Source organism: Ochotona princeps, chromosome 20 (assembly GCF_030435755.1).
Source record: "Ochotona princeps isolate mOchPri1 chromosome 20, mOchPri1.hap1, whole genome shotgun sequence".
Taxonomy (NCBI): Eukaryota; Metazoa; Chordata; class Mammalia; order Lagomorpha; family Ochotonidae; genus Ochotona; species Ochotona princeps.
Genome location: NC_080851.1, coordinates 891672 through 1035850, shown reverse-complemented (window position 1 = coordinate 1035850; position 144179 = coordinate 891672).

Genomic DNA, 144179 nt, shown 5'->3' with positions numbered 1-144179 from the left:
GGAACTGAGTGCCATGAGCAGCTGTCAGAAGCCCTTGGGGGAGGTTGTCCAACCGCCCCCTGGCATCAGGTGCCCTAACCTTGACTTGAATGATCACAGTGGAGAGACACATGAGACATGAACCCTTGCTACTGGACCGTGCTGCTCTTAGTTGTTATTTAAGAGCTATTAAACCTTTGACTGCAAAGCAAAGTTAAAAAAAAAAAACCAGCTGAAAGTAAATAAATAAATCAATAAAGTTGCTGTGGAAAAGCTTTTAATGGAGACCCACTAAAAGGAGGCCCTTATATACCCAGCGTGAGTTCTATGCTGTCTGTGTTACTGTCTCTATGTCTTTCTCCATCCTTCATTTCTCAATCTCTGTGTGCTAAAGGGCTGTAGTGAGGGGGTGGCCTACCCTAGTGGTGTTTCAGGAAAGAACAATGCAGAGAGGAGCTACACCGCAGGGGCACAGAGCTGAAGAATGTGCTGGGCAGGGTTCTGAAATGAGAAGCAGGTGGGCAGTGGTGAAAAGGGATGCCTAGAAAGCTGCTTTTCTGAAGATGCATCAGAGGCCATCTGAAGACTATGAAGTGAGAAGCAAGGCTCCATGTGCATGACGGAAGGTGTGGAGGAGTTTACTCAGTGAGCAGGATGTGGCACATCCCAAGAGGGAATGGCGTGGAAGAGTCTGGGTATCTGAGTCCTTGCTGACTGCTGTGCTGAAGGGCAGAGTCACAGTGACTGGGAAGGTTGTGCTGCTCACAGGCAGCCTGCTCCACGGTGACGGCTGCCTCCCATTGGCGGGAAGAAGCTCCAGCTGCTTTTTGGAAGGGAGAGAGCTGGAAGATGGATGTAAGGAAAAGATGGAGTTAACATCTACAATAGGGCACTTCCAGAAGGTATTTCCAGGAGGATGTGCCTCTACTAGAATTTCATGAAGCAAGATTCCCCGTTCTGTGAGAGTGAAGATCTACTCACCCTCCTTCTAGAAAGTACTTTATGTAATAAGACTTTTATCATATGAAAGAATTAGTAGGGCCTGAATTTTGGAGTGGATGGACCAGGAATATTAAGGTGTAATGATGGAGCATGGGCATGAAATAATCTCACTGCTGATTTAATGGCAACTAAAGGATACAGAACAAATGAGAGAAATATTCATCTCATTATAAATCGAATACTCAGTTTCTACTTGGGATGGTGGGTATTGATTCCAGTGGGTTGATACAGGGAAACCTATACGGAAAGATAAACTGGTTGATTAGGGTCTACAAATCATTAAATGTCCACCGACACTTAACAATCTGATCAAAGGTAAAATTGGTGCCAGCTGCCCCGAACATGAGCACTGCACAGGAAGCAGTTCAATATCTGTTCTTGAAGACAAGTCATTTGTCAAAGTGCTTTTAATTTACAGGGTGGCATGTAAGCATGCATCACTCTCGTGACCAGAATACAGCAAACCGTGCATTGCGGGGGCATTAGCTCCTTTTTTAACTTTCACGTGTAAAACAAACATCACATGGAATTAAAGACACTCTGGTGTTGCACTCACCCTGTGCATCTAGAATCCAACTTTAAGGAAATCATAGGCAGGCTGTGAGTTCTAACTCTGCATCAACCCTTTCCAGGCAAGCGTAGCTGCACAGAGAGGGTAGTTAACAGATGCTGGAGGTGAACTCGTGTGGACCCTGTGACCGTCACAGGGGTCTGCACCAGCTGTGGTGACAGGATCAGAAGGCTAGTACATGACTGGCGTTGCCTTCATAGCAATGCTGGGTCTTGTGCATTAGGCCAGTTGTGACGTGCTGTTTTCTCTTGAGCCTGTGCTTGCAGAATGCTTCTGGCATGGGTCCCCATCTCTTGTATTTCTGCAAAAAAATTTTTTGGTGCAAAGTGGAATGTTCTGTTCTTCACTTGTCCCAGGACAACACCAGCAGATGGCTGTTGCCAGTGGAGACCCTTAGGCCTGGTTTGGTTTGAGATGGCTCACCTGTGTCCCAGGGAGCTCAGCAGCCCCAGGGAGCCATGCAGGGCTCACCTGCCAGCTCTGAGGTTCAGAATGGGGTCTCAAGTCTTGCTTTCACTGTATCATCACTGTTCACCAAATGGAGTTCTATGCTTCCCTAAGATGTTCCTGCACAACTGAAAGTTGATTGCTTTGTGTACTTAGTAAGGCAATTTGAATGATACCAGGAGAAAAAGAAAGCACAATTATAAACTTTTTTTCCTGAATTCTGAACAGTCAATGTGCTATTTTTAAATGTATTGTTAGCTCAGAGCTCAGATAAGGTTTAGTATTCAAACACCATCTCCTTACTGTGCAAAGCGGCCATCTGAGCGTCAGGGTTCCAGACCCTCGGCTGACAAAGAGGATTTAGGTCATGACGAGGGAGAGTTGGAGAGGGGAACTAACTTTCATTAAATTTTATGCTAGAAATAAAAGCTCAGTATGTGGAACAATAGCAAGACTTAGGAATTTAAAGATAATTCTTCTATCCACCTTAAAATAAACAAGCACTTTCTTTCCTCAAATTCCTTTCTTCTCAGTGTCCAGAAACACATTCTTGTCATAATCACCCCATAATAATACAGGAATCGAAAAAGCAAGCTCCATTTCCTCTTGTTTTTAGAAAGTACCACAGCAGAGTTGAATTTTTTTTATAATAGCCTAGAAAAAGGAGCTGCTCAACCACAAGTGCTAATAAATTATAGTAGAAACAAAATAAAAACAGCGTCAATTAAAGCAAGCATTATCACACTTTCTACCAAGTTAACTTACCAATCCAAACAAGTCCCAACAGTGTTCTCTTAATATAAAGACTGTATATTAGATTTGGATATCAAATAAGAATAAAAGCAGTCTGCTTCTAATCCTTCATGTAAGGCAAGCTTTCAATTTTGGGGGCTACAGAAAAATTGGATGAAATTGAGCAGTGTCTGGACAGGTAAGAAACGTGTGCATTTGTGTCATGATTCCACCCCTAGGGATGGAATATATCCCATTGGAAATATCCTTGGAACAGGGACGTGGAAACGTCATCACCTTGCCTCAGTTGTCTGGGCTCAGGAAACATCAGTGACTATCCACGGTGCGCAGGGACACAGCGGCATTGTCTCATGTCTTCCTAAGTCCGAATGACTTTCTGCATCTTTTGTCTTTCTAAAAATTTCACCTGTTCCATTTGAACACCAATTTAAGAATCTCAGCTTGTAATAGTTCCTGAGTGACTGCCAGTGTTGGCAGAATAGAATAGCAGCTCCCATAATCTTGTAGGGGCACTGTGTCTTCCACAGCCAGGGACTCAGTCACGGCCAGACAGACAGGAATGGAAGACTGATCAGATTGGGAAGTGCTCCCCTGCCACTGTGCAGCCCGAGGTATGGTCAGTGTCCACTCAAGTGCAGTCAGCGCTTCTGTGAAGGGATCACTATGCTAGGATGACTATGGAGGATGGCCGACTCTCTGTGTGTCATTCAGATCTCTGGTGGATCTTGACATTCAAATCCTGCAGATGCTGCAGCTTATGGGCTCTCAGCCCCACTGTGTGTCTCCCAGGAAGACCTCAGCTCTGTTCCTCTCCAGCCTCCTTACCACAGGGCAGGCTCCAAGTAGCACAGCTGCAAAACCCAGTGCACTTCTGGGGCTGACATCGACTCTGTAAATAGGGCCATTGCCCTGTTCCCAGGAAGACGGGCACAGCCTCACGGGTACCAGGGCCATTGTCCCACTCCCGGGAAGAGGGTCAGGCTTTATGGGTACCAGGGCATTTGTCCCAGGTCCCATAGGTAGGCATGGGCACAGTTATCATTTCAGTTCAGGGTTAGCTCATCCAGAATTCATGGTCTTTTGTTAGCTTGGCTGAGACAAATGTCAGGGGCATCGGGGTGCCCTGGAGTTCCGTGTCATCTGACCTGACAGGTGAGACCTTGGGCACCGTGAGACATTCACAGTGATAAAAATCAAATGTTTAAATGGCTAGATGGGTGGATATGTGTGCATAGGTCTGTGTATGAAAAGAATTACCCAATTACCAAAGAAAACTTCCTAGCAGCTTAACTACTCTAGACTACAAGCTCTTAAAATCTCAGGCGGACATACCTTCAGACCTGTGTTTGAAGAGATTTGGCATTCAGGCATGAGAGAGCTCCAATTACAGATTTTTAAAATAGAAATCCTGTCTACCACTGAGTGCATGTGCGAAGAAGTCAGTAAGTGAGTTTTGGGACTACTGTACTCTTTTGCTTATCGGACTGCGTCTCTGAACCCCACTGTGCCTAGGTTTCCTCACCTGAAGGTGAGACAGCTGACACCCGCCCATGGGCTGCAGTAAGCACCAGGATTGTGTGCAGTGGTTCTCCCTCTGAGAACCCTCACCGGGGTGTGGCAGGTGCTGGTGTCTGCTGCCAGCCCTGCCTGGAGTCACTGACGTTTAAGGAAGGGACTTCAGGCACATACAGACTTCACTGCCTTGCCCGGAATGCCACACTTCCGAGGGAGGCCATGGCCGAAAAACATCAAGTTCACAGTATTGGACCATTTTCTTTGCTTGCAAATCATCCTCAAATATTCTAAGATAAAGAAGAAGATAAGAGCAAGCAAAACACAAAACAAAACAAAACAACACAAAACAAAACACACATCTTTGGTTTGTCCCTGCGTGATGATGTGGCTGGCACATAGCTAAGCATGTTCGGTCCTGTCCCGTGTGGGGAAGTGGATGTTTCAGACACCAAGGCATAGCCAGGGTCTCAAGGCTAGGGGCACCCTTCCAAGGCCTTCCCACAGGCCAGCTAGGGGCACTCCTGGGGCACCCTCCCAAGGCCTTCCCACTGGCCAGTGAGGGTCACTCCCTGGGGCACCCTCCCACGGCCTTCCCACAGGCCAGCCACTTCCTGGGGCACCCTCCCACGGCCTTTCCCACTGGCCAGTGAGGGTCACTCCCTGGGGCACCCTCCCATGGCCTTCCCAAAGGCCAGCTGGGGACACTCCCTGGGACACCCTTCCAAGGCCTTTCCCACTGGCCAGTGAGGGTCACTCCCTGGGGCACCCTCCCATGGCCTTCCCACAGGCCAGCTGGGGACACTCCCTGGGACACCCTTCCAAGGCCTTTCCCACTGGCCAGTGAGGGTCACTCCCTGGGGCACCCTCCCATGGCCTTCCCAAAGGCCAGCTGGGGACACTCCCTGGGACACCCTTCCAAGGCCTTTCCCACTGGCCAGTGAGGGTCACTCCCTGGGGCACCCTCCCATGGCCTTCCCACAGGCCAGCTGGGGGCACTCCTGGGGCACCCTTCCATGGCCTTCCCACAGGCCAGCTGGGGACACTTCCTGGGACACCCTCCTAAGGCCTTTCCCACTGGCCAGTGAGGGTCACTCCCTAGCGCACCCTCTCTTGAGAGCCGTGCTCCCTGCACTCCCCACTTTTGAGCAGTGGCCTCCTCAGTGCAGACTAAAATTCACTGAGAGTATATGTGCTGCTGAAGTGAGCATGTGGTTCGCCCTCTTACCTTCCAGGGAGTCCAGTGGCTGGGAAAGGCTGGCTCCCAGTCAGAAATTTCACTACAAATCTATCTCGTTCAGATTTCTGTTGCTTTGCTGCACCAAGAAAATCAGTAACCTATTAAAAAACTAGCAAAGAGCCCAAACTGACTTTTCTTGGTAGAAAACATACAACAGACATGTGGAACAATGAGGTATCCCCAGTCACTGAGGGAAGGGAAACTAACCTCACAGTGAGTGATCATTGTGCACCTGCTGGGAGGACTCTCTCCAGGAAGGACGAGGGAGCTCTTGTGCATCCTGGTGCACAGCAGAAGTCAGCAAAATGGGAATACATTGGCCATATATCCAGTGATCCCAGGTCTGAGTAATCCAGACACCGGTCCTCCCACTGTCACTACAAAAGTGCTCCCCAAGCTAAGATATGGAATCCATGCATAGGGAGGACCAATTGTTCTTAGAATACAAATTCTGCAGTGAAAGTGCCTGCTAATGGTATCTGGAAACTCTGAAAAAGCCAGGAAATTCAGGAAGGTTTGAGGCTGTGTGGATAGGTGCTGAATATTTGATGTGAAGTGGGTGAGTATTGTAAACTTACATGAAGATTGACAGAGCGTGAAACTGAAAAAGTCCCAGGAATCTCATTTATTGAATGATAATGGAGTTAGTGAAATCATTTATAAGACATTTATTTTATGTGCTGCTAATGGTCAGAGTAATAAAGGTCAGACTTGTGAAAAGATTGATTTTATGCCTCTTAATATCACAGCTGGTTGTGAAGTTATAGGTATCTCCACAAGAAAAATTATTAAATTTCATTACAAGTGCAGCAAAGCCAACATGTTTGGATAAAAAGATAATTGCATTGATGTTGTGAACTCATCTAGTCTTTTGTTTTCTAAATCAGTTACCAAAATATTAGAAGTATAGGCTATTTGACAACAAAGAAGTCTTTGAATTGAAATGGGATATCCTGAACTTATTACTAAGTCATAACAAAAGGAACGTAAACTGAAGGGGATAAAGCTACAAAGAGATGGTTGAAATGCTGTAATTGCCCCACCCTCAAATTAATAATTTCTTCCCTGTATTTAAGTTGCACCACACAGAGTTCATCTTTGACAATTGTATAGAAGCATGCAAGTCTTTGCAAGTTTGTGAACATCTGAAAGTGAGAAGTACTATCATTTATAAAACTGCACCATGTTAGAGGCAGGCCGTTTCTTATTTCATACTTTGTCATGTTTCTGAAAAGAATCCCAATGTCTGCAAATAATTACATTATATTGAGAATCCCTGTTTTCTTCAAGAGAATATCTCACTTGAATCAGCCACAGATAAACTTGACCATGGGATATGCCTTTCGCAAATCAGTTCTCAGCCTAATTACTAGAATGCCTGCTCACTTACTTGGATGTTGATATCCCACAAATAATTCTAAAGCTGCAAAATTAAAGCTAAGGTATTAAACAATAATTTTTGGTGAATATGAATATATTCATTGCTAGAACAACCTGGTTAATCACTTTCCAAACATATTGTGACATTCATGAAAAGATCATTAAGGTCATCGCAGCATGTGATCTAAATAAACAACACAACAGGTGCTTGGCACAGTGGCCAAGTCATTGTTTGTGATGCCTGTGTCCCCCATGGCAGGTGATCCAGCTTTCTGATGGTTTCCACCCTGGGAGAAAGCAGGTGATGGTTCAAGTACTTTGGTCCAGGCCACTCCCATGGGAGACCTGGGTGAAGTTCTAAGTCTCTGGCTTCCACCTGGCCCAGTCCTATTACAGGTGATTGGAAAGTGGAACAGTGCATGGAGTAGCTCTGTTATCTAACTCTCTGCCTTTCAAATAAAATGAGTGAAACCTTCCTCTCCCATTGTGTTGCTCAGACTCGCAGAACTGGACTGGAGCCCTCAGCTTTCACATAAGCCACATTAAGAATCAATGATACATTTCACTAAGACTGTGATGGGAACAGGCATGGCAGTCAGGGCTGGAGGAACAGTATCCGACCAGTTCCCCAGATTGTGTGAGGTCCAGTGACCAGCCTGCACAATGGCCAAAAGGACCCAGAGTTTCCACTTCTCTAGCTGGTCATTGAGCCACAACCATGTGAGATAGTCACCTGTGTCACACCAGCTGGTCATTGAGCCACATCTACGTGAGATGGAGTGTCCTGTGTCACACCAGCTGGTCACTGAGCCACGTCCACATGAGATGGAGTGTCCTGTGTCACACCAGCTGGTCATTGAGCCATGTCCACGTGAGATGGAGTTGCTTGTGTCACGCCAGCTGGTCATTGAGCCATGTCCACATGAGATGGAGTGTCCTGTGTCACACCAGCTGGTCATTGAGCCATGTCCACGTGAGATGGAGTATTCTGTTTCACACCAGCTGGTCACTGAGCCACGTCCACATGAGATGGAGTATTCTGTTTCACACCAGCTGGTCACTGAGCCGCGTCCACATGAGATGGAGTCTCCTGTGTCACGCCAGCTGGTCACTGAGCCACGTCCACATGAGATGGAGTGTTCTGTGTCACACCAGCTGGTCACTGAGCCATGTCCACATGAGATGGAGTGTCCTGTGTCATGCCAGCTGGTCACTGAGCCACGTCCACATGAGATGGAGTCTCCTGTGTCATGCCAGCTGGTCACTGAGCCAAGCTGTGGCACTGGACGGACAGCTTGCAGGACACAGGTCAGACACAGAGGCTGATGAGATCATCCTTCTGTCTATTCTAGGGTGACCACCTCAAAGGGGACATGAAGAGTCATTTACATCAGCACAGCTTTGTACAATGATTGGTGGGAGCGCTGAGTAGAAAGCACGGAAGGCTCAGGCAGTTAGGACCAGGAGTTGGATGGAAGTGTTGTTGCTTCTGGCGGCATGGGCAGAGATATGTGAGCCCCTATACAAGCAAGAATGTGATGGCTCAGGCAAGACAAAGTGGTCCTTCCAAAGTCACCACCTGCTGATGTTCATCTGTGTCCCATGGATATGCATGTATTCCCCATTGATGCTAACATTGCAATTGAAAAAGAAATCCCTGACGCTAGGCACTTCAATCTCAGCATATTCTACCAAATAACTCACCCCACCTCAATCACCAGGGTGGAGCTATCTCAGACAAGAGCCAGTCATTCACCACAACATAAAAGGAAACAGACCCATGTTCCTCATGAGAGACCAGTTCATAATCCTCTACCAAGTGTTAGTGACATCTCGTGGTATGGAAAGCGGCAGTACTGTATGCTCTGGGAATGACACTGGCCAGGGTGTGCAGAAGAGAGAAAATGAAAAAACTTGCCTTAAGCAATTGAAAGAAAGATGAGAGATTTGCAGCTGCTACGACGGCACAGGGCACAAAGTACCACCACCAGGAGCAGCAGGAGCAGTAGGTGACTTGCCCAGCATCCCACCACCGGGACAAGGATAGTTTAGAGCTTTGGGAAGGGAATCAGAGCTGCCTAAGTGCAGACTTTGAGAACTGGGGTTTAGCGTCTCTAGGCAACACAGACATCAGTTCTCCCTAAACTAGTCGGTAGACTTAACATGATATTGATCAAAACTCTGAAAGTACTTCAACTTTTTTTTTCTGAAACAGACAAGCTGACTTCAAAATTTGTAGGAAAGGCTGTAGAATAAAAATAGCTAAAACATCTTGAAAGAGTACATTTGGAAAACTCACAGTCCTTGATTTTGAGCTTTTCTACAAAACGACAGCACTCAAGAGAAAGCTGCATGGGTCAGTCGATATTTGAAAAGTCAAAAGATAAAACACGTGTGACTGAAGTCCCCATGTATCCTGCCACCACGTTCTTAGAATAAGGCACAGGGGATTGTTTTTTTAGCACATGAAAACACGAGTGCATTGAAGTTCATCAGATTGAAAAGGTTTTCTCTGAGGAAGACGTTAAGAGAATCAAGATTCAGAGAACTGTGTGCAAGTCATACGGCAGATGAAGTGTTTGTCCCCAGAATGTATAATCAGGATCTGCTGTTTTATCTGGGATGCTGTTCTCCTAATATTGATCACCCACATACAGTCCACAGGAGAACCAGCAGTGTCATCCAATGGGCAGGTGCCATTCTAGGTTGCCTGGGGAAAATCAATCTTCAGCAAGTGGGGACCCCAGTTAGGCCCAGTAGGACCCAGTGTGTGATTTTAAAAATATGTTTCCTTAAATATGATGAAGCCATGCTGCAGTGGGCACGAGACCATCAAAATCACCCAATGTTTGATCTATAATTGATTTTTGACTACCATGAAAAGAGAATAAAGGCAGTGACTTTGGCTTCAATATTTGCTGTGAAGCTGAAATCGCTGTAAATGCATCTTTTTGTTTATTTGTCTGAATCACCCACAAATCTGCAGACACTGGACATTTGGTCTGGTGCTGCCGCTGGCGACACAGGGAGCTTTGATTGCCTTGTGATTAGGAACTGGTGGTGGAAAACCACAGCTACTGTGACCTGAACTGGGGGTGGTACGGGACTCACATTGGAGGTAGCTGTGCAGGTGGGACAAGCAGAGTGTAGCGAGATGTTTAAAATGTGCTCTGGAGCATAGGTCCTGGAGATGGCAGGCAGGCAGGCAGCAGGCAGGCAGGCACGCAGCCTCCTGCGCCTGTGTGGCCCTGTTGCAGTGGCCCTACAGGTCCCAAAGACAGCAGACAGGCACGCAGCAGCCTACACCAGCCTCCTGCATCCCGTGTGTCCCTGTCCCAGTGCAGGGAAGAGCATGTGGGGTCCCAAAGACAGCAGGCAGGCACGCAGCAGCAGCCCACACCAGTCTCCTGCGCCCCGTGTGTCCCTGTCCCAATGCAGGGAAGAGCAGGAGGGGGCCAAAGGCATCTGAAGAACACATGAGTGGCAAAGTGCCCAACTGTTGGGATGCATGGGGTGGTGGGCGTGCTCTTCTAGGAACACTGTGAGGGAGGTCAACTGGCTCTCTGGATGCCTTTGCTTGGAACCCCAGCCCACGGAGCCTGCGGGAAGGAGCCTCAAAGGAGAGCGTTCAGAGATGTTTTGGGCACCCCTCATCCCCAAGCACAGCTGACAGGTTAAACTTTAAATGTTTTGTATTTTCATGCTTTTTGGAGACAGAACGGTGTGTTGGAAACTGAATGGTAAAATTGTCATCTATGTTTTTCAGAACACAAGGAGCCTGTACGTTTGTAGTTGACTGTGGTGCATACTCGCCACTGTGTTGCTATAGACTCCATCTGACAGCCCTCAGCTGTCCAGGCTGGAAGGAGGTATCACAACTTGAATTTATGATGGGAACTGGCTTGCTCAGCTCATTCCACACAGTCCGCTGGCTTTTCTCTTTTCTCTTTTCTTATTTGCACTCCCATATTTGTCCTTCAGTTCCCTGAGAACTCCAGAGATTGGATGGCCTCTCCAGAGGATTCAACCCCATTTGAACTCTGGCTCTGGCAGGTATGTCACAGGTGACCAACTAACAGAGTGGGGATTCTGCAAAGCAGGTCTGAGAGACAAAAACTGAGAACTGGGGAGGCAGCTATGGGGGGCATGCCCCACCCGAATGCACAGTGAGCAGGTGGGCCATGCCAGAGCAGCCCTGCACTGACACTGAGAGTGTGTGTTAGCACACACTGTGTCGGTTTTCAGTAAAGTGGCAGTGAATTGGTGGTGTCGCTTGCACTGACAGGGGGAAGAAGAGTGTGGTTGTTCACTTGCTCCTTTTGATTAATCTGCATCCCGGGCACCCGAAAGACCGTGTGGTCCTCAAGGAAGAATAAATAAATACATATCGATGAGTGAGACTGGGAAGATGGCAGACAGATGAATGTCCCTGTGGCGGTGACTCTGCCAGAATTGCCCACTCATGACCCTCAGGTGAGCAGCCACACCTAGTGCATCCTGAACACCTTGGTGGCCCTGCTTCCAGGGGCTTCACTGCACTTGTGCGGGAAAGCTGTCCAGGGGTGGAGCTAGCTCCAGCAGGTGCAGACAGAGGGAGGCAAGTGTCTGATTTAAACAAGAGCCTTCTAATCATGACACAGACAGGATAGGACTGGCTGGAAGGCTAAGAAAGCAGTGCACTAACTGTTGCAAAAGCCAGCTAGTGTGTCTTCAGTGTATAGCACCCTTCACACAGGGTGTAAGAAATCCTTCACTTTGCTGCTCAACATACAGTTCTCCGAAATCAGGCAGTTCTGGAACTCGACCTTTTCTGTCAATTCTCAGAGAGGGGGTCGTGATGCTGGGATATGAAATCACACGTGGGCTGCAGAATTCTTGCATGGCATGGGCTGCAGAATTCTTGCATGGCATTACTTTGGACTAAGGGTCATCACAAGTACCCTCCTCTCCTAGCCCTTGTCTCTTTTTGACTTTCTTCTGCCTTCTCTCCTGATTCTCCTTGTGTCCTTGTAGCTTATTCCCTTCCCACTCTTTCATTTTCTCTGCATCAACTCTCCTTTCCTGCATTCTGCCCAAGCGAGGGTCTTAGGAGGAGGCTGGGAGTGAGGCAATTTTATGCCACTGAGCACAGCGTTGGTAGGCATCCTGCTTCCTGCTGTAGCTCGTCTGTGCATGCTAAGTGTGCCTTGAACTTTTCCCCTCTTTCTGAAATGCTCTTTTCTTCAAATGCTTATAAGCAGCACTAACCACTTGCTGGGTGTTTCCATTTGCAGATGTTTCTTCCTGGCATGCGCATCGGGCTTGTGCCATCTGCTTGCCGAGTAGAAAAGCAAATGTAAAATCCACTTGTCCTCCAGCAGTGCTTGAACATTAGTCTGTGTTGCTGACCTTGTTCTCAGTCCAGGCTGTGATGGGATGCTGGGGACTTTGGCACATACCTCTTGAACTAGATAACACAACAGCAATTGCTGCGCACCTGAGAAATGTGAATGGCTTACACAGAAGCCACCCTGTGGCTGGGTATGGGAGGCTGTGTAAGGAGACAACTGGATGGCGGTAGGGAGCAGGGCTGGGGTGTCCAGAGTCAGCACTATTTCTCAGCTTCTGAGTTCCTTCCCATAGAGCAGGAAGGTTGGGAAATTTGCTGAAGAAGTTGCAGAGAAGGGGCCATGCAAGCACCAGGCCACGTGTCATTGTCTTGCAACTTGACCTTTCCTTCATAGACAATATTATGTACGTCAAATGCTGCTTGTGTGAATCCAGGAGGCAATATCTTCTTTCTGGGTGATGGTTGGAGAGATTTGGGAGGGTCTATGGGCTCCAGCAAGGTCCTCACCTGGAACAGATGTCTAGGGAAGATGCTCAAGGGCATGAAATAGCCAGCTAACATGTGTGCAGTCCTTGGTTTGCACAGAATGTGGGTGTCTGGGGAGCTCCGAGCCTTGAATTCCCTTGGCCCGAAGAACTCTAGAACCCATGGGACAACTGGGCTCCAGCATGAATAAATAGCTGTGCCACCAAGTTCCCTTCCCATGCCAGCAAATTATGACTGGGGTTGCTGAGGCTCCATCAACCCATAATCCCATCTGCCTTTCCTTGGCTGTGTATTTCCTTGGGTGGGGGAGGGTGCACCGCGGTGGTGCCCTGGAGTCACCACGTTCTGTGAACCCACCATTCTGAATCTTCCTGTACAGCCAGCCAGGAGTCCCTTGGGCTGGTGCGTGACAGTGCTGTGGACAATGCAGGGTGAAGGGTGTGAGCATGTCTTGGCGTCCTAGACTGGATTGATCTGTGTCCTTGTTTTACTCACTCCTCTCGTCTGACAGCGGGACATTGCAGTACAGACTGGAGGTGGGCTGAAACTGTGATGGGAAGGTCAGAATCATGTGTCCAGGGGTTTAGCAGACCACAGCCGGACCCCTCTGATCGGAAAGGATGGTTCAGCTTGTTCAGTCCCAGGGCATCAGCCCTCAGCCTGGTATCATTCTGGAAGCTTCTGGTTATATCTAGAAATGAAGTCAAATGCTAGTCCTCATTGGAGTGTGAGATTTTTAGCATTCTCATGTAGGGACAGAGTTTGTAATGCCTGTGCTAGTAAAGATTGCAGTCTCCTGGCCACTTCTTTGGACACTGTGCCTCAAGTTGGCTGTGACCTGATTTGCACGAAACTAACCAAGGACCATTTAGTGTTCAGGGGTGCACTCAAACCAGTCCCACATCGCTCCCATTGCCTGGAGTGGAGGCTAGCGTCCTTAATTAACACAGAAGGTCTCAACTCTCCGGTATGTTGGAGCCATTTCAAGGTATTCCCAGGCTCTGAGCTGTTCTCTACTCTGGCTTCGTGTTGGCTTTGCCAGCACTCAGGAAGAGGAGCATGCAAGCTTTGGAATGAAGATGACCAGTGTGAGCACTGGAGTCCTTGCCCATGAGGACCCGTGGCCATCCGCACTGCTGTTGTGAGCCACCATGTCCTGGGGATACTGTTGTCTGTAAGCCGTCTTTTCCAGAGCACACACTGCAGTTCTGGCACGACTGCTTCTTTGTTCCTCCTTCCAGTCAGTGCATGCAATGTTTTACTCTCTGGATTTCTGAGAGTGAGCTCCACCACTGAACTCTTGCCCAAGGAGGATGAGATGTGAGAATGTGGAGGAGAGTGAGTGTGGAGCATGCAAACTTGGCTGCAGCTTGCAGAGAGGACCAAACTCTGGAAGGAGAGTCCACCCTTCTGTCCTGTGGAACAAGATCTCTCCAACACTCCCCTAAGCAGGGGCTGCGGTTGCTGTCTGCGGGTGCTGTGGCTCATGGTGCAGGGCTCTGGATCACTCACTCATTAAAGCTCAAACACCCGTGGGAGAAGACTGGTTTTTGTTCAAGGGCTAAGGGAAAGGTGCCCCCCCTTTTTTTTGGAAAGATTTATTTATTTTTATTACAAAGTCAGACATACAGAGAGGAGAAGAGACAGAGAGGAAGATCCTCCGTCCGATGATTCACTCCCCAAGTGAGCCACAATGGCCGGTGCGCGCCTATCTGAAGCCGGGAACCAGGAACCTCCTCCGGGTCTCCCACGCGGGTGCAGGGTCCCAATGCATTGGGCCGTCCTTGACTGCCCTCCCAGGCCACAAGCAGGGAGCTGGATGGGAAGTGGAGCTGCCGGGACCAGAACCGACGCCCATATGGGATCCCGGGGTGCCCAAGGCGAGGACCCCAGCCACTAGGCCATGCCGCCTGGCCCAAAGGTGCCCTTTTGTCCTCAGCCTGGGAAAGAATGAGGCTCTGCCAATAGCATTTTCCTCTCTGCTTCTTATTTTCCTTGAACTGTAGGAAAAAAAATGGAGTTAGTGATTGTAAAAATACAAAGAAGGTTCTATGAAGATCTTCCCTGTGCATGTTACTGACTATTTTAATGAAATGGAATTGCTTTGATTCCCTCTTAACTATGAACTACAGCAGTTGGAGTAATTGCTTTGTCATCAGTGATTCGTTTTTGTTCTTGGGTGCTTAAAGTCGGAGCTCAAGTAGAACAGTTGCACTTTGTGAGATTAATCTCACATTTTCCAGAATTCACCCAGCAAAATCATGCACTACTTAATTCCTGCAGCACTTGAAGGCTATTTAAGGGGGAAGTAGGAGAATAAATCAGAGAGTGTTACCCTTGATTTCAAAAATGGCCAACTCTAAATCTTTTCAGAGCCATCTTTAAGTCATAAAGAGACAGAAGTTCCTGGGGTAGGAGGCAGAGATGGTGGGCAGAAGCAAGTGCCAGCTTCAGATGCAGGGAAGCAACTTTGGGTGAGCCTACTCCCCCTTAGAAGACCTGGGAATAGTAACGTAGCTTTATTTTCACTGAAAATATGGATTGTTGAACTTAATTAATTGAGATGATTATTCCCCATGAGTCTTAACTTATTTTCCTCTTATCAAACAAAATCCCCATAATCTTTGCAGAAATTTTGTGATGACAATAAGTGCTTTAATGGCAGCCTTCATGCTTGTGTTGTTAATAATCTGACAGCACAAGGCAGGATTGAATTAATGCCTGTAATGAATCAGTTTACTGCAGGTGATTAATCAAGGGATTGAAACCCAAAAATCCAAACCATGGCATTTGGAATCGCATGATTTCATTCTTCAAGAAAAGTGAAGTGTCATAGCGTAGTATGTGTATTATTATTATAATAATCAGTTAATTATTGAGGAATACAGAGAGCCTCGTTCCTCGTCTGACCCTATGACACGCATCATGAATGTACCAGTTTCTGTTCCCACTGGAACTCAGCATTGACATACCTGGGAAACTTAGAGTTGTAGGGGGGTGTTGACTGCACGCACTTTCCAGGGCAGCTGCCATCTGCTATTGAAGCTGGACTTTGAACCTTCCCTGTCTCAACTCTAGGCCTGCTGTGGGATCAGGTTTGGGATTTGTCTCCTTCAAGAGTCATCCCTATTGACGTTGTCTGGACCAAAGTGTGTATGACCACTGGTTGGTCAAAGTTCCCGATTAACCGCACCAGGGTGAGCTATTTCCAGTGCAGTCTACCCTCCCTGGGCAGGCTGGCACAGAGTTCAGCTCCCAACTGCCAAGGGGATCCCCAAGTTTGAGAAAAAGGCAGGGATCCAAAGGTACTTTCTCTGCGGCACATTCCACAGCACATCCAGCCATCTATTCATGAATAACCTGAATTATCAGTCCTGACAATGGCTCTCTGGACTTCAGCCATCCAAGAATTCATCTCTTAGGGATCACTGTCCTGCAGGTTGCATGTTGTGCGCTTCTGCTTCCTACCTACAGCTGTCAGTAGGCCACCCCTGGCAGCTGTGAGATTCCGGCTCCTGCGTTCCCATTGGTGGTTGGCCCTAGATGGCCCCTCACATTCTCCAGGCTGCCCAAAGGCTCTTTTCTTGTGGCCTCCTCTTCTAGTAACACTAGTTGCAAAGTTGTAGCACATGTTTTCCATGAACTTTTTGAGTATCTGCAGTACATATGAATTTCAAACTGTGGATAAAAATAACATCTTCAACTATCTGTATTTCTAGGATCTTATCCAAGAAGTCCTTGCTCGTGCCAATGTCCTGTAGAGTTTCCCATTAGTAAATCAGTCGATTGTTTCAGGTCTTAGGTTTAGGTCTTTGATCCATTGTGAGCCGATTTTTATTACGGAACAAATGACGTGGTCAGGCATTTGTCAAAAGATGAAATACACATGGTGAACCAACATATGGTAAGCTCTTGGGATCACTAGATATAAGTAAAATGCGAATAAGAACCACGATGAGGTTTCACCTCCCCCAGTGTGGATAGCTATCATCCCTGAGTGGGCCATGCGGGTGACTTTGGAGAAGGATACTATGACTCACTGTCAGAGGGAAAGTGAACTAGTGCAGCTGTTACGGCAGGTGGTCTGGGGTTCCTCAGTAATCTGAAGAGATCTACTGTATGACCCAGCCATTCATTCCAGTCATGGGAACTTACCCAAAGGAAGTGAAACCAGCATGAGAAAGTTATCTGTACCCACATGTTTATATTAGTTTAACTCACAATGCTGAGACATGCAATCAACATGGATATCCATCCACTGATGACTGGATAAAGGAAACGTGGTACATACACAGGATGGGAATACAGCTAAGGTTCAAATCAAATTAAACCCTGCCTTTTGCTACAGAAAGGATCTGGTCGGAGACCATAATGCTTAGTGAAATAAATAAGACCCCAAAAGACAAAAATCATCTTTTCTCTTATTGTTTGTAGCTAACATAGACAGTATAAAAATATCTATATTGATCTAAACAAATGTCTTCATTCCATATTTCTGTGATCTTTTGTAAGTACCCTGGTATAACAGAGTGAAAGTGATACCAACCCATACTCTTTTATGTTACTTTAGAGCTCAGCAAAGTGGTCCTGTGTGGATTTTGCTGTTTGGTTTTTGCAGGAAGTGTATGTGGTGAATGGAAGTGTTAACCCCGCCATGCACGATGGAGCTACGCAGCCAGAAACTGCATCATACCACCAAGCAGCCACTGTGGCACCAGAGTCCAGATTTAGACTGATTTCATGTCTAGGATTTCCGTTGGCAGGAAGCTGGACCCAAGATGGCTGTCTGGGACTAACTAGCTACTCCACTTGTGGGACTTGGGCAGTCCAGTCATGTCTTACCTAGCAAGCCATGTTATTGTCCTGTCTTCCAGTATGCTTTCAGTCTATTAAGTCAGTGGAGCTTGATAAAATTTTGTAACTTAGGCTGAGACTAAGGGCAAGAAAGACAGTTAACATTACTGCTACTCATCACACAATATGTCAAGTCCACGTTTTAATATATTTGCAGAGTATTTCACTTTAATAAATTAAGTGGTGGACCAGTGAGTGCCCTGGGCTCTCCTTCCTTGGAAACTTACACTGAGCCATCACATGCAGTGATGGATATAGTCTGACGTGGAAGCTGTGCTTCTTAGGGTTCATTTAAAAATGTATTTATTTTTAGTTGAAAGTCCTATATTCACATAGAGAGAAAGAGACACAGAAAGATGTCATCTGTCTGCTGGTTCCCACCCCAAATGATCATAACTGCTATAGCTGAGTCAATCCCAAGCCAGGAACCAGGAGCTTCTTCTGGGTCTCTCATATGGGTGCAGGTGCCTAAGACCCTGGGCCGTCCTCCACTGCTTTCCTAGGCCATTGCGGCCTTGATGGGAAGTGGAGGAATCAGGACATGAGCAGGGTTCTATAAGGGATGCCAGCACTGCAGGCAGAGGATTAGCTTGCTCTACCACCACTCTGACTCCTCTAGTACTCATGTTAAACACCTAGAGATGTGTCCACTCATGAGTCAGAGTGCAGAGGAACCCAGGCCTGAGTGGTGCATGCATGGTCAGGGGTCACACAGTTCCTGCTGCATACACCATGGTCAAAAGACTGGGAACACTGAGCCAGGAGAAACCTGGAACTCACTGTAACTGAAGGGGCTGGTGCTAGCCACAACACAGAGGGGCAGGATCGAGTCCAAGGACCCTTGCTACAGCCATGGAGAGAAAAAAGAAAAGAACTCTCCTGGGTGTTCCAGTATTGAGCAATTGCAGAGTGAATCTCCTGTGGGTAATAGGAATCATTGCTCACCGTCGAGGCAAGGGTCATGGTTGAGGAATGGCTAGAGTGAGTCCTGGGATGGGCTGCAGTTTACTTAGCAGATAAAGGCGTAACTTCATGTGCGTGCCTACAGTTAAACACATATGACACAAACGCAGAGTCACCCGCAGGGAAAGCCAGATTGCATAAGGATGTAGCAAGGGGGTTTTAAGCTAAGTACCCACCTATGATAGCTATTCGTGACAGTAGACCTGTGCAACGGTCTCATTATCTCCACGTCCATACGTGTTTGCCATCCAAGTAAACACACACGTGCCTATTATACATCACGAGAAAGACTAGCATGATCTACCAGAAGCAGTCAGCACACCTGGTGCCCACGTCCACCAGCAAGAATCAAGACCCCTTAGGGAAATTGCTGGAACAGAGAAAGGAGACAGATCTGCAAGATCTGCAACATTCCTGTTCGCAAGAAAGTGAGGAGACACTCGGGAGCAGAGGCACTTGGGAAGGCTCTCTATCCTCTCTCACACACATACACACGTGTGCACATACAAGTCACACACATACACACCCCACAAGTCACACACATGCACACCCACACAGAAACACACACACATACACACCCCACAAGTCACACACATGCACACCCACACAGCAATGCACACACACATACACACCCCACAAGTCACACACACAGCAATGCACACCCACACAGAAATGTACACACATATGCATATGTACACACACACACATACACACAGACACACCCCAGAGCTGGATTAAGGGGCTCTTGCTGAATAAAACATTGGCATTTTTTCTATCAAAATAAAGTGAGTTGGTTGATTATTATCTGTTGGAAAACCAGGCATGCAGGAACCTGCTTCTCTCTAGGCAGGTCAGTAGCTGCAGAAGTAAGTGGTGCTGGGAGTGGTGGTTTTTCTGTACTGAGGGGTCCCCTTAGCATTTTCAAGAAGTCTCCTAGAATCAGAGAGCCCTGAGCTGGTGAGCAGCAGAGCAGTGGGTGAAGATCCTCAACAGGGACTACGCCCAGTGGGAGGATGTGTGACCAAAAAGGGGTGCCCTCAGCATGTGCAGCCGGGTTGACATGTGGATGTGGGACAGACAGGCCTGTCAGCACGGGGCTGCCATCAACAGTGTGGACCTGGGACAGACAGGCCTGCCATCATGGGGCTGCCATCGACAGTGTGGATGTGGGGCGGACAGGGCTGTCATTATGTGGCCACCATTGATAGTGTGGACGTGGGATGGACACGCTTGTCATCACATGAACGCCATTGACAGTATGGACACTTGTCATCACATTAGAGTGGGTTGAGTGATGTACTCCATGCCTTCTACTTGGGGTGCTGAAGGGTGACCGGCCCTGTTGGTGGGATGGCTTTCAGTGGGGGGAGTTGATCACAGTGCAGCAATGACAGATTAGAAGACAGTTTGCCTTTGCCCCCTGCTGTGTTAAGGTCACTGAAGATAAGGAAAACCTCACAAAAGATCCCAGAATAAGAGGATCTTGGTGATCCTTTCCAAAATCTTTCTGAGTGTGTTCTCAGGGCCACCTGTGGCCACCTGTGGCACCATCAAACTCATCCCATAGGTCTGTAAAGCTAGCTTGCTTTAGGAACAGGCCGGCTTTGCTTAAATGTTTTGTCAGCATTGTTTAAATGCTGATACATAAACAATGTATGTGAAGAACATTCTGGAATTTTTTCTTCTAGTCTGTGAACTTCCTCCTAAGTATGAAATCACATAAAATGAAAAAAAAATGTATAGCAATCTACTGTATGTTACTTACCTTGCAAAATTTGATGTTTAGTTGTTTTTCTGTTCTTACTTGATGCAGTCTTTCGGTGGAGAAGGGAGTCCGCCCGAGCTGTTGCACTTCTAGAGAATTCCCACGCGACTGGGAGGTTTTTCTCATTTCGGTTGATTGATCACCTGCACCCGTAAATAACAATCTTCATTATGATCAGGGTATCTTGGTTGTAAAATACACAGCTCCTTTATGTGCCTCAAGATTAAGACATGATATCACTGTAAATGAATCGCTGTTTCATTCATGTTAAAATGTTAAAGACACAACAAACAGTTGATATCTGTAGTTGTTTCTTAATTGTTTTGTAAATCTCTATGAAACTTGTCCTGCATGTGTTACCACAGGTTACTCTGAAGCTCTTTCAGCATTCTAATACATCTTTTTCTAAAACATTCTACGGATTTCTCATTCTGACTTTATATTTTTTTCAGTGCAAAAATAAAGGCAGAGTATGAATATTTTAAAATTACAGAAAATTCATTGTTGTTTTAAAAATTCCCATTGAAGCAACTCTTGCTTTGTTTATTGATGCCAAGTTTCTTCTTAGTGTGCTAGTTTATGGTTTCCCCCCAGAGGGCCTGGGGCTGTGGGTTAGGGGCTAGGCCTGGGGCTCTGGGCTAGGGGCCAGCCTGGGGCTGTGGGTTAGGGGCCAAGCCTAGAGCTGTGGGTTAGGGCCTGGGGCTGGGTTAGGCCCCAGGCCAGGGCTGGGGCTGTGGGCTAGGGACCAGCCTGGGGCTGAGAGCTAAGGGCCAAGGCTAGAGCTGTGGGTTAGGGCCTGGGTCTGGGGCTGCGGGCTAAGGGCCCCAGGCCTGGAGCTGTGGGTTACGGGGCAGCCTGGGGCTGTGGGTTAGGGCCCAGGCCTGGTGCTTTGGGCTAAGGGCTGGGCCTGGGGTTTTCAGTTAGGGCCACTTGTGGTGGATGCAGCCTCATGTGTTAGAATAACCTTTGAACATCTTTTTGAAGCCAGTAATATCAGATCGTGCAAACTTTTCATTATTATTTTAAAGTTATCAGGACTTAACCCAAAAAGCAGAGCAACGAGTTATTTGGAATGTGTGTTGGAATATTCTATGCTAAATTTAAACACATGAGGATCTTATGTTCCATTTTCCCATTCTTGTCCCCGTCTACACTCACACTTACACACTGAAAGGTTTCCAGTTGTCCTCCATTCTGCAGCGTATGATGGCTCAAGCAGGTGTCCCAGCCTGGGCTGACCTGATCCAGCCCTGGGTGGGATGAGCCTCTGCAGAGTCGAGCAGCAGACAGATGGTCTCTGTCTGCTTTCAAATAAAGGAAAAATAACTAAATAAGAATTAAAATGGCAACCACTAAAGCCAGTAGTGCAGTTATATATTGCAAATACATTGATAATGTGCAATCAGATTACCTCAAAATTAAATTTTTCTCCCTGGTTACACTTTTTCAGGCACTTTCATTTAGAGAGCAAACATTTCTTGTTTCAGGAATGAGATCTAAAAGATATGATTCACTTCAATATCAAGAAGGTTTTCCTCTAGCTACACTTTTCCAGGCACTTCCATTTAGAGAGCAAGCATTTCTTCTGTTTTAGGAATGAGATCTAAAAAGTATGCTCATAACTCATATCGAAATAGCACAATTTATGTGTGCCTAACAGAGCGTGCACAAGTAGGATGGATTCAAATACGGGTAATTGCCATCAAGCTTTTCCCTCGTCACTGTTGTGTTTTGCTATATTCTTCGGCTGCAGTCACCTGCCTTGTTCTTCTGGGATCAGAGAGGACAAGAAGGCAGGTGCCATATGCTCTCAGCTGACTGGGACCTCACAGAGCTGGGAGTCAGGAGGGAAGACTTCTCCCACCACAGGCGCTGTCCAGGCTGGACGGGGCAAAGAAACGCAGCTCTACTCCTGTGGAATGATTGTTATCCCAGGGTCTGTTTCATTCTGGCTACAGCAAACACACATTCAGTGTGAGGTACATTGGAGATGCCCAGAGTCTAGAAATGGGGAAGGGAAGGGCATCTCGGGGGTGCCTAACCAGCTGTGCCAAGCCTTGGCTGTAGTTTGAGTTAGGTTGACTTCTTGTGGTTAGCAACAGGAAGGTCTTTGCCCATGCCTTGCATTTAAGTGCCATCAGACTGACTTAGATGAATGTCTAATCAGCATTTAGATCCAATCTGAGTTGAAATCAGGGTTCCATACGGAAAATCCTATAGAAACAGAGGAGAGTAAATATAGCCTTGCTTCCATCGCGTTCTTTGGTGGTTCTCTACTTAAGCTTACACAGAGTTTGGTCCATTTTGCCTAATTTTGCTTTCCCTATATTTATTCTCGGCCAATTTTGCATGCAGTCACTGGTGTAGACGGTTCATTCATCTCCCACGCTGCAGAAAGTTTCAAGCACAAGCTTTCTAGAAAGAATGTGTGGGTGTCAGCCTTCCTCTGTCCTTGCCTGTGTCTCTTTGTTCCCACACATAAACGATAGCTTGTCTGAGGACAGAATATTTGTCTCACAATAAAAAAATGCCTTGAAGCAGGAATATTCAGGTTTCTGCTAGACTGGAGTCGAGCACTTTTGCCTTTGTAGAAATCTTTTTTTTTTTTTTTGTCGGGGCCTTGGTGATATTTTCCTTAATTATATAATAATTTTACAACTATTAAATAAGTTGAATTTGTAATAAGAATTAGCCAGAAAGAAAATTCTGAACAGATGATATTAATATTGAATTATATTCAATTAAATAGGAAATTCAATTCAATTAATTGAAACAATTATCTTCATTAGCTCTTCTGGAAAGAGGGAGGGGAGGGTGCCATCCCTTCACACTTTGTGGGTCGATGAGGGTGGTACTGGAGACTGAGAAGGCTCATTGTGATCTTGGCCACCTGCTTGCTGGCTTGGACATTCCTCTTGTCCTGGGTGATGTGATCAGCAGGAAGCTACTCAAGAGCCAGGTGGTGCAGACGCAGCCCAGGGAGAGAAGACCTTGAGGAAGGAAGGCAGGGACACCGAGAGCCCTGGGCGGCCTGGGGAAACGCTGGACGTGACATGCCAGGGAGTGACCACAGGCAGGACAGAGTGGAGGCGCAAAGACTACAACCCCCGGAGCCAGGCCAGCATTGTGAGCACCTGGCTAGCGACCGGCTCCTCCATCAGAAGTCGAGCCTCCTTACACCTTTCTCATCTTAGTCTAAAAACAAGCCTCAAAAAGCTCTGTAGAATTCAATCACTTTCAAAGAAAGAGAGTCAATAGTATTCAACAGCACAGCACAAAAACAGATTCTTGAATGCGCCTTACCAAAATATGGGGTCACTGCACCTACAGCCAAGAAGACAGCAGTGGATGTGTGAATGAGAGATTCTGAAATTATCAGAAAAGTGTTTTTAAACAGATGCAAAATTTACAGTGAGCGAATAAAGCAGAAGATGGATAGCGTGATTGAAGCAGACTACAGAAAAAAACGTCACACAACTGCAGAGACACAAGGCATCCCTAGATGGGATTCCTGGTGTCGTTGCCTCTGCCATTACAGAGTCGTTAACTGAGTAGGCCCTGGCTCTCTGCTTTCATGGCTAAGAATGTTAGGGGAGGTCCAGACTCTCCATGAAAAGGCTAAGATTTCAAAAGCATGTTACAAATATTAATTCATCAAAATGAACAAATGCGCAAAAATAAATCTTGATTTCCTATAAATGGAATAGAAACTTCGAACCTGTAACTCTATACTTCGAGAAAAAAGTTTTAAAAATAGAAGTGAAAGAATGATGTTTTTAATGGACAGAAAAAGAAATGATTTATTGCAAGTACACACGATTGTGGGAAAGAGTAAAGGGTTTAGTTACAAGGTAATATGGGAAACTCAAGAATAAGGAAACTTGAGCGGAAGATGTGAGAGTAAATAATTATGTGAGCTTGCCCTCGCGACAGTAATGCTTCCACATGGCAGTAACAACGTGAGCAAAATAAAAGGTCCTCAAACCACCATGCAAGACTGGAAAATACGAAGTTGAAATAGGATTTAGCAAGCTTTTCTTACTCTAGATGGCATAGAAAAAACATTAATTCTATTTTCTTAGACTAGTGCCTGTCAACATTGAGTCATCTCATCTGCAGAGTACACTTTAAAACAGAAGAATATGTAGTTAACAACAGAAGTTAAGAGAAACGGTGCATGAATCATTAGTCAAACAGGATGCACACAAAGAAATGAAATAAACCAGAAAACCACATAGCGCACACACACACGTATGCAAATATACATGTAAAATATGTAAACAAATCTACTCAGGTATGATTTCCCTACTTTCAATACTACTATCAAATAGGGCAAATCACCAACTTAAAAAAACTGAAAGCTGTGGTATAGTTGCTTACAAGAGGCTTGCTTCAAATATGTAATTTTTCCACATGTAAAGATGGAAGCAGATACAGTCTGATAAAGACACATTAATAATTAACAAAGTAGAATGAAAGCAAGAAATATACTTATGCATGAGAAAGGTCATTTGATAATAATATTTTGTTTAATCACCAAGTATAGAAGGATTCTGTAAGAAGTTAAACCGCAGACACCTGCAATAAAAAATGGACAACAAACACCATTTTCAGAAACTTGTAATCACTGGCCATGTAAACAGCGGACTCAAGTTAGTGATAGTTCAGACGGCTTGTACAGCGTGGTTACCAACAGAGTTATTTGACACACAGGACATAATATATAATCAAGCGGTGGCTGAGGATGTATTATACTCAAGGACACAGGAGATGTTTTAAAAATAAGAGAAGAGGCTCCAACCAATTTCCAACGCAGTAAATCACTTAGAAGTTGTTACCTGTACATGACAGCAGAATTATGGGGAAAGAAAACACGACTGAATTATGCCTAACTGCTTGCGGTGTTGCAACACTCATATCCTAAACGGTCTGCCGGCAAAAAAATCAGAATGGGAATTTTAAAAACTCATTTTAAGCTACACTAATAATGATGTTACAATTAAGTAAGATGATTCAGTTAAAGCAGCAGGTAAGAATAAATTGGTGCGTTTATTAGCAAGCAGGTAAAATCAGGCATCTGCATGTCACTGTCAAGAAGCTAAAGACTAGAAAATCAACTAGAAATAAAACACAAGTGGAAAATCAGAAGGGAAGAAATCATGTAAAGACGAAGAGTAAACACAGAATCATTTCTCCCTCAATATTGTCTCTTGATGATTTCAAACTCAATTAACATCATGAAGGACCAACAAAGGAAAGTACAGATTATACCAGTTACTCCAAAAATGGAACGCATTAAGAAACCGTGAATGCTAAAAGTTAGGGAAGGGGAAACATTAAAAAGTCATGGGGAAAGGATATGAGTAAGTTCTTTGAGAAGATGTAGGTTTTCAACAATGACATGAAGGAAAAGAAAACCCGAATCTATGTGTCACACAGTTGAAATTCAAAATACTTTTCTAACTGAAATGATCAATCTACATAAGCTCATTGGTTTATTTAGATACGGTTGAGGGAAAATCCCATCAGTTATGCACCAACTCTACAATACATCTCAGATTATTTGGGGGTGGAGAACAAGCTAGATTTACATATGACAGAGAGGTTAGTTTCAGACAAGCCTTTTTCATGAACATGTATAAAGATTCTAAACCGACACAATGGCCTGGTGACTGAGGCTGTAAACTCTCTGAAACTGAATCTTGGGTAAAGCCTATGGCTGTAATGTAATTTTTTTCACCTCTCATTATCATGTTGGAGAGATCCTCTAAAGGAATGTCTTTATGTGCATTTCAGGCATATGTGTAGGAATGCCTGTGGCCGTGAAAAGGAAGGGGACCCTAACGATAACAGCCCACTGTGAACTGAACTGATAAACACTTTGTTGAACTTCCATACCGTTGAGCACAGTCAGGACTACAGCTGCACAGCTGACAGTGTACACTCACAATTTCATGCAAAAAAGCAAGATATAAACAAACACAGAGAATATCATTCAAGGTATTGTATCATACAAGGAAGAAAGACTCTACTATGCTGTTAAGGGAAGCCCATGTGGGTGATACACTGTTTTTAAAAGGAAAGTGAAGAAAGAATCATTAGAAAACTCTAGGCTACATGGGGTTTGGAGCAGTGGTTGGAGAAGGGACACGAGGGGAATTTCAAGGGTCTGGAGGTGGTTAAATATGTGGTAATTCAGTATTTTCAAATTTAGAGTAATTAATTGTGTTCACTTGCCTCATGTACACTGCAGGCTTCACTGAGCTATCTCAGGGAACACCCTGAGGGCCGTGTGCCAGCTGCCTCTGCAGGTGCCCTTGTCAGGGAACACCCTGAGGGCCGTGTGCCAGCTGCCTCTGCAGGTGCCCATGTCAGGGAAGACCCTGAGGGCCGTGTGCCAGCTGCCTCTGCAGGTGCCCATGTCAGGGAAGACCCTGAGGGCCGTGTGCCAGCTGCCTCTGCAGGTGCCCATGTCAGGGAAGACCCTGAGGGCCGTGTGCCAGCTGCCTCTGCAGGTGCCCATGTCAGGGAAGACCCTGAGGGCCGTGTGCCAGCTGCCTCTGCAGGTGCCCATGTCAGGGAAGACCCTGAGGGCCGTGTGCCAGCTGCCTCTGCAGGTGCCCATGTCAGGGAAGACCCTGAGGGCCGTGTGCCAGCTGCCTCTGCAGGTGCCCATGTCAGGGAAGACCCTGAGGGCCGTGTGCCAGCTGCCTCTGCAGATGCGCTTGCTACCCTTCGGCCCAGGAAGGAGGCTTGAATCCTTCCAGATCATGTATATCAGCTGCTCTCATAAACACAGACTCATGGAAGAACAGAAGCAGGTGTCCTTCAGTGTGGAAAAACCAAAGCAAGCCCCCAACATGGCAGAAGTGAGAGCGTTCACAGCTGGTGTTTTTTCCCCATATGTGCTCTTACAGCCACAGATGTAATTCTGATAAAATTTTCCTGTTGTGGACCTAAGTCCTTTGATATGTTTGTGTTGAAACAAAAATGGGAAGCAAAACAGAGATGTGAGAAAGTCACGTGCAGTGGGAGTAGTGGTCCTGTGTCGCTCCTTTCTCAGGGTGATAAACAACCAGTAGGTGGCATTTCTTCCTCTACCCCCTTTTTGGTAAGTGACCTGGAAAAATGTGACATGTTATTACAATTAATATAGTGATAAACATGCAACAAAAACGTATGGATGGTAATGAGAGCTGGCACTTGTTTACTGAAGTCTGACGCCGCTCTGTGACCCACAGGGTTCAGAATAGTCCCCGTGGACTGCCTGTGGAGGAACACTCAACACATTCCTGGTCCCAGTCGACATTCCTGGTCCCAGTCGATATTCCTGGTCCCAGTCGACATTCCAGCATTCCAGCTTCCAGTGCATCTCACAAACGCTGGGTGGCAGAGGGTGGGAGCCGAGCTCTCCTGTTCCACACCGCGTTCAACAGCTGTAAGGCCCAGACTCCCTCTAGGCCCGTTCAACCTCCTGAGTACAGATACATCTGGGCAAAGAAGGGAAAGCTGGACTGCAGATCCAGACCATGTTTTATTCATGCAACTTTGAGGGGTTTGCATGAGAAAGGTTGTATCTAGTTTGCAGTGTCTCCTTGCTTTTGGCATTGATTCCATTTGCTTCCTAATTAGCATTTTCTCCCTAATGGTTATTCTATCCCAATTCACAATGGTTTGCATTATGCAATTAACCCAGATCTCCACCGATTGCTGACTGGGTCAAGAGAGCACAGCCTATGTACCATGGGATACTACTCAGTCCTAGGAATCATGGAATCCTGACTTTGGCAGCACAAATGGGTGTAACTGGAGCCATCATGCTTAGTGAAATAGCCAGGATCAAAAAGACAAATTTCCTATATTTTCTTTACACTGTGGCGGTTAATATAGAATGCTTAAAATGGTCACCTTGAGATTTGATCATTGCTTTTTGCCTTTGTACTCCCATGGAACCACTGTCATTCAATTTTCTTAAAACTTGTTAAATATTATGATTAGTGGTTCATTGAGCCAGTAATTACAGAGTGGACTGAATTTATGTTTTTATAAAAATTAAAGGAATGTGAGAAAGGAGGGAAGGAGAGGTAAAATGGAAGAGAAGGAAACAGACTTTTCTAGTATTTGCACCCATGAAATTCGTGAAATCTGTCCTGTTTACATAAATAAAAAAATTTTAAATAAAAATTCGTGTTGACTTTGTCAATTTGGGAATGACTTTGTATCAAAATGCTAATGTAATTTTAGCTATTTAATAAGCTTATATTACTTTGGGATGTTTTTGAAAAATATGCTATCTTACGGAAGACGTAACTATACAATTTCTGTACAGACGTTAAAGATTTAAAAGTAAGTGATAGTTAAAAGTTTAAAATGCCACTGATGGAAGTGTGTGTAAGTAAACAAAACGTGCAATTCACCGCAGTGCGCCTTCGCTGGAGCCCAGGTCGCAGGCTGACCCTGGAGCAGCTGAGATCGGGACGAGCCGCTCATGACAGTGTCACCTGAGCTTAGGAACCTGTTTCTTCATTGCTTCTTCAGCCACATGGTCTGCTACTCACAGGAAGTGCTTCTGTCTTTACGTGCTGCCTGATAGGAACTCTGTTTTGACTTACGGTGTTTTCACTTGTGTTGATATGAAAACAAGTGATTCTGAGAAGTCTCTTTAAAATAATCTCTCACAATGTTAGTGGCAATGTAACCTTCAACTTAACTTCTAAGTATCTTAGAACAGGAGGAAAATGGAATCCTTCATACAGGGACATGTCAGGGTGCAGAGGCACACATGCCACGTGGGGGGGCACGTGGACTCCTGGCAGGGGGCTGCACCTGCATGGCAGTGGGGATGTGTTGCACACCCTGTGGGTGGGGGGCTTGGAGTGCCAGCCTCATGCTGCTGGAGTGGCTAAGCTGGGAGCTGGTGCACTGAGTGACAGAGGGCTCTGTCCATGCCTTGGGTGCCAGGTGTCTGAAGGTCTGCAGAGTGAGGAGGGTGTGTGGGAGGGACAACATAACACCTGGCTGCAGTTGACTGTGCTCTGCAGCACTTTGTGTGAATGACTCCAGTGCCCTGGGGGCAGATCTGGCTCCTCATTGTCCTGGCTGCAGCTGGCTGCCCCTCACTCTTGGCTGCAGCTGGCAGCCAGCAGGCTATGGTATTCTCAGCCTCCACAGCAGTGTGAACCAGATGCCCAGGACAGACTGGTCTATGTACACTGCTGGTGCTAATAATTCCTCCCAATGATTCCCAAATACAGAGACAGGTCTGGATTCACTGCTGGTTCTTCTTTTGTAGAGCACGCTGGCATACACTGACTTATAAAATAGCACTATGTATAATTATTATTGCAAACACAATCCAAAGAATCATCACACTCAGGAAAATTCGTCGGCAAGAACACGGGAGAGGATAGTTGTGCTAGCAATGAATACGTTCCCTTTCACTCTGTTTCTTCTTACTTTCTCCCTTAACCTATCTCCTTTCTTCCTTTTTAAAAATTTTTAGTGATATACTTTCTCCTAAAAACACTGTATTTATCTTCATGTGTTTGGAATACAAAGAGATCCACAGTAAGAGATCTTCACAGCAGCAGTTTGCTCCCCAGTTGCCCACAGCAGGTGGTGTGTGGTCAGGGAAGCCAGAAGGCTGGGACTCAGTCCAGGTCCATCATGGAGGCGGTGGAGACTCAAACACTTGAGCGGCCATCTGCAGCCTCCCAGGATGCTCCTGGGCAGGAAGTGAATCAGGAGTGGACCTGGGGCTCTAGCTCAGGCTCTCTGATGTGTGTGAACCAAACCACTTCCTAACTTCTTGAAAGTAATTCTAAAAAGTCGCACTGAATCATAAACTTTGCCTACATGCTAGGAATTTAAAGCAAAAGCTGAATGCTTAGCAAAACTATTGTTACAAAAGACTGTTTCCACAGAAACCTAGCATTTCAAAGTTTAGAGATACTGCATGTGTGACTACAGAATTTCTGTAATTAATTCCTCAGGGATTCAGGTCTTGGTACCAGCACTGGCTCAGCTCCCTCTGCTGATGACCCACAGAGCTGGCATCCAGGCACAAGCTAGCATGCGGGAGGAGTGAGCTGGAGGGAGGGCAATCCAGGAAGGTTGATTCCAGCTCGGAGGGGCAGCACAGCTGGGAGCTCCAGGGTTCGGGTAACCGCTTTTAGTCCCGATCTTCTTCTCCAGGTGCAAGCTCATGTCTGGGTTTCTGTGAAACTTCTGATTGTTGTTGTTTTTTGCCACTGGGGTAAGAGAAACAGAACATGATATTTAATTGAATATATAAGAAAGCAAAGTGGCAACTTGGGTAATGAGATTGCATCTTAGAAGCACCTGTTATGGCTAGTGTGGAAAAACTGTCAATGCATCTCGTCTGACTCCGGGTACGGCTTCCTACCCCCTAGGCCACCACTTCCTCACCAATCACAGACCCCATCTTGCAGCCAGCCGAGTGCACAGCTGCTTAATGGTGCTGGACTGTGCCAGCTGGAGGTTCCTGTCAGGTGAGGAATGAGGGCGTTAGAGAAGCAGGGAGCCATGCCACATCCCTTTCAGAATTGCCAGCTGTGAGGAAGTAAAACGGCAGGACCCTCCTTGGCCAGCCCCAGAGCTTGGACTACACTTGGCACGCTCAAAGGAAAACAGACTTTCTGAAACGATTGTATTGGTTTTGCTTAAAAAAGTGGCATCCTGTTGATGAGATACGGTTAAAAGGATTCAGGATCAGTTTGCATGTAGAGTAGTGACTGCTGTGACAGGAGAATGCCAAGTGGAAAGTGGTTTGGCTTTAATTCCATGGATAGATCGCTCATCCAGGCTTGGCGTGGAGGGGGCCCCTGAGATTCATTCCTAGAGACAGGGCTTCTCAGGCAGGGACTCAGTGCTTTTTTTCTCTAAAAGAACTGCTTTAAAAGAAGTGCTTTGGGAATGATGAAGATAGCGTCTCCATTAGAATGTGATTTAGACAGTAGCAAACGCGTCACTTCCGACGCAATCGACTGTGCTGAAGTTTCAGACACACTTAGTCCTCAACCGTGACAGTGTGCTAGGTAGTCGTTGGTGGTGCTTCTTGCCTCCAAATCCTTTTTTATTTTTCTGAAAATCATACAGTTTCCTACTTTGTGTCCATCACACTCAAACTGTTTCTAGGAAATTTCAGTTGAGGAGCCCTGGTGAGCAAGGGAGCAGGTGATTAACATATCAGACATACACACATTGGGCTGAGGGGGGATGGAGTGGGCAAACCTGCTCAGTGCCCTGTTAGACCCCGAGTGCTGGGCCCTGCCCTGTGGGCTCCTGGTTCTGTTAGACCCCGAGTTCTGGGCCCTGCCCGGTGGACTCCTGGTTCTGCTAGACCCCGAGTGCTGGGCCCTGCCCTGTGGGCTCCTGGTTCTGTTAGACCCTGAGTGCTGGGCCCTGCCTGATGGGCTCCTGGTTCTGTTAGACCCCGAGTGCTGGGCCCTGCCTGGTGAGCTCCTGGTTCTGTTAGACCCCGAATGCTGGGCCCTGCTCGGTGGGCTCCTGGTTCTGTTAGACCATGAGTGCTGGGCCCTGCCTGGTGGGCTCCTGGTTCCGTTAGACCCTGAGTGCTGGGCCCTGCCCGGCAGGCTCCTGGTTCTGTTAGACCCTGAGTGCTGGGCCCTGCCCGGTGGGCTCCTGGTTCTGTTAGACCCTGAGTGCTGGGCCCTGCCCGGCAGGCTCCTGGTTCTGTTAGACACTGAGTGCTGGGCCCTGCCCATTAGTTCTGCTCACTCAGATTCCATCTTCCTTGGCTCTTTCTGAGGTTTTCTCCTTCGTGATGAAAAACTCGCTTCCTGATGGTCTTTGTCCATCGTCATCACACATCTGCCTTACTCAGCTGCCATTCGTTCAGTTGGCTAAATGGGTGTGTAATCATACCTTTTTGACTCAAATACTCAATTCATTCCCATTTGTCGATGAACCATGTCCACAGAGTTGGGATTCTATGGAGTATTTTGGGACCCTAAAATAGACACATGCTTGTCCATGACTTTGTGACTATTCATCTTCAAGGTGAGAAATCATTGCTTTAAAAGTTGTGACATTCTCACATGGAAGAGCAAGTCAAGGGGTCAAGGAAGCTATTGATCTGCCATAGCTGAGTGTGGTCACATCCTTGGAAGACAATGTGTTGTGACTTAGAGAAAAGAGAGTTCTCAGAGCACACAAGCAGTCTGGCCAAACCGGGTAAAAACAAGGCTTTTAAACACTCTCAGGACACAGTCCCAGCCGAACAGAAATACCAGCAACAGCAAGGGTCAATGCTTCTAAGCCTGCCAAGGTGGATGAAAGCACACTGCCACTGTGTTCTGATGTTTGGGCAGCAGTAGCACACGAGACCAAATACCAAGCACAGGGCTCCAGTTTTTTTCTTCATGATGTATTTTAAAGATTGAAGCCTGTAACATGAGCAGAATGCCTCTAGCTATCGTTGTCAGTTGGACGAAGCAGAGCACAGCTGGGTGAATACGTCAGGGATCAACTGTTTTCATGAAGGCTTAAACTCATCCAATGTGTCTTCCAACTGCCATCCCCTAAGTTCCCTGGAACAAATATTAAAGCATGAGAAAGACCAAAGGGGCTAGAGGCACTGAATAACACTGCTCAGGCACTGTTCTGCCCCAGGCACTGTGCTCATGGACAGGACAGGTGGCATTCTTCCATCTTTCCACCAAGAAAGACAAAGCTCATGTGAGAACTGTTTGTCTCAGGTTCCAAATAAAGAGACCAAGATTCAGTAGTCTGGAGTCTCTGGTCTCCAGCATAGAGACTGCACAGAAGAACATGGCCATGCGGGTGGGGATCCTGTTGACTTGCAGGCTGAATGAGCTAGTCGCTGAGCTGAATTCCTCAGGTCTGCATGAGTAGGAACAGCACTGCCCACCTGCTGGACTCAGTGGACAGTGAACTGTTCCACAACCCAGAAAACCCCATCGCAATCAACAGACTGCTAAGTGTGCTAGCTGAGCTCAGTGTCATTTCCATGACCAGGAACACACTCCATGCAGTGCGGACAGAAAGGTGGGAAGAGAAGACGTGGGGAGAACTAACCAGGCATTCACAGTGTGCATCTGAGAGTGGGAGGGGCATTCGGATTTCCAGAGGCCAGCACCCTGCTCAGGCAGCCCTACCTACTGAGGTCTGTGTAAGGGTAGGGCTGGGGGCGGGGAGCATCTCTGAGCCTCTGTGCAGGAAAAGGTGAGCTGTCTTAACAACAGGGAGGCTCTCACGTCTGTAATGTACCTGTCACTCTGCTGCGTCAGCTCAGCCTCCTGGGCGGCTCTCTGCCCGGCTACTTCAGCTAGGGGATAAGCCTGCAGACTTGTCTAAGGCTGCATTTCTGCTTAAATGGAGAGCTGAGCAGGCAGTCAACCAAGGGCAACCCTCTCCTGTGTGGAAAGGGTATCCTCCCCTGCCTGGCTGTGAGGGGTGGAAGTGGACATGTCTGATAGGGGCTCAGAACAGGAAATGGAGTGGGCCCTGGGGCACCAGCTCTCCCACTGTGAGTCATTTGCTCTAGTTCTCCCAGGCACCGTTGGGGGTGTCTTGCAATGCTCTTCCATGTGTTACAGACATAATCTCTGGGTAGGTGCAGCAACACCTGGTTCCTGAGAGCACGGTGCCTGTTAGAAACAATTCCAAGCAACAGAATTTTCCTTTCACGTTCTTGCAAAGGGGCTGGTGATCAGGGGCTTAAGAAGCCACTTATAGTGCCCAGGCCCCATACTGTGGTGCCCAGGGCGATTCCTGCCTGCAGCTACCAATTCCAGCTTCACACCCATAAATGTTGAGAGGATGTGATGGCTCAGGGCGTTGGAGCTCATGAGATAGACTTGGACTGAGCTCGGGCTCCTGACTGCAGATTGAGACTGGTCAGCCGAGGCTGTTGTGTGTTTGAGGAGTGAGACAATGGAGAGAGGGTTTCCTTCTACTCTTTCTTTCTGCTTCTGAATTGCAAACTAGACAATGAAAACAAATAAATACATATTTTAAAAATTAAAGATGATATGGTTAGGTCTTTAGTTAATATGCACCATTCAAAATTAAATTGGAGTGTTAGCAATGATCCAGCTACCTAAATATCCAAAATCAAAATTAATTGTATATGCATGTATATATGTTTGCCTACTTATGCAATGAATAAACAAAATATTAGTGTGCTCTACTGCCAAAATTCTTGCCATATCCTTGACCAGTTGCTCACTATTTAATTTTAAAAGTATTTATTTGAAGACAGAGGCACAGAGATGGGTAAAGCTCCCATTTTACAGTTCCCCCCCATACCCACAAGGCCCAGAGTTGGAACAAGGCCTAAACTCAGTTCAGGTTTTCTGCTTGGGTGAGAGAGTTATTACTGGAGCCACCACTGCTGCAGTAGCAGGAAGCTGCAGCTGGGAGCTCGAATGCGGACTGTGTGCTGCAGCCCACCACCCATTCACTGGCTAAATACCCAGCTCCGTTCTAACCATTGAACTCTATATTTTTCCCAGGAAAGCACCATTTTGGTAGTGGCTTCCAGTTTCTGAATTTTGCTTTTCTGTCAGTGCTAAGAAAAATTAATCCACATACATTTTTGTAGTTGTTTCTGAGTTCCAAAATGAACCAATTTATTTTTGCTGGGATTACAAAGTATGTATTTCAATGAGAGCTGAAATGTATTCATATGATTTCTCTAAAATAGACTCTATCTGGATGAAACAAACCAAAAGATGAAAAGAATATCAAAGCTATGCTTCAATATAAATTAGTCAACAAAGAAATTGAAAGCTTGGAATATCAAAGTCCCAACAGGCAAAAGCAGCTGGCTTGTTTGGCACTGCCGGATACACATGGAAATGAAACTGTGTTTATCTGAAAGTCAGAGCACGAGCTGGAGAGCAGTCCCGTTCAGTGTTCACGTCTTGAGGTCCACAAGGGCTGTGATCTGCTGGCGCCTAAACCAGGAGTCACTGTTAGAATCCCTGTCTTGCACGTGGGCGACAGGAGCCCAATGACCTGAGTCACAACTGACGCCTCCTGAGCTGCTCCTTACATTGAAGCTGATGTCTGGAGTTGGCACTGGAAACTCAACCTAGGAATTTTAACCTGGAATGTAGACACACAGGAAAGCCTCTATTCTCCCTGCCCCCTCAGCCCTGCCTTTGAACACTATAAAAGCACAAGCATTTGAAGTGCTGCCCCTGGGTGAGAGATAGGAACCTATATTGAGCCCTGGAACTGAACTACAAACTTGAGTTCACTGGAACTCATGGCAGAGGCAGCAGGTACATCACCGCACAGCACAGGGAGGGCACCATTGGAGCACAACAGGCTGCCCTCCAGCATCCTTTGCTCAGCTTCCTTTTCCAGCAACAGACACACTGTGTCAGCTTGTAGTATTTCAGGGGACTTCCCTGAACCTTTCATTACCACTGTCTCGGTGTGTGATGACATGCAGTCCCTTGGCAAATGTGCTGAGAAATGCAATGCTTCTGCATTGGGCTGGAAGTCTGTATTCGACAGATCCCCAAAGGAAATAAACACCATTTCCATTGGTGGGCCAGAAATAAGAAGCTTCCCTTTTCTTCTGCATTAACTGGGAAATGAGTGGCATGACACACAGGAATGGTTTTCAGTGCTTACTGTGGACTAATGATGAGGAAGGTGAATGACTCAGAGTGGGACAAAGTTATTCACAGCTCAGTCCTGGCCATTTGCTAGATGAGGTGAACCTCTGGGGAACACAGCTCCCATCTTGGGCTGCTGAGTCCTCTGGGGGGTGGGGACGCCGTTCTGGAAACCTGGTAAGCTAAGAGCGTCGTGCCCAAGCACACAGAGGCATACAATGAGACCCAGGATTCCCGAATCAGCCCACAGATTCAGTGAGCTGGAGACTATCAGAGGCAAAGCAGGGCACTCGGAAGGGGCAAGAGTAGCTTTTACCATCCCTGTGCTGTCGCGGGGGCACCCAGTGGCACGACATGGACACTCACTGACACCTCAGCGTCCGGGCATTAGAAAGGAAAACAGGAGGGGGCGGGTGCACAGCTGGGCTCAGTAGCCATGAACGTGATCAATGATCCCCAAAGCCTGAAGGGCTGAAGCCTGACAGCTCTTTGGTTCCCTCACCAGCACCAGGTGAGGTCTGCCCCTAAATACACGAGGCTGGGAGGCAGATGGCATCCACAGGCATGGGCTGGAGAAAGCAACCAGTTCCTTTGTCAGTATTTGGCTTTTTCAGTTGGACACTTCAAGAGGTGTAAGTCATCCTAAGGATTCGACCTTGAGCTGTCAAAATCTTAGCATTGCAGGCTTTCTAAGCCGGGGCTGAAACACCACCAACAAAAGCTTTGAACTGAATTCCAGCCCTGTTGACAAACAGATCAAACCGCAAGTCATCCACATTCCTTAACCTTTCATAAAGAATGACGTCACAGAGCCAGCAAATAACCCCAAACCTGGAGAGGAAAATGAGAACATCTGCTCACCTGCACAGATCACAAACCCTGGGCAGCCCGGCAACAGACTCCAGGTGTTATGTCCAAGGTTGCATGTTGGAAAGTGTGAGGCCCCTGTCATCTGCAGACAGGGGGTCTGCTCCTTCCTGCAGGACTTCCTCCATGTGGGTTTGCACTTTAAGATGTTCCCAGAGCAGACTAGGGGAGGAATCCTAGAGAAGCTCACACAGGTGCCACGGAGGTGAGGGTAGCAGCAGCCATGAACGACATGTTTTCAGACACATCTGTGCCCCATCAGCTCAGCTTTGCCCAGCAGAGGAGGCAAAGACAGGAGAACCCTGGTGGGGGACACAGAGGGCTTGCTGCAGCTGGGGTCAGGGGTGTGCACCAGTCCCCATGGACCAGGTCCAACACTTAGAAACCACTGGGGGCCTGTGTCTGGGCCCACTGATGGCAGCAGAAAACTCTGCTCTGCTCTGCTCCAACAAGTACCCAAAATGGAAATCCCAAGGCCAAGGCCAGGGCAGGCTCTATGGGAGCCCCTGGGGTGAGTTGGGGTGGAGGATCAGCTCTGTCTCTGGAACTTGTGAAGTCACTGGTGGACTGAAGGTGACTATGGTAACGGCTGACTTTACACTGTTGCTGTGTTCCTCAATGGATCTGCACAGTCACACCGAGTAAATGTGTCCTCTTGTCGGAGAGTGTCTGTGTGGACTTGGCTGTGCGACCAGCTTGCAGGGGGAAATTATGAGGCGCGTAAATACGCAAAGACTGTCAACCCAGACTGGCAAGCGGGAAGGGTACAAGCGTCATACGCAGCTGATATGGAAAGCATCCCCAGCATGCAAGATCAGGTAGGCCTCAGCAGAAAGGGAAACTGCAAGGAGTCAGACTAGAACCAGGGAACAAGCCTGCTGTCCTTATTGGTGGGACCAGCCGGGTCCTAAGCAAAGGGGCAGATCTTCATTCATACAGCACACTGTGTATGAGGCTCCCAGGATTGGACAAGCACACCCAGAGAATTAATGGAGGGCAGCACTTGGCAGCTCACAGTCAGCCTTCAGCACAGTGACGACTCCGCAGCCTGATTCCTGCTGTCCGCAGCTCACTGCGCTTGGGCTTGCTGCTATACCAAGAGTTTAAAATTGTCTTGATTTTAAATTATTTTTAGGGCTTGTCACCATTTATGTTTAGCTGTTTAAATAACTCCGAAGCTTCAGCTCTTTGCTATGCTCAAAATATACAAAATATAATTTTATGGAGTGTCACATTTGTTTCCGTGTTTGTAGTGAAGTGATACTTCCCTGTGACTTTCCCAAAGTGAAAGTCCTTGGTGTTCATTTAAACTCTGTACTTTTGACCAAATGTTATGAGCCCTTTAACACACTCAGAAAATCAGTGCAATGTAATTATGAAGCAGGATAATTGGATGATCTTAAAATACAGCTGAATTCACCCTAACGCAGTGTTGCCAGGTTTCAGGGGGAAATTGCACTGTTAAACGTTGAGTAACATCTGCTTCCAAATATGAGGCAATAACCGCCAGAAGACCAACCAATTTTCTGTAAATTGCTACCGAATGAGGGAAGAAGCCTGGTTTCTACCAAGGCAGCTGGTAGAAAGAGACCAGTGTCCATGTATGTTTGTGTGAAGTTCAATATTCCAGCCACTCTTCTGTTCTAGCAAGTGACAAGGAAGAATTCACCGTGCAGGAGGAGCAAGCGAAGAGAGGGGTCTGGGACCACCCACAGCTAGGGATCTCGTCCCCCCGAAGGGCTTCATGATAACTGTAGATCTTTCATCAGATCTGCTTAGCTTAGTAACTGCACTCTGTCATGCGCACCCTCTGCCACCCAGAATTCTCTTTCAAGAAAATAATTACTGGCCAAACCCAGAGACGAGTCAGTATGGGGAGCAGTCATGTAAACCTGGGCTCTATAAAGACTTACCATGATTAATTATGGCTAACGTGACACTTAAAATTCTCATAAAACTAATACTAATAAAAATAATAAAATTATAAGACACAGGACAAAAAGTACGCTAATTGAATTCAATGCTCAACTAATGAATGAATGAAAATGTTACTGCAAAAGACTTGATTTGAAAACAGTTTAGCAGCTGTTTAGAGGAAAACAGAGAGAAAAAGGAGTGAGACTGACCAGCAGTGCATAAAATAAAATGACCTAGCAGACATATAATTGGTTCTCAGCTAAAGAAAACAGGATTAAATAGAAGGAGAGATTTAAAGGCTCTCAGAGGGAAAGACGCCAACAAGTATACCACAAGTCAGCTCCTCAGTGGAACCCAGGTGAGCAGGAGGCAGCACAGTGGGGTCTTCCTTCAGTAATGGTCTCCTTGGACCTGAGTGAACACAGACACATCACTACATCACCAAACACTGGGAGAATGTTGTTAGGATCTGCACTTTAAGAGACATGGCAGCAGGAATTTTCCAGATAGAACAAAATGGGTGCTAATGGAAGTCTGTAAATGCAGAGACAGATGAAAAGCATGAAAAGGCAAGTAGGTGAGCATTTGAGGCACAGAAAATATCATTCTGCAAAATAATGTCAGCAATGGCTTTAAGAGGAAAAGGTAAATAGTAATAACTAAAAGATATGGAAGCAGTTACTCAAAAGGAAGGCGAGTGTTCTCACGCTGTGCAGCTGGTGCTGAAGATAATCCTTTGTAAAGTGATTTTACTAAGTCAAGAATGTAGGTTCACAGTAGAACTGGAAAAGAAAGGGCCACAGATAATGGAATTATTAGAGAAAAATTAAACGTGTGCTAATTGAGAAGAAAAAAATGAAGCTGAGGTTGACAGTTAGCTGTGTAGAAAATCCCAATAAATCACCAAAAAAGAAAGAAAGTTTCCCAAAGCAGTCGCCCACTCCTGCACTGGGAGGCTCAGAGCCTGGTAGAGCTTCGGGGGTCTCGCTTCCAACAGAGTGGAGCACCTGCCCGCAGGCCTGTGAAGAGAGTCCCCAGCCATGCAGAGGTGGCGTCCTCAGGGAAAGGAGGGCGGGCAGTGGGTGCACAGGGGTCAGAGAGACAGACCGGCACAGTGGTTCCACATGCAAACATGTTGTCACAGGGCCTCACATTAAATATAAGTCGACTCGGCACACACAGAATCCACAGTCACAATCATTGTGAGTGATTTTGACACTTGGATGGTGATAAAGCTGGCAGAGCAAAACACCAACAAGAATGTAAAAATCTGAAAGTAATTTATTTAATGGATCTGCGCAGAAGCTTCCCCAGAGCGGCAGGTTGGACTTCTGGGCGCACCTGCAGAGTCAGGACAGCATTGCTGATGGCAAACACCCTGGGCCCTTACCCCAGCTTAATCAGATGGCCCAGAGTCTTCACTGGGTGGCTGCCGAGATGCAGGTTAAATCGTCTGTCTGCATCTTGAACAGACAACACCATTTGTTCACTCACCTCATAGTCAAGAAAAAAATTGACAGTCTGTATTTATAATGTTCAAACACAATCCTCAGGTCATAGCGGAGCAGCTTACTGGCGTCTACTACCTTAAAAGTGCATGATCAATAGAATCTAATTATCATGAACTTGCGGTTCTCTCTCTCTCTCTCTCTCTCTCTCTCTCTCTCTCTCTCTCTCTCTCTCTCTTCCTCCCCCCCTCAATCCATTTTGCAATTCGCTGTTCTTGTTCCAGGGTTTCTGGGAGCAAGTCAGATTCCTCAGTTTCTCTCTCCACCGTTTTCTTTTTGTGTCTTCCTTCTGCGTGGGGTTTGCATGAGCTGAGCCTCGTGCCCACTCACTGGGGCCTTGCCAAGGTGCGTGGCGCCTCTTCTTGGCTTGTTCCTTCTTGAGGGAGACCTGCTCTAGGTGAAATTGGCTGCTGAGAAATGCTGCCTTGCAGCTTCCCGTCTGGGCGGGGGCAGGTGTATGATGTGGCACTAGGAAGCCTCACATTAATGCAGAGAGGAAAGGCAAGGGGGGCTCTGAAGGAGGGGTACAGGCTGGGTGTGATGGGCAGCAGGTGTCTGCATCGCCAGGAAGTGCCCCTGGTCCTGCTGCGTCTGGCTTCCCTGAGCAGCTGTGTACCGCTCACCGTTCTGTTCCTCTGTGCTCATGAGTGGTGTGCGTACCTGAAAGCCCGTGATTGTAGGAGTCTTCCCAGGTTAACACCTGCGTTTCTCAAGCAATCCCTGCTTCTCTGAGTTAAACATAAAGATGCATATCAACAGTTAACTTAGGAACAAAATGTGGAAAACAAATGGATCTCTTTCCTGTAAATCCCAAACATAAAGACCAGTTTGACTCAAAGAAGAAACCGAAGTAATAAAAAGAATTTGCAGTGGTGGGCTTTTGGTATAGTGATTAAGATGCCAGTGAGGGAACAGGTGTCTGGAATGAAAGTGCGTGGGTTCAATTCCCAGCTCTACTTACTCGGCTGCATCTGGAGGAGACCAGAATGGAAATCCTGGCTCCCTGCTTTTTCTGCACTCCACCTCCCTGCCTCATCTGCTGCAACTATTTGTGGACGGGGGCTGTGGATGGGCGATCTCGCTCTCTCTCTCCATCTTTTTCAGATAAATATTTACTTTTAAAGGATTTGTAGGGCCGTCATTGAAGTATAGTGGGTTAAGCCACCAATGAGGATGCCAGTATCCCGTACTGGAGTTTGAGTCCCAGGCCCAGCTATTCTGTCTCTTATCCAGTTTCCTGATAATGCACCTGGAAAGGCAGCAGCTGATGGGTCCAGTGGCTCCTGCAGTAGCAAAGGGTCCAGCCCGGAACTTGGATTTCAACTCTCTCAGCCCTTCTCCAAGAGCCTGGACTGAAGCCAGGAACCTGGGAAGAGTAAGAAGAAAGAGACGAGCCTTTGGAGAGGCTGGGCAAAGGCGCCCCGGGAGCTGTGGGGTGTGGACTGGCCTCAGTGGGAGGGAGAGGAGGGGACCAGGCCTCACTGGGGAAGCCCACACTGCCCCTCAGAACTCAGGGGCTTTGAGGTTCTCGGTGTTTGCGGGTGTTTCCCACGGTGCCCCACTTTCTGATTCCCTGTTCCACCTGATCATAAACTATTCAAACTAAGCTATTGGGTTATCACAACTTTTATTACACCGTAAGCATCTATTTCTTAACTCAGCATGTATACCAAGCACTATTAAATTTGTTGAATTGTATTTCAAATGGTAGTTACATTTAATTAGATTTCTGAAATTGAGGCAGTCTCAAGAAAATCTCTAGGTTTTATGTCATTGTTGAGTTTGTGATTTATTAATATTATTCATAGCTTAGAGATAGAAAACATTGAGATGTTCGTAAGGCAGTAAACTGTGGTTTAACATAAATTCATTTTGAAATCCAAATTAGGCACTCAAGCAAGTTAGAAATGCAAAATTAATTTGGAGAAGTTGCAAAGTTATGTCAGGTGGCTGTGATGGGGCACTTCAATCATTTAAACTGGAACGATCAAAATATTCAACTGCAACGCAATCCATAGAGGGAGAGGCCTGTCCCGTGGGAGCCCACCCAGAGAGGGACAGGCCTGTCCCTTGTGAGCCCACCCATAGAGGGACAGGCCTGTCCCATGGGAGCCCACCCATAGAGGGACAGGCCTGTCCCGTGGGAGCCCACCCAGAGAGGGACAGGCCTGTCCTGTGTGAGCCCACCCATAGAGGGAGAGGCCTGTCCTGTGCGAGGCAAGCACTGAAGCCACAGAAGAGCAGAAACTGCCACGAGGTTACCAGGCCAGGCAGCAGAAGGCAGAGAACTGGCTGTGGCTTTGGCATGTTGGCTCATGTCATTGTTTCTGAGCTCACACTTAGTTCATACAGCATGGGAAGTCTCTGCGCAGGAAGAAGGGGAAGGTGCTGATGTTCTAACCTCCGAAGGCAAAAGGAACAGTTTACAATTTCAGGCATGTTAATGCTGTGTGCTTCTTTGTTTTACATTAATGATATCATCTATGATTACATAAAGAATCTCTGATGTGTATTTTACACGAAATTCCAAAATTAAATTCACCTCTAGAGAAGGACAGAAATCTCCCGTATCATTCCATGACAGGATATTGATAGAAATTTAAGCCATAAAATCAACGACCATCGAGGAATCTTAAAATTCTCCCAAACCACAAACACATATAGCCTACTTTTTAGAAAAGACAATGTAGTGATATGAGGAGTATAGAAGATAACAAAAAAGAAAGAAAAAGAAATGACAAGCGCACAAGTCTGCATTTCCATGGAGATAACTCCTAACCAAGGGAAGCAGACAGAGGGGCAGGCTGTGTGCAGTATAGGCGCTCGGGTCACACGTCACTCCAGAGGTTGTTACGACCGGGCCAGCTGCACCTGCAACCAGGGCCTCCTCACTGTCCTGCGCCATCCACGGGCGGCTTCGCAGCTTGCAGTGTGATGGCTCCCTTCTAGCAGACCCTCCCCGGGGGACCCACCCTGCGGACGGCCTGAGTGTGTCCAGGCTGTTCCTTTACCTGCAGCTCCCAGGGGAGGCTGCTGACCTGCATTGCGGCAGACAGGAAAGGAAGACGACGTGGTTTGCTCCCAGCCATCTGAAGTGCGTCACTTCCCCCAGCTTCACACACTGATATGTGGACGGGACACAGCTGAGAACTGCAGCAGGCTACAAGCCAACAAGATAATTCAGGATGCGGGGGACAGTCCTAAGTGAAGACACATTTACTGAAGGAAATACACGGGAACAGCACCACGGGGTGGCCTCTCAGGCACCCTCAGAGCTCAGCTCGAGGCCTTGTGCATGCCTCCAAGCTCCCACAGACAGGCCCCGCTGACCTCCCTGGATGGTGCACAGCACTGCTGCCCAGGTCTCAGTACTAGTGCAGACAGCGGGGCTGGAGCTGGATGGCCAGCAGACCCCAGGTCTCAGTACTCAGTGCAGACAGCGGGGCTGGAGCTGGATGGCCAGCAGACCCAGCCTCCCAGCAGACCCAACCCACAGGACAGGAGTCCACCTTGGAGAGCCTGTCCTCAGGTGGAGGCGGCCTTTGGGGCACAAGTGGAATTGTATGCAAGAGAAGAAACAGGCCCAGAGTACATCCCACAGCCAACCCCACATCCCACAGTCATCCCCAAAGAAGCAAGCCCAGGGAAACCCTCTCAACAAGAGGAGAGTGTTATGTGCCAGCATGTTGGCAAAAGAAAACCTCAGGGAAAAAAGCAGCAGACAGGCAGGATCTCAAGGTCTCCACCCCTAGAGGAATCGGGGTTTGGTGAGTCGGGCTGCAGATCCAGGGAGGCTACGGTCCGTGGCAGGAAGCAGCAAGACAACCAGCTGGAGATGCCTGGAGCCCAGCAGCCGGGCCTGGAGGAGCAGCCGAAGGGAGGCTGCTGGGCATACTGTCCGTGCAGGCTGCCTGCAGCTGCAGCCACAGCCGCCCTGAAGACGAAGCGATGACAAGGTCGCTGAGTCACTGCCCAGTCCTGAGGAGAGAAGGCTGAGACACGGGCGAGTATGACAGCAGTCAGCAGGAACTCCCCGAGGAGACTGGATGTCAGAATTACCAGGATATTTCAAAACAGCCACACTGGCATCCAACTGCACAGTGCCAACTCTGGTTCTGGCTAGTTTGCCTCCAGTACTGATGTTCGCTAATGTGTCTGGGAAGGCAGAGGCTGACGGCTGCAGTATTCAGTCCCTGGCCACCCTGTGGGCGTGAGGACCGTGGCCGTGGCCGCTGGCTTCAGCCTGCCACAGCCCTGGCTCTGTGTCCACTTTGGAAGTGAACCATCAATGGAAGCGCTTTCTCTCTTTCTCACTCCCTCTCACGAATCAGCAAAGAAATCGTTGAATACGTTTGTATCCTGTTTTATTTGCACTTATTCAAAGCTCGAGCCGGCAGCTCAGGGCAGGTCCGATTCCTGACACATCGCTGCTCCTCAGCACGAGTTGGGTGCTCTCGGGACCCTGGCACAGGAGGAACCCCATGGAGTGAGGAGTTCTCCCGAGGAGGCGGGGTTCCGGCCTGCACAGAGAACATCTGGCTCTCAGAGGAGAGGTCCTCAGGCTGGGCTCTGAGGACACGTGCGGGTGGTGACCGCCAGAGGTGGAGCGGGCCCCCGAGCTGGTGCAGGAGCTCCTCCATGTTGCCTGCTGTAAACGTCAGGACTGCCGAGGGGCCTGGGGCACCTTGCTACCTGCACTGTGTGCTGTGAGCCCAGACCAACAGGGGCAGCACCGAGCTCCTGAGCACCCAGCTCTAAGGAGTCCCCAGCTGGCTGCTGCTCAGGGTGACCCAAATGGGATAGCTCAGAACAAAGACAGGCCAGGATGCCACCTGCACGTATGGATTCAGACACTCACACCCACACACCTGCACACACCTTCATATGCTCACACCCACACACCTGCACACACCTTCATATGCTCACACCCACACCTGCACACACCTTCATATGCTCACACCCACACACCTGCACACACACACACACACATGCACTCACACTCTCATACTTACATACACTCACGGCCCCCCACATATTCATACACTCACACACGTATTTTCTTTTTTTTTTTAATTGGAAAGTCAGATATACAGAGAGGAGGAGAGACAGAGAGGAAAGTCTTTCATCTGATGATTCATTCCCCAAGTGACTGCAATGGTCGAAGTTGAGCTGATCTGAAGCCATGAGCCAGGAGCTTCTTTCAGGTCTCCCACATGGGTGCAGGGTCCCGAGGCTTTGGGCCGTCTTCGACTGCTTTCCCAGGCCACAAGCAGAGAGCTGGATGGGAAGTGGAGCTGCCAGGATTAGAACTGGCACCTGTATGGGATCCCGACACCGGCAAGGTGAGGACTTTCAGCCACTAGGCTACTGTGCTGGACCAACACACATACTTTGATATACACACGTGCATTCATGTACACATTCTTACATACATATAGTCATGCACACATATGCTCTCATACATACACTCACACCACACTTCACTTATATACACACTAACTAAACCTAATCCTCACATACACAGCCACAATTACATACATACACTCACAGTCATGCACAGATGCACATTCAATCACACACACATACGCTCATGTACACGTTCATAACACACACTCACACATGTACACATAACATGTAACCATACGAGTACACACACACACACACACACACACACACACTGACACTCCACAGCATGAAGAACGCAGTGAGCCGCACCCTGTTTGCTGTCACTGACCTGGTCGAAGGGGCTTCTGTTCCTAGGGCTACCTGGGGTTCTCAAACATTGGACACCTTCTTGAAGGTGGTCCTAGACCAGATCCTGCTCCAATAAACCTGCATGTTCCAGTTCTAAAATGTTACTCATATCTGCTGATCACAGACCGTGTCCTGGTTGCCTTCCGGAGGTGTACCAGGGAGGTGTACCAGGGAGGTGTACCAGGGAGGTGGACCAGGGAGCGCTTTCTCAAAGACCAGATTCATCCAGTTTGGAATTGCTTAGGCCAAAAGAAAGCTATCTGATCACTTTAATCACATAATTTATGCTTAACATTTTAGCAGTTGCCATGGAGACTCGAGGAAGATCGGTTTCCTATGTTAAATACAGTGTTCTTTTACTTGCATCTAATTTGAATTTTAAAAGCCTGTCACTTCCCTGGCTCTCTGGGTCATGGTGGCGCACAGGAGCTCTTCCTGACAGCCCCACTGAAGTCCACAGACCACTAACCCACCCTGGGAGGCACTCATAGTCCTACTTCTTCTAAATAATATTCCCAACATTCACACAAGTTACGCATTAAATATCCAATGATTTGATTTCATTCCTGAGCCTGTGGAAAATAAAACACTTGATGATGCAGGCCAAATGACACATACGGAAGATCCACACACTTGCAGAAAGCAGGTGGAGGTGCTGTTGGTGCCTCTGAACTCCTTTCCAGTTCTCTTCCTGCAACACGCAGAGTCCACAGGCTAGGGCTGGTGCAGCGTGAGCCGTGTTGTCCTAGCTCACCTCACCCCTCCATCCCTCATAGCAGTATTCAAAATGGAAGCTTAGAAGTTGCTGTTGGATTTGTTTCATGGGACGCTGCCTCCCCTCAGCACCTGCAGGCTCTGCATAGGCCATGATTTCTTCTCCTTTTCCTTCAGCATCCCCCAGAACCTGAGCATTGCTGGACAGGGCAGACAGAGTAAAAACTGGGTGTGCGAGCAAACTTGCTGCAACTCTACACTTAGTTACTCCAGATTGCCCTGTGAGGTACACCAGTCTACCAGTCTTGTGAAGAACACTTTCCAGTTTCCAGAGTGGAACCACCCTTGGTGCCACCCTATGGTGATGAGAATGTTGAGGGTACAGCGTCCAGGACAGGCTTGAACATCTGCATGTCCAGGAGCCCGTGCTGTGGCAGGTGCGTTCTCCCTGTTGTTACCCTCGCAAAGCCCAGTGTCATTGTGGAAGGACACTGCATTGGTGGGCGGTACACAGCATTGGGTTCCTGTCGGGCAGGCAGATCTCAAGGAGCCCTATGAGATGAGCGCTGAGAGGAGCTCATTTTAAAGCACTCAATCCTAGGGTTAATAGGAAACCTTCAGTTTATTGGGGAAGAGCTCTTTCTGAGCTGGAGGACCATGCTGGGGGCTCCCTATAGGTGAAGTTGCCAGACCTGCAGGTGGCGCCTCTGGGCATCCTCCGGTGTCAAGGGACCTTCAGATCCTTGTCACTGCCTCACTGTCTGTCCACCTGCCAGGAGCTCCCGTCCATGCTGTGCTTCTTTCTCTCTCTCTCTCTCTCTCTCTCTCTCTCTCTCTCTCTCTCTCTCTCTCTCTCTCTCTCTCTCTCTCTCGTGTGTGTTGTTGTTTTCCGAAAGGACTTGAACAGAGAGTAATCTCTATTCTCCTAAGGCAAATCATCCAATTTAATATCTGCTTTTGGGGAGTGAAAGAGCAGGCATTTGGGCTGACACAGTTGCTGAACAGCTTAATCCTCCACCTTTAAGCACTGGATCTCATATGGCCACTGGTTCATGTCCCCGCTGCTCCACTTCTCACTGAGCTTCTGCTTGTGTCCTGGGAAAGTAGCAGAGGATGGTCCAAAACCTTGGAACCCTCTACCTGCATGGGGGATCCAGAAGAGGCTCCTGGTTCTTGGTTTTGGATAGGCTTAGCTGCAGCCATTGCACCCATTTGGGGAATGAACCGGCAGATAGAAGATTTACTTTCTCACCTCTTTGTAAATCTGACTTTCCAATAAAAAATACAGAAATCTTTAAACTTTAGTATTGAAACCATTATTACATTAAAATATTTTTTAAAGCCAACAACTGAATGGCATTAAAGGCATGCCATTCAGTTTATTGTACAGCACGGCGATGTAATTAGTAATACAGCATTGTGTATTAAGCAAGTGCCAAGGGAATAAATCTTAAATATACTCACAAGAAAAACAAAAACTAAATATTTGAGGTGATGGAAATGTTAAGTAGCTAGATTAAATGCTCCACATTATTTTCATAAATCATTATAGCACTTTGAACTCTATACATTTATACAACCCTTATTTGCCAACTGAGAACAAACTATTCAAGCACCAAAACATCAACAATTCCACATGAATTTTTGTTTGCAGAAGTTAAATATTAACCTATATGATGGATTTCAATTGCGGAAAACACTATTGAAAACTTCTGCAGAATTACACTTTAAACACGGTGCCATTCCTGAGCCAGCTCAGCTCTCTTCGGTGGGCCAACCCTGGTCTTCTCTGCTGGGGCTTCCTTCCCACCTTCCCAAGCCTGTGGCAAAGATGGTTCTTGGTGCGTTGGGCTCCTTCTTACATGTCCATGTGTCCATCAAGAGCGAGGAGGCCCAGAGTAGGCTGCCAGAAAGTCACTGCCCCTGAGCAAGAACCTCTGGCATGAGAAGGTTGAGACGCTGGACAATGCAAGCTCCTGGGATGCGCAGGAGGAAGGTCCCAGAGCTCAGCCACCCATGACCTCCCTGTGCTGGGCACTGGACAGCAGGGAGCCTGCAGGAGATCACAATCAGGCATGCTCAGAGCTTGGGATTCACGGACCACATGGGTTGGTTTTAAAGTCTGTTCAGGGACACTCCAACATTAAAGAGCAACACATCTCTTTTTAGTCATAAAACAAGAGAAAGTTCTCAGGTGGTTAACTCCTTCGTCAAACTCCTGAGGCGGGCCCAAAGGGGAACAATGGCGCTAGAATCAGGCAGGCAGATTGCTGAATATGGAAATTCACTGCTTCAGAGGGTGGAATCTGTGTGTCCACACTTCCCAGGCACAGGTGCACATGCATGTCACTTAGTCATTAACCGGGAAGAAAGGAGCACGTCACAACTTAAGTGTATCACATGCAAAATGCATCCAACCAGTGTCGGTTTAATGAACTTTTACCCAGGAGCTTATGTGTAACTAGTCCACTGTAGTGAGTCTGTGCTGTCTTCAAGAGTGGGCCTTGTTTTGGTTGGCAATGCGGCGGAGCCAGCAGGGTGAGGTTCGTTCCCATCTGCCTGCTTGTGACATTCCTGGTCCTGTGACATGAGCTGGAATTTAGGACTCATTGTCTTGACAATTGTGCATCTTTCTTTTTTTCTTTAAGATAAAAACATGAAGTTGGCATAATTACTGCATAGGAAACGTTCACTTTCTTTATGGTAAGAGTCAAAACTGTGAATCTGAAAAGAGTGTACTTTTCACAAATGTTGAAGAGATCTTGAAAAAGTGGTAAAGATTAAACTGAAACAGCAAACAAGCTTCCAGAGACTCTAGAATACAAAGCCCACTACCTTTCATTATTTTGCAACTGAACATCAGGCTTGTGATGTGTTAGGAATGCAAGCTGACTCCAAAACCCAGCATAGAAAGAACAAAAGCAATTTGTTTTATCTGTCTAATTGGGGCATAAATAATTATAATGATCAGTCTTGTAGAAAATAAAAAAGACTCATTAGAGGCAGGGTGTGAACAAGAGTGCAATGTTAATTTGGTTAGCATTCCCAAACCCATATTGATTTTTAAATTGCCATTCTCAAATGTGCAAAGTTCAAGAATCCAGCAAAACTTGGCCAAGTCGTTAGTGCTTCCATCAACAACCAGCCAGCTCAGCTCCTTCAAACAAAGTGACTTTTCCTGCATGGAACTTGACTGCAAAGGTTGCAATGAATGAGCACTGAGATTTGTATAACACCATGAGCAAAGGTCTCCAAAGAAACCAAAGGCTGGCCTGGAATGGCACCACCTATGGCAGTGAAAGTGCAAGGTAGCCCCTGCACTTGACGGTCTTACCAAACTCTTCCCTAAGGAAACCTGACTGGGTTTGGAGACTAGAATTCTATGAGACACACACTGCCTTCAGCTCAGCCTTTGCCAGTTGGTGACCAGAGAACCATTGACCCTCTTAGTGGGGCAGGTTTCATGAAGGAGCAGGCATGGTGTGGAAGGACAAAGATGATTCTCCTTTCTTCCTAGTTGCCTAATTTGCTTTGTGCTGAAGACATTAGTCACAGAACCTGTTGTTAACAGGGCAAGTGAGTGAACCATATAGTTTAGCAAGAGAATGGAGAATAGCACATGCTAGAACCCGCTGCAGATCATGGAATAACACGTATGCAATGTTTGATTCTCTTGAGCTACACATTGTGTTGTAACGCTCAAGTCTGTTTTCCAAGCTTCCCTTTAACCCTATTTTGGCAGGGGGAGGAGGGAGGAGGTGAATTCTCAGTATGTTTCCAACTTTTGAGTCTGCCACACAGGAAGATACTCTGAAGAGCTTAAGCCGATCCTATATGATTTATTACACTCTTTGTGAGAAGAAGTTTTGTTATTTAATGTGGTTCTGATAGTGTCGACAAACAAAACTTGAGCTTCTGCATAAAAAAATAGGTCTTAGGTTGCTCTGTCAGCCCACGCCTGTGGAGCATACAGCTCCTGTTTGTGCCCAGTCCCTCGACTGCTCAGGCCCATCATGTGAGAGCTGACGGCTGTGCATGGTGAACCTGTGCTGGTTCTTGCATCTGGCCAGAGATGTAGAAAGAGCTCTGAGACACACATGCTTCCACACCAGGGACAGGAGAGCACTGAGAGCTCTGGACAAAGTTGGTCGCAGAGAAAGTCTAGAAAACATTGGTTGTTATGATCAGAAAAGTGTTTGAAATGAATGTGCTGATAATTCCCGAAAAGGATGGAAGTAAAGTACTGATGGCTGGGTCTATACCAGCAGAAGTCAGTTGGGTTTTGATTTCCATGCAGGATCAAACCGATGTAAAAAATCTTTGAATGCATTTGGGAATTTGGACCAGGGTGTAGTCTCTGTGCTTGATGGTCCTATTCCCACTGCCCCTGTATTTTGTCCCATATCCTGAACATCTCACAGGGTTTTTAATTAATTAGTTAATTAAGTTGTAAACAGAGTGCAAGTGAGAGAGTTCCAGAGATTTTCCATCCACTGGCTCAGTCTGCAAATGCTGCAATGACTTAGGCTGCAGTTGGCTGAAGCCAGAGCCAGGACCCCTGTCCCGGTCTTCCACCTGGGTGGCAGCGTCTCAGCTGTTTGGACCATCTTCACTTGGTTTCCCAGTCATGCCCGACTGAAAGAAGAGCAGGTAGGTGGGACTCAGATAACATGTCTGATATGGGATGCTGGTGTCATAGCAATGGCTTCCCCTTGTTGCACCAAAGTGCCAGTCCCATTATACTCATGAAGTGTTGCAAGCCAAGAGCAGAGGTCTGCTGTAAAATCGCTAGCTGTCTGGAATGATTCTCCTAATCGGTACCCTAGACTTTGAGTTTGGGAGATAAACAGTGCCTCCCTGACTTTAGGTGCTAGTGAAACACCTAAACATTCTGTTAAGATGCAGATTCTAATTTAGCAAAATTAGGGTGGAGCCTTCTAGATTTCAGGAGCTTCTGCAGGCAAGGCCATGATGACACATATATTTTAAGTACTAAGCGTAAGATTATTTATCATGTATAGTTTCATCCTTTTTCGGGTGCTCACACACCAGCAGGAGAATGTATTTAATACAGGTAATCGAGGGAAGCATTAAAAGCATATAGCAGGATAGGAGAGCCTAAGTGCAGAGTTGAGACAAGGGGCACGCAAAGGGCCGAGTGCTTGGAGGATGGCTGCAGCCTTCTGTGCTGTGTTGGCACTGACGGAAAGAAGCAGATTCCCAAGGACACCTTACCGAGTCAGGTGTGGAAAGAGAAATCAAGAAGGAGAACCAGGAGCTGACCTGGCTGAAAGTGTCACGCATGGTAAATGAAGCATGACAAGTGACTGTTAAGCAAGCCCTGAGAGCCCAAGCACTGCCCAGAGGCCCTCAGCTCAATCTACAGCTTGGAGTGCCTTCCTGGGATTTTGTTTGCACTAGGCTGAAGATGCTAGGTGAAACAATGACTTAAACATTTTGCATCATGACTGTAAAGTCTACCTTTTTCTCACTTTTAGGCACTTGGAAATTGACTTCTGAGAAGTCTGCGAATTGGCTTCTAGGTATTGGAGATGTGATGCATTCAGATTAATTTGTTCAAGGTGATTTGTATATTAAATGATCCCAAGCAATTAGTCTCTGGAACATGGCAGTCCCATGGCAATCCAACTAGAAGTTAGTGAGATGCTGAGTGAAGCGTCCAAGTCGGTGTTAATCAATTTTGAGATATAATTGGAAGCTGCAGCCCATGCTCATCTACCCAGAGACCTCAGAGTTCACCAAGGTAAAGTTGTTCAGCAAATACACTCTGGCCTCTGGCTCCCCTGGCAGCTGCAAGTCTTCAAGGCTGAGCTGGCTTCTTACTCTCTGGTTTGATGATATGGATTCTGTGGCCTGACACGAGCATGCTGACAGTTTCGCCCACAGCACCTGGAAACCAACTGCCAAATAGCACAAATAACAAAGAAATCAGCAAATAGCAAACATTTTCTGTTACCCAGCCTTGTGGGTGTGAGTGTGAGCTGAAATACAAAGGAATCTGACCATCTTGAATGTGTGCCCATGGAAAGGAGTGGTCTTCAGTGGTCAGCCAGCGAGTGTGCTGGGCAGGCAGGATGCAATTTCGATAGGGAATTTAGCTCTAAAACCTTGCACTGAACATCAACCTCACCAACCATCCACCCACACCACACACCACCCACGTGGGCGGCATCCCCACTGTGAGACTGCCTTTGAAGTGCCTGTTCAACTCCAGGCCATTACCCTTGGCTGAGTATTGTTCCCTTTGTAGCACAAGGCACTGTGGATGCAGCTGTGTCCCTGCAGCCCCCAGAGGCTTGTGGAGGACTGAGGCTCACACTGCATGGCTCTTCATTGCTCCAGTATGAGGGCATAAGAAGAGGATCATGCTTCTCTAGGCCTCCGGCACCTCCTGGGATAGTGGGAAATCCTTGGAAGAGAAATCATGCAGAAGAGAAATGCAGCCCAGAACAAGGCTTTAATCACATCAACCCAGCCCATCAGCTGCCAGAATGGAGTCCCTGTGTCTAGGACTCCTGCTGGGAGATCACTCTGGCTGCTTACAGATGCATCAGCCAACAAAAATCATCATGTGCCTCAGCAGGTGCCAGAACATCACAAAACCCTCTTGTCCTCTGAGAAACCTCTTCTGTTCACTCTGGGCACAGGCACTTGGCTGACACCAACCCAAGGTGTCAGCAGCTCTTGTTAGCAACAGGGTGGAGCTTTCTAATTTCCTGATGAGGTTTTGTCCTTGCATTGCAATCCACATACCAGCTTGTACTACAAATACAACTTAATTTATTCTGTTTCTGTTTGTGTGCCTCTCATTATTTATGTAAATGGTGTAAAAGACAGAGTACATCCTTGTCCATTCCCCTATTGCAACTTTGCAGAGAACCTGCCATGGATCAGCAGGAAAGTCTGGCTCTTGTTGAGCAATGCTTCCCTCAGAAAGAGGAGCTATAGACCAGATGACCCGTGCTTGAGCCAAGGAGTCTGGATGCCTGCCTGTGTACAGCACCAGCCCCATCACACCCGAGCTTGGACAAGGTGTAGGGTAGTCTTGTATATTTGGTAGTTGCCATACCGTTGTCATCAGGATTAAACAAGATAATGACTTATAAATTGCCAACCACACATGCGCCCTGAGTGTTACCAGATCTGTAACCCATTTCCCTTGAGGCTGTCCAGACTCTGAAAGAAGGACTTGTTTTCTGCTGTTCATGATCATTTCACCAACATGAGTGTGTCCTCCTTTCCTTTGTCCAGGAAGCATCTGAGGAACGAATCAGAGGACACACTCATGTCCTCTGGTTACAGCTCATTGTTGCCAGGCATTGAGATGTAAGGCTGTGCTCTTCAAAACTCAAGGAGTCAAATGAGTGTTCATGAATCCTTCCTTTAGAAGCCTACAGGTTTGCACAGCTCACCAAGAAGATGCTCTGGTGACACCCACGGCATCCAGTAAGTTTGACAAGAAGTAATTCATGAGCAGCATTATAGAGTAAGGTTTGTAAACCTGGAGCACAAGTGACAAGGTCACAGCGAGCACGTGGTGTAGTGCACAACCTCTGGGAGCTGACCTTGAATGTGAGAAGGGTGCTCTGCGTTTCAGAGAAGCTAGAGAAGCTAGTGATGGGGAAGAGAGGCCAAGGGACGGCCAAGGAGAGAGCTCTCCGTGAGGACCAACGCACAGGCAGGTGTGGCCACGTCTCCCCAGAGCCTTAGCAGAAAGTGCTCAGAAGCTGCAGAGGGAAAGGTGAGGTGGCTTTAGGGTGGAGGGCAGGGCACGAGGCACTGCACCTTGAGGACAGCCTTCAGTCTGCAAGGCAATCACAATGTCAAGCAAGTAAATTGGTGAAAGCCCTGGAACAGCCATTTTGCATTCCATGACCGTTATAAATTGGTTTGACTGGCAGCACTCTGTCTCTCTCAGCACTTCCTAGGTACTGTCTGAGTCAGGAGCCAGCTTCGTGCCTTAAATGGTGACTCCCAGTAAGTTCACATGGTGATTGGGCAAAGCCAGCTCTTGCGTCACTGGTCCCAGGATCGTAAATAACCAGTAAAAAGGGTCTTAACACAGTAGGGTTCATGCACCAATGCTGTGGTATTTCCTGATTTCCTGCAAGAGTGTTTTACAGAAATGACAGCTGGGATTTGTGATGGACTCTGGGACTCTCTGTGGGCAAAGCTAATGAAGTAGTGATCACAAGAGATTCAGAGCCTAGCTCACTGTTGTGGGGCAGGGGATGTGCCATAGACCTTCTGCTGTATGCTGAGCTCAGCTGACAGTAGACAGCTGGATGGGAGAGGCAATGAATGGTTGGCTCATACACACACGGGCAGGGCAGCCACGCAAAAGTCAGAGCTGAAGGAAAGGGTCAGGTGACCCAGGTTTAGACAGGGTTCTTTCAGACTGGAGGGGAAGTGTGAGGGTTGCATGTGGAATTAGAGGGTGGGAGGTGCCAGGAGACACAGATGAGCCCAAGTTCTCTGATTCTGAGGTTGCCGGACCTTCCTCCTGGCACAGTTGCCTCCTTGGTTAGACAGAGGCTCTCGGGCTACCCTGGGGTGACCCTGTCTCCTTGCTAGCCTTGGTTGATCTGTCCTGGCTCTTGATGGGGTTTCCGGGGAGCCAGCTGGAGACCACTGCCTGCTCTCCTCCAAGAAGGAGGGAGTAGTGCCAGCATCTGTGATGCGAGAGGCAGGATGGCTGCACCCAAGCCGAGACTGTCCACTCGGTGTGCCAGGTGCCACACTCCGAGTGTTGTCCCCATGCCAGTGCTGAATGTCCTCGTCTGCCTGGCCTTTCAGGCTAATCTGCTCCTCCCTTCTCCTGACCTGTCCCATGTAATCAACTCACCATCTGACTGCTAAACCCTTGCCTGAATTTCCAGAAGTGTCTTCTCTCCTGGTCCCTGCCTGTTGAGGGTAAGAAGGCGACCCTAAACTCTCAGAAACATTCACCTCTCCTTCGATCTGGCTGTTGGATTAAACACTTACATTTTGCTTTGAGTGCAGAAAAAAGACAAGGTTGTCAAGAGAGGTTTTAGAATCAAAAAGGCAAATGATCATAGCACATGAGAAATATTGGAAATCAAAGAACCGAAATGAATGGCTGGTTGCTCAGGTTTATCAGTCCACACTGCTTTAAAAGTGGGCACATCGTCCTGAGCCGCACCGGCATCACTCTTTTTCCAGAGCCCTCTGCTCTGGAAGATGCCTCTGCCCACCCTGATCCCTGGGCCTTGTCCCTTCAGTGGTGTTTGCACCTGACCCTTTCAGGAGCGCTCGCTTGACATGTTGGCAGCACCCTTTATGTGTTGGCCTATCTGATTTCACAATGGGCCAGGATATGAACTGGCACCCATATGAGATCCTGGTGCATGCAAGGTGACGATTTAGCCATTGGTCTATTGCCCCAGGTCTGCGTTTTTATCATTGCTTTAAAAAACTTATTTGAGAGAGAGAGAGAGAGAGAGAGATTGAATTCATTTTCTCCCGACACCTCAACACTTTGGGGTGGGGTGGACCAGGTCCAAGCTTTGGGGCCTCAGTGCAGGTCTTGCATGGGGGAGTGGACTGTGCAGACTGTATGTTGGTGTGGACTGTGTGAGCTGGTCTGTCAAGAATGGGGTTGGGAATTGGGGTAAGAAACCCACTGTTAGGCTTTGCTCTGTGGAACTTGGTGCCCTTTATGGTTCTTTCTGTGTTCTACGCCATTCCTACTATGTGGAGGTAGGAATGCATTGGAGCTACCTGCTGTAGGCACAGGTTATGCTGCATTCCAACCACTAAGAAAAAGCGCTGCTATTACAGATCTTCTGCATCCCCATGCCCACTTTGCATCTCGTCTACAAAAGGCACGAGAATTGGACTCCAACCTGCATGGGTGCCTGGAAGAGAGCCACCTGGACAGACAGACGCACAGCCAGATCTGAGTTTCCACATGTGTGCCTACCACCACGGCACAGTGTCCTTCCTTTCTAAACTGTTAATGTACAACCATGTATGGCAGAAGTCTGTGATTGCCAAAGGATTGTTTTGAAAGCAACCCAGCGTTCACCAAGGCCAGTGCTCTATCTAGCAGTCCTCTCATAGCAGTGTGCTACTTGTGTTCTGCCAGAGTACTGCAGTCTGCCTCTCAGGGAAGGAAGCCCAACAGGTTTTCTATTTAGAAAAGCATAATTAATTGGAACTAAACTCTGCAAGTAGGAATACACTAAAATAATAACAATAACTCAAGTGAGACAAGTGTCACTCTCCTACAACGGCACTGGAATGCCTCAGCCTGCAGGGCACATCTGGAAAGTCCTATAGTTTGCATCCTGTAGCCAAAGAAGAAAGTTGAGGGAGCCTGGGAGTTTGCACTTCTTTTTTTGGTGACACATTAATGTAACTGAAAATCAAGTGTATAATTCTCACAAATTTTGTTGTATCTTAGTAAGTATGAGGACAAGGTAGCTGGAAAGGAACAATGCAAATATGAATGTATTTTGGCTGGAAGGTTCACATTTTCAGTAAGAAAAATATTTGAGGGGACAAGCATTATGGCAGAGTGAGTGAAGACACTGTTTGCAATGGCACCATCACATGGCAAGTGAATTTAGCTTATGCATGATGTATTTACTCACATAAATGTGTCTACACTGTAGATTTATGCTATTTACACTGACCAAGGAGCCAGTGTTATAGTCCCAGATGGTCCTTTACAGATTCCTTGGCACTCTGACAGGGCAGCCAACAAGGCAGACTTCCTGGAGCAGGAGCGTTTTCCAGGAAGCATTCCGCACCACAGCTGGACCTGCTTCTAACCGCTGGCTGTTGCTCACTCTCTGTTCCCTGGGCTGTTCCTTCCACCTGCTCATCCTCTCTCCTTGCAGACTTGTATATAGAGCCCCTTAGCAAAGTTCTGGCTGAAAGTCTCAGTGATATGTAAGGTTAGATGCCAGGGGCCGGGCAGACAAAAGAACTCATGCAGAAACAAACCGTATTGGGTATGTGCACAGCGCTGCAGCGGCCAGCAGTGGGCTGTCCAGCTCATGCACGCCTGTGCCTGGACATCTCGGGGCTACTCCAAGAGTCTTGGTACCATGACAAACTGCTCCGAAGTCTGCCTGCCTGCGCCCCTGAGATCTTCCTCATCAGAAGGAACTCCTTGACTTTTGAACTAGCAGATCTCTTACAGTTATTGCAAACAAGCCCATTCTGTGAGCGCCCGTGGGGACTCACATCCCAGCAGTGTGTCCAAGGGTGCTCTGTCTTTCCTGCTGTTCTCTTAGCATTGGCTGATCCACCAAGGAGAGCTGGCCTCCCTCCTCTGGGAGCAAGGAATGAGGTCAACTTCACTCTTGTTTTATGACAGAAAATTTTTGTGATCATCGTTTTCGCATGAAAGATGTTTCTGCTGCTTCCTAAATGTCAGGTCTGATCACAGGGGAAGGGGCGGGAATGACGCGAAGCTCTTCAGCCACAGCCGTGGCTGACATATCTATTTGTCATGATAAACTAAGCACTTCTTCTGATATCAAATTTTTAAAATGTTTTCAAGACTTTCTGTAGTCTGAATTTATTTTGAAGTGCATAAATTTCATAGCAGGTGTCATATCAGGAATAATGTGTAGTAATTAAATTGTTACCAATGATAGGTTAAATATTTCACTGCAGTTATAGCAGTTAAATATTTATGCATGGACTCTTTGTGAAGCTAGATTTATCTTAACTTTATATTGTAAGTAAAAAAATTTCAACATTAACAAAAAGAGGAACAATTGGATAGGCTATAAATAACAGCTGGAGCGCCTTTGTTAGGGAGAAAAACTGGTTTAACAGAATAACGCAGTGCTAATTTTCAAAAATGCACAAATTAACCTCAAATTGCAAGTGCACCAACTGGAGGAGGCCTACATGCACACAGCATGAGGCTCTCGATGGATTGTCACCCAACGAGCGTTTGGTTACTGTCCCTAAGGTTGTCCTCGCCCCAATTGCTTTATCCCTAAAGAAATGGGTTGTCTTTGGTCACTCTCAGGTCATGTTCTGCTTCTCTGAATCCAAATGTTAAAAGCGAAGAGTTCAGTAGTCTACAGTATGAAGTGGTCCTGCTTGAAGAGTGGGTGTGTTTGCCTCCTAGCTTCTGCGCTTGACTGTTAGCCCACCCTGGGGCTGTGTCTGTGGTGCATAGCCCAGGCTAGCCCATCTCTGGTGGTGCATAGTCCAGACTAGCCTACCCCAGGGCTGTGTCTGTGGTGCATAGCCCAGGCTAGCCCACCTCTGGGGCTGTGTCTGTGGTGCATAGCCCAGGCTAGCCCACCTCTGGGGCTGTGTTTGTGGTTTATAGCCCAGGCTAGCCCACCTCTGGGACTATGTCTGTGGTGCATAGCCCAGTATAGCCCTCCCTGGGGCTGTGTCTGTGGTGCATAGCCCAGGCTAGCTCACAATGGGGCTGTGTCTGTGGTACATAGCCCAGGCTAGCCCACCCCAGTGCTGTGTCTGTGGTGTATAGCCCAGGTTAGCCCACACTCAGTGTGTGGCACCACAGACACAGCCCTTGGTGTGGGCTTGTTTGGCTACTTTCAGGACGATAGGCCTTGGGAATCTATGCCAGAGCTGTGCCCCCGTGTTCCCTTCCTGTGTTAGATGTTCCTGGATGAGTGTATGTGTTGCAGTCACTCAGGACAGGAGCAGACACGGGAAAGCTCCTTTTTTCAAGCTTTTGTGCGATGTGTGTGAGGCGAACGTGATAACTGCTACGCTACGGAAACACAGCTTTGTGCGATATGTGTGAGGCGAAGGTGATAACCGCTACGCTACGGAAACACAGCTTTGTGCCATGTGTCCACACTGAAGTGCCACGTTCGTGTAAGGATTTTCATCCTGAACATTGATGTCAATTTTAATTTAGAAATCTAATACATATTTTAGGCTCAGTGCACTATTTAAAGTTACCCACTAATGAATATTTTAGTATTAACATGATGAGTCCTTCACTTATATGATTAAAAATTGCACTGTTAGCACATACAGTTGCTTAAACTTCCTTAAAAAAAGGCCCACAAATTTGCCTTCACTTCTTCCATGTTTCCTTTAGAATAACACAAACATTTTATCACAACACACCCAGACTTGAAAATGTTTGCAGGAAAATAGGTTTATTTTATTGCAAAATATAAGCATGTTCAAAAATCTCATGCAAATGTTTACTATGAAAAATAACTTATGAATTTCATCTTTTTGGATGAAAATAATCTTATCTCTAAATTTCTTTTCCCACCAACTGTAATAATCTCTTTCCTACTCTCCCCCTTATGTACTGAGCTCTTTAGTAAATGCCTTGAACTTGGGATAGGCTAGTCTTGCAGGTAAGCAACTAGAAGAAACTACAACTTGTCTGTTATAATAAAAAAGGATTATACCAATGTAATGATATAGGGTAGTAGTGGTGGAAGTGGAAATCTCAGAGCCTATGTAATTGAATCTTGAAAAATAAAAAATAAAAACAATACATATGAACATACAGGAATAAAGACACAGAAGAAGATTTTTGAGAAATTGATGAGGCATGAGGTTTTGTCCAAAATGTGAAACACTTTCTTAACTTACAACAGTGGGGCGGTGGTGAGGGGATGGGTCTTAGCATCAGAAAGACACCACTTGGGACCCTGCATCCAGTACCAGGGAGGCGTGGCTTCAGTCCTGGCACCAATTCTGATTCCAACTTCCGGATGCTATGCATTCATGGAGGCACACGGTGACTGAGGGACATGGACCCTGCGTTCCTGGTGCTGTGTACCATGGAGGCACACAGTGGCTTAGGGACATGGACCCTGCGTTCCTGGTGCTGTGCACCATGGAGGCACACGGTGGCTTAGGGACATGGACCCCTGCGTTCCTGGTGCTGTGCACCATGGAGGCACACGGTGGCTTAGCGACATGGACCCCTGCGTTCCTGGTGCTGTGCACCATGGAGGCACACGGTGGCTGAGGGACATGGACCCTGCGTTCCTGGTGCTGTGCACCATGGAGGCACACGGTGGCTGAGGGACATGGACCCTGCGTTCCTGTGCTGGGCTTTGGACTGGCTCAGTGTGTTGTTATGGGAATTCAAAGAATGAACCAGTAGATGAAAACTTCTTTATCATCTCTCTTGAAATACAATACCGTCTCTCTTCCTTTATCACTCTCTCCTGCCCTCCCCCTCTCTCTGTTTTTCTTGGACTTCCAAATAAGTACAAATAAATAAACAAAGCTCAACAAATGTGCAAGTCAATTTGGCGAGAAGAGATGTTCAATGTCACATGTTAGGGAGTCTAGATTGACTCACACTGAGAGCCTCTGTATAAATCCACACTTGTGTGTTAATACTGTTCTGTAGTAAATAAGGTTGTTTCCTGTAAGGATATAGGTACTGTGAGTAAGCAGATGGTGCAGCTCGGTCAGTGGCCATGGGCACACCTCACACCCTGATCTCATCTAATCTAATTCTAATCTACTCTCCAATGAATGGAGTAACATCTGTGTCTAAACCTGTGGTGGGGAAGTAGCGTCAGCTTGTCGACTCTCACAGTTTGGAGAATGAAGAGGTGATCAAACCCAAGCCAGCTAAAACAAGCCGCACCACAATGGGCACATACTAAGGGACACAGGTATCATAACAATAGTCCCCCAGGTGGCCAGACCTCCCACAACTTGAGTAAAAAAATATTTAAATATAAGTCAATATGAAAATAAGCAAGTGAACAGTGCCACACTTGATAATACCTGGATAATCCCGATAGTGGAGTGTCTGTGCGTGATTCCCATTTGCACCGGTAGTTAATAGGACAGGCAGGTATGGACAGATGGCCGCTGGCTCATGCACAGCCTAGATCCTTTCTGCATACATCTTGTGTTTTTTCACCATCACCTCAGCTGTGAACTTGGTGTGCGCACTGCCCACCTCCGGCCTCCTATGGCCTGCTTGTCCTGGTGAAATGCTGAGTTCCCAGTGTCCCCTTGACCTTACCCATGACCCCCAACAGTGCCCTTCCCACACAAGTGGCTGCAGCGTGGCCACCACTGATCGATTTTTCCTGACCACATTTATAGCTTCCAGAATGCCACTACATATGGGATTTCTGTCACTCATTTAAATATCTATTACAGCTCAACTCAAGTCTATTGGTTTATAGAGCGAACCATATGCCACATTAGAAATGGTTTAAATACTGGAGTCCAATTCATGTCAATAAAGGCCTTAAAAATATTCTGCCATCTTTAGTATTGTACTTCCACAGGCATGTCTTGATTTGACATAATTGTATGCCGGTGTTAATTTGCATCAGAATAGGAGCTTCAAAGCGTATGGTGTGAGCTGTCGCTTGGCTGACCATGCATCGTTAACAGCGGAATTGCAGTGCCATACCCTAGGACAAGGAGTGAGGGATGTAAGCGAGGAGGTTGTGTTTCAAGATGCGCTTAAAGAAGTTTTAGAAATGATGTCATATATTGAGTTGAAGATCCTCAAATAATTTTATTGCCAGTAGTAAAAGAAAGAACAGCTTGCAAATGAAGCCAAATGCTCCAGCTCTTGAGAAAAAAAGTCTTATTAAAAAGTACCCAAGGTAGTTTCATTAAGGACATGAATGGCCTCAGGCCATGGGAGTTACCTGAATTCTTCTGATGCCAAATTTGAAAGCAGAAATGGGTCAGAGCCATAATATAAGTAGCAAAATTTTGGAACTCATGGCTAACAAAGACTATTGACAGAAAATAAACCTTGATTTAAATAATTTTTATGTTTTGTGTACTTTCCCTATTTGAATTTTATTAAATTTGTAGTTAATTTCCTTGGGCTCCAGATACACAATTGCGTTGCCTGAATCTGACTGACTTTCCATTCTTTTTGATAGTCATATGTCTTATCTTCACTTGTATCTTATTGGCCATCTTCCAGCAGCACTTCAGATAGGAACGATAGGAATCACCGCTAGTGGTGCTGCACCTTGAAAGCATTGCCTCTGAGAATTTGCAGAAAATACTAATGCTTAGGGATATGTCTTTGTTTTGAAAAGAAAGTGTTGTGTTGTGCCTTAGAAAGATTTCTGCACAGTATTTCTCGCACCAAGAGGGTGTTTATGTTTATTAGATGGCATCTAAGATCAAGAATGACTGCTGATGTTTTATGTATTATGGAAATAGATTCCAGGCCACAATATTGTCCGTGCGTTCCTAGTCTAAATCCCACTTGTACATTTTGTGCCAGCATACTTTAATACACTGTTTAATTTAATATTTTGTGCTATTTTGATTTTTTTCCTTGTCCACAGTGTAACCCTGTCGGGGTTGGTTCACCGTTCCCAGCTCTGCATCTTCTTGGTCAGGCAGTAGGGGTTTAGATTCAACACTGCCATGCTAGTAAGACGCTCTTTCTGATAAAACTGAAATGCAAAACCTAAATCTGAAATTACAATTTACAATGTAGAAGTAAAATTTTTTAAATAGTTAGCACATTCAGTATTAGCAAATAGAAGAGCATGCTTCTGCTAGCTAGCCTGCGCTATGTGAATGTCTCTGTGATCCTACAAGTACATGTATGAAGCCACTATCTCACTACTTTTGTTTGTCAAGGTTCATGAGTTTTCCCATGTACACAGTGATACCAAACATTCAAAAGCCATTGCAAAATATCACTTGTGAATCACTTCCATGTCACTGCACATATGGTATGTGCACACACAGTGATGCCATCACATGCCACTTGAACTTGTCTTGAAGAAGCAGTAGGGAAAGGCTGGCTGCTGAAGCAAGTGGGCTACCTGCTGGAATACTGTAACACAGAGGAAATCAGAGCACCCTGATGGCAGAAAGAGCAACATACAACACTGTTCACATGGATTACACCTGCCCCTGCACGTCATGTGTGATCTGACACCTGCACGCCATCACACATTCATATCATAGCAGCTTGTTCACTCTCTGATACGGAGCTTGGGAGCTCATTGGCTGATGGAAGACAGAAGTTGCTGGAGGACCATTCTCACCTCACAAACATCAACGAAACAGCAGCTCCCAGGGAATGCCTCCTTGTGCCTGTCTGTCTGTCTATGGTTTTCTTGAATACAGTCAGTACCCAGAAGGCTGCCCCTGTGTGTGCCAGGCTTCCCCACTGGACTGTGTCTGCCTGTGTGTTGCAGCTCTAACAAGCACAGAGCCACATGCTATTTTCTGTGTTGAAAATTTCTTGGGCTGGACAGATTCTTTCCAGGATGGGGTGCAAAGTGTCCATATGGAAGCCAAGAAGAAAATATTGTGCAAGGAGAAAAGGAAGTGTATTCTAAAGAGCCAGGCTGTATGAATATCTTTGAAGATAAATTTGAGAAACATGAGAACAAATTTGAGGGAAAAAAACCTGTCAGAATCCTGAAAATGTAAGATAACTTTAATTCTGTGAAACAGAGGCACAAGTTTATGAGGGGAACAAGTGAGGCGAAAGAGGCAGAGAGGTGCTGTTAGACTTCAGGAAGATTTCCAACAACAGAGCCAGGAGAGCGGAGCAGAGTGACCCACTCCAGGACAGCAGCACCTGCTGCTTCCTCGGGTCTCCAGGCTGTGCCAAAGGGCAGGGCAAATGTCACTGAAGGTGGACAGGATGTGGGGACCGAGGGAGGGAGGACTTGGGAGGAGATGTCGGCGGGATTGGCTATGGACCAGCTCAGGAGTCGCAGCAAGATTTCTGAACTTTATAACATTTTGATAAGAATATATTTAAGATGACTGTTAAAGAAGAAGTCTTCCTGTTTGGCTCAGGGTGCAAACCTCAAAGAAATGATACAAATGATAAAATCATTGCTGATCTGGGAGAAAGTTATACCTTCTTCCCCAGAAGCAGGTAGACGCAAAACACTGATATTCAGGAAAAAACTGCCAGATAGGGATTCACACACAGCTGAGTTCTGGCCTTCTATTAAGCAACACAGGCATATTTTTGGACAATAAATCTCCTTTAATGTAACAATGCATGAAATGTTTAAAATACATGCTAAGTGTACAATTCTGAAATGATTCGCAGTATCTTACCTGCTTTTAAGAGAAAAGGCAGCGCAGAGGCAATGATGCACTGTATGAGGCTTAAAAATTGAATTGAAAGCGTTTCTTCCATGTGAACCATGTCATGAATGTCTCCTGGTATTCTCCCGAAGAATATGTCTGAGAAATGAAAAATTTTGGTGTGACAATTAGTCAAAATGTATAATAGAAAAAAAATCCTCAGGTCATCCTCTACTTTTGACATTTGTCATAAAGACCGTTATAAATAAAATTTATGTCCAAAAGTATTTTTTGCCTCCTATGAGTGTGTATGTGTTTATTGCTGTTGGAAAAGTTTTTTTAATCAAGACAATAAAATATTCTAATTAAGTATTTGAGTATATTCTTTATACAATAATCAAGCCAGTATTATTCCTGCTGAACAGTTCCCACGTGGGCACAGACCTTGCTTATGTAAAGCAGAAAGCAGGAATGATGCAGCCTGGTGCCGTGGATGACCTGTGAATGCACATGGAGTACTCCACTCTAAATGACATACACGGTCAGAACGCTGCTGACTGCATGTCAGCGGAGAGTAAAGCTGGCACGTGCTGAGGCTCCACTCCCACCTTTGCTTTTGTAAATGTCTTATTGTGATTGCTATACTTTAAACTGACACTCTAGCCCATTCAATGCAGAAATCTGTTATAAAACAGAGGTGAAATGTAGGTAGCAGAGGAGTCATCTTATTCAAGACTAGTAGATTTTCACTTTTGTATTGTTTCTCAGTTCTTAAACAGCTGATGGGAAAGATTGGTGCTGGTGGTCAGCTTTTGACCTTAGTTTCTTGTAGGGGAGAAACACAGTATGCATTTTTCTGTATCCTGTTTACTCCAATTGACAGGATATTCTCCAGTTCCACATGTTTGTCCGTAAATGACAGAACGTCACATATAACATCTTGCCATAAACATTCTGACACTCCACCTGTGTTTCTTTCACATTTTGCTAGCACGTCAGATTTTATTTATTTCCTTTTTTGAGTTTTTGATGGATGGTGGGGATATTTCTTAATTTCTTGATAATTTGTTGATCATAGTCGAAACAATGGCTCATAATAGCCAAGCATGCATTGCAGAGACAGACAGAACAAAGTCACTCAAAGTCCCAACCATAACTTCACACCAAGGAAGAGGAAATGTGGAATTATCTGCCTGCATGCATTGAAAGGTCACACAGGAATCAAGAAATGTGTACCATTATTGCTAATAAAATAGTTCAGAAGTTCAATTTGCAAAACTAGCTTCAGTGGAGGGTAGGATAATTTATTCTGTATCTTCTCTTCACTGTCTTCATTGTAAGTTGCTGTTTTTGCATACATGTCTCTGAAATCTTCTTACCTGAATACTTAATTCTATTTTACTCTTTTCCATGGCTGCATATTTTTGTGGGTGTCCTGTATTTTAACTAGGTGATTTCAGGGCCACTGATACTAACGTCTACACAAAGGCTCTGATTCTTCTTTCCTGGTAACTACAGGAAGTGGAATGAATGGGGGAGAGGATTAGCAGAGGAACCATGGGGAGTGCCTGGGCATCTCTCCTGGCATCAATGGGGGAGAGGATTCGCAGAAGAACCATGGGGAGTGCCTGGGCATCTCTCCTGGCATCAGTGTGTCTGGTGGTGCAGGCGCATAGTTGCAGGAAAGACATGAAAGCTGGATTTTAGCTTTCATGAGTGGTCTGCTTCTATTGTTCAGTTGTCCTTTCTATATTGTGCTGCAAATTTACTCCCAACTTAGAGACAGGAAGGAGAGGGAGCTGGCTGGTTACATGATGGCCAGCAACGTGTTCCCTGGGTTCACTGCACCTGCCAACATGGCAAGTGAAGAAAGGTTTTCCAGGGGCATTTAGTGCATCTCCACTTTTAATGAGCAAAACTTGGTGATGATCCAGAACTGCTCAAGGGTTCTTGGCTGTGAGTACATGTTCTTACTCTTTCTTCATATGTTGGATGGCTCCTGTCTTCATGTAGTCAATTGTACGATACAGAAATTAGAATCCTGAATTTTCTGGAATTCACTCTGGTATAAGAAGTGTTACACAAAACAAACTGTTCTATTTTTGGTATAGGTATATATTTGTTCATTGGAATATTATTTATTCCTGTTTTAGTGCATTCTGGATACACTATCTTAGTTACTGTATACTGTCTAACCCTAACCCTAACTGTATGTGTGCATATTAAACTAATGCATGCATATGTATGTTTGCATACGTACATATATTTGTATGCATACGTGTGTGTGTGTGTAAAACTGTTTGGCGAAGCTGTCATCTCTCCATTACTTCTCTTTTTAGAAGTATTGTGAATAGTTTGTAGGACGCTTGGGTCAGCTTCCATAAAAGATTCAGATGATCATGTGAATTGATAGACATTTTAGGTGATTATGTGATAATGTTTGTAATTTTCATTGAGGCTTTTGGTTCAAGCAGGGGGTAATTCTTTGAGGTTTTCAAGTTGTTTCAAATTTGTTTGCTAATATTATAAATCACATTTATAAAAAATTGCAAATTGTGTTTTGGCTGTATAGTCAATGTTCTTTTCTTTTAAGTGTATCTAATCAACTGGAGAAATCCTTTAGAACATACATTTTATATTGTTTGTACAAGTGCAAATTAACAACCGCCTTTTATCCTGAGGAATTTCTGAATATGTATGCTTGTATTTTAATATTTTGAGTAGATTATAGAACACTGGATAGACTTCTGATTTTTATTGATTATTCCATAATTAGACTTTTTCTAGAAATGTTCACATTTTTAGATACACTTTCTAGTATGGTGACTAGTAGTGTTTTTCATTCCGATGCCTATAATTTCCATAGTGATAGCCTGTATTTTGTCTACAATTTTAGTGACTTATTTTCGCTCTCCTCCTGCCCTCTTTCTCATCAAGCTTGCTATGGATCTTGATATTTTAAAATATTTATCAAACATCACAGTTTGGATCCTTTCAGGCATTTCGTTTTAATTACACAATCTACACATGGTTATTGTTAGTTTGCTTCAGTCTGATGCTCTTAGCTAATATTCCTGAGACAGACGCTGTAAAGGAGGAAAAAGCAACGAATCTTCCTCGACTCTGCTGAGTTTTAAGTTGAATTGGGCCCCTGTAGGGACATGCAGAGGATGAGAGAACGACCAACATTTGTTTGCTCTGAGTTGTAAACTGACAAGCCCTTGTTTTGTCCACATTAATTTCAAATTATTCCCTAACTTGCTTTACAGTATAAAATCACAAAATTGACAAATATGTGCCATCCACCTGTTATGTTGAAGGTTGTCACTTTGTGCCCAGACAACGGCTATGGTGTTTTCATCACTCATTTGTATTGTATATAGTTGGGTTGGAGAACACACCATGTGTTACTTGAAGCTGTAGTGACTTTGTGGCCCAGATGCCATTGAACTCTCATTTCTCCAAGCCTTGAGAAGGAGACACCGCCTGTGGCAGGCACACGTTAGTGTCATGTTGCTTCCCTGAGATGCTCACATCTTAATATTTTGGTTCATTATTTCTTGAGATGCTAACACCTTCAACAAGCCAGTGAATCTATTTTATGTTTTAATTAATGCATGTTTGCTTCAGATTTCTAAACTCAGCTTTTCACTGTGATAGAATTTGCATTATCAGTGAACCATCCATTTTGGGCATTTGAAGTGCATTGGTTATGTCGCAGCCATCACAAGCGTCGCTGCTCCACTCACCCAGTGCCTCACTCAGGCCCCAGGAACGGACCTGTGTGCCGGAGTTCAACATCTCTTCCTTCCTCACAGAGACAGGTGGACACACCCACTTGTCCTGTTGTGGTTGGCATGTTTCAACTGCGATAATGCCTTCAGGCTTTCACCATGTGAGACATGTGTCAGAATTACCTTCCTTTTCTAATTTAACATATTTATACGTGTTTGTTTAAGATACAGAAAAACAGAGAGGATGACAGCGTTTCTATCTGGTACTCTCTGAATTCCTGTGACTTCTGACAGCAGTGGAAAGTGAGAATTCAGTTTAGGTTCCATATATGGGTTATAGGGCCTGAGCCATCACATGCTGTCCCCAACCCCAGGGTGTGTATTAGCAGGAAGCTTGAATTAGGGGTAGATTCAGGATTCATGTTCCGGCACGTGAGTGCAATCTGAAGTGCTAGCCCTGACACCCCCTCCCTTCCTTTTCATGGGGAAGAACATTATGCTGCACAAACACACTCCGTGTCACACACATTTGCTCACAGAGAGATGCTTGGAGCTGCCCCTGCCCTGTGTCTACTGTGAGCACTGCTGCCATGACATCAAGTATGGACCCTGCTGTTGATTCTTCTAGGAAGGGAATCAGAAGTGAAACCAGCTGCACCATGTTGCTAAAATTGGAGACAGGGTTCTAGTGTTTTCCACAGTGGCTTTGCCATCTTACTTCTCCAACAGCAATGCACAAGAACACAGTTCCTTTACAGTTTCAATACTTCTGGTTTGCTTTTTTTGAGAATCATTTTATTTTGGAAGTGTTCCATAAGCATTAGGAATACACATAAAATATCATTGTGAAAATGAAGAAGTATAATTTGATCTTTCTAGCTTTATCCATTTCTTCTTCAAAGTGATTCATTGTATACCATAAAGAATTTTTAAATATTTAGCAAGTATCACCTAGCAGGACTGTAATTAAATTTAAATTATTGAATTACTAATGGAAGACAATCTCATGACATATAGTTCTGACAGTATTTCTAAGAATGAGCACAGTTGATGAATGTAGTGTGATCCACAACAACACTTACATGGATGTCACATAGTAACAGCATTGTACAAATAACAGCATTGACCACCAACACACATGTATTAAGTTAAAGTACTCCACATTAATGGAGTGTTGGAGTCAAGTAGACGTGTTGTGGGATCCAGGTGGTCCAGTAAGGCCGGAAACTATGCACAGAGGTGACATGAAACTAAGTCGCAGTGATGCCAGGAAGTGTGAAGAGCATTTCCCTGGTAGGAGTGGTGTTGGGCACTGTGTCACGTGACTGGCTCTGTGGCTGGATTCCTCATGTTTGGTGTGATTGTGAGCTTTGCAAACACTCTCCCATATTGTGCGTTGTGTTAGGTATTTGGAATGTAAAGCTCTATCAGCTCATTGCTTCCTCTGAGAGGCTCTGCCTCTGTGGTTGATGAGAGCCTTACGTGCCTTTGTACAGATGCAGAAAAACCAGAGCCTGAACGACAAGCCTAAATGGGCAAGTCTTACACGTCAAGTGTACTCTGTCTTCTAACGATGACAAAATATGAGTTTTGTGCATTTCTACATTCATTTCCTCATTACCTGAATGTTTTCCCAAAGTAGTTGAGTATTTTGAAATCTGAAAATTTTGACTAATTTTTAGAGCCCATTTAAGGTTGCTTAGATACTCAATTTTCCCCCCATGCTCCTTGAAGGACTTACATCTCCTTAGTTTGATATAAAATGATAGAACTTTGTCTCTGAGTTCATATTAGGAGAACATAAGAGCATAACTTAAGAATTCAGTTATGTTTAACACAAGAGATCTTTGCAGCAGAAGTGAACATACTAAGAAAACGTGATTTATAAAGTCTGTTGAGGAAGTTGATGGAGAGCTTCCCTTCTGTTTCCTGCTAGACAATTTGGCATCATAACGCAATGCAATGTGGGAGTATTTGGCAAGTCAAAACGAATAGATGAAAGATGGAATAACTTATGTGAGACTAAAAGACATCTGATATCAACATTGTTAACTACTTCCAAGTGCCTTTGTGAGACTCTGACTTGGAAACTTCATCTGTATCTGTCATGGAGTGTATCTATATCTCTTCCTGTACAGGAGTGTGTCCTACCATTCTGGGCATTCATGAATTTATTTCAAGCACTACATTCACAGTTTCCTTATACTGAATCAAAAACAGCAAAGTTAAATTAGACTGTTTTGAGTCCTGGCTACTTGCCTTCCCACCAAGTTTCCTGCGATGCACTTCCTGGAGGAGGGAGAGGCACTCATGTGATCGAGTCCTGGCCCTCAAGTGGGAGACCCACGTGTCCTTCGCCTGTCCAGGCCAGGCCCACCTCGGGCGAGCATGGGTATTTGTGGAGTGAATCGGCAAGTGAACAACCTGCTCCTTGTCTTTCAATTAAAATGGAAATAATTAAAATGTTCAAAAAGTAATTTGTCATTTTCTTATTACAAACTTTTAGTTTCTAATACTAGAAGAATATCAAACTATCGATAAGGAAGACGGGTACACCTAAACAAGCTGACCATTTAGAGAAAGCTAATGCTGAGTCTCCACAGACTACCCTTTCTTCTTTTCTCTACATAACACCTATTCAAACACCGTCTTTTTGTGATTATATTAACACTTTCAATCCACAAAATGCAATGCTTTGCATCTTCTATTTCTTTCTTTGAATTTTTATGATTGTCATTAAAGAGCTCTTTCATATCAATGATCAAATTTATTCCAAGATTTTTACATTGTTGTAGCTGTTGTGAATGGTTCTTTCTCAGCCATGACATTGTGCATGCAAATGCCACTGGTTTCTGCCTGTTGATTTATAACCGGCAACTTTGCAAGACTCTCTTAGGCGCGTCAATAGCCTTTTGACGGAGTCTATTAATTTCCTTATATAAAGGATTATGGCATCTGCAAACAGGGATAATTTTAACACCTCCTTTTCAGTTTCAACATATTCCTTCAAAATAGCACTTTTTTTTGCTTCTAAATCTGAGGCATAGCAACGAATATCATAAACATTTCTGAAGTGAATGACACCCCAGTTTAGAAAGAATGGTGGACTACTTTTCCTTTCTTGACTGGTGAACATTGGAACTTTTACAAAGTTACTTTTGTAAAACAATTACGCTGGGGTTGGCGTGGTGGCATATCAGGCTAACTCTTTGCCTGTTGGTGCTGGCGTCCCATATAGGCACAGATTCACATTCTAACTGCTCCACTGTTGATCCAGCTGTTACGTATGGCCTGGGAAAGCATTTGAGGATGGCCCAGATCCCTGGGACCCTGCACCCAGGTGGGGCACTGGAAGAAGCTCCTGGCCCTGGCCCTATTGGATGCAACCACCTGGGGAGTGAATCTGTGAGTGGAAATCTCTGTCTCTCCTTTCTCTTTGTAACTTTTAAATTCCAACAAAAATGAATAAATCTTAAAAAAATTCACTGAGACTTTTTACATGTAAAGGAAATACATTTCTGTTACTATGGGTTGGGCTGACAATCTTGGGAGTATAATTAAAGGGTCAACAGCAAGTAGCATTTAAAAACTTTCAACATGAGATGCAGCTTCTCCCTGGTGAATTCATATTCTCTCCAGCAATTAGACAGATTGTCTAAGCTTCCAATAGCATTGTGTATTTGGCTTTCAATTTGATCATTTCAGCAAAAATAAAAATCCTTGATTATAATTTATATTTTGATTGCATCACCATTTAAATATATTGCATATTCTCATGTAACTTGGAGTATTTTTAAATTTTTTTGTGAATCACCGGTATATTTTTTGATTATTGCTGTTGGAGAGTGTGCTGTTTCTTACTTATTCTTAGATTTATTCTTAGACAAGAGTATTGGGTGTCCTTATGTGGAGAAAGATAAATTTTGAAACATTTTTAAGTAAAATTCATTTATTTTATTATTTTATGATATAGTTCCATAGGCTCAAGGATTTCAGTTTGCTGTTCCCAAGTCCTCCCCTTCCCCACTGATTTTCGCTTTATCATTACAATAATATAGTCCCTCATAAGCAGTCATAAGTCGATCATTTTTCTATTTAAGTGTATCCTGACATTTCAGGCGTGGACAATGGCACAGTCCAGCATCCTGGATATACTTAAAAGTTCTACTGAGAGTATGTATCTGATCTGGAAGTAGGGATGGACACTGTATTGTTTCTTCACATCTGGATATGATAATATCTATTACACAGTTACTATACATTCCCTTAAATGAAAAGCCATAAGACAAAATCAACATCACGAAGAAAAAGAGAAATTTTATAACAACGTGAAGTTAAATAACAGGCTACTGAATGACCAATGTGTCACTGGAGATAAGAAAAAGAAAATAAAAAATCTTCTTGAAACAAATGATGCTACTGTATAACCTATGAGTGAGTGAGGAAATTAATAAAAAAAAAAAAGAACTTCTTTGAATGAACAAAAATAGCAACAAAGCTATCAAAACCTATGAGTTGCAGCAAAAACAGTGTTGGAAGAGCTATTGATCTTGTATTTTGCATGAAGACTGCCTTAAATCAGTGAGAACACATGATATTTATCATTTTGGGATTGACTTGTATTACTGAGCATAGTGGCATCTAGTTGGGACCATTTGGTTGAAAATGGTGGAATTTCATCTTTTGTAATGGCTGAGTAGTATTCCATGGAATAGATGTGCAAGCTTCTTTATCCGTTCCTCTTAGATGGACATCTGGGTTGTTTCCATTCTTTGCTATTATAGATTGTGTTACTGTGACTATAGAATCACCGATCCCTTTCTCATATGCAGATCTCTTTTCCTTTGGATATATCCCAGCAGTGGAATTGCTGAGTCATAAATCAGGTCATTTTCAGTTCTCTTGGCACTCTCCATACTGACTTCCATAGTGGTTGTGCTAGCCCACACTCCCACCAACAGTGAAGGAGGGTACCATTCTTCCCACATCCACACCAGCAGATGTTGTTAGTAGAGTTTGAATGTAGGCCAACCTCATTAGAGTTAGGTGAAACTTCAATATGGTTTTTTTTTTTAATTTTATTTTCCTGATAGCTAGGAATCCTGAGTATTTTTTTGTATGTCTATTGATTGAATTTTTCTTTAGAAAATGTCTTTTCATTTCCTTTTTCTGTTTCTTCACAGGGTTGTTTGTTTTACTGTCACTGAGTTTCTGAAGCTGTTTGTAAGCCTTGGACATTAGTCCCCATCAGTTGTGTGTTGTGGAAAGGTTTTCTCCAGTTCTGTTGGTTGCGTCTTCATTTTGTCGATTGCTTCCTTTGTTGTTCAGAAACTTCTTGGTTTGATGTAGTTCCATTTATTTATTTTGACTTTGACTACCTGTGCTTTTGGTGGCTTTTCTAAGAAGTCTTTCCCAATTTCTGTATTTTGGAGAGTGCTTCCTATGTTTAGCTCCAATAATTTGGTGGTTTCTGGGTGCAGATTTAGGTTGTTGATTTATTTAGAGCTCATTTTTGTATAATACGACAGGTGGGGGGCCTCCTTCTTACTCTGCAGGCTGCTATCCAATTGTCCTGATAGCGTTTGTTGAAGACATCAGGCTTTTCCCCTGGATTGCTTTCAGTTTTCTTGTCAAAGATTAGCTGACTATGCAAGTGTGGGCTCCACTCTGGTGCTTTTATTCTGTCGGATTTATCTTCTTCCCTTTCTCTGAACCAGTACCAGACTGTTTTGATGACTACTGCTCTGTCGTGTGTTTTGAGTTCTGGAACTGTGATACCTCCAGCTTGATTTTAGTTTTCAGGATAGCTTTGGGTATTTTTGGTCTCTTGTGTTTTCAGATAAACTTTTGCACCATCTTTTCTATTTCTGAGAATACGTTGCTGCAATTTAGATTGGGATTGCATTGAATCTGTATACTGCTTTTGGTAATATGGACATTTTGATGATGTTGACCTTGCTGATCCGGAACAAGGTAGGTTTCTCCATCTTTGAATGTCTTCCTCTATTCCTTTTTTAAATGTTTTGTAGTTTTCATCATAGAGATTTTCCACATCTTTGGTTAGGTTAATTCAAATGTGTGTTAGATTCCTTTCTGATATTTTAAAGGGGACTGTACTTACAATTTCTTTGTCAGTCTGGAGTTATCTGTGTCTGCTAGTGCCATCAATTTATGTTCATTAATCCTTATGGAGATATAATTGATCATTATCTAGTTTGGGCAATTACCTGGTCAATAAATTGTCAGTTTGTAAACAGGTTATCAGTTTTGTGAATGAAATATATTAGCAAAAAAATCTGTAAACATAATGTTGCCAGTTCAGTAATGGAACGGATGCTTAGCAGGTGAAAGTGTCATCTTTTTGTGGCAGTGCTGAGGTATAGGATGCTGGTACCAGTCCTCCCAGTGCCTCTGTTGTCATGGCGAAGTTTATAACCACCAACTCGGAACGACCCCGCATGGCGGATCTACCTTGTATTTTATGTTTTTCTATGTTTGGAGTATACTGTTATAATAGTATTCCCCTTCATTTTTGTTTGTAGTGTAGAAGGCATAGTTATCATATATAGGAAAAAAGATTTTATACACCTGGTTTTGTGGAATTCTAGTAAATTGACAATGTTTTGATTCTCTCTCTCTTTTTTAAAATCAAGCTATTTTTTCATCTTTTAATAGAAATTGTTATGACTTACCTGATTCAAAATTTACTTTCTGTTTTCTTGGTGCCTTTGATTGTTTGCTTTTACCTTTGCCAGAGCTGAATGAAATGTAAAGAGTACTTTGAGAGATATTGTTATCAACATGCATTCTTTCCAAATTATTCTATTTTTTTCTGCTTGTCCTTATCATGTAGATTCTTCCTAACAAAATAAAGGAGATTCATATTTTTTGTTCTTTTTCACAGTTTTAACTAGAATTTAAATTTTAAGTTACATATATAGAGTCATCGTTATATAAGATATTTCTAAGTGGGAAATTTTAGATCTCATCCACCATTCTCCATTCCACTGAAGATAAATGCTCAATTTTAAGCTATCTTTGATTTTAAAAAAAAGTGTTAATTTATTTCTAAAGAACACATTTGCATTAGTCCCATGTCAGGTTTGGGAATTTTCTGCTGACACCTGCATATATGAAAGAATATAGTATATATATTTTTGTACTTAGGTTAAGAGAGAGGAAATGGAGGGTGAGGGGGGAGGAGAAGGAAGGGAAAGATAAAGAAGAGAGAGAGAGAGGGAGAGAGAGAGATAACAAGCATGCAGAAATTTTGTGTTCTCCCCCTGTCACCGTGACTGTGGCATGCTGACTCTTAAACACTCTTGTTTCTCATCGCTGTTAGTTTCCCGCAGTTAAGAAACTGTTCTGCCTCTGAGACAGTGTCCTGATCCTCCTTTTTGCTGGTTGCTCTGTGGAGGCGGGCACAGCAGCCTGCCCTTGTCCTCCGCTCAGTACCCTTCTGTGCTGTCCAGGTGTCCTGCACCCATCAGGGCTCAGCTGTCTCCAGCCCTGCACATCTGCAATCTCATCTAGTTGAACTTCACTTCAGTGAAGTTTTTGCAGAAGCAAAAACAAAGTGTGTGTGATCTTGGTAGAAGAATGTCTTTGCTATACTCATTTTATGATTATTTGATTACCTAGAGTCTTTACCAATATTTATGCATAAGAGCAAATGTTGACACAACATCTAATCCAGGACAGACAGCAGATATATGCTTTCAGCTGGTGATTTAGTGCATTCTCTGACTTATTTTGAAGGCCAACCATTTCTAATATACTGGTAGTCTTCAGCTTCTAAAATCTTAAAAGTAATTAGCATTTGTAAAGAAATGTTTTATGTGAAATTCATGTATGTATCTGATACTAACTGTATTTGAAAGTATAACACACATTTTTATATTAATGAGTTAAAATTATAATTTAAACATCAATATGAACATATTTTAACTGTATGTAAACATATAAAAATAGTCATGGGAATTAAAAACTACATGTTTGTAAATCTCTCCAGTGTTTGGCCAAATAGAAGGGCTGAATTTGCATATCTGTTGTGGCATCCAAGTGTTGAAACATGCTGTGTTCATTGCTATTTATGAAGAAAGCTAAAGACGGTTTTAAATACTTGATGGCACGTAGAATTAAAAATTGAGTCAATTTACCCCCACCCATCAAATTGTAAATAGATGTATGGGAAAGGTCTACCATGGTGCACAGAAATTCATAATAGAAATTCATACGGGTTTAAAAACTTTTGTGCCAAAATAAACCTAACTTGTAATTACATTTTGTAATGAACCTTTTGAAGTATCCTTGCTTGGATCTGAAAAAAATACGTTTTATTGGCTTTTTTTTGATATTCATGATGTATTTCTTTGAGACTATACAAAAACTTAAACATTTGTAACTGTTTCAATGGTTTTGAGCAATGGAGACTCTAAAGGCATAGCACCAAGTTCTTTTTCTTATTTCATTAAAATTCATTGACCTAATTTGCATTCTGAATGGACTGCTTCACTCACGTCCTAGGGATTTAGGAATATTGGTTTGCTGATTCACTCAGCTCTGAATTTTGCCACATTTTGAAGTACAATATAAAAACAGCACATCTATTGGCCTCATCACCTATCTCATGGGAATGTGTGCACGTTGGGGGAACTGTTTAGGTGGATAATTCAAATTTTTAAATCCGCAAATTTTGTTGGAAAGCTTGAATCTTATCACTAGACAAAAAATGTTGTTCCCATAGTAGTGGAATTCTCGCTTTTTTTTTTTTCAAGAAATTTTTCCCTAAACATTATCGTCTGAGTAATCAGTCTTCCTGGCACAGGTATTTTCAGAGGCTGGTTCGTGCATTTTCCGTGGAGATGCCCAGGGCGTTGGCAGTGTTCCTCTGGGCTGTTCTTTCTCCCCTCCAAAGCAGAAACCTCAGTGTGTTTTAAAGAAATAATTCAGAGGGCTACATCAGGAACAAAGATATAACGTAGTTGAATTAGCAACATTTCTTCTCTTAAAATTCCAAGTTGGTGGTAGTCAAGAAAATTTTTGTAGAGGTTTTGCTAATGCTTCAATTTGTACCAAGTGGGCAAATCACACAGAAATGCTTTAGTTTCATCAGAGAAAATGGTAAACGGTGTTACAGTGTTAATATAGACATGGCTTCCATGTCATGACCCTTTCAGAGTCCTGGGAGTCCCCGGTAACTCAGGGTGGTGTCTTGGATGTTGCTGATACTGGTCTGAAATTTCAAATTCACACCACTCCTGATAGGTGTATCAAAGCCATTTTATAACTTCCTTTTGTTTTCCTGGTTACTTAGTGGAAATCCCAAGAGCATGGAACTGTAATCTTTAATCATTGTCACCTTTGTGCCAGAGTAAAGGGCTGACAGAGAAGCTCAGTTCCATACCCTACACACAGACACGTGTGCTGTAATGTGCAAACAACCCAGACACATGAAGAGGCTCCGTCACTTCCTTACTCTTGGGTGAATTTAACATATGGAAACTCTCTCCCTTTCTCTGTGATTTGGTTATTGACTATTGATGTAATCACATGGCCTGAAGCTGTAGGTCCTACATTGTCCACATGGGAACACTTTCCAAGCTAATGGACATGGAATTAAAATGGGGGAAGGTAGAATCGGTGCAAAAATTTGAAATCTGTGCACAGAAGTAATTTTCACTAACTCCATAGAACATGTCTAGTATGAAGAAAATGATATGTGGATTTCAATTCATTTGAACCAAAATAAATCTATTTTAAAAAGTTATTTATTTTTGCTGGAAAGACAAATTTACAGAAAGAAGGAGATACAGAGAGAAAGATCATCCATCCACTGGTTCCCTTCCCAAGTGGCTTCAATAGCCTGGGATGAGCCGATCTGAAGCCAGGAGCCAGGAGCTTCTTCCGGGTCTCCTACACAGGTGCAGGGTCCCAAGACTTTAGCCCATTCTCTGCTGCTTTCCCAGGTCACAAACAGGGAGTATGAAGACAAGTGGAGTATGGGATATAAACTGGTGCCCATATAGGATCCTGGCTTGTGCAAGGGGAAGATTTAGCCACTGAGCCATCACACCAGACCCACTTATCTATGTTTTAATTCCATTTTCACCAACTTGTGAAATACTCTTGTGTATGCTCTACTGTTCTCCACTGTTGCACACTACAGGGGGAATATTATTTGGCTCCTGACATATGCAGACGTTTCAACAGCAACATCTTGTGTTAGGCGTGGGAGGAAAAAGGATCTGAAAATGCTGCCTGTGGGACGTCCTGCCCACAGGACTGTATCTGAGTCAGAGGAGCAGTGGTGAGCCGGGAGCAGAACTCACCAGAACGCCTCAGCTCCCTGTGGTGGCACCCATGCTCGGGCCACTATGGCATGGTAAGAAGAGGCCACATTCTGCTTCCTCACCCATGTGGGTCCTCTCACTCCCACCCCGTACTCTGTCTACTGTCCAGTGCCAGACACAAGGGGATGCCCAGTCTAGGCTTGTAGGTGTCCAGAACAGTGAGCCAAGCACCTTGCTCCTTCCCAAGTGGCTTCTCTTGGGCACTGGACATAGTGATGAAAGCTGAGTATTCTGCAGGAGCAGCAAAGAGTGGCCTCATGGACAGAGGGAATGCTGGCAACACTGGAAGGCAGGCCCCTCAAATTGTGCCCCTCTAAGTCCCTGGCTGCTTCATATGGCTTCAATCTATTGCCTGGACATTTTCTCTTACACTTGAAATGATCCAATACCTCAGTAAATACATTTTAGTATGTAAACTATAATAAGCAGAAATGGGGCTTAAAAGGCTTAATGACACTTAAAGTAATCATTTAGAAGTGCAGATTTCCACCTTTATTGTAGTCATCAAGCCCTAGGAATGACTGATTGGACTACTCTATGGGTAATGTCACTGGAATGCAGTAACTCGAAAATATTCTGTGAAATATGGCCTTTTTCCTTTGCAATCTATAATTAAAATGTCAATTTTGTCTCGGCAATCTATGTAAATTTACATTTAGAAAGACCAAATTAAGTTTTTATTATAGTCCATGGTATTTAATGCTCCCTTTCATGTGTGGACAATTTTAAGTGAAGGAGAAAGAATCTTAGGAAGGAAAAAACATTTGAGGAACGGGCCTTGTGGTTGGTAGTAAGGTAGCTGGCAAGTGCAGCTTTGTCCTGTAACATGTAGGGTCACTCTAAACAATCACAGTGCCAGGGGCAAGATGGCTGATTTATCCTCAGGGACGCCTACAGGATGAGGGAAGTGATCCAGGTCCTGTCAGCAGCACTGGAGGGCTGTTGGTGTGCGCGCCTGAAGGTCAAGGTCTGCACGGGCAGGCTTCCTGTGGAGGGATGCCCCAGTGGTCAGCCAGCCCCTGGACGTGAGCCCAGGGCCGCCTTCACTGTGGTGTCGTGGGCTGGTCTCCTGCTTTGCGGGGGAGACTTGGACTTGCGGGTGCAGGCATGCAGAGTCGTGTCTTGCAGCAGAAACCCAGCTGCAAGGTCCATTTTCCTTCCCATCCTGGCTGAGAAAGTGACTTGGAAAGGGGAGAGATGTGCTGGGTTCAATTTGCCTGTTCAATTTCTTGCAGTGTCTGTCTCCCAGCAATGCGGCTGCCCACAGGATCTGAACCAGGTCCGAGTTGGAGGAGGAGCAGTGGTGTGGCCTTTCCCCTTGAGGCCAAAGGACACTCACGGCAGAGTCGGGTGTGGGAAAGAAAATACTGCCAAGAGTAGCGTGTTTGAAATGATGCTTCTCACCCAACACTGCAGGAGCTCAGTTCAGGGTGTAACGAGACACCTGCAGGGACCATGGCTGACCACAGCGAAATTAAGAAGGAAGCAATCCAGATGCGTCCGATTGCGGAGTCCTCATGAACTGGGACATGGCCGGTGTTCCCAGCTCTGGGCTTTGAGCTGCAGGTACAGCATCCAAGAAGCAGCTCTGTTGTTTTCAGCCATAGAGTCTTCAGAATTTCTTTTTTTCCTGAGTAGAAGTTGGCTCTTGATGGCTTGGGTTTCTGTAGCAGAAGCATGAACTGGGAGTGTTTCTGCCTCACTGCTCAGGACCACGATGGTGATCCTCTTCTGTAGGGGGGCACATTGGCCACAACTCTTGCCTGCAGTGTCTTGGGAGAGGCAGAAAATGTACTCAAATTGCACATCAGAGAGTGAACAAGTAGAACATGTGTGCTTTGAGCGGATTGCTCTGTGTCACCATGGAATAGAAGCTATACTTAATAAGCACAGGGAACAGCAGATTACAGGAAGGATCAGAAGGGAACAGAGCATGTCAGACATGAAGAGAACAGCAGAGCTCCCCAAGGGAACTGTGTCTGTCCTAATCTGATTTAAAGAAAAAGCAATCCAAGGTGGAGTAGCTGCCTGCTCAGAAACAGTTGGACACAGTGCAGCAAACTGGCTCAGGAAGACTTGCGCAGTGCAGGGAGGGAGCTGGTTCCCTGTGTCCAGGAACCTGCCTTTGCTTATTATCTCCTGGCCTCCTGGAAGGATGTTAGAATGCTTGGTGGGCACAGCCTGCTGTTGGGACGCTGTCTCCAGCCAGTGTGCTGTGGAGGAGTGGATGCAGAGAGGAAGCCTTGGGGTTTGTGAGACCAAGTAAATTAATTCATCTCCAGCCACAGCCACTGCTCTGGGACCTGCACTGCTCTCCTTCATAGGTGGGTGGAGGGCCGCGCAGACGGACAGGCAGAACAAGGCCACACTGCAGCTGCTGTTGGGGCATCCTCACTGTTTGAGAGGATCACTATGTCCTCACCCAGTGAGGAAACAGACCATTGGTGCAGCTCGGTAAACCAACACGTTCTGAATGCCCACTGGAAGGGTTTTAGAAGGTTTGTGGGAAACAGAGGAAAAATGTCTGTTTATTTCAGCTGCATTTTAAAAATTCATGCAAAGGTTTCTAAAAGTTCATGAAACAGTATTAAAAAAAATCATTATGTATGGACTTTAAGCATGTAGTGACATCTGTGCAGAAAGGAACGCACGGAGCAGTGGGGAATACAGAGCCTCTGGGGGAACGCACCTGGACATGCCCACCTGGAGATGGACCAGGCGTTGCTGTGATCTGATGCGGGCAGCACGGCCTTTCCACAAACTGTGGGTATATACTGTGCTGGAGTTGCTGGTGTCCGTGTTCCAAACCAAGCTGTCACCCCAACACTACACACAGAAACAGACAAAAATCCAAGGAGCTCAAGGGGGCCCAAGGTCTATGTGTGAGGAGGTAGAGACATTTTGGGGATCTAATCCTTGCTTACAAATGAGGCAAAACATTTTTGGATCCTGCACCAAAGCTTAGCGCACAAAAGGAAGGCCAATCGACTACTTAAATGCTTTTTTTTTTTCCTGTGAAAATGCACGTGAAGAGACCAGCTGTAGACTGGGAGATTGCTTTGGAAAACAACATCCAGGACAAAGAAATAATGTCTCGAGGATGTAAGCAGGATTGAGGATTTGTCAGTAAAGACAATGTGATTAGGAAACAGACAAAAGACATGCAGACGCTTCTTCCCAGAGAACACGGATGGCTGACTGGCGTGCTTCTCACCACCCGTCCCGGAAGGCTGAGAGCAGTGCTGCCGCACACGGCTCCCCCACTCCTGTAGAACTCCGGCATGGTGTGGCTGCTGTTCCTCACACAGACACATGCAGACAGGGCTCCATGAGTGCACACTGGACGTGTTTTCTAGAGTGGTCAAGACTGGGTTGTACACAGAAGGCATAGGGAAGAAGGTCACTGGGAGATCTGTAGCTGTGTCCAGCTGTGAACCAAGGGCCCAGGCTGAAGCCCCTGCAGTACATGCACGCCGGGCAGCTGTGCTCACAGGGCAAGGAGAGAGTGAGCACGGTGCAGTGTGTGCAAGGACATGAAGTCAGAAGCATGTGGCCTGCCCATGTACGGCATTCACAAATTGGCCAAGCTACAGTGGGAGTGACATAATGGACATGGAGTATTTCTCAAGTTACCGGATTGTCACAATCAGTAAGCATAGCATACTCATATTTAGACATTAAATTGCAACGGAATCAAAGCATACAGGAAGAGACAGCTGATGGTGAAGTTTATCAGACAACCGTCTGGTGCTGTGGCATTCAGTCAACATCAGAAGTTTGTAATTAAGCAAACTGCTGTCCTCTGGGGAGCGGGTGATGATGCAGTTGCCAGCAACTGGTCGTTTACTTTTTTGGAATGGCCAGACGTAAAAGACTGCCTTTCATTACTTGGAAGTAAGTGAAGAATATGAGTCACAAATAGCTTTATAATGAGAGTGGTTATTAGAGAAACACTCTCCAGGCCCAAGAGTGCATTTGCTTGAACAACTAAGAATGACATGCAAGGGTCTCCAAGCTTCACATGGTGGTTCATGCAGCTTCCTTTGTACATGTTGCTCCATTCACTTCTAAATCAGCCTCTCCATTGTGTGTCTCCCTAGGTCCCTGCCTCTGATGCAGCTTTCTGTTAGTGCACCTGGGAGGCGATGGAGGATGGCCTAGGTGCGCAGGTGTCTTCCATCTGTGTGGGAGACCTGTGAATTCTGGCTTCATCCAGGCTCAGTCTTGGCTGTTGAAGGCATCTAGAGAGAGAGCCCAGTGCATACCAGATCTCTCTCACTGTCTCTTCCTCTTTCTAGCTTTCCACCTTTCAGGAAAATTCATAAATATTTTTTACTCGAGAAAATCAGACTCAGTAGTATATACAAACGTAAGATTTACAAGCATGCATATAGGCAAATCTAGCTCCAAACCAAGATTTGCCAAAATCCCCTTTTGAACACCAGCTAAGGCATGAGCATCTCAACAGCAAGGGAGAAACTGCATTCAGGGTAGATCTGCTCTTCACAACCCAAGTCCATCGAACATAGGGAGAGCATAAGGACAGCGAGCAAGAATTGTTTGAAAACAAATGCCCCTGCAGTAGTATCAGACTTTTGGGGTTCTTGTGTTGCTGGCCTGGAAATTCAGTGATGAAAGATGCTGTGCAGTGAAGAAAAATTTAAGGAAATAAACGAAAGACCCAGAGTAGGAACAAAAGTAAGAAATACAAAAAGGAAAGGAAAAGAAAGGAAAAGAAACAGTACCATCCATCTGTGATAAACGGGGAGCAATTGTCCAAATGTCAAGATGCCTTCTTGCAGGCCTTCTCACTCCTCTTTCTGAATTCATTTTCTTACCTCCCCTGTAAGTGAATCTTTACTGAACAAACATTCTGAATACTGTTGTATCTGTCACTCGATGTTCGCCCTGGTTTTCCTCAGATGGAGATTTCAGCCCCTGGCTCATAGTTCAATAGATATTGATATGAGTTTTCACGGAAACTGCTTTTCCTCCAGTTACAAGCAATAAGACATCTGTGAATTCCCATTGGAAAGTATGTAAACACATATTTTTTCCTTTGGGAAGAAAAACAAATAAGAATTACTCCTCAGTTAAAAGGCCTGTGCCTGGCCCAAAGGCCGCGACTCCGGGCAAGTTGAGCCGCTGCCCAGGAGTGAGGGCCATTTGGGTTTTATTTGGTACATGCCACTTGTGTCTGACTTGTGTTTGGGCACGGAGGTGCTACGACTTGTTCAAGTTTTTTGAAAAATGGTGGAAGGAGTAAAGCAGTAAAGGGATTTGCAGCAAACTGTCAGGACTGAAAGGAAGTTTTCTCAGTATTACCTAAAAATAATTTAAAAACATGTAAGAAGAGCTGAGGAAGAAGGCAGCTGATGGATTTTGAATTGCCATTCTTGGGTCTGGAATTGGAGATTGGGAAAGCCACCTCAGCTGCAGATGTCTGCTTGCAATGCAATGCTTTGAATCCATAATTAATGTAATCGCCTCAAATGAAGTTTCACTTGCAAAATTAATTCCATATGGGTTGAATATCAGCTTTGACATTAAATGGAACTAAAGTCAGAAGACCATTAATAACAGCTGAGATAGACGATGGCGTCTTTGAGAAGAAAGCATTTAATGAAGTGTCACAAAGGCCAGCACTGTGCCTGGTGTTAATTAACGTCTCCATTAATTATGTTTTGGAGGGAAGAGCTCCCAGTAGACGTGCATTTCTGTTGAGGAGGCAATAAGGGGTGGTGCTAACATAAGATGGGAAATACAAACTGATTAGAGAAATGGGGAATTGAGTTGGGCAGTTTTCCAAGCAATAGTTGCTTGTAAAGCGGGAAAGCAATGAAACCGATTATGTTGGAACCTGGAAAATGGCTGAAGTGGTTTATGAGGTATGTTTATATATTAAGTTAGGAGCAAATGATGTAATTAATGTATTGTGAAGTAATGAGACTGACCTAACTCTGATTGGATGAGGGCCACTGGCACAGTTCATGCGTCAGAAATGGTTTAGCCCTGTTTCATATCCACTGACTCCGCTCTCTGAGAACTCGGGCTAGGGGAGAGCTGTGTGAGTGCCACAGCTTGCAGAATTCACAGAGCCTGGTGGGGGATGGACGCTGTGCTGGGTTCTGGTCCCACAGTGAGGAGTGGGTATGTGGCAGTCGTGGCCTGGGAAAGAGGAGTCCGCTCTTGCCTAGCCCCTCATGTGTACATGGGGTGAACACCTGTGGTGAGTCCGGGAATGGTGATGTCTTCCGGAGCCCTCGGGGCACCAATCCCTCCCAGTGCCATCTTGCCATTTCCCTTGATGCCAGGCATCGCTGTGTCCCTTCTGGATTTCTGCCCATCTCACAGGCAGTCTGTTCTCCCTTGGGGCCACCATGACCCTTGGTTAACTGAGCAGAGCAAGTCAGTCCTTGCTGCAGGTGCGCCAGCCACTCTGCCTGTCCTTTGGTGATGTCTTCAGGGCTTTGTCCTCCCGTGGCTCCCTGCTTTCCTGCCTCCTCCTGTCTTGGCCTTGGGCCTCCCTGTCAGGGCTTCCCCACTGCCAGCTGCCTTCCCTGGAGCTCCGTGACTGCTGTCTGCACACGTTCCATTACATCCTCATGAACATCTCTGTGTGGGGAGGTCCCAATGCTCCAGTGATCAGGTATTCCTCAGACTCTGAACGGCAAGTCTCCAGGAGAATAGTCTTTGTGCAATTTTTGGTTTCCTAGTTAACTGTGTCTCAACACTACAATACAAGCTCCATGCATTGCACTCATGTTGCTTACTCTGACCCTGTGTGCAGTGAGCTGCCTTGGGCCTAGAGATCCCCCAGGCTCACCATCTACAAGAGCCTGAAGGTCAGTTGACCCAGCACACTCAGTGTACCTGCATCTTGTGATTCTGCAGGTGAGGCAAGGAGTGCAAGTCTGCACGTGGTGGCATCCAGGTGGTGCTCAGCCAGTCTCTGATCCTGGAACACTATGGATGCTGGTGTTTGGATTTAGGATCCTTGCTTTAAACAGTGAATATTCAATATACAGTACACATTCTATGCTTCAGTTTTATATCCCATACAATTGGCAGTCATGCTGTATGTTGTATTTCATATATGAGATACATGGCACTTAATATTATACAATATTATATCATATTATTTACAAGATCTTACACAAAAATGTCATGGAAAAATGTGATGTTAATTGTGTCCAATATTTTGAAAGCATACATGCTTTCTCGTAATATGCATTTTGTATGAGCTTTTCAAGCCTTTCTATTATATAATTATATTACCTATTGTATGATATTTAAATCATACTGCATTTCGGTAGATTATATATTATACATAATGTTACATTATATCCTGATTATTGATAAGAACACGTGAAATGTGACACATGTGATGTATTTTGTGAGAGCTCTCAGAGGGAGGGTGATTGAGTGACTTGTAGGAAATGTTACTGTACTGTGGTGGGGCCTGGAGGCTGGGCCCCCCTGGAGGTAGGACCGCCCTCCTTTCCTCAATGCCCTCAGCTTGTTGTACGAAGCGCACCCACTCTGAGGAGTGCTGTCCACTTTTCCCATTGTCCATAAATCTGTAGTTTCATCTCATCTGGAAGATGCTTCCAGCAAGAGGTGTGGAAGCTGATGGTTGATCAGGCATCTCACTCTCTGGGCCTACCAAGTGATGCCTGACCAGGCATCTTGTTCTCTGGGCCTACCAAGTGATGCCTGACACTGAGCCTGACGGTGACCCCATCCTGTCATCACTCTGGGCTGCATATGACCGCAGCTGGACCATGGCTGCTCCAGTGGCCACTTGGTCCCTTGGGCTTCTGCTGTATGCCAGGCCTCATGGGGACTCTGTTTATGTGCAAGCCTTCATCCCATTATTGTGGTGTCTGTGTGCCCTGTTGCATATGATAGAATGTAATGTAGCATAACAAAATATGATGTAGTACAATGCAGTGCAGCATAATGTAATGTAACTTAATAAAATATGATGCAATGCAATATGATACAAAATAATGTAATATAATATATTGTATAATATTACATTACATCATAATTTATTATATTACATTGCTTTATGTTTTATAGAATAAATTTCGTAACATAACTTAATATTCATTGTCATTTGAAGGGATTCCAGGATGCAAACTCTTACCCTGAAATTCTGAGACTGAATGGGCATACGCCTTGGTATAGGATCATATAGGACACAAGGAGCTCATTGCCCAGTGCTTCATTTCATGAGGGATTTATGCCAGAAGAAGGCGCAGGTTAGCTCACGTTAGCTCTGTGGCAGCAGGTGGAGGTCAAAGGTGAAAGCCCAGCCAGCCAGGATGTGTCATGGCGGAGAAAGGAGACAGAGGATATGGAAAGCGAAGGAAGAGGGGGGAGGTCTGCAGTCCTCCTGGGCCTCCCACTGCCACCAGCAGACACAGCCGAGGGTAAGGCTAAGTACTCCCTGCGCCCCAAGAGGAAGACAAGGTGTTCCTCGCACCTATTTTCTTAAAAAAAAAAATCCATATTCTTTAAGACATGTTTCAAGGATATTCCAAACTCACATGGCCAAGCTGAGCCATGGAGCCATCTGTGAGGACAGAGCGGCCGGAGGCAGGCAAGTCCAGCTTCATGCCCCAGATGCTCAGATCCTCCTTTACACAAGTTCTTCCTGCTGCTTCTCCATCTTCAGGGCACCCAGCTAGAAGGCAGGGCCAGGCAGACCTGTCCAAATTCTCAGAGTGGACAGCGCAAGGAGGAGGGCGATGTCGGAGCTGGGCTTCTTGTCAGCCTGGCCTTTCTGCATCTGCGAGGCGGGGGCATGGTGCCTCTGAAGCAGGGGTTCTGGGGAGGTGAGCTCACGGCTCCCACCTTGCGTGGTCACTGCCATTCGCTCAGAGCTGAAGCATAGATGCTTATTGTGATGCCATGAGGGGACAAATCCAATGCTTGTTGGGACCCAGAAGCAGAACGTGGCTGATGAGATGTTGAATTCAAAATGCATTACAGAATCAAATCATAAATCATGAAACAGCAAGGGGGAGGGAGATTGATTAATCAATCTGCTGTTGAAAAATAGCAAACAGCCCCCTCCCCCTCGACAGGCATCTCCTGGTGGGCAAATGATTAAAGCTTAACATTCACCCTGAGCTCACGAAGACGAGGAATGACTGCCTTCCCCACTGATAAATGGAGAAAATGGGCAAGGAAAAGGGAACAAAACAAAGAAGATTCCCAAGGATGGATTCCCACCACTCCAGCCAAACTGGCTGCGTGAGGCTGCTGCAAGCTATGGATGGAGGGCTGGGGGATCATGAGGCAAAGCTAGGCCAGGTGTGGCCAGCCTGACCCACGGGTGCAGAGCGTGTCCTGCTGATGACCAGTGCTTAATGGTCTTATCTTGGTAAAGATTTCTGAGCTAGTTTAAATTTCCTCATTGCAAATCTCTACTTATAGGTTTGGCAAAATAGCAGGGACCATGCCTTGGACATGTGAGTCTGTTTGGAAGAGCTTTCTGTGCCCAGGATTCAAGCTTGGAGGGTCATGGCACCTGTGATGGCCACCTGACTTCTGGACCCCTGTGTTAGCAGCAATGCCTCAGAACATCAGCAGCCCAGTAGAAGCCACTCAAGGAAGTGTCTGTTTTCTGAGCATCCTGCTGCATTGCCACATGGTAAGCCCAGTTGCTGCATGGCTACAGTGTTGCTGTTTTTCTAGAGGCTGTTGATGGGTAGCTTTATACCAGGCAGCATGGCTGATTACCAGGACATGGCCCAGGTAACACCTTTCTGGGCAGCCTGCATGTGTTGTTTAGACAACAGTAAATCTGATATCATGAAGCTGGAGAGTCGGAACAAGCTGATCGGCGGGAGTGTCTGTGATGTGCTAAGGGTTGTGACTCCAACATGGGAATGCAGAAGAAAAAACACCAGCACTGCATAGGCAGGGAGCAAAACGCTGCAGACTCACATGCGCTGGCGGTAGCTGGTGTGAGCTGCAGCCTCACCCACTTGCAGCACCTTCTGTGTAGGGAAGCAGTCACCAGGTTGGCTGTTGCTGGCAATGAGCTTCATTCATGACTTTGCCATGTGTCTGTCCTTTCTGTGGCACAGGTCTGCTCCTTCTCATTGCAGAGCTTCTGTTGGATTTCCAGTGTTAGCTGGCCGGTGGGTGGTATGAAGGTGTAGGAGACAGAGGATGAGTTCTTCCATCCCCCTAACTTCGGGTCCTGCAGCCTTTGGCCTGATAAGCTAAACGTTCCTCATGAACATTCAAAAAGGAGCTTCTTTTTCACTTCTTAGTCAGAGATTCTTAAAAGACCCTATTAGTGTGAAAACCATCAGGCTCTTGGCAGCAGCATGTGGAAAATGTCCCATTTGCAGAGTTGTGTGGTCTCCTGAGAGGCCAGGAGTCCAGATGCAGAGGTAAGTTGTTTGGATGTGCGGTTGTTTTACTGCCATCTCGGAGCGGTGTGGCTGCTGTAGTCCTTTGAGGAGCAGCCACTGATGAGGGTGAAATGTCACAGGTGGCCACTCCCTGCCTCTGGACACAGCAGAGCACATCACCCACACAGAGTGCTGCTTGGGGTCAAGGGCAGCCACCGTGTGGGACACTTGGGTTGCCGGCCTGCTGCTGCTGCCTGGACCATGCGCGAGTCACTACTCCCTCCAGACCAGTACTGCTCAAGAGCCCCTTTCAGTTTTTGTCTCTTAGCAGAATTCCGTATTTACCCTGCTTGGAGCTCTAACTACTTACAGTTCCTTATCATCCTGAGCACAAAGTTCAACATACCTCCTTGCACAATATTTTAGACAGCATAAATTACTTCAACCCTTACTATTTTAGGACTGTTTAAATGATCTTGAGAGATCATAGATAAGCACTAGTGTCTTCCAAAAAAATCATGTTCATTAAAATTATATGCTCTTGGATGCAGAATAAAGAATGATACATGTCTTTTAAATTGATTTTATTTTAGTTTACTCTAGGTAAAAAGCAATAAGCAATAGGAATAGGTTTGGGGAAAAATTCTCTGTTGGAAATAGGTGTTTATGAATCGGCTTTTGCTTCTTGGAGAGTTGAGGTCCATGCCTATATTAATTTATTTTTGAAGTGTGAGTTCAGGACATGGCCCAACCTGGAGGCTTTGGAGCAGCTGGGGCCATCTTGGCTCTGGATTGGAGGGCTTGGAGGGCTTGGAGGGCTGGGTGTGCAAACAGGACTCTTCACCCCATGAGCCATTTCTGGCACTGGGAGAGATCCTGATGGAGGAGCTTGGAAAACTCCTCTGTCAGGACACACTCCCTGCAGGTGAGTGCAAGAACCAAGATGGGGAGCAGCCCAGACCAGACCAAAATACAGTAACCACTGGCTTACATTTGGTGCAAGTCAGGGCAGACCAGGCTGGGTCAGTTCTTATCACCCACTGGCACATCTGAGTGCCAGAATGGAGGGTGGGTCAGGTCTGGTCAGCATGCAATACCAGCCAGTCCACGATAGGCCCGGGACTGGGGGGTAGCAGGGCTGGGCTAGGCTGTAGCCTCCACCAACGTGAGCTGGAATTGGGGGTGGCCAGGCTATAGCACTGACTGGCAAATGCCGAGATGAGGCAGGCTGTGCTAGACTGGGCTGTAGCAACCAACCAGCACTTGTCAAATCTGGGGGGTGGGCTATGGGCCACTACTGGGCCACTACTTCCACTGGTAAGCATGAGAGCTGGGATGGAGGCAGGCCAGGCTGGGCAGGGGCACAACATCTGATGGCCTACATGGATCAGAGAAAGGCCAGGCTGGGCTGACTATACCTTCTGGTACATGCATAAACCAGAGTGGGTGTGGGTAGGTTGGGCTTTGCCACAGCATCAGCTGGGAGATGCTGGCATGGGGGCATATTCTGTCAGGTTCAAGCATGACTAGATAAATGGTGGCACCTGCTGGCACCAGTGTGGACTGAAGAATGGGATTGGTTGGGATGACCTGGGCCTCAATGCCCATTGACATGTATGAGATCTGAATGGGATATGGGGCAGACAGGACCAGTCAGCTGTACATACTGGCAAGTATGGGAACCAGGGTGGGGTTCCCATGGGGATGGGCCTGGTGGGGGTTATTGAAACTAGGAGTCTGAAATTCACCAGTATGTGCACTGCATTGGAAAATGAGTCCTAGCCTCAGTCAACCTTCGGATCCTCCTGGCATAGCCAGTATCGTAAATGTAATCTCGTGAATCCCAAGCAATTTCAGATCCACAGGGCCTGAGTGAGCAATGTGAGGGCTGTGTGCTACATGGAAGTGGACAGTTACTACATGCTCACATTTGAAACTGCCACCGGGAGTTCTCCAGCAGTGTCTCTGGGAGTAGCAGACATGTGCATGGATGAGTCCACCAAGCACTCGCATGTTCCTTGTGAGAACCAGCAAATTGTGGACAGACCTGATCTACACAGTGCGCCTTCAGGACAGGTTGTCTTCTCAGGCCACTGGCAGGGAGCTAACCAGTGGTCACAGGAGATGCTACTGTTGCGTCTGGGGCTTTCCCATTACTCCGCAGAGCCAGCTGCTGGGAGATGCTCCTGGTGCTTCGCTTCCTCATCACACATCTCAGCAAATGGACACTCTTTTTATCCTTTTCTACAGAGGCAGACAGTGCAGCAAATGAGGTTAGGGATGCGTCCAAATCTATTTTGTTTCCACAACAAAGCACCCGAGGCTAGCTGCTCTTTAAAGAAACTGGTTAACTCAAGCTTGGCAGGCACAAGAGCCTTGCACTGGCATTGTTCCACCCAGGCGAGGGCTCCTTCACAGAGGCGATCCCAAGGCTGGATGTGTGAGGATCGGGATTCTGGGAGGTGCCAGCTTGCTTGTAGCTACTGGTGCTCCAGGGGAGCCATCCAGCTTCCCTCCCTAGAACACCTGCTTCACTCCCACCAGGCTCTGCCCAGACCTGAGACTGACACCAGCACTCCCAGGGCAGCTCACACACCCACACCACAGCAGATCTCACCCCAGGGGACCAGCCTGGGGAACTCAGGGGACCTGTGGCTTATTTCATCTCTTTCTGTGAAAACTTCCTTATGCATTGTTTTATTGGCTATGAACGTTTGGCACTTTGCAACTGACATCACTATGTAATACTCCTCTCTTCATTTAGGAGTTTAGAGTATAAATTTACAAACATAAAAATCTGATGACATCTCAGTTCAGATTCCCAGTCAGTCTCTTTCTATGTCAAACTCACATTCTGCTGTGAATTAAATTGTCTCCCTGCTGCTACAGTGATATGACACTTGATATAAATGAAGGGAAAAGAGGGCTCTGTAGAGAAGTAATTGGGTTGACGAACACAATCTCACTCATGAATCTGTCCCAAGATTTTTGAAAAATCTTGCCTAAAGATTGCTTCTCTTTACACAGAGAGAAAAGCTTGGGAAAGCAGTGTGCCAGGGGCCAGCTCCAGCTCAGCCTGGGACTTGTGCAGGGTGTGCAGAGGAAAGAAGCAGACCACTACAAGTTCAGGCTCATAATGGACAATATGAGAAAACTGTCCCCTTTATTTATGCAGAAGCATCATAAGCTCTGGCACTGACTTTTAACCTCGTGGTCAAATGGGTATTTCCAAGGATAATTCTGCTGTTTGATTTACCTAAAAGCTCTCAATAGAAGTTTCTCAATAGAGGGTGCAGTGCAGCCGGAGCCGTGAGCAGGGCGCAGTGCAGCTGGAGCTGTGAGCAGGGTGTTGCACAGCTCTTACGCTCACCAGCACTGTGGTGAAGGCACAGTGAACGCAGGGCCCCTGAGCAAAGTGGAATCTGAGAGGACAAAGCAGGAAGCTGTCGAGGGTGCAGACGAGTCCAGGTGAAACACCAAGCCACCTGTTCCTCAGGGAACAAGCCCAGCTGGGCCTCACCAAGGAGTAGCATCCCTGACTCAGTGGCCATGGGATGGCTGCAGAGGGGAAGCATTTGCCAGAGAGACTGGGGCCAGAGCCAGCAGGGCTTGTTCCCCGTGAGCCACTCTGGTGGGTGGTCCAATACCCCCAATGTGGGGTCAGGCAACAGTTCCTCCTGGGTTCTTGCAGCTGCTTCCAGCAGCACATGGAGTTGATTCTTTGAGCCACTGATTCTGCAGAGTCCAGCCCTGCACGTGGCAGATGAGCCCCTGTGGCTGTGTAAGGAGGCACTGCTGTAGCCTGCCAGGGTAGCAAGAGCAGTAGCCTGCCAGCGGCAGGCAGTAGAGCCACTGTGCACCATTCTGAAACCCAGAGAACCAAGGCCAACTGTGGGTCTGGCCTCCCCTCTCACCACTGCTCATGTCATCACTTGGCCTTCCTGCCTGGTCGGCTGACCTCCCCCACATGGTTCTTTCCCTGAGGACACTGGTCCTGTTGGATTAGGGTCCACCCATGTCCTCTGTCTCCCTGGATGAGCTCCTTAAACATCTCCCCTCCCAGTACTGCAGTGCTGGGGGCTGTGCACTGGGGATGTCACAGCTTGATGCTTCTCAGAGCGTTTCCAGCCTCTGCCTCCTGCAAGGCAGCTACTCTCAGCTACCAAGTCTCGGCTGAGCGGCCTTTGGATGAGAGCTGGGGAGACACTGCTGTCCTGCTGCCCCGGCCTCATTGTCCTCTGCTGGGTGTGCAGTCACAGAACAGCCAAGGTAGATACAGCAGGTTCTGCCACTTAACTTGCCCAACTGTGAGCCGGTAGGTTTTGGATGATTTTTAAATGTGATGGATAACCAAAGCAGGAATCTGGCCCTTAACATGAAAAGGCAGCACATCACATGTGACTTGGCTCTGGAACTATTCAGATGTTGATAAAGCGCTAAGGACTTAGAGCTGGCACTGTGGCGTAGCAAGCTAAGCCTCTGTCTGTGGTGCCAGCATCACACATGGACATCGATTCAAGTCTCAGCTGTTCCACTTCTTATCCAACTTCATGCTAATGTCCCAAGAAAGCAGTGGAAAATGCCTCAAGTACTTTGATTACTGTGTCCACCTGGGAGACTTGGAAAAATCTCCTGTCCCGTGGCTATGCTCTGGCCCAGCTCTGACTACTGTGGCTATTTGGGGAGTGAGCTGATGGACAGAAAATTTCTCCATCTCTCCTTCTCTTTTTGTCTTTCAAATTAAAATAAATAATTCTTTTTTTTAAAAAAGCTGATGACCGTTGGAGCTGGAACAAGCTGTGCAATCAATGTCTGTGATTAACTCTTGGACCCGTGGACGAGAAAATGCACTGCAAAGTGATGGCTGTGGATACTTCAGTTAGTGTTGAGTGGCCTTTATCTTTGTCGGAAGTTCACTTTTAAAATTCCTTGAAAGTTGTGGTAGGCTCACACATGGGATATTGCAGAAGAAAACAGATGCGTAACATGGTTCTTACTCATTAGTTAGGTTTCATCACCCTGGTGACTAAGAGGTTGCTGCTCTCACACAGTAACTGGGTGGATGTTCCATGGCACAAGCTGACCTGCAGCTCCTGTCACAAAGTTTGGGAATTTAGTATTTTCGTCATATTCCACCTGTTTAAGGTAGTGATCATATCTTATTTTTTTTTAGGATTTGTTCATTTCTATTGGTGAGACAGATTTTACAGAGAAAAGGAGAGACAGAGAGAAAGATCTTCCATTTGCTTCTTTACTCCCCAAATAGCCACAATGGTGGAGCTGAGCTGATCCAAAACCAGGAGCCAGGAGTTTTTCCTGGTCTCCCATACGGTTGCAGGGTCCCAAGGCTTTTCCCAGGCCACAAGTGGAGAACTGGATGGGAAGTGGGGCAGCACAACATGAACCAGCACCCGTATAAGATTCCTGTGCTTTCTTGGGGAGAATTAGCCAATTGAGCCATGGCACAGAGCCCTTTCTTTCTCTCTCTCTTTCTTTCTTTTTCTTTCTTTCTTTTTCTTTCTTTCTTTCTTTCTTTCTTTCTTTCTTTCTTTCTTTCTTTCTTTCTTTCTTTCTTTCTTTCTTTCTCTCTCTCTCTCTCTCTCTCTCTCTCTCTCTCTCTCTCTCTCTCTCTCTCTCTCTCTCTCCTCCCTCCCTCCCTCCCTCCCTCCCTCCCTCCCTCCCTTCCTTTTCTTTCTCTTTCTTAAGGGTGATATGAAAATCTAAACTGGGTTTTTAGAATTTTATAAGTTCCCATAATACCTCTTACTTTATTTTAACTAAAGTTTCCTTGTGAGACGGAGTTTTTTTTTTTTAATAAAATAATGAGATTGCAGGGATCGTAACTCCCTCATAGACAGCTGTTGTCAATGGCGTGTGGAACTTTATTTTACCAATAAGAAAGTACATTAGAGGTGTTCCTGGGTACCGGGGTGTTATTTGAATCATGTGTTTAATACTGAATACTACACATGTAAAAAGAAAAATGTGGTCCAAGAATGGCCACAGGAAGCTGCGAGGGCTGTCCAAATCCATTTACCTTTGCTGGTGCCCTGTGGAAGTCACGTGTTAACATCTATTAGGGTGAATCCGTGGCTGACCGAGCTTTGTGCACTTCCCCTGGGAAGCACCACAAGGAAGCATAAAGCCATGGCGCAGGCTCCATGCCCTCCAAGGTGGTCTCACTAGTGATCGTGGCGAGGCAGCAGCTCAACGTGTGCAGGGGATGTGTGGGAGAGTGGAAGACGGGGTACGTTGAAGAACATATGCTGATTCCTCCCAAATCTCGATTAGATACCTCGGTCATTTAACACTGGACACATACCACACGTCCAAGAGGCAGACGCTATTTGAGCAGGGCAGGGTCTGCAGGTGCTGACACTTGTGGTTGGCTCTCGAGGATTCTGACGCTGTTGTTGCTTCTGCATCATCTACCGTGATTCTTTTGGGCGTAATCTCCCTTCATTAAACTCCAGAATATGTATTGCTATGGGTTTTGCCAAGTGTCTCTTTTCTGGAAAATGCGTAAGTGATGTTGGTTATAGCAGAAATGATTGACACCCTTGCTGCTTGAGCTTCGATGCCCTTGGGCATCCTGCCACGTGCAGGGACACATGAGGGCTGGGCCTCCCGGAGGGTAGCTGGGTCCCCTGCACTCTGCTGCCATCAGCTAGCTCTCCTCTCCATGCAGACTGCCTTCTTCAGGTGCTGTGGGGACAGCACCCTTCCGGGAGGCTGGGCAGGGTCTCAGGGCCAGCTTCCATGGCTGCAGTCATACCTTTCTTGTGTCCGGGGTCCCCACCATCTCCTCCTCCTGAAGCTGCTGCTGTTTTGTTTCTTTAGGAGCCACAAGACTGTGACTCAGCCTCCTGGAGTCTCGGCTGCTGTTTTCACAGTTGATTCATTTGCAAAGTTTGTGCAGCTAGGGGCACAGCCCCAGGTCCTGCTAACTGCCCTGGGACCAGTCCCCTGGCCCATGCAGGAGCCTCCTGTGGCTCTGTGTGCTTCTCCCTGGCTTGCTTAGTGTCCACTTCACTTCAGAGATCAGTGCAAGTGAAGGCCATATCACATGACATCATTTGAGTGGTGCTGGTTTTTCAAATCCTAGTTCTGTGCTTTTACAAATGAATACAAAGAGAACAGATTTCATATAGCTCATATCCATTCTTACCATTAGATTTCAGGATGGTTTCAAATGAATCTAAGAAACCCCATTAAAATCAGCTTGAATAATGAGAGGTGATTATCTCTGGGAGCCAGGAGACAGAGACGGAATGGCCAAAGAGCCGATTGATGCAGCTGCTTAAAGCTGGAAGAAGAGGAGAGGGGGATGGTACGTTCACAGAGAGGACAGGGAGCAGGGCAGACAGGGAATGCCCACAATCGAGCACTGAGGAGAGGAAGAAAAGGACCGAGAACCTCTGGAAAGATGGGCTGCAGAAGGGAGGGCCCTGGGCAACCTGGATGCCTAAAAGGCGGGTCATGCTCCAGGAGAGAGGACTCTGGCAAGGCTGAGAATGTTCCGGGATGCATGTTGCATTGCTGCTGTAATGGCAGAATTTTGTAAGTGATATCCAGACGCCGTTCAGCCAGGGAGCAGTTGAGCTTAGAATCTGCTTTGTGAAGTGATTGGACATCTGGCCAGATGAAAGAAGCGAGCCAGAAGTTCTGAAATGGACAGCTCTGAATATGAGCAGAAGTCGACATGGCAGATGTGTGGTAACGCCCGTGCCCTTGACTGTCGAGGGCAGACACCGTGCTTCCACACTGGTCAGGACGCTGTTGGGAGGAACCCGAGCAGTGGGAGACGGTCTTGACTGTCGAGGGCAGACACCGTGCTTCCACACTAGTCAGGACGCTGTTGGGAGGAACCCGAGCAGTGGGAGACGGTCACAACCCTTGGAATGGAGAACCCAGGGACCTTTTTTGCAGCATGTAAACGAGTCATTAAGTCTCTCACAGAAATACACAAGCACGCACACACACGGCGCACCTCGCCCTGCTGTCCACAGAGCTCTGGCTGTGGTCTTGTTCCTTCATTTCACTTCTCAAATGCCTCATCCTTATTGCACAGGAAAGTGCCCATGTCCTCAGAGTTCTGAAGTCTGTGCTGTGAGTATGATTTTTTAATGACAGAAGCCACGGGAATCTTCACGGGAGTGTAATGTAGGTGAAATGTCTGCGTTGGTCTTTGAAGATCACTCTTGTCAGGGGTACAAGTGGCAGTTGAGAGTGGCCAGGTGAAGTTGCCTTGGTGGGCAGCAGGAGTGGTCCCTCTGAGAATGCTTGGCACTGTGATGGACACCTGGGAAGTGGTGACACAGGAGGCCAGCACAAAGCATCCCAGATTACTCCAGGTGGGCTGGGTGAGAGTACCTGACTCTTTTCGTGTGGGAGAGCCACGGGTTCATGCAAGGACAACCGGGCATGCTGATAGGATGAAATGCCTTTGCCCTCTCCAGCCATTCCATTCCTGTAGAGCAGTTTCTTCTTGCCCATCCTCATTCTGTCCATGTTCCTGACGTCATTTCCTTTATGATTCATATAGAATTTAGGTGAGGCTTGACATGTATGTGACTGAACTTTGGTACAGAGGTGACACATGGCACATGCACATTGGCACCAGCCTTGGGGTTTCCCTGTTGCTCGATAGCTGCAGCTGTTCAGTTTCTTGAACACAGTTTCTTGAACTCCTGTGTATCCCCGAGTGGCTGCACTTGTGGTCTCACCTAGAGCGCCAGCCATGCCGCAGAGACTGTTGGCTCCAGGGATTGCAGGGACAAACAGCTCCTCCCTGGATGAGATGGGACCTGGTGGTGGGAGACGAAGAGGGCTGGGGACCAACATAAACTGCAGGTGATCCCGGGGGGTGGAAATAAGCAGGGTTGGCTTGGCACGAGTGTTCCATGCAGCCGATGTGGTTGCTGGATGCTTGCCTCATTGTCCTTGATACCCCCAGCCTCAAAGCACTCAGGATCCATGTCACAAACCTCAATTATCTCGGATTTAACGGAATGCCAGGAATTACATGGCAATGGAGGGTATGTTTTACATGTTCTTCCATTTGGTGATTTTTCTGAAAAAAATGTAAGCATTGAGAAAGATTCATGTGAACTCCAATAAAAATATAGCATTTTTATAAGAAGTGCTATTGTCCCTGGTGCACTGATTGAATCCACATGCATTGATGTTGTTCAGTGGATCACCACTGAATATGATGCACATGAAGACTGCAACCCCACACTGCTGCTGAAACCCAGCAAGGGTAATTCAGCTTCCTTGTGGCCATTAACTAGGCATTCAGGATTGTTGTCACCCTCAGTGGCTTTTCAATTAGTGTACAGAAAATAGGTGAATGCGTTTTATAGCTAAAAGAATAGATAGGTAGACAGATAGATAGGTGCTACACATAGATAGATGACGCATGGAGAGATGGATGGAAAGATGATAGTTGGGATGGATGGATAGATATACGGTAGATGGATAGTTGATAGATGGGATGATGGGTATATGACAGATGGCAAGGAAGGACAGATGACAGACGCCATGGATGGATAGATGGTAAGTAGGTCGAGTGACAGGTAGGTGAGTAGGTGTATAACATGAACAGGTGAGCAGACAGTCCTGCTGGCAGTTCACGCATCTTTTGACCATAAGCTAGCCCTTTTAAAGAATGAGCAAGACCAAAAAAGCTCCAGGAAGGGAAGATGAATTGACAAGTTCTGCTTTAGGTACTGCACTGCAATTTTGGCTTGTATTCCTGTCTGGTTATACCAAAACAATCACTACAATGTTGCATTTTGGGATAGTTTGTTTCAGTTTAGCATTTTTGAAAGTATTTGGTATATATATGTGTGTGTATATATATATATATATATATATTTCCTTGTACACTTTAGTAACCAATATGTTAAAAGTAAATGCGAGTTCTTATATTTTCTCATGGTTTTATGTTAGCTTAATCATTTTTGATGTATGGTAGGCTCTAATATCTAGTAAGATCTTTATGCCTTCATCACTATCCCTTTTATTTCAGAATAAATTAAGCAGTCTTACTCATTTATTATTTTAATGAATTTTTGAATCGTTTTGTCATAAAGTACCGCATTAGGCTTTCGATTGGGAATGTGTTAGATCTCTAAAGTCACTTGGAAGGACCTGTCCCATCTTCCTGTACTCCTTCCTGGTACAATTAGTGGGGTGAGGATTCTCATGGCATCTCATCCTCAGGGCCTGTGTCTGCCAGGACAGTGTGCCTGGGCCAGGACAGTGTGCGCCTGGGCCAGGACGGTGTGCACCTGGGCCAGGACGGTGTGCGCCTGGGCCAGGACAGTGTGCGCCTGGACCAGAACAGTGTGCGCCTGGGCCAGGACGGTGTGCGGCTGGGCCAGGACGGTGTGCGGCTGGGCCAGGACGGTGTGCGCCTGGGCCAGGACAGTGTGCGGCTGGGCCAGGACGGTGTGCGCCTGTGTCTGCCAGGACAGTGTGCACCTGGGCCAGGACGGTGTGCGCCTGGGCCAGGACGGTGTGCGCCTGGGCCAGGATGGTGTGCGGCTGGGCCAGGATGGTGTGCGCCTGGGCCAGGACAGTGTGCGGCTGGGCCAAGATTCCAGCAGCCAGGCACTTTCTTCATCCTTCCGTGTCAACAGGTGACAAGCTACAGTGAGCCCCTCCCAATGAACAACTTACAGAGAATGGCATTTCATGTGGGTGTCACTACCAAGGGAAAATCAAGTAGACCCTGGAAGGACGAGAGTACAGAGATGACAGGAGGGCCTTGGGCCTGGGCAGAGGCAGACTCCGGCTGAGTATATGGGTGATCCTCTAGCCCCACTTGGATAGTTCTCCTTTGACTTCCTAGAGTACATTCAGTATTGCTCCTTACTGGCCGACTCTTCTCAGATACCCCTCTTTTGTTTTCAACTGAGGAGATGTTGGTACCTGCTTTTCCCTTCTTGTTAGTTGGAATGAGAATCTGATTTTTACATCTCTGGCATCAAGTCACTTCTGTCAACAATGCCCTTGATGTCAGTGGTTGCAAGTGAAGTCACCAGTCAGAGTCCCCTTACTGTGCTGAGAAATCCTGACTCCCATGTCAGAAAATCAAGCCAACTGGTTTGGGGTGGATAAAGGGAGGGAGGCTTTTTAAAAAGGATTTATTTATTTTTATTTGAATGGCAGATTTTAAAGAAAGAAGGAAAAACAAGGATCTTCCATCTGATGGCTGCAATGACCTGAACTGACCCCATCTGAAAGAAGGAGCTTCCTCTGGGTCTCCCACATGGGTACAGGGTTGCAAGGATTTGGGCCATCCTCCACCACATCCTGAAGCCACAATCAGGGAGCTGGATGGGAACAGGTGCCTTGTGAGATGCTGGCACTTGAATGGGGAGGATTTAGCCAGTTGAGCCAGGCCCAGATGAAGACTTATGAAACCCAGATAAATGATTCTGTTGGGTTGCAGAGTCTGACAATTGTTCCTTCTGGTCCTCTCCATGTCTCCCTAAGGATGTGGTAGGTGTTCATGTAAACATACAGGTGACTATCCACTGCTGTGGTGTGGTCATTGTATCTTGACATTAAAGAACTAGGCAGATGCTAGAAGAAAACCACCCATTCTTCCCCAAATAGAGGCCAGTTGGTATTTGTGACCATTTATTATATTATTTGTGACCATGAAGGCATTCATTTTTTTACCTTTAATTAAATTTTCTTTTTTTTTGTATGCTATGTTTATTATTTATTATTTTTAATTCATTAATTACATTGTATTATGTGACACAGTTTCATAGGTACTTGGGTTCTCCCCACCCCTCCCCAAACCCTCCCACCATGGTGGATTCCTCCACCTTGTTGCATAACCACAGCTCAAGTTCAGTTGAGATTCCCCCATTGCAAGCGTATACCAAACATAAATTTTCTACATCTTTGAAAGTGGAAAGGTTTAGTTATGATTATTTAATCAATACATGACTCTACAATTACTCAGAACCTCTCAAATGTTTGTGAAAAATGTATCCCTAGAAAGAACTTTGCACATGAGGTACAAAACTTGTGTTCACCAAAATAGTTGTGACTTTGAATCCATTTTCTCCTAACTTATGCAACTGTGTCCCCCCACCCCATTTGTGTAAAATCATTTTTCTTCATGACAATTTCCGTGGCAGAGAAGTTCATGGAACACAGCATGCTGTCTGTGGTTGCAAGATTCTGAATGGGATAGCCTAACTCATCCCATGGCTGCGTTACAAAACATCAGGGGCCTTGCACAATCGTGGCAGCTTTGTGATTCCTTCTGCAGGCTGCAGCTCTGCGCATCACAGGGCCTTCCCCAGCCTGGAGTGTGCCAGTTCACAGCCGGCCAAAGCCACTGAGGAGCCTGCTAAGGAGCTGACGTGTGTGTCTGGTTTTATGTTGATAATTGTGGATTCATGCAGTTAAAGGAATTCTAGAGAGAGAGCCCATTGGGCCCTCACTTGGTTCCTCCTAGAGTCACATTTTGCATGCTATAATGCAATAGAACAGACAAGAAGCTGATATTGTTACACTGTGCTGGCGTTTCTGTAATGGGCCACTGTTTCAAGTGTTCTTGTGTGTTTGTGCATGTGTGTGCCGTCATGTGGGCATGCGTGTACATGAGCATGTGTGTGCTTGGGTGTTTGTGATCCCCTGACCTTTGGCAGTTGTTTGACTTCCTGTGGCTGCAAGCATCTTGGAGACAGAGTCCCCCCACATGCAGCACCTTGCACACTCCCCCCACATCCCCAACCTCTACCTTCCTCCTCAGCCTCTGCACCTGGAAACCAGCTTCCTGTGCCCGCGGATCGTCACTGTGTCAGCTAAGAATGCTGTGTACGAGCAGGATCTTGCCCTTGCAGTTAACCAGTTAACACACTGTGCTTGATGCCTCCTTCTTATTGGAGTGCCTGTGTTTGAATTGCAATTCTGCCCCCTTCCTGATTCTTAGTAATGAGCCGTGGTGGCTGTTTGCAAATCCCTGTCCTCGCCAGTGTCCAACTATGAAACCCAAACACACTGTCTGCGTCAGCCACAGGCTTCTGTGCAAGCGTCAGCTCTCATTTCCCAGGGACACACGCTGTAAGGTGGCCCCGGGGCGCTGTTCCCCTGGGCACAGCCTTGTCTGCCTCGGAGAGGCTGTGATCCTTCCGCATCTTGCCGCCTGCTGCCAGCAGCAGTTTTTGTCAACATTCTTGCAAACACTGGTGTTTCCACCAAAATATTTTACCTGTTAGTCATGACAGATGTGTTGTGATAACTGACACCATTTTAGCTGACTTTAAATGTAGAAAGTGGTGTTCACTTGGAATTCCCTAGTGGAAGATAATTATGAACATATCTTTAGAACGGTCATGCTCTATTCTACTTTGTTTTTTTATTTTCTATGAATATAATTTTTATTAGTTTTTTTTTACTTAATTAAGATCATTTTCAAAGTCCACAGGAGGTGTTTATATTTTCAGATGTAATCTATCAAGTTGAATACAATTATAAAACTAAATTTACCATCAGACTTCTTAAAACATCCACTGATTAATCTCAAGCAAATATTTCTATGCATCTTTTAATTATAAATTTATCAGAGGGCTTGAGAAAGACTGTTTTATGTGATTAAACCTATAGCAATTAGTAGTACACAATTACTGAAAAGTGTACTTAAAATGCTATTGCTTTGTTTAATGAGCTCCAGTTTATAATGATTATTAATTTTCCACTCGTAGAATTTATTTGTAAATAAAAGGTAGTGTTTCTAATGAGAATTGTGGCTTAGGTTTTTACATAGTGATTTAGTCAATACACAACTCTCTTTTTGAAATTTGTCCGTATGTCCAAATAAAAATCCTTTGTGTACTGTGGGAGCTGGGATGGCCTGGGTACTGTGGGAGCTGGGGTGGCCTGGGTACTGTGGGAGCTGGGGTGGCCTGTGTACTGTGGGAGCTGGGGTGGCCTGGGTACTGTGGGAGCTGGGGTGGCCTGGGTACTGTGGGAGCTGGGGTGGCCTGGGTACTGTGAGAGCTGGGGTGGCCTGGGTACTGTGGGAGCTGGGGTGGCCGTGGGTGTCACTGATGACAGGAATGGAAATAGGAGGCTGGGAATGTCTCCACTAAGTAGGTGTTCTCCGTGTATTCCCAGCTGCGGCCAGGTTGCAGACCTCAATGATGGGAAGGTGTGAAGGAGGCACTCTTTCCTCATTGTATCCCCTGGTGGACACAGTTCGCTCTTTGGGACCAGACTCTAAGCCAGCCTCAGAGCTTTAGGTCTCAGAAACGGGAAGCAGGCCACCCCCGCATTAACAGGGGCACCACATAGCTAGCTACTCCCTAATGACTAGATCTGAGGATCATGGCTTGGGGGATGGACACACAGCACTTTGGAGAGGGCTGGCCCAGCCCTGCAAAGTGCTGCCACCTAACTAGACTAGTTAAGTAGGCTCGCCATCCTTCTATGCGAAGGCACCAGGGAGTTTTCCTCTTCTTGCTACACCAGTGTCCACTGTAGAAGGCATAGGCAGGTCCACAGAAGGGTCCCAGCTGCCCGCCCGGGGAGTGAGATGATCCCTTAGGAACCGTATGGGATGAGAACATGATTAAGGGACCATTCCTCTCCAGCATGGTAAGAACAGTTCTGATCTTTAGCTTGCAGGCTAGCACAGCCCAGGGAAAGTATCACACTGAGGAAATTCAATGTCTAATTGTAAAGCATCAATGAAATCAAAGGTTGCTGGACACTGGAGGAAAATGTTATCTGACACATTGTCAGTACTAGTTTAACCAAATCACACCAGCAAATGACATCCAAATGTTGAACTTATATCAAACAATGGTTGTGAGTGCAGAAAATATTATTAGGGGTAAAGATATTGTAACAAGCCTGAGTAATGCTTGCTCATAACCCTGGATAGTAACTGAAGACATAAAAGACGGGGACAAGAGATAGGTCTTGTGCCCCACTCACCCAAACTCTGATGCGAGGCTGTGAATCGAGGGCTTTAGGTCACTTTCCATCGACTTTAGGTGAAACACTTGTGTCATGGAGACAACATTGAAGGGTGTAGCTTTTTCCCACCTCCAAGCCCAAAGCCCTTCAGTGCTGATGCTGTTAAAGTTTTCTCTGTACCTAAGGGAACCAAGTCCAGGGACCAGCCCCTCACACTCTTGCCTGCAGTAATGGTGAAAGTGACTCAGGAGGTTTTCCCAGCATGCTTCCCACGGGGCGACACCCTGGCCCATCTGAGATAACACTGAGTTAGTCACAGGATTTGCAGATCGGCCCAAGTGAGATGTATTGAAATCAGGAGGTGCACCTGACTTTCCAGGTTGGCCTGTAATGAAACGGTGTGAATATAATGGAGAACAGGAGTGTGGGTCTCACGGTCATGGGGTCAGAAGTTACACCTGCTGTCAACACGTGTCAAGAGCTGCATAGGGCTCGTCATCCGCTAGGTAACCATGTGGTTCTGTGTGCAGTCTGAGGACTGAGGGTGAGGCAGGCATGGAGGCAGCACCGTGCGAAGTGGGTGGCTGGCTCTTCAACGTGACAGCTGCCACTGTCAGCAAAAGTCACAGCTGCAGCTCCTCACTGTAGAAAGAAGGTGCAGGGTGTCTGGCTTTTTCTCTCCCACTCAGTGTGTCTCCTTAGCGTGGAAAAGCGTGGATCTGCTGAAAGAAGCTCTGTGACAGAAAGGGGAAGCTCCAATCTCGGATCTCGTCATCTGTCGGAGGAGCTGCACAGGGACTTGTCAGCCGTTGTAACATTCCCCCATCTGCGCTAATCATGACTCACTGCCTCTGCTGGCCTCTTTCATGCCACATCTCGGCAGATTTTATGCGTGAGTTCCTGACAAAGGTCAATAGCTTCCACAGCATCTCAATGACACCCCCCCAAAACAAAACAAAGCAAAACAAAAAACCCACAATAGTTCCAATGAGGACTCAGACTCGAGTCAGCCAGCAGTATTTTTCAGTCTCCTTGAGCCACTTTGAATGTATGACTTTGTGGGGTGTCCTGTGGTCCGTGGTTTTCTTCAGATCTCCCTACGTAGAAGGTGAAGATCTAGTTTCCTTTGCCTCTGTTTTTACGTCTTCAGGTACCGTCTTTCTGACGGTGCTCACCTGAGAAGGCTATGTGTCAGTGTCTTCCTGCTCAGGTATGAATTCCATTTCCACCGCATTTCAATCCCCTGGACTGATGTCCTGCTCCTTCTCGGTGTGCGCTGCCTTATTCCCCTCTGTGGTGGCTGCCGTGGCTTTGCCGTTTCCATGTCCTCTTTAAGATCTGCTCACCAGCCAGAGATCAAGCCTGCAGCCTTTGGGATCCATTTGCTCAGATCACCTTGTTGGGGGCATAGTTGGTTCTCAGTTGGGGGAGTCAGGGTTTCTCCTGCTGGGTAAAAGCATAAGAGCAGTTAGCATTCGAAAATGTGAAGAGAATTAAACTCAGCTGCAGGTTTCAGTCAGGACCACAGACCAGGCTGATGAGGTCACAGAGTGTCTGCCTCTTTGCTGCTTTCCATCTCAAATGAAATGAATACAACCTTACCTTCAGATTCATAGAGAGGCTGAAGTGAGTAACTGGTCTACCAAGATGCCTTTGGCATTGAATTGAAACATCAAGGGCTGGTCCCAAAGGCTCAGACTTGCGGGTCAGCTTGGACTTCTCATGGGAGCAGAAGTTGAAGCTGAATCTGAGCACCTTTCACACTTGGGTTCTGCGGAAGTTCAATGACCTTGAATTTACAATCTCACACTCATGAGACTGGGGAAGTTGTGGACTCATTGTTTGCAGTAGCCGCTGAGAACAAGAAATCATCTAAGTCATCCTAAATCCTCTGGAAAACAATGGGATGATGAATGATCTAGCAGGCTGTAGGAGCACCGAGTGCTTTTAGGAAAGCGTTTTATCCTGACAAAATAGTAACTTAAAAAAACCTGAATTAAGATAGCAGGTAGTGAAGTGGAACTCCTCTTGGCAGTCACTTCATCCTTGGAAAATGACACTACTTCATCCATGCCTACTCAGATCAACTTGAGGTTCTGCAGTCCTGACTTAGTCACTGAAAGAGAGGCAGGTGCCTGAGTCGGCTTCAGATAAGCTGCTGAACTTCACAGAAAACATCAAATAACTGTTGGTAATCAGCTCTAAAGCAATGCTGAAGAAAGCAGAGCAAAGCTCTGGAACAATACAATATGGAGCCCCTGGCACTGCTGAAGCTGGAACAGTGGATCTCTGCTTTCTGTTCACCACCTCGGTCTTCCTGCAGATCTTCAAATCCTACTGAATTTGGACACAGGCATGTTGAAATTTCCATCCAGATTAGCCACAGCTGCACATTCGAACTGTGCAAGATTGCTAAGAATGCACCTGGGAGGACACTTGCTCTGACTGGAGTCCCAGACCACAGGGAGAGCAGGTGAGGACTGAGGAGCTGAGCTGTGGGTGCTGGTCTGTCAGGGCCCACACCAGCTCTGCAGGAGACAATAATACAACAATCTTATAGAAAGAAAATTCTCCTTGAGAGCTTGAGGAAAAATATGAAATTGAGCTTTGCTTCCTTCTCAGGGGAATGATAAACCTCTGTTAACTACCCACTTCATTCTCCCCCTTTGGTTTCTCAGCTGTGTCAGGCAATTGTTTTTCTGTTACGTGCAGCATTTAACAAGTGTTTTTATCCAACAGCCCCATATGATTCTGCGTGTGAGATCCGACTGTTCTCCCTGTAATGCCACTGGGACATTGTTAGGTCTTACCTTTTTGTTTGGCTTTCGGTATTTGTCCTAAAAAAAAAAATCTATCAAATTGTTCTGTGAGGCAACAGGACTTCTTTCTGTCTGTGCTCTATTGCTACTTACAAGGTCATCCACAGCAAATGAGCAAACAGCTGAGGTCACATGGGTTCACGTTGTAATCTGGAAAGTTGTATGAGTTGTTGGAAAAGTCGTCAGTGTTGAGAAAGTAGGACAGGTGTGAAACCCATCTGTGCAGGAAGCCTTTGGAAAGAGCCTCTAGGGAGTGCGGTGTAAAGTGTGCGGGGTATGATGTGTGAAAGGTGTATTGTGTACAGCACACAGCATGTGTAACCGACAGTGTCTGCTGTCTACAGGACTCTAAACCTCTCCTGACCCTTGACTTTTATGCAAATGTTCAGAATCTTTTCGCTTCACATTTCCATCATTTTCTTGCTTTCTCTGTCCTTCTCACCCTTTGAGTTTCACATTAACATGTGAAGGCATCATATTTGACCCAATAGCTATGTCTGGGGATACCATATATGTGTGTGTGTCTCTCTATGTGTGTTTGTGTGTATGTGTCTGCGTATATGTATGCACATGCATGTATATGTATGTTTGGATGTCTGTGTGTGGTGTGTCTCTGTGTGTATGTGGTGTGTGTCTTTGTATGGTGTGTCTATATGTGTGTGTGTCTCTATGTGTGAGCATATGTATGTATAGGTATGTGTGTGTGTGGTGTGTGTGTCTTCGTATGGTGTGTATGAGTATGTGTGTGTGTCTGTGTGTGTGCATGTCTTGGTTAGGCTTCAGGTCTCAGCTTCCCACTCCGAGGGAGACCAGGCTGATGACCTCCCTGAGCCACACCTGCACTCTGTTATTAAGGAATTTCAGTCTGAAAGCCAGTTGGTTTTTAAGTGTTGTTGATTGAACTGAAGAAACACAGTAGACAGTTGACAGGATCATAGGAGCACAAAGTAGGGAGAAAAAAGAATTTTAGCCTAAAGGCTACCAATTTCAAGCTGTCACTTGGGGTGACCTAAAAGAGAAGTAATTGTAAGTATTTTATATTTTTATTTACCATGGAGACAGTATTGTTGAAGGAAGCCATGCACATATTGATTTTATCCCAATTCTACTAAAGTTATGGAGATCCAGAGTTGAAATGGTATCTCCATTTTGTTCCAAAGACATTTTCTGTCAGCAGCAGCAGTTTTCTGAAGTAGAGTGATGAATGAATGAAGCAATGCATGAATCTAAGCTGCTTCCAAGGACCGTCACCAACATTCAAGTGACGTTGTAAATTCATGTAAGACACGGAGTTCCAGCCGACAGAAGTTAGAAACTCAGGTTTGGATTGGAAAAATCCAGAGTAAGCTAGATTTGGAGGAAGCATTCCTGTATCTTGGGTTTCAGATCCAAGCTCTCTGTTCTTTCTCATGAGTCACACACACAGTAGCCAGACACTCTCGGCAGGTGGAAGAGACCAGTTCGGGGCAAGCGGCACAGACAGCACCAAGGCAGGTTTTCTCCATAAACAACACTACATGGAGCAGCACTGTGCTTGCCTCTGGCTCCGAGACTGCCCTGGAAACAAATGTACCAGAAACAAGGTCTGCCTGTCCACTAGAAGGATCCTCCTTCAAAGATGACAAGACTGCCAAGTCTGGCTGGGCGAAGTTAGGAAATCATCACGTGCAGACCAAGTGACCAGGAGTGGAAATGATCCAAGCTGGTATCAAATCTACACAGCATACGAGTGTGCTGGGAAGGCATTAATCAAACATCACAGCAGAGTTTCTGGCATGGAATCTCCACATGTAAGAGAGGATAGGAAGATGGATTCATGAGTGCCTGGAGAGCTGAGCAGGTGACTGGCGTGGGAGTCTAAGGGGAGGATGCCGCCGTTCTCCACAGGGATGAGAAAACAGATGCAGGTACATGAGAACAGAGTGTCTGCAAGCGCTGCCGACAGCGAATAGAGATGCAGAAGCAGCTAGCTGCCTGTGGGGAATGGCAGGGCTCAACGTGCTGCCCGTGCACCAGGCAGCAAGGCGACCAGGCCCTGGGCAGATACTGGGGTCTGCACTTCCAAGTCCCAGGCCTTTTCCTCTGCATCCCCAGACCTACTGACCAGCAGTGAAAGATCGGCTCAGCCACACTGGACACAGAATCATTTTTATTTAATTCTATGGAGAGAAAATGTTTTCAGCTAGTATACATCATTGTAAATAAGCTCAATTGTGTGACCCCAGCATTTGCCGAGGACACCCTTGTCTCTGCAGGCTGAATCAAGTTGGCTCCCTAACCCAGTCCGTGGAGCACATTTGTTCCCTGGCTGTTGCTTAGCTCAGCTGACTCTTCATTCCACTGCTGCTTGTTTTCACTTGGCTGTCAATTCTTCTTACTTTCTCATGCCAAGAAACCTAGCTCTTTTGTGTGCTTTTGTTGTGTCTGCCTCTGGTATCAAAAGGCATGGTAAGGCTTCTGCTAAAACAGAGAGCCGCTGGCTCTGGGTCTGACTTCTGAGCAGCACTGAAGGAGTGTCAGTAGCTTTGAAAGGGAAAAGCTGCAGCCTTGTTGTCTAGCAGGCTTCTTCTATTATCTGCCTGTGGACCAGGGAGTTTCCGGTCTATTCCTTCCCGTATTAACTGCTCCTGTGGCCCTTCCAGAGGAATTTCAACTAGCTCTGGTTGTGCATGGCAAAAGATTCGCAGTGTCCTTCCACAGACACTGGTCAGAGGTTCACCGGGGGGACACACTCCTTCCCCCTGGCTCTCACCTACGGATCCCCTCACTGTCTGCTGCAGATGCAGGCTGCAGGCTGAGTCCACCTCTTCCTTGCCAAGACCTGGTGTGGTAAAGCTGAAAAGAAGATTGACTCAGAAGTTAATTGAGCACCATATGAAGAAATATAGGAATGAAAAGAACATGTTGCTTTGTCTACCTACATAACTCTCAACTCGCTTCTCTGTGATGATAGCTTCATTATAATTGTGTATTACAGAAAAGGCATGATAGTTCCATTCTTACAATCACCCAACGTTGAGGACTTACCAACTCAATGTTTTCACTTCAAGCAGTCACTTAAATGTCATGGTTAAATTTCAGAAGACATAAAGTTTCAAATCTGAATCACCACCCTGGTAGTGCACAGTCAGATGAACACATCACGCTGAACTTTGCACTTGTTTCCAAAGCTCTATTGGTTTTATTCTTTCCAAACAGAAGTTCCCACAGCCACTGTAGCCATCACCCTCTTTCTGTACCATGAGTTTGATGCTCTGGGGGCCTCGGATGAGGGGAATCTCATGGTGTTTGTGATTGGACGACAGCTTGGTCACCTTGTACTCTGTCCTCAAGGGCCTTGTAACCCGTCTTAGTGTTGCTCTGCTTGTAAGGTGAATGATATTCCACTGTGTGTGTGCTCCATTTTGTTTCTCTATGTATCTAAAATTAGTCCCTGTATAAAATTGCTGCTCAAAATTTTCAGTGACTTTTTATAGATTAAAATCCAATACCTGAAAAGTTTTCAAACTTTCATGTTCTGCACAAATAGGTAATGACACTAGCCAGATCTCTTCTAGTTGAGTTTAATTTTATGCTATTCTGGATCTGTATTTTCGCTTAAACTAAGTCCCATCCCATGAGGCTCTATCAATTCTCCTATCTACTTTAATTTACATTAATCATTAAAGACACTTCTCGGTGCTCACTTACTCCTCTGAGATGCGCCAGTGCAACTGAGCCTGGGAGAGTCTGCCTTCATCTGCTATCTGATTCCAAGTGCTTAGGGATGCAGTCGTATGCACACCCTGCAGTGCTAACAAATCTCTTTCTGGCCTATGTATTCATTAAGGTCCCTATCATGCAAGTATGCTGTATTTATCAGATTCCAAAGGGACACCCAAAACTTCTCCTCCAAAACATTCAGGTCTCCTTGTCTCGGAGAAGCTGCTCAGCCCTGCCCTGCCCTGACGCGACACCGGGAGCAGGGTTGCACTTGTGCTGCCATCAGGGCCACATATTCCTGCAGTATTCAGTTCATGAGTTCTGAAGGGGTGAGGACCAGGGCCTCCTTCTGCCTCCCAGGAATCCTGCTGGGTGGCATTTAGTCGTACTGTTTCATGCACAGTGGACGAGAGAAAGTGTGTTACAGTATCCTGAGGAAGTGGAAGCACATTTTGGAGGTCAGATATATCAGTACAACACATTTAGTGGAGGGGATTGAGATCCAACTCCTGCAGGAACAAGAATAAGGAACCTGGGGCCTGCGTCTCAGCAGCTGTGGCTGCAGAGAAATACCCTGAGGCTATACACTAGTCTTTCCTCTCCTTAAAGATTCATCTACCATTTAAAAAAGTTATCTATTTATTTATTTATGTACTTATTTATTCATTCTTATCTGAAAGACAGAACAGCAGTGTGTGTGTGTGAGAGAGAGACAGAGAGAGAGAGGGAAAGAGAGAGAGGGGAAGAGAGAGAGAGAGCATTTTCTATCTGCTGGTTCACTCCTTAAATGCTCACGAGAGCTGGTGCTTGGCTGGGCTGGAGTCAGAGCCAAGAATTCTATCTGGATCTTCCATGGAGTGCCAGGGGCCCACACTTAGGCACCCTGCTGCCTCCCAGGACGTATGCTATTATTGGCTGCTAGCTGATAGAGATGGCGTTCCATTCAAGGCACCCTGGCATGGGATGAGGACAGCCAAACACCCAGCGTGTCCTGCCGCTCCTGCCTAGCCTTGGCTGCGGATCTGCAGCACATCCTACTGCAGCTCTCCAGAACAGTGTGTGCTGCTGCTCTGGCTGACATTTGGCATTTGGAGTTCTCCTGCAAGCGAAGTTTTCACTTTGGCTCTGTGTATGTCTTTAGTCCACTATAAACTGTGTATACACACTGCATCCCTTATGCTTTGATCTAATGTGTTCATTATTTTAAGTTTACTTTATGCATTAATCTGCATTCTGTTACTGTGAAGGAATGCCTGAGGCCAGGTACCTTATAAAGGAGAGCATTGGCTTGTTTACAGACATGGGGTCTGCATTTCCAACCAGTATGGCTAGCTCCTGAGAAGGTCCCAGGGCCGATGGCATCAAATGGGAGCACATGGGAAGAGACTTCATAGGGAGGCAGTAAGCAGTGGGACATGGGGGGCAGTCATGTTCTTTGTAATTGCTCTGTTGGGAGCAAACTCATGATCTCATGGGTCTGCTGCAACCCGTTTCAAGGGTGATGCTTCCCAGAGGCCTCCAGTATCTCCCGTAGGCCCAACTTCTTGTAGTACCACATCTTTTCCACCATTAAACAGGGACTAAGTGTTGACTATGTGAACATTTGAGAGTCAGATCACATCAAATTGTACTTATTCCTGACTTTGCTTTCTGTGTGATGTGTATACTGCTCTATAGTTGGATGTGAAAGTTGATGGACTGCAGAAGGCTGGGAAGGGAATTCTAGCGGTAAGGAAAGTATGGAGCCCACCTCTGTTCTTTGGGCCACTCCAAAGTCCCGTCATGTACAGTTTCTTCAACTCAGCTTCTGATGCCACCGGGACACCGCATCCCACGGCACAGTACCTAGTTGGAGTCCTTCCCCTATAGGAAAGTGTGGCAAAATGAACATCTCCAGCCTGATTCTCCCTACCTCATTGCCTGGCCTGCCAGGTCACAGCTGTGCAAGCTGACTGGGGTGGAGGTTGGCTCGGGTAGGAGCATGCTCATGGCTATATGTAGGAGGAGGGACTTCATGAGCCCACTTGCTCTAAGTGCAGAGTGTCCTGCTGTCTTCAAGTGACCAGGTGTCCTGATCAACACCCCAGAACACTAGGGTTGGGAGCTGTCTGGACCTGTGCCCTCTTAATGCTGCTCCCTCAAGGTAGCTGTGCAGTATACAGGCAGGGCTGACACCTTGCACGGATCTGAGTGTTGGAACCCTTCTGAGAAACCCTACTGGAAGCCCACTGGAATCCATTCTAGAAACTTCCCAGGGCTTTACAGTCATATCTGGCTCCTATCTGGTGCACTGGGACCCAGATAGGTGCTAGGCAACCTGATTGCTTGATTAAGTTGTTTGGAGGAAGGTGTTAATTTCCAAAGATGAGTTTGTCAAGATGTGACTTAATTGGAAGAGCATATTTGGAGATGTTTTTGAACTGAGCAGTTATTTATATAAACTCTGAATATGTAAAACCTTGTCCCAAGCCTTTCACATGCCCTCCTGAGAGCACTGTGGAAAGGGTAGTGTCAGAGAGGTCTTGAAATTTTAATGAAAGCTTGCTGTTTGCTTGTGGCGGCTGAAGCCAATCATTAAAATGTTTCATTTTCTGGCAGTCATCTTGGGAAATGCTGGTCAAATTGATAGACAAAATGTGTGTCGAGTGAAATAAATCAGGTGCAGAAACAAAAATATTCCTGTAGTGTCACATGCAGAAGCCACCAAACTGGCTTCATAGCAGTAGAGAGTAGAAGAGTCAACAGTAGCTTCTTGGGATGGTGGGATCAGACGATACTGAAAGAGTGTTTAGTGAGTATTGGAGTGCTGCTGGCAGCAGGTGCTGTCTCCCATGCCCTGGAGCCACAGAGGACACGTGGGGTTGGCAACAGTTCACCGTATATTTCACAGCAGTTAGTGGGCAGAACCACAGCGTTCCTAACACAGAGGTGATAAGCGGTTGAGATGATGGATAGTTCAGTACTATAGTCTGCTCACGCCCATTGCCTGCATTTATTGAAATGTCGTCTGATGGCCATAAACATGAGCAGTTATTATGCTCCACTTGACCATCTTATAATATATACCCAAGTGATAGACACAGTGGGAAATGAATAGCAGAAGCTGCTCCGTTAGTCCAGAGCTTGTGTGGCCCTGGGTCCCAGGGCTGTTGGGAGCAAGTGGATGAAGCAAGATGGCTACTCTAAGTCAGAGGCTTGGCACCAGGGAAGCACGAAGCACGCGGACTGAAGTCAAACACCTGTGTGTTTGTGTTTCACCCCAACATGTGCACAAACACAGACACACCGAGTGCCATAAGCCCATGGGGCAGGAAGACACCAGGTCCTGTCTGTGGTCCTGCAGCGACGGCACAGCCAAGTCATTCTCCCAGGTGCCCAGGGGCACACTGCCCTGAGCTCCTGCTTACCCAGGCTCCATCACACACAAGGCCATGAGACATGGGCTGTTACATCCCAGGGAAGCTGCACTCACTCCTGCATCAGAGCAGCTGTCCTCACAAATATATAGGACAAAATAAATGTTCCCTGCAAAATTATTACCAAGCGATTCCTGCCAAGCTTAGATCTGTAGGAAAAGACTATTTTCTTGCCTGATGTGAACAAGGAGAAAATACACAACATCTTTTTTAAAGATGTATTTATTGTTATTTGAAAGTCAGATATACAGAGAGGAGAAGAGAGACAGAGAGGAAGATCTTCTGTCCATTGATTTAGTACCCAAGTGGCCACTACGGCTAGAGCTGCACTGATCTGAAGTCAAGAACCTGGAGCCTCTTTCTGGTCTCCCATGCAGGTACAGAGTCCCAAGGCTTTGGGCCATCCTTGACTGCTTTCCCAAGCCACAAGCAGGGAGCTGGATGGAAAGTGAGGCCACCAGGATTAGAACCGGTACCCATATGGGATCCTGGCACATGCAAGATGAGGACTTTAGCCGCAAGGCTACCATGCTGGGCCCCTACAATCTTTTCTATGAAAGTCCATGCAAAGTTGTCATATATTTCATTATCCTGAAAAATCGTCAACTCAGCAAGCAGAACATTATTCATCACCTGTTCAATACGCAGGAGATGAGCAGAGAAATGAGCTTATTTCTCTGCATGGCCAGCACTGAACGTTGGCAGATCACTGAGGACTGAGACGTCCTACAGGCCACTCCCAGCACGGGATGGAAACATCTCTGCTTGTGAAAGCCTTGGACAGGTGACGGTTTGCTTACAGAGCATTGATGGCCCAGGGCATTGCAAGGGTCAGTCAGAGATAGACAAGGCCCCAGGGGTTAAGGAGGACAAGATAATATCTCCAGGAACATGACATGGTGCAACCACAGAGTTAAAATTTGTGAGAATGAAGGATATTGATGTTTGAATAAGTGGAACTGATCATCTCAATAGGTTGGATGATGTGATTACAGGGATTAAAGTAAAAAACATGTGAACTGCTTTGGCCATCTGCCTTTGAAAATCTGGGCTAAAAAGTGAATATTTTTAAAAATTAAAACATCTGAATTTTCATCTTCAAAGTGAATGTTGTTTGTTGAGTCCAGTTTACTTTTTGAGATTTTTTGTTTGCTTGTTTTTTTCCACAAACCCAGACATCTTCCAACACCATTTCATTGAGAGGAATGCTCACACTGAAATAATAATGAATGTGTGCATTGAAACTGAAAGGGGGACAGAAAGTGCAAGAACGACCGTTTCTAGGGGAGCTCATGTGTGGGCAGGCTCTCAGGCTATTCACCCACAGTCAGTGCCACCAGTCTTACTGCACTCACCGTGGCCATTGTATCAGTGACCCTAGGAGCTGTGCCGTGGAGGGTGCTGTCTGCTGGAGGGCAACACACAGCACACTGCATCGTAGGCAACAAGTCCTAGCCCTCGCATATGACAGAGAGTGCCTGTCAGTGATGGAGAGTCTAATAAAAATGTAAACCTCGAGGGCTGCAAAATTCTGAACAAGCCACAGAACTGGACAAAAGTCAGCAAGTGTGGCGTGATGGCCATGGAGCTGACTGTAACTTCCGGGTTCTCCAACATTGTAGACGGACACCTGCAGCTCACACTGAGTGTTGCCTGGATGAGAACAGGCATCCAGTTGCATGTTTTCATGTAACAAGGAATTTCGGTGAAAGGGATTTTTCTTTGAAGGCTGGGAGAAGTGGTGGCTAACCCACTGAATTAGCAATTTAGGCTACAAGAGTACTAAAGCCCATAAAACATGCTTTAAACATGGTGTAATGCCTACGCTAGAACAAGCCAACCAGCAGCCATTTTTGCTTCATGGGGAGATAAATTTGTAGTGCTCTCTGCCCTGGGAGATAGGATTCTGTGACCCCTGAACAACACCTGAGCACAAGAGCATGTCTGAGATACAGGGCAAGATTGATTTTTTTCCCTTACAGATACCCCCTAGTTCCCTAGATACCAGGGCAAATTGTTCTGCATGGCTATGGGCCATCCTGTACCTCCCACTCCCTCCAGCACTCCAGCCAGCCACGTAGCTGGCTTTTTTTTCTTTCCTTGTGAATCAACAAAATAACCGCAGCCTGTAGCTGGACTGACAGGCGAGCAATGATAAAGAAAACTGTTCTGTGCAGTAGTCAGCCATGAACTCACCGACATAAAATAGCTAAAAATGATATTTGAAAAAAAAAGCACTTGCTGGAGAGATCTCTGGGAATGGCAGACGCAGCCTTGGCGGAGCTCCTTCCAGAGCTGCACTGGTCAGGGTGGGGAGAGCTGTCCGTCCCGGGTGCTGGGTGGGAAGGGAGCCGAGATCCCTGAAAAGTCACTGGGGCAGGCTCCTCCCGACACACCTCCCTGCCTGCATTTATCGGATCTAGCTTCTGCTAGATTCAATGCATGTCCTGGCTTCAAGTTGCAAGTGTCTAGAGCTAAGTAATCTTGGAGCAGAGTGAATGTTGGCCAACACTTCTATGCCACACAGAGAAAGATGCAGACAGTTTTCTGGCTTAGGGTAGCCAAGTCTGCACTCTTCTTAGGGACTGTTGGTAAGACCAGGTGCAGCTCTGGGATTCTAGAAACAGGATGTGAATTTGAGGTCAGAAACTGCAATTCTGAAACAGTGCCTGTGAGTCCTGGTGGCTGTTTTTGATTCTATACATCAAAGTTTTTTCCTTAACCTCAACACCACACTGGACTATGCGTGAGCTTTAGTCTAAACAGGGCTCCAACACAATGACCTCAAAGTCTGTCTTTGACCGTGTACAGTGATGGCTTGCTCTGTGATGGGGTTACTTCCAAGGGACAAAGTATCCAGAAATCTCACCTTGGTGTGGACGTGCAGCCTGAGGCCAGATGTGTGTTGGTCTCTATTCTATTTGCATCACTCCTCTGGGCGATAGTGCTTAGGCTGTTGCTGAGCCTGGCCTGGCACTGCCGCTCTTGGTGATCACACCTGTGTCAATGTTTCACTTGGTCCAGTCTTTCCTGTTGTTTGATAATTTAAAAAATCTTTTAATTTGGGCTTTCTTAAATATGCAAAAAAAATAGAATCTGCTGCAAGTCAATTAAAGCACATGTGGGCTCACTCATGGGGCTTGCATTTCAGAAGCCTGACTGTCCTGATTTCCAATTGTGACAAAAATGTCCCGGCCAGACACTGTACAAATGATGGTGACAACTTCATAGACCTAAGTCACAGAGGTGAGACCCAGGTCTGCGGTGCTCGTGTTGTACTACCAAAGATGAAGACAAAATACAGTTGCCTTTGACAAATACAAGTTCACTGAGAAATACCACCCAGAGTAAGATTGCCTGCCAGGACCAGCCTGTTGTGTTCTTGGAAGTGGCTCTGGTACCGGCTGTTTGAGCAAATGTGGAGGGATGCCACGGCACCCCTAGAGGTGAGATAGTGAGAGGATCCGATTGTTGGGGAAGCACAATGCTGGGACAGTCTGCCAGCACACACATGCTTCTCCAGCCCTACTGGAGTGCTTGGCAGCGTGACTGTGCCAGGCTGGGGTCTCTCTTAGAAGTGCAGGAATCAATCCCTACTTGGCAACTTCTGGATCACCAAACATTGTGTTTAATCTTTGCTTTTCTAAGTTATACCTTGTACATATTTGTAAGAATTGTATCTCTGTGTGCTTGACTAAATGCTGGTAGAACCAAATCAGGTGGGCTTTGCACACTGGAATCCTAGCTGAACCCTGAGGGTCACATAGAAAATTCCTGTCTTAGTATCGTGTTGGTGATGCTGACTGTTCTGAACCTTCCTACTGAGGTTAAGCCTTAACCTGGGTTCAGGCTTACTGCATGGATACTGTCAAAGTAATCCATTAGTAGTGATGTGATATAAATTGAGAGGGGGAATGGAAAAGTTTTATTGTTTTTAATTACTAAGCTGTAAGTTATGAGCAGAAGTCCTCAATGCTTGCCACTTCTCCATCTCTAACTCTCTGTGGAAAGGGAGCATTCATTCTGGCCTCAAATATCATCCATTTAACGTTAAAACGGAGCATTCTTTTCCCTGCAAAGCTGGCTTGAAACTTTTATTGCCACCCATTAGCCGTGAGATGAGTGACATTCCTGATGTGCCTCTCAGGTCTTTGTGGCTTTAAGAGAAAACCTTTGCTCTACTTTCTTTGGAAAATGTCTTTGAACCTTTGAGCAAATGAGGGTGATTTTATCTGACGTTTCTTAATTAGACTCACTCGGTTCCTTTATAAGTTACTAAAATTACCAGTGGAGACGTGGTTAGACATTCTTTGCTTAATGATACTAATAATTCCCAACTTATAACTCAATTAAATATTAACAAAGTTAGCCCACAGTGTAATTAAAGCAGGATTAATGCTTCAAATTATGTGTGCATTATTTGGTATCAAAAGGTAGAAAACAACGCAATTAGGAAGAAATAGAGTGCCATGACATGAAGCTACGGGGTGAGGAGCTGGGCTTGTGTTGGATGACAAAGAGGGACCTCCTTGAGTTGCTTAGCCTGAGTTCAGACCAAGGGAACAGAAAGAACCAGCTGTGCAATTTGATGCAGGAACATTTCTGACTGGAGGGAGTTAGCAGAAGTCACTGAGCAGTGAGTGGGAGAGTCGGAGGAGCGAGACTTTGAAATCAGGCAGGCCTCAGTTGAACCAGGTAAAGTGCTTTGAGGAGCTGGGATTTTGAGCAAATGCGGTGGCAGAGACAAGATGTGCTTGCTTGCCGTGCGTGTTCACATCGCACTGGTGTGTGCAGCATGAGTGTAGCAAGCATGGCAGAAATGGAAGTGCAGCTGGGTGCCAGCTGGGGCCTGGCACCAGGAAGCAGAGGCAGAAATGGAGAGGCGGCAGAGTGGGGCACACAGACGGGACCGGCTGACCATGGATCTGATGGTGCAGATCTGTGTCATCAGGATTAAGGGCAAGGCTCACAGTGTGGGAAATGAGGTCTGACTTAGTGCTCTTTGAACAAGAGTGAGTGGTTGGGTAGGGGCATGCAGTGGAAGGTGGGACTATATTCTACTAAACCAGACCAGCAATGGCACTAAGACCCACATGGAGAAGCTCAGAAGTACAAGTACAGATTCCGCAGTACTAACTAAAATTTCACAACAAATGCAACCACTGAAAACTTGAAATTTGCTAAAAACTTTTCTAAGTTGCATTTTTGAAAATATTTGGAAATCAGAGAGAGAGGGAGAGACAGAGAGAGCGCATCAGCTGATTCACTCCCCAAGTGCTCATGAAAGCTGAGGCTGGGCCAAGTCTCCTGCATGACTAGGGGTACCTGCTTGGTTGAGCATCACTGTTGGTGCACACTGGCAAGAAGCTGCAGTCAGAAACAGGACTGGAATGCAAAGTCAGGCACTCCAATACAGGGTGAAGCCGTCACAGGCAACTTGTCAGCAATGGCAACAAAAACCTGACACCTGAGTAGAAAATGAATTATAACTCAGTTATACGTCGTTCATAAGTAGATAATTATAAGTAGTAGTTATAAGTAGATAATTCCATAAATGTCAAGACAAAATGGAAACATGTGCAGTAGGTACTCATGTAAGAAAAACAAAACCAAGACAAGGAGGATGTGGAAAACTTTGAAGATCTCTCTCTTTCTCTCTACCCGTCTGAGGCTGTGTCTGGAATGCTATTAATGCAAGCCCATTCTTGAATGTGACTCTTCCGCATTGGCCAGAGATCAACGGAAGGCACAGCAGCTCTCAGCTCCTTCAGACCCGAGCTTGTCAACACCAGCAAGGCAGGCAGAATGGGGCTTGTGTGGTGAGGCACTGAGTCGCCCATCACTGCCGTGCAGAACTCTGCCCCATCCTCACTCTAACAGGGTGGGGGAGTTCTTGCTTTCCACCCCAGAGATGACTGCACTCCAGTCCATGAACCATGGCCACACGTGGAACAGCAAACGTCACATTCCCGGACGCTGCCGTAAGGCCCTGCCCTCCACTCTTCTGGCTGTGACCGGGGGCACGTTCCCCTCGGTTCTCCCTTCAGTTCCTGTGGAACTATGTTGCCCAGCCCCCACCTCTGCCTCCCTTGCTCTGTTCCTGTCATTATGCAGCAGAATCTAAACTTAAACAACTGGGACATAACTATCACCACTCGACAGGACCTACTGCATAAACACATGTCATGTCAGCATTACACTTTTCTTCCAGAGTTATGACCTCTGTAGCATTAATAAAAACTTGTTCATTCAAATTTAAATGGCTACTGCTCTGTCACATCTTAGAGTATTAAAGTTCAGTTATTTGAAGCATTTTATTTCCCTTATTCTCAAGAGACAGAAATGTGCTCTAATTGGAACTGGTTGAGGATTTATTTATTCTATGTCCACAAGGTTTTTCTTTTCCTTTTTTAGATTTTGAGATACTATTTTAGACCTGTAGCCTTGAAACCTTTCCCTCTCTAAAAGTCTTCTTCTATCAGTCTCTGCTGTAAACCTTGCCAGGGAAATTGACTGGTCAGAACTTAGTGGTAGGCATCTGGGCCACGGATGCCCGGTGGAGTGGCTATTGTTGAAAGCTTACAGTTCCCTGCTCACTCTCTGCCGCTTGGGGCTGTGAGCATTCATATAGTGCTCTCCCCTCCACCTTCTGAGAAACCTCTGAGTGGCAGCCAGACATTCAAGGAGGTAGCTCTGTTAGTGGGAGGGGAAGGACATAACCCCAGAGGTCACCTTGTTCTAGCCCCATGTCCTATCATAAAAGTGGGAAAAGTTGTTTTCTGTAGTAGAAGCAACAAAAAGCAAACTGGATCATCTCACCGCATGGGCCAACTCCACCCAGTGGCTGTGGTGCCTCCCGTTCAGCATGTCCGTGAACCAGAAAACTCTCCCAGTTGTAGTTCTCACAGAACTGACCAGGTGATGCTAAGTTACTGCAGAGGCCAGTATTGCAATGGGTTTTATTACATCCAATATATATTTCTCACTTTGAACGAGTATCTCACATTGGTTTTACTTGAGAATGAAAATTTGTTCTCTGGGGTAACAGGCCTTCCAACTGTATCCTAGGAATCACACTAATGGACTATTTAATTTCTTTGAGATGTTGAGAAAGAAAAGTATCTTTCACCATGTGGGCAAAGCAATAGAGCACTTGGTGGCAGTCCGTTGTTTCTCAGGCATGCTAGAGCCAGGGTCTATGTGTGTGGTGTGTTGTGCCATGTGTGTGGCACTGAGCAGCTAGCTGCTCCCTGCCTCTGGGTGATCAGTCGTATGCCTCCTCCCACACATGTGTCTGACAGCTGTCTCTGACCCCTCCCCGAGCAGCCACACACCCTTCTATATCCCGTCTTTGTTGCTATTCCAGTTGTAAGTCCTTCTTATGCTCTATTCCCTGAGTCTTCCGTAAGTCTTTCATGCACAGAGGGCCTATGCAACTATGTTTGTTTTAGAGATGAATATTTTCTTAATGGTGTTACTATTACTTTAAAGACAAAAAGTGAAGAGGAATCTTGATTGAGCCAGAACATGGCATATGCATTTCATTTTTAATTGTGTGTATTATTTATTTAAATGATAGCATCCTAGTTGAATGTAAATTGCCAATGATATTCCAAGATGAACTGCTCAAAATGAGGGGTTGTTAAGTATGTAAGGTATTGATTGTACGTTTTCCCAGATGAAGGTTTATAGAGGAAGGACTGTAATCTGCAGGAACCTGATCATTTCAGGATATAAACTTAGAGATTGTCAGGCATGTACGTTTTGCTAAGGTGCAGTGCCAGCTTGGCATGCAAAGTCATGTCATTGCAGTGTGTCCTTGAGTGCTTCCACACTAGCAATCTAGCCGACCTGTTTCCTTCGTTCCAAAGTCATTCTGAGACTGAAGGTAGAGCTGACAGTAACTCCTGAATATTCCTGAGAAAGACCCAGCTTGTTGGTAAGGAAGTTGTGTATCAGCGGGATGTGGGAGCTGTGAGGGAAATGGCAATGAGTAACTTCACGTTCTAGCCCCAGGCCTGATGTTGTGGGCTCTGTGAGTTCATACCCAGGCGACTGCTCCTTGGAACAAAAGCCAACAAATGTAAGAGATATGTCTCTGAAACTTAAAATAAACTTTTAAAACTACTGAGAAAACATTTTTAAGGTACAGATAACAAAATACTCAAAATCAGAAGCAAAAACAGAGAAAAACAAAAAAGTAAATTTATGTTTTAGTACTTGGATTTGAAAATAATATTTTTCTAGACATCATTCAAAATCTGGTGGAATAGCTCAATTTTCCGGCAACATGGACATGATCAAAAGCTGCATTGGAAACACCAAGCTGAGCGATGAGGTGATAGAGAAAGCCGTGCCAGGGATTCCGTCTCCCAGGGGGCAGCAGGTGTGGCCTGCAACAGGGAATGTGGTTTCTGGTTCCTGCTGATCATGGCAGAAAAAGCCACATGCACGCATAGCTCAACCCACGGACACTGTCGCCCAGCCACTGCGACAACCACTGATTCAAAACCCCTCATAGACCAGCAGCCATCAGAGGTTTAATTCACTACGAATGCACACCGTCAATGTTTTCAGAAAAAGACTAAAAATAACATTAATACAATTGTTTGTTGTAGCCATTATCAAATAAGGAGCATTTGATCATCTTAAATCCTAAGAACATTTTGGAGTAAATTTGGTATCTGTCCTTTATTTAACAGGGCTAAACGAAAGATCATAAACATGTTCATAAATGCATGTACATTTGCATTTAGAGTCTAGTAGCTACCCAATTTAACCCATTGCTAATTGGAGCACAGTGTGTGTGTGTGTGTGTGTGTGTGTGTGTGTTAGGACCACTCATGCATATCTGATTATGTTTGATCTTGAAAAAAAGAAGCGGCTCACATGCTAGCATATACAAAATTATGAAGTACCACATATGGAAACAAAAATAAATGAAAATGCATGTGTTTAGAATCATGGAGTGTTTATTCATCAAAATATGAACAAGTGTTTTTCTTACTGTGAGACAAATCCCCAAACCCTTCTGAGGCTGATCCACTGGGCCACGTGAAAATGAAAACAACTGGCAGGAACAATTGGACAAAGCCATCCCTTAAATGTTGGGATTAAAATAACAAACTGAAGCTCCTGAATATTTCATCTCAAATACAGTTGTGATTTTCTGAAGCTAATGCGCCTTCAGGGAGTAAGCAGGGAGCTCTGGGAGAACCTGAAACAGGGCGGAAGGTGAATGCCTACAGAAGAGGAATCCTGTGTGGCCGCGTTCCACTCACACCAGAGAGATGTCAGTGTGATGTCCATGACATCCTGCCTGCTTGCCCTCCGAGCAGCAGGGGGGGCTTCCGGAGGGCAGCTCACGCATCTGACCAGCAGGGAGGGCAGTTCTGGTTCCGTCAGTATCTGAAGACTGGCTTGTGGGCTGGGCATTCATTTCACAGAGAGAAGATGGAAACGGCAGGTGCCTACAGAGAGCTCCAGGCTTCTGCATGGTGAAGCAGCCTCACCAGGCAACCCTTCGGAGTACATGAGCATGAGACCTGGGACAGTGCCTGGGAAGATCTTGGGGAAATGTGAGGTGTCCTTCAAGCAGTTTGGAGTGATAGCCATGTGACCAGCTGTGCAGACTCCACTCTGCAGTGGAGGGAAGGCAAGTGGAAGATCCCAGCCACCTGTCAACACCCTGGGAACCGGCAGCCATGTCTGCAGAGGACAGACACGATGCTCAAAGAAAGCTTTCTTCTGCTAACTTGCAATGCTCCAGGCAGAGCAGGGCTGGTAAGCGTGTGGAAAAACAACACTGTATAGGAGCCTCAGACCTTGACAAGGGCTGAAGAGAGTTGTATGATAAACACACCATGTCCCCAGGTAGACGGCATCACTATTGCAAAGACACCAGCCCACCTTAGATTTCTATTCCTGCGTCACTTTTCCACTCAACTTTCAGCAGCTTGTTGTCTTTCCTTTCCTATTCTTGGCAAAATGATTGCAAAATTCATCTTGAAAAGCAAATATTTGAGTCATGGTAATCATGGTCTTCAGAAATAGTGCATGATCCAAAAGAAGAGATGATAACTAAATAAATCTAATAGCTGAGCCACTTCAACAGCAAAGTGGGTCAAGGGTAACAAAGCTCAGGGCCAGGTTGGAGCTGAAGGACAGGGCCCATCAGCTGCTCTGTGGCTGTCTCCATTCCTCTTTCTCTCACACTCTACACAATGCACTGATTTCCCATACACTCCACACACTTTAGAGGCACACCTCTTAGTCTGGGTATGTTCAACTATTGGTACTGTGAACTACATGTATCCACCTGAACAGTAGTGAATAATTAAAATTGTTGTTTTGTTTGATTTTGGGGAGACACACCCAATATTTAGAACTGCAGCCTTTGGCTTCCAGGGTAATTCTGGGGTCCTCCTTTCACTGCAATAACTCCCTGAAACACTGAGCTCTGGGCAGACCGCAGGCAGACCTCATTGATATAGGGCCCTGGACTGGAGCTTAGGCACAGATCACCCTTACTTCCCAGGGTGTGCAGAGCTGCCATGCCTCCATCCTAGCAAATGGCTGGTGCCACAGAAATGCTATCTGCTGACTTGGGCTCAATGGGCCCAAAATATACTACTTCTACCTGTGGTGGGTTGTGGAGCACCCTGCTGGGCTTATTCTAGAGTCTTCCCTCCACTTGTAAAGAATCCAATGGCAGAGGCATACAGTTATACAAGGGATGTGCACACTGAAGAAATGTTTGCTCAGAGCGGGAGACAGGGAGAGAGGGACAGAGTTCTCTCCCTCTTTTATGAAAGGTCAAGATGCAAAAAGGTCCTAACAGGGGAAGTCCTCAACAAAGCAAGGGCCCCATGAAGAAGGCTGATTTTCCTTTTCTGGCAGATGTCTGATGTGGAGCCCAGCTGCATATTCAGAGGAAGGTGGGGTAGAAACATAGGGAGTGTCGTGGTGCTCCGTGCAGGATGGGGTGGCTGCGACCCTGTAGTTTTCTACTAATGATATAGTGACTTGTCAGTCACATAGGGAAATGTCCTGCAGATGTGTGACGTATTTGCACTTGGCCTTGTTTCTAGGTTCTCAACATAGTGGGCCTGGAGTTAGAACTGGGGGCTTGGGTGGTGCACAGAACAGGAAGGGAGCTTATGTGATGCGTGGAACCACAGCTGCCACACCAGCTGAGCCAGGCCATCCACATTGGATCAGCTGCACCGGTAGGCCACCAGTGGCCTGGAACTGTCAACTACTCACACTGCCCTGCAGTTGGTGGGAGCTGTCCAACAGTGGGTCTGGCGGGGACTGTGATACCTTAGCTCGTCTTCCTGTCTTTATTCCCATGGTTAGCTCCTTCTCCTGAGGTCTGTAACAGGAAATGAGCAGCTCTGGGCTGAACCACACAGTGATTGTGAAATACTGGAAAGCAAAGGAAACACAGCGAACTCTTCTCTCCAGCATTTGATGGGAACTGTGGAAAGGTGGGAGACCAGAAGGACACACGCACAGCCAGGTCCGAGGGACCAGGAGGCTGCCCGGCCAGAACAGAGATTTAAGTGGACATGTGGGTGCCCCGCTGCAGTTCTGTTTGCTGGCAGAGCCTGGACGCACTGTGCCAGGAGCTGCTGCCCTCACTGTGTCTGTGAGGGCCAGTGCTCAGGAGTGGCCGGGCAGTGGCTGCCATGAGGGCAGTGTGCTGCACAGCCCTCTCAGGCAGCAACAGATACAACTCCCAAAGCCAGGCCAGCCACCCTCTGCATGCCCCGGTGCACACTGGCTGAACTGTTGCACGCTCCATGCTCCCTCTAAATGTCATAAGGGGACGTCACCTCCAGTTGCTGAGGGCTGAAAAGAACTCCGTGTGCAGGGGTCTTGGGCAAGCTCACCTCTCTCTGGCCCTTTGGGCTTTTGGGGGGATGATGGTGGAGGAAGCCAGGTGGGAACAAGCACTCGCTCATGGGGCATCTCACTTCCATAGAAGCCTCAGGGTGCCCAGTACTGCCCACTCTGCTTCTGTGGCTCTACCTGCTGGGTGAGAAAGAGCGTGTTTCATTCATGAGAATAAGCTCAGAGCCCTGTCCTCCTCATTCCTTCACACATGTTCCCTGCTTTAGTTCAGTCTGGCAAAGGTTTGTGTACCCAGCGATGACCATGGTCCGTGAAATAGTCGTGGATCCTGGCACTGTACAGCAGGCACTGGCCAGGAAGCTGCCCAGGATGAGATTCGGACCACCTCCCAGACCTGGCAAAATTGCTCACAGGCTGTCGAGATGTGTACATAAGACATGATGGCTTTGCTATTCAAACTGTTTGAACGTCGTTTCCTGTGAGGTCAGGCCATAAGACAGCCCCAACTACGGTGTGAGTCAGTACTGAAGGCCCAGCTCCTTGTTGTAATGGGAGCCTGCTCCCCAAGCAGTTCCTGGCTCCTGCCTGGCTCGTGGTCGTGGTCATGGTCGTGCTAGGGCTTTCACTGGATGACGGCCCTTGCCTATGGATCTAACACTGGTGGGTGCGGGCCGTCACAGCCAGGAAAGTGTCCACTCTCACAGCCTCAGCCCACTCCCCTCCATGAGGGCCATTGACGGGGGGGGGGGGGGGGGGCTGGAAGGGAGGATGCTCCATTGTCACCAAGCAGGCCATGCAGCACACCTGTCTGCTGTCACCTGTGAGTCTTCTGTCCTTCCTGTTCTCACCCAGTTCCCTCTGCTCTGTGCCTTCCCAAACTCTTCTGTACCTAACTGTTCTTCTGCACCCAATTTTGCCCCCCCCCTGGTTTTTGCTGCAGATCATGAATGCCCAGTCTGATGCTCTGTGCTCCCTGCTGTGGCTGTGCCAACAACCCCTCCCCCTACGATGCCCCTTTCTCTAGCAGCTTGAAGCCATCAGCCTGACTGGTATGAGTGGTGCATTTCTGACTCTTGCCCTTCTTCAGGGCTCACTCTGTTCTCCATCACAGGGGTAGCCCTTCCCTGGGACAGGGGAACAGAGCAGGTGGTATTGCTGCTGAGGGGAAGGTACACTGAGTTAGCCTCAGCTCGCACCGAGAAGGGCACAGGTGGCGGGGGAAGTTTTACGGAGAACTAATGCTTGCAGGTGTGAGAGGGAATTGATGAGGATTTGGAGAAACTGGGAAGGAAGTAATGAAATGGTGAACTGTGATGAGCTTGAAAACATTTCTTAAATTTTTAATTTATTCCTCACTATATTTGAAAGGCAGAAATATGAGGTGGGGCAAAGACGCAGACACAGAGGATCTTTCCCCTGCAATTTCACTTTCCCAGTGATGCACCAGCCAGTGCTAGGCCAAGCCAGAGCCATCATTGCACTCAGATCTACCATGCGGTGGTCTGCCATGTGGGTGTTCTGCCATGCAGGTGGTCTGGTCTGCCATGTGGGTGGTCTGATCTGCCATGCAGGTGGTCTGGTCTTCCATGTGGGTGGTCTGCCATGCGGGTGTTCTGTCATGCAGGTGGTCAGGTCTGCCATGCGGGTGGTCTGATCTGCCATGTGGGTGGTCTGGTCTGCCATGTGGGTGGTCTGATCTGCCATGCAGGTGGTCTGGTCTTCCATGTGGGTGGTCTGCCATGCGGGTGTTCTGTCATGCAGGTGGTCAGGTCTGCCATGCGGGTGGTCTGATCTGCCATGTGGGTGGTCTGGTCTGCCATGTGGGTGGTCTGACATGCGGGTGGTCTGATCTGCCATGTGGGTGGTCTGGTCTGCGACGCGGGTGGTCTGCCATGCGGGTGGTCTGATCTGCCATGTGGGTGGTCTGGTCTGCGACGTGGGTGGTCTGCCATGCAGGGAGCAGGGACCCAGCTGCATGAGCCATCGCTGGCTCTTTCTCAAGGTGCATGTTTTGTGGAGCTGGGACTCGGACCCCGCACTCCAGGGTGGGGTGCAGGCACCCCAAGCAGGTCCTAACTGCCTAGACAAACATGGTCCGGAAGCGTCTCTGAGCTTGGATAATGAGCATGTGTGTAAACTGAGCATTCATGCCTCCCCACTCTTTCAATGGTCTTTTCCTTCTTATTTGTGTGTTTTGGCTCATTCTAATCATTTTTTTTATTTTAATCATCTTTTTTTTTGCCTGCTTTCCCCTATTCAGAAGATATGTAGTGGATACTGTTTCCATTTCCTTTCAGCCTAATTCCTTGCTGATACAATGGTGTCAGTAGCACCTGATTTTGAATTATCAATTGTAATTTAACCTTTCCACAACGAGAGAAGAGGCTCTTAAAAAGTAAGTCTGATTTTCAATCCAATAACTGAAAAGCGATGTCACACTTAAATCACCTCTCAGTAATCCTCCCAACGAGGTGGAGAGATTAGACAGCACAGCCGTTAATAGATCTGGGACACTGGAGGAAGAAAATGTTCTCTAACCTGATTCACACCTCAGCCCACAGAAGCTTAGCATGGAAAAGTGCAAAGGGCAAAAACATGATTGATGATAGCTCTGAAGTTGTCACCACAAAGACAAAGACAAACTCTAACTGAAAGCCAAGAACAGCTGTTGAAAAATCAAATCATTATTTGAGGGGTAAAATGGGGGCAGGGACAGGTAGACAGAGAAAAAGATAGAGATAGGAACACAGAGAGATTCCCCCACTTGCCTGCACCATGCAGAGTGAGGTCAGGCTGATGATGGGACCCACGAACACGACCTCAGTCTCCAGTGTGGGTGACAAGGGTCCAGAGGCTCGGGCCGTCACTGCTGCATCTCAGGGCTTGTATTAGCAGGAAGCTGGATGGAAGAGCCACAGTAACCAACATAAGCAGGCACTTCACTCAGCCAGTCCCAGTCCTGAACATGACTGCATACGAGGGACTTGTGGCATGCCAGAGCCTCCTTCAACAAGTTGTTAGCCATGGAAGGATAAAAAGTGTAGCAGGTGATTGACAGACTATACAATATTGACATTTGCCAGTGATATAGACTCCAACCATGGTGGCTCCTCCTTCCCCAGGAGTTCGTCTGCCTGCTGTGCTGGTAAGTGAGGGGAAGAGCTGGCTTGCAGCAGGGACTCAGTGTGCGATGCAGGCACTCAGACAGGGTCTGCGTCTGATCCCCGTGCACGCCTTGGCGTGGTCCTTGCTCCTCCCTGTCTTGTTTCCAGAGCTTGGGTTTGCTCCCACGCATGCAGGCGTAGAATAGGATCACTGCAGGGTTGCATGTGTCGTGTGCCTTCCCAGCGCCTGTGGCTGATGTGCACCCCGGGACCCTCTGATGTGCACCCTGGGACCCTGGGACCCTCTGATGTGCGCCCCGGGACCCTCTGATGTGCACCCTGGGACCCTGGGACCCTCTGATGTGCACCCTGGGACCCTGGGGCCCTCTGATGTGCGCCCTGGGACCCTCTGATGTGTACCCCGGGACCCTCTGATGTGCACCCTGGGACCCTCTGATGTGCGCCCTGGGACCCCCTGGGTTTTCTGCAAGTGCTGAGGATCCTTGGTGCTTCAGCTTTTGTTGGATTGGCTTGATTCTCTGTATTTTCTGCTCCTTTCCTGAAGGCTTAGGGGCTTGTCTGGGGAAGCTGCTCAGTCATTTTCTGGAACCACTCGGCTTTGCTGGGTAATTAACACCCCCAGGAGCAACCCTCCAGCAACGAGAGTTTGGCATTGATGGATACGTGCGTCAGCCTAGCATCCCTCCGTCTCTCTGGCTTCCCTGAGAGTCCCTAGCAGAACTAAAGCATGGTTGTCAACAATGGCAAACTGCTTATTAACACACACTTTATTGTTTGTTCTCAATTCATAAATTTATCCCTCTACCCCCTCACCTGTGCTTCCCAGGGTCACCTTGTAAATGAATTACCTGTTTCCAAGTCCCAGTCTAAAGGTCTGCTTGTGGAAAAACATAAATTAAGTTGTAATTTAAGGCAAGTTTCCTGATGTTAGAAAACAGAATGTTTGGAGCAGACATTTAACTTGGCAGTGAAGACATCAATTAAAACACCTACGTCGCACACTAGAGTTCCAGGGTTCGGTTCCCAGCTGAAGCTTCTGGCTCCAGCTTCCTGCTCCCAGCTTTCCACTCCATTCATGGCCTACGAAGTGGGGTCCCTGTCACTCATGTAGGAGACCTGGGAAGAGTTCGAAGACCTGCCCTTCCCTCTGGCCCACACTGAGCTACTGTGGGCTTCCCACCTTTGCTGTGTTTGCCAACAATGTGTCCCTCCCGTCAGGGTGAGACCTCAGCAGAACGGTCCCCAGTGTCCTCAGTTCTCTTCCTGATGATATATGGATACATGGACACAATTGTTACAAATAGAATTATAGGAATATAAGAATTCTTACCAGTCACTCCAGAAATTACAACTGTTATGATATTCTTTCTCATGGAGATTTACAGAATGCTGGTTAATAATCTCTTTGATTATTAGAGCTTTAATGTGGAGACTTATAGAACACTAAAAAGTATGCCATGATTCAAAACTGAAAATTAACACACACAAAAATAAAATCCAACAATGATTAAGTGACTTAGATGATCGTTAGTTGATCAGCTATATTAAAACATTGTTTTCCCTTGTCGATTTCTGACATCGTGTCTCTTCTAGAATCAGATAAACCCCTGTCATATCCTATTAGCAGTTCCACCTGGCATATGCGTGCCAAGGACGCTCCATTGGTCTCTCCTTGTGCACAGGAGAGGGTGGTGTTCCCACCTACAATCACAGGCCTCATGTAACTTCTTGGCATGGGAAATATTGCCACTTAATGCTTGAGATTAAGAAATAACTTTCAAAATCTCTAATATATCTATGGAAATATTATATATTTTCTCTGGTATAAGGCAATCTTTGGGTAAAATACAAGATCAATAGATACATAGGTAAGGATTTATATACATCTATTGATCTAGAGGGTCTGAATAACGGGGGCAAGTAAGCCTTGAAGTGGAGATGTACTGCAGTATGCATCTCTACTTCTGAATAAGAGAAGAACTTCCAGTGAAACTGTTAAATATATGTTGACACCGGAACACTGGACTTTGTGCCATTCTCTAGACCTACAATGTCAGGATACAGTTAAATGGACGAATGATGGAGTTGTGACTGTTTTGAGGGACTAGACTGAAAACAGTCTAGGAGGGAGGAGGGTGAGGGAGTGTGGAAGGGGCGATTCCTGAGCCTAAGGAACTGTTTCATGAGAAAGAAGAAATGAAAAAGGGTCATGTGGTTTATCTTTTTGTTAATGCTGAAATATCTATCCAATAGTGCCACAGAAATACTAGCGAGAAAACATATCTTTCTGCTAAATAAAAAAAATAGAAACACGAACACAGTATGTCCACAGGTTTATAAAATTGGTAGTAAACAAAATTCACGACCTCAAACTTCTCAGATTCATCGTATAACTGGCCAAAAGGCACCGCTTTGAGAGAGCGCATTTCAGACAATGCAAGATGAATCTATTGAACTGTGTCCCATGGAAGCAGTCAGTGTGTAAACAATCCTTACAATAGTCATATTCACTGAAATGGGTCGTTATTGAACTTAAACATTTCAGGCACTCTAATATTACCTGGGAAAGCACCAGCTGTGGTGAAGGGATCTGGGTTCCTGCAGCCCTGTGGGGGTCTGGATTGGGTTCTCAGTCCAGTCTGTCCGTTCCAGACCATTGCAGGCATTTGCGGCATAAACTAAATGTTTGACATCACTTTCTCTCTCTCTCTATCCCTCATAAATAAATAACTGAAAGAAAAAAAATGCTCATTGTAGTTTGTGAAAAACACTGAACTTTTGGAAGCTTTCACAGATGAGAAAGAGGAAGAGAGACAGAGACCAGTCCCCTGAGGAGGGGAGCTCACGATGTGTGGACCTGCTCCCTGGAGCTGCGTTCACAGCACAGTGAGCTCATGCATTTAATTCAGCCACTAGGACCTCACTGTGTTTAAAGGAGTCAGGGTTCAAAGCTGGCTAATTCGGGATGGGCTTCCTCTGTCCATTCCTCATCCCAGCACATCACTGCTCCAGTTTTTTAACCCACAAAGCTCACAGCAGTGATAGTTACAGCATATGCAAGAGCTGGTACAGTTCTAAAAGAAGGGTTAGACTCAGTAGCTTTGTTAGGTGTATGGTATCAGTAAGAAGTTGACAATGGCTACCACATGCCGTGATTTTGAGTCTGTATATTTATTACCTAGGTCAAAATAGGTGTTTAGCTTGAATAGCAGCAGTTTGGGGAGGCCTCATATGACTGCACTGCACACTGGCCACAGCCATGCTGTGTAGAGGTGTATGCCCAACTTCCATACTGTGCACCTGGCCATAACCATGCTGTGTAGAGGTGTATCCCTGACTTCTACACTGCACCTGCCCACAGCCATGCTGTGTATGCGTGTCCCCAACATCCACACTGTGCACCTGCTCATAGCCTAGCTTTTGCACAGTAGTGACTTGCTCACTAAGGTCATTCTTCTAGTATCTGGCAGGTGCATGGTCTCTGTAGGCCTAAGCTACTCCTCTAGTATGCAGAACTTCCATGAATGAAGGATCAAGGAAAAATTTGCAAGGTTTGGCTGCTTCATTGAGTCTCTGCTCCATCACAGAGGACATAGGGCCTTCAACACCTGAGGACCAACTTTGCGTTCCAGTCCTCACTTCCCAATGCAATCAGCAATTAGCCCAAACAGAAATCACAATTATTCCATAAGTGTTCTGTGAGGATTAAATTAGTATACATCAATGAATGGCTTGACAAGTACATGACACACACAATGCACAGACTCTTAGAGGGACGGAGAATTGCCATTATTATAAAATCCATCAAATATGTAAATGTGTGTGTCAGAATATCACACAAAGATGCGTCTTGTGAAATTATTGCTTGGTTGCTGATGATTGCACATTTTAAGCTAGATTAAGTGATTATAAATTTAGTGGGTAATTTAGTGGGTGATTGGGGACAGTAGACAAACCTTGCCCACATAAATTTGAGGAATCTTTATCAAGCCAACTCCTCAGTTCAAACGTTGCTAACATACATCAGCTTGTAGGAATACTGTGGGTTTTCAAATGTCGTCACTTCACATGCGAGGACTGACTTCTCCATTCTTCCGCACCACCAGTCTCCTGCTGCACTCTTAAGGGAGGTGATTATGTGTTTAATTCTGGCCAGTAGTTGCACCTGACCTACTGGGTCTCCTGGGTTCTCTCCATGGTATTGGGGTTGATGCTAAGGGATCAAAGGGGCTCCGACTTCTGAAGTCATCCTGGGAAGAACTGCCAGTTGTACAATTCTAATTTCTCCTGTTAGTCTCTAAGTGAGCAAGAAATGTGTTACCTACTGAAATTTTACCAGTTTTTAACAGTTACTGGTGTCTTCTGACAAATATGCATTTTTTTCCTCTTGGAGAGCTGTGAATTTCTTTCCAATTAAGCAAATACCATTGAGGTGAAAAATTAATTTTAAAAGTTGATTATAGGTTGGTATATGAATATTGATCAGTGGAGTGTTATTTGAAGGCACTGCAATTCCCCTATCTCTTCAGTCACTTTGAGAGAACTTTATTAATTCACGGGAATAATGCTTTTTGCATTTATTTCATTCCCAATGTTTTTTTTTTGGCTGGGTTAAAAACTTTAATTATAAGCAAGGTATACAAGTTTAATTTCTTCAAAGAGCAAAAAGCTGACTAGTCAGTGAACTGTATCAGGATAATATCCAATTGCCTATGGGAATTCTGGAGGAAAAGCTGTGGTTTTAGTTTTAGGCATCAAGGAATAGCAGTAAACATGCATCTCTTTGGTAGTTACAGAAACTGGAATTTGAGCAAAGAAAAAAGAGCATTTCAATTTGAGTTGCTTTCTAGGCCAGACGTTTAATTCTGTATTTTTTTATTACTGAGTTAGCCCTTTAAGATCTTAATTTCAAATCAACTAGACAGACACCCAGAGAGCACTGACGTTTATTTTAAAGGAAAGATTTATTTTATTTATTTGAAGTGCAGATGTTCAGAGAGAAGGAAGGAGATAGAAAAAGAAAGATATATGATGGAAGGAAGGGGAGAGAGAGACAGAGGGAGAGAGAGAGGGAGAGAGAGGGAAGCAGAGGGAGAGAGAAAAAGAGAGAGCCAGAGGAAGAGAGAGAGAGGGAGAGAAGGACAGGGAGGGAGAGAGAGAGGGAGGAGAGAGTGCGCTCTTCCATTTTCCAGTTCATTCTCCAATCGCTGTCATGGTCAGGGCTGTGCCAGACAAGACCCAGGAGCTTCTTATGGGTCCCCCATATGAGTATAGGGGCCCAGGCACTTGGTCCATCTTCTGCTGCTTTCCCAAGTGCATTGGCTGGGGACTGGACTGCAAGTGGGATGTCTGGGACATGAATAGTGCCTGGGCTGGTGATGTCAGAGCTGGTGGATTCACCTGCCATACCAATGTCGGTTGGGTGCTAGCAATGCATCTTGACCAGAAAAAAATGAAACAGCGTGGCATGTTGTAAACAATTAATAAACAATCATTACTGTTTGTTTTCTCATTCTCATTTGTCATTCATGATGAGAAGGTTTCATCAGAAAAAAAGATAACCAAATATAACTATAAAAGGATAAAGGATAAATGTTTATGGGCTCTATGCTTGGTATATGCTTGCAATGAAAGAATCTCAACTGAACTTGAACTGTGGTAATGCAACAAGGTGGAGGAATCCACCATGGGGGGAGGGTTTGGGGAGCGGTGGGGGGAATCCCAGTACCTATAAAACTGTGTCACATAATGAAATGTAATTAATAAAAAAATATTTATGGGAAAGTTTAGCAAAATTAGTTGGTTAATGAAGTTACAATCATACATAGCTGTTGCAATTATAAGGTCCATGATCTATAAGACACAGAAATATTAACAAAGTTATTGCAATTAAAGGAAATTTAGGGAGCCACAGAACTCAATTGGGAACATTTCAGTCAATGCAGGGCTTCCCAGTTGGATTCTGAAACAGGTGTTATTTAAACTGATGAGAGAACCCACAGCCCAGAACAAGAGGGTGTTTCTAACCCAGGGGAATAGGTTAGTACAAGTTTGAAGCAAGCATGAACTTTAGAGTTCAGAGTTAAGTTTGGCTGGGATGCCAAGGAGGAAGGACGGGCTGCAGTGATCCTGGAAGGGAGGCACGCCTGAGAAAACCCTGAACTGTGGAGAGGGCTCTGGCATGTGTCCTGAGGAAGTGGAAGGCCTGCCTCTGCTGCTCCACCTTCCCGAGGCCACGCCATTTGTTGGGTGATGTCACTGTGCCTGCACCGGCCAGCCCTGGGATGGTCACAGCAGCCTGTTTGAATGAAGCGGGAATGAAGGCTGTCCCAGCTTCTGAACTTGGGCTTCAAGCAGCCTGATGCCTCCTGCTTTACCCTGTGCTTCAGACAAGACCCTATGAACTCCCTCCCAGTCCCAAAGCAAGGAGAAGACAATGAGCATATGGCAGACAGGCCCCGTGGGAGAGGAGTCTCACACATTCAGGGGTTTGCAGCCAGTCTGCCCATCCACAGGTCCTGCTCAGCAGAGCCATGCCATGGTCACTGGCCATTGTGGGTACTGTACCCCTGTTCTGTGGAGGTTCTGTCCAGTCTTAGCATTCAGCAGCAGCTAACCCAGAAGACTTGAATCAAACACGCAGCTTCTGCACACTTGCAAGCTTGCTTTCCAGGAGAGAATGTACGCGAAGCGAACAAAGATTTGTTCTATAATAGTATTTTTAAAAAATTATATCTGGTACTGTTGCATAGTGGAAGTTCTTAATTTTTGCAAACACTGGCTAATGTTTTGTAAAGATGGAATGTTCTGTTATCCAACGTTATAACATTTCAGAACACAGAACGATTTCACTTTAGTGATGAGTTTGAGGGTCATCATTCGTCCATCATGTTTCCATTCTGTGACAGTGACCTGTGGTGATGCTGAGGAGAGCTGTGCAAGAGGAATGCATGAACATGCGGTATTTGATGGGTATAGGCTGGGAAGACACTGTTTGAAAAGCATTTATTTTACTTTTACTTGATAGGCAGTTTGCAGGAGGGATAGAGATAAGAAGGAAAATGGACTTTTGATGTTTTATGAAAATAAGGACTTTGCAGAGAGTGAAACACTGGGAGGAGCAGTGGTGCAGCTCTAGCTGGCTCGCAAAAACAGGAATAAATTAAGTTATCCTGGGAGACTTTTGGTAATGATTCTGGAGTTAGGATCCAAAAGGCTTAGTTAAAAGTGATTCCAGATAGGATAGGGAGACATATAGATGCCTTTGAAGCTGTGATAAGCTTGAGTGAGGAGATAAAAATTTAAATATAAGTTTAAATAATTGATTGTGATATGTCTCAATCTTAGGGTGTGTGTTTTGAGAACTAGCCCAGTGAAATGCACAGCAGATGTGAGAGGGGGGCTGTCCTGAAGGACACCGCCTTACACAGAGCCTTCTAGCTTGGGCACAGCGTCCTCTGGCCCACGCCTAACTGCTCAGTGAGAGGGGGGCTGTCCTGAAGGACACCACCTTACACAGAGCCTTCTGAGCTTGGGCACAGCGTCCTCTGGCCCACGCCTAACTGCTCAGTGCATCGCAGGCTCCTGTCTCTGTCTCTGACTGTACTGGGATCTAGTCCCGTGCGTTGGGGCCAGTTCACAACTAAATGCTCATAATAGCCAGGATGGGCAGTACTGAGGTCAGGAAACAGGAGCTCTGTCTGGGTCTCCCACCACGGGGTCTGGAACCACTACCTCTTGTTGGCTGAGCATGTATTGTCAGGAATCCGGGATAGAAAGTGGAGCCGAACTCCAATCCAGGCACCTGGCTGCATGAAGCTGATATTCCAGGAATCTCTTGTTTGCTTTGTCCAGTGTCCAGCCCTATATTTTTTAAAAATAATTTTTAGGGAATTCATATACTTTTACTTGAAAGATGTGTGTGAGAGAGAGTGCTTCTATCAGCTGGTTCACTACTCAGGTGACTACAATAGCCAGACCTGCTTTCCCAGGACTCCAGCAGCAGGCTGATCAGAGTGGAGCAGCTGGGATTAGAACTGGTGCTGATATGGCTTGCAGGCACTGCAGACGCAAGATCAGTCTGTAATGCCTCCATGCATGTCCGCAACACTGTATGCTTCTTTTCTTTCTTTTTTTTATGATTTAGTATACTTTTTGAATTTTTAAAAATATTTTTTCAGATATACAGAGAGGAGGAGAGAGAGAGCTGAAGATCTTCTGTCCAATGATTCACTCTCCAAGTGGCTGCAATGGCCAGAGATGAGCTGATCCAAAGCCAGGAGCCCAGAGACTCTTCTGGGTCTCCCATGCAGGTGCAGGGTCCCAAGGCTTTGAGCCGACCTCCACTGCTTTTCCAGGCCACAAGCAGGGAGATGGATGGGAAGCAGGGTCACTGGGATTAGAACTGGCGCCCATATGGGATCCCAGTATGTGCAAGGTGAGGACTTTAGCTGTAGGCTACCACACAGGACCCCAACTATGCATGTTTTAAGGTATAAGCCTACACTTCAAAATTTTAAATAAGAGAAAAGTTTAACACTTAAGATAAATTTAGAAGTTGATCTTTAATTGTATGCTGTAAAATACAAGATACTATGATTAAATTGATTAAACACATTGCATTTTGAAATTTAACATTGATTTAATTCATTTTTAGATTCAGTAGATTGCATTACAAAGTTAAGTGGTTTTGATGAGTTTTGTGGCCAAATGTGCAGATTTTGTCAAACATGTAAACTAAAATTCCTAAATTTCTTAAATACAATTTAAGAATTATGCAACTTAATTAACAATTATTTAGAAGAGTTTATAAAAAGCTTAATCTGTTCAAGTTAGTTTAATTGCTGTGCAGGCAAAAGTGACTTCATTTTATACCTTAAATTTGAAAAATAAGTGTTTTACAATTTCAAAATTTGACCTATCAAGGCTGTAATAAATAATCTTTTTAAATTTGTATTTTAACAATTTGAACATTTATGAAAATCCATTAGCTCAAAATTATCCTTTATTACATGATAATATCCCTTTTCATGCAAAAAATGGCATGAGTCAAGAACAAAATCCCAGGAACCTGAATAAGGGAGTTGGGAACCTGCAGGGAGGCTGAGGGGAAGTTGCCCTGAGAAAAGAGCAGCAGGATCCCAGGGAACAGGGTGGTGGCCCAGGAAGAAAGGTGGGAGGGCCGGAGGTCTCAGGGTGTGCTGTGCTGTGGGTGATGGTTCCCGGCATGTCTCCTTACAACAGGAGAGAAGCCAGACAAGCAATGGATAAATACATTTTTGCAGTATCTTGATATGCAGGAATATCTCCAGGTGCTCTACAGCAGTGAGCCAAGCAGAGGGCTGACTCCAGGAACACTGCATCTCAGCCTTGCAAACATCTGAGGGGTGTCAATGTCCACTCATCAGCATACAGTGCTCAGAGTCAACCTTAGAGATCGAGTCTTTGAACTGTCTTGTAAGGCTTGTTCTCAGTTACCTGTAATCATTCAAGAGAAGGAACTGAGTGGAGAAACACCAACGGAGAAAAGTCAGAATGAATGAAATTCGGTCCTTTAGCAATCTTAATGGGCTTTACTGGCCCTAGTTTGGAGCAAGAGCCCCACCACAGAAGTTGAGAAGCTTCACGGTGTCCGCCTCACTTCCTGTCTCCAGGTTGTGCTGGACCCGGAGAGTCTAGAGAGCATGTGCTGATGATTCTGAGCCGCTGCAGAATGTCTGTCTACAGCCACACTCCTGCAACACAACACTCGCGCGGCATCCTCACTCCACACCCAGCTCTGACACTTGGACAGTCGGCAACTACTGAACAGAAAATAGATCACATGGAATTCTAGACCAGTGGCAGCATTTTAACCCCTCCTGCTTTGTCCATATGTATGCATAGGTTTATTTTATTATACAGTTGAGATCTTATAGGCAATATTTAAACCTTGTTGGTAAACTGCATCATTTCTGATCGTGGAACAAATGCAGTAATATTGCAACCAACATCCCCATCAGTTTTGTGTAGGTCTGATTACCTTTTTAGCCATGCTTTCCAATACTGAGGTCTTCAGGGTCAGTCTGTGACAATTTCATGACGCTGTTTGGAAATTGCCAAGTGCACTTCAGAGAGCACGGTCTCCAGACGACACAATGCTGTCTTAAATCTATCATCGCCGGAGGTGTACGTCTTCCAGGAATGGACTCTGAAGGGCAAGACCCTGCTCCAGGAGACTTCTGCATTTTGTATGGAGGCTGGGACTTCAAAAAGAAATAAAATTACACTGCAATCACCAGAAGCCATCATGGGGGAAAGGACTCTATTTTAGAATGCATCAAGAAATAATGGAGCTTTCATGAGTGAATAGGCTTCCGCTTACCCTCCCCATTCCAAGGAGAGCAAATGAAGCCAGGCTGAGCCCTGGCGCTCTCAATGTCATTTGCTAATATTTGCTGGGAGCTGTTGACTGATGGGCTACTCCTGGAAAGCACGGTACCGGTAAGTCAGTGCATGGACAGATGATGGCTGCCCCCTCAGTTGAAATAGACCAGCTAAAGCAAAATTCCATGGGCCTCAACTCTGAGTCTTTCTGTCAAGTCATGAAGTGGTAGCAGAGAACCCTGAGAGTAGTTCACACTATCTATCATTTTAAATCACAGTAAAATGTGGACATGCAGGATAAGCCAGGACTGCACCTCTCTGCACATGCTTCCTTCCATGGGCCTTGTCGCTGGCACTAGCTCTGGGTCTCAGCTCCAGCACAGGCTGTGCCTGGCCTGGAAACCTCTCCTGGTGAGACCCCTGCTTCTCATTTGCTTCCAGCAAAGCTGTCCCAGGGCTGATTTTACCCCTGCTCTCTCGTCCTACAGAATGAGTCCTCCTTCACTAAGTGTGCTCCTTCTTGTTACTTCATACCTTGTACTTTTTGTAGGTATTGTTTTTTGTCTCAATCCCCAGACATTCAATGGAAACAGATCCTTTCCATTCAAAGCTTAACATATGAGAAACTCAATGTATGACAGACAAAATAATCCCCACCCTATTAAGACAACATCAGCAATCTCTATATATTTGATATGGTTATTTGAACAAGAAACTCTTTTGCGTTCTTGACATTTACAATTTGTTTTAATTACTCATTTGAAAGAGGCAAATCAGCACTGAGGAGAGAGTGATGCATACAGAGACCAAAAAAAAAAAAAAAAAAAAAAAAGAAAAGAAATGCAAAATAGTCGCACCTATGGAAATAACTGTCATCAAATTTGATGAAACTATTTCCAGAAGTCTCTTTCTGAAGTAGTTTAGATAGAAATTTAAATAGATAAACGCATTTCTATAGAAAAAAAGGATTGTATTAAATATCTGTTTTTAATGCAATCTAAAGCTTAATGCCCAGTGTGACTTCCAAGAGTTTGCTGAAACTTTGATTCAAACGTAAGTTTGTGTTTGTGCAAATATTTTGAAGTCCACACTTGGCTTCTGGTAATAAACATTTTCTAAGAATTTCTCTTTGCAAGACTCCCAGTATTTGGAAGATAGGACTGTTCTAAATAATTAAATATTAAGACATTCACAGGCATGGGTCCCTAATGCACTAGGACAGATGGCTTGAGGTAGTTCCTTTACCCTCCACAGGGAAGGAGGGTTGAGTGTTGGCACAGCAGACTTTGGAAGGTCCTCCACAGAACCTGCCCAAGCCAGCCCATCGCTCCTGGATTCCGACCCTCCAGAAGTAGGAAAAAACACCCTATGAAACGTGAGTCACACAGTCTATAGTGCTTCTGGGGGTAGCCCAGACAGACTAACACACCTGCAGTGCTGAATTTCATTTCAACCAAGGGAAATTAATGAAGGCAATGTTGAAGAAGCTTGGATGACTCCAACAATACCTCCATTCGAAAGATAGTGTCTTTGACACCCTCTAATGCTGACGGCAATAAAAATGGAGAATACTCAGCAGAGGATAATGTGTTACATAAGAGGGAAGGAAGGGGCCTGACACGGTAGGTTAGTGACTAAAGTCCTTGCCTTGTATGTTGCAGGATTCCATATGGGCACCGGTTTGTGTCCCGGCTGCACCACTTCCCATTCAGCTCTCTGCCTGTGGCCTGGGACAGCAGCAGAGGGTGACCCAAAGCCTGAGTAGCAGGCCTGAAGAAGCTCCTGGCTCCTGGCTTTGGATTGGCTCAGCTCCAGCCATTGTTGTCACTTGGAGAGTGAACCAGCAGATGGAAGCTCGCTCTCTCTCTCTCTCTCTCTCTCTCTCTCTGTAATCCTGCCTTCCTAACAAATAAATCTTTAAAAAGCTCTGTCACATTATTAGCTCTTTCAGACCTATCCTGCATTTTCTGTCCCAGTCCTAGAGTCAGCCTTTCCAGCAGGGCACATTGGCCATTCTCAGTGCACAACATTTGGCAGCAGCTTTGGCACCTGGTGCACTGAAAATCCCTGTTGTAGGAACTCCCCTATGTTGAGCTTTAGTTAAATACATTGGCAAAATTTTATTTTAATTTTTATTATTTTTATTTATATGTAAGGCAAAGAGTGAAAGAGTAAGAATGAGAGAGAGAGAGAGAGATCTCCAATACACTGATTCATTAGCTGAATACCTGTAGCAGCCAAGGCGGGGTCAGGAGCCAGGACCCGGGCCCAGGCTGCTCTAACTGCCACCTGCCGCCTTCCAGGATGTACATCATGGGAAGCCAGGACATAAAGCTCAGCTGGAACTCACTCAGGCACTCTGATGTGGGATGCGTGAATCCCACGTGGCAGCTGACAGAGTGGAGGTAGGCCACCTCCCTCCTCCCACAGCTCCAAGGAAATCTGTGGAGCTCATTGTGACTCACATTTGCATATACAAAATAATGACAGTGTTGGTATCTTTCCCACACCGTTGATGTGAATAATACATGGAATTGCATATTCAAAGCATGTGGAAATGTTCTTGGTACATCGCAAGTATTCACTGAATATTAGCTATAATTACGATAAACTCTGACAGAAAGATATGGCGTGCACATTGAATAAATTAGTTTGCTCATTGTCAGATCTATTAGTTATGCCAGTATCATATGCAATTATCTACTGTATTTAGAAATTACTCAAACTCAGCCTATAATTGTTTTAGCTTAAATTCCAGTATCTTATTGTAATTCTGATGCATGATTTTGACAAATTTTACTTGCTTTAATGGACTGCATTTTTAACTAAATAATCATGATTTTTTCCAAAACTCCCTTTTCTCAGATGCATATTTCCTTAGATGTGCATATTTTAAGTATAGCTTTTCTCAGACATGGATGTGTTGTAACAACTTCCTTTGTCTTGAATTTATTTGTCCTCAATTGGCATTCGCTTTTTTATTGTCAAAAATATTGCTTCTTCTCTCTTGTTTGCTCTATACTCAAATAAATTTTCATCAATCATCAATCTTTATGATGAGTGTGTTTTCCTGTAATCTTCGTTTGTATTTTCCGTTTATTTTGTGTTTGTGGTCTCGCCACAATGAATTGCTTCTCATTAGAATAGTAACATGTTACCTCTTTTGTTTTTTCATTTTGTTTACTTAACAACTTTTTTATATTAATTGGCTTCTCTACTTAATTCAACACATACCATTAATTTAATCTATCACAGTCTGAAGTTGTTCATTATTTCGGTTCTGTCTGCACACGGGCCGTTGGTGTTTAATCAGAACTCATCCTCTTGTCTCTCACATTGATTCTGAGTCATCTTCATGTTCTGTATGCTTTTAGACTCCCAAATTACTTGCAAGAGCTAGATACATTCGATGGCTTTCTAGATGTGTCACATGCCAACATGACATTTCCTATTATATTCTTTTGTAAGTCACTCTTGACAGTGTGTTAACGACACTGTTTCTTATTATCTGCATAGCATTTAAAATAGTGCTTACATGGTGCTCAAGCTGCATGTGGAGTTCCAGGTTGAGAGATTTTATTGATTTTTTTTTGTCTGTTTGCTTCGTGTTATTTTTTCCTGTGGTTTCTTTTGGCTGCATTTGATTAGCGATGGATATTTCTTTTCCTTGCCTCAGGCATTTACAGCGGCTGACAAGTCTGCAATTACTTTCACTGCCGTTTTGGTGCAGCCCGCCAGTCGGCTTGCTTGCAGTGTGTTTAAAAACGCATCATTGGATTGGAAGCAGCACACAAGCTCTCAGAGCCACAGTTCCCACACAGTGCCCAAGCACACTGGGACTTCCAGGACAGCAAGTAACACGTGCAAGTCTGCAAACTGCGTGGGGTGTGGCTCTGGGGTAGAGCCCCGCAGAGCACCTCACACCCAGAGGCACAGACTCAGCCTAGCTGCTTGTCACCTCCTGGGACAGCGGACCTGCATACCAGGCTTTGCCTGACTCCTTGCTGCATCGTGCTTGCGAGATCTACACGGCCTGTGTGGAAGAAGCATGCAGCCATTCTCGTAGCTCTCTGGTTCTCTGTTTCAAGGACATACCACAGCTTCAATTTCCATTCCGCTTGCACACTTGGCTGCCTGGGATTGTGTGTACTCAGAGCAGAAAGGACCTGCTGTGATTCCAAAGTAATATTCTGATGCAGATGAAAAGGCAAGCACAAAACTTGCCATCAATTTTTTCTTTCTCATCTACGAGTGTAAGCAAGGATTTGTTTATGTCCACTGGGATATATTGTCTCTTTATGATGCTCCAAGATGGGATGAACTCAGGGATGATTAATCAAACACTTTGGTGGAGAGGGAGGCAGTATGGTTGCCTGTGTGGGTGTTGGACCCAAGCTTTTGGGCTGTTGTTTGTTGTTCTCCCAGATACATTAGCAAGAAGCTGGATTAAAGTGGAGCAGCTGCAGTTCCTCCAGCCAACACCTGTATGGGATGTCGGTGTATAACAGCCACGTCCTACATCATACCCCAAACGCTTTTATTTAAAAAAAAAGTCACCTGCTTTTAATGATGTGAGTACTCTGTGAAGGAAAGTTAAATTACCCTATCAACATGATCTGGGCTGACTCCCTTTACCAAGGTCCAGCCAGGTGGCCACACATAGCAGCTGCTAAATAAGAAATTAAAGATTTTGTTGTGTTTTTTTTTTCACTAAACCATGTTGAGAAATACTCAAGACTCCAAAGTAACAATTTTCTGACTAGAAGTAATAAATGC